This window comes from Ascaphus truei, chromosome 3 (genome assembly GCF_040206685.1).
Source record: "Ascaphus truei isolate aAscTru1 chromosome 3, aAscTru1.hap1, whole genome shotgun sequence".
NCBI lineage: Eukaryota > Metazoa > Chordata > Amphibia > Anura > Ascaphidae > Ascaphus > Ascaphus truei.
In genome coordinates, this window is record NC_134485.1 from 285,822,265 (window position 1) to 285,960,116 (window position 137,852).

At 44.1% G+C, this 137,852-nt stretch overlaps 1 protein-coding gene and 1 pseudogene across 1 annotated transcript; one reads left to right on the forward strand and one right to left on the reverse strand.

Annotated features, from left to right (window-relative positions):
- Positions 1 to 6,059: 6,059 nt before the first annotated feature.
- On the forward strand, positions 6,060 to 15,583 carry LOC142490725 (mitochondrial inner membrane m-AAA protease component paraplegin pseudogene; annotated as a pseudogene).
- A 3,269-nt stretch (positions 15,584 to 18,852) lies between these two features.
- Positions 18,853 to 95,380, reverse strand: SLAIN1 (SLAIN motif family member 1). Its single transcript, XM_075590885.1, has 8 exons — positions 94,620 to 95,380; positions 88,064 to 88,203; positions 73,837 to 73,986; positions 72,259 to 72,429; positions 70,968 to 71,318; positions 62,632 to 62,781; positions 59,414 to 59,699; positions 18,853 to 19,883 (listed from the first exon to the last, which is right to left on the reverse strand). Exons 1-8 carry the CDS (start codon positions 95,108 to 95,110, stop codon positions 19,808 to 19,810), a joined length of 1,815 nt encoding a protein of 604 aa, XP_075447000.1. The 5' UTR covers positions 95,111 to 95,380; the 3' UTR covers positions 18,853 to 19,807.
- Positions 95,381 to 137,852: the final 42,472 nt, after the last annotated feature.

Genomic DNA, 137,852 nt, shown 5'->3' on the forward strand with positions numbered 1-137,852 from the left:
ACATACACACCTAAGCTCTGCAGGGTCCTGTGCCTGCAAAATGTCTCTGTAAAGTGCTATGTAAAACTAGCAGCGCTATACAAGAACAAGCCATTATTAATTTTAATAACACATTGAATTGTACACATTCACATAAATTTAAATATACATATTGTTTACAGTATTATATATACAGATTTGATTTTAAATGAGTTGTTAATATTTAACATTAACTACACACGTGCAATGGAATAAGGTTTAATTAATTAATTCTGAGCTACTCTCCTTTTCTGCTGCTGCTCTGTCAGTTCTGGGGGAAGATCATGTGACCAGGCAATGACTGATACATTTGTGCTCCATGCTCATGCACGTGCATGGCTGTGGAGGGGGCAGGACTCACAAAGGGGTGTGCCAGAGCCTGTTACATTAAAGGAAGGGGTTGTGCCTTTCTAAAGAGTTGCTATAGAAACAAAAATGCTCGTTACATTAGAATACATAAAAAATTGTCTTTCAAAGTTGTTTTAAAAAAAAAAGAAAATGCTACAAGTATTTTCTCACAGTACAGAACTGATTTATTAAAAAAACCACACATGCAGGATATTGACTGAACTGCAGCTTTAATAATGTGATAACATCATTTTATCAGAGGCAATGCATTTACAGGTGGCTGTAGTTTGTACTGCAAATGTTTAGCAGTGTCAAAGAAAGGCATGAAGTCCCAAAAGAAGAATCTTCATACATAAGATGCTGTCCTTATTTCCTCTCCTCGTTGCCTCTATTGTGCACAATCATAACTGTACTATTAGACAGCATCATCCCCATGATGCCAAGGGGTCTATTCATTAAACTGTGGAGTTACAAATGTGTCCAAAAAACTGAATTCTTGCTGCATTGAAAATACCGTATTTGCATGCAGTTTTATGGTTGTTGTGATTTGTCTTTGTCCTGGTCACCCTCTCACTCCTCTCCAATTATAATAGTTAAATAGACCTCTGATTCTACAACACTGGCTAACCTATTCTACTTGTGCAACTGCCAGGACATAACTATACACAATCTTGCCAGCTGGGCGAACATGAAAGAAATTAGCAAACCTGTCAATTCCTATCTTGCACTTTACTGAATACCATCTAATGACTTATTTTGCAGAATTTGCTCATTTGCAGATCACGCAGAATTTCAAACCAAACAAAATTCCTAGTTAAATAACGCTTTCCACATAGTTTCAACTAAATTGCGAGTATTTGACATGACTTTTCAGGTGATATTTTCATTTACATAATCCACTTAGACTGTAAAACAGAGGCACCTATCCCTCAGTTTCATGTAATTGTTTGTACTTAAAAGTACAGCATTAGAATATGAATATTATATGGAAATAAAGTGTTTGTGATGCTTGGTGCATATTCAAGCCAAGAACAAGGGAAATATTGAAATTTGATCAAATGCAATTACCTCTACCAGATGGAAACTTGGAACAACAGTACTACAAAATACATCACCATTTTTCTGTTATATGGAGAAAAAGCCAGTTGATTCTGTTTTGATAAGTTTAGTGCTGTTTGTGCTACAATTTTTTCAGGTGCAAGAAACCTATTAGCTTCCTAAGTCCCTTAAAATGTAAAATAAAATGCATGGGTTTTCAGATATATTGCATTTCAAATTATATTCTCATTTAATACAACTTTTATCTGTTAGGATTCAGTCTCCACAGTGCAACCTAAAAATACATATATATATATATACATATATATATATATATATAAAAATTATACTAACAGAGGTAACAGGTAACTTTAAACGTACATATGTAGCACCCCTTTTGGATCCTATTTAATAGTAATGGCCTTAGGTAGTATGTTGCAAAGGGATCAAGCAGGTGCGTGGCTGCACCTTGTTCCAGAACAGGGGTCTCCAAACTCAGTCCTCAAGAACCGCCAACAGGCCGGCTTTTATGGATATCCCTGTTTCAGCACAGGTGGCTCAATCAGTGGCTCAAAGACTGAGCCACCTGTGCTGAAACAGGGATATCCATAAAGCCGGCCTGTGTGCGGCTCTTGAGGACTGAGTTTGGAGACCCCTGTTCTAGAAAATGCTGGAAGGGTCGCCTGATCTAGGGTGACTCAGCATAAGCTAAGCCCGCTCGCCTGCCCTTCTGCCCATAGACAGGGGTAGGGAGAAAGATCATAAATAGGTGGGGATAAAAACTCCACAATCAGATCCCAGGAGGAACCAGAGGAGCGGTTCTCGCCTGTAAATATGTATACAGTTTGCAGTAGGTACTGTAACTAGTTTAGAAGCCCAGACAGGGAGATGTCACTATCCATTATTGGGTCCCCCTATGAGACCCTCCGGTGCATCATACCCACAAAAGGGAATGGCAAGGCACTCAACAAAGGCTCCTCAGTGATAGGGCCTTAGAGTATCACCCAATCTCTGCCAGAGGCAAAGGTTCCCAACTGCTTCAAAAAGAGGTTAAGCACGTAAGCAATATTAGGGGGCTAGGGTGTGATGCTCAAACATGAGGATACCCTGCCAACGGGACCCTGTGGAGGTGGATGCAGCCATTTGTAAAGGCAAGTGTATTGCCATGAAGTGGCAGACAAAAGGAAAGATTTGTGCCTCTTTGAGGATGCTGTCAGGCCATTCCAAAGAACACGTTGGGTTGGACTGTTCATAATAAAGTTTAAGAATAGTTCCTGGTGCCCTCTACTTATTTGCTCACCGCATCAGCCTGCACGGATGCTAGCACACTGAGATATATGGTAACAAGAGCCCCTGAGCATCAACTCCACTTTAATACACCACCTGACAGACACAGGGACACTTTGGTGTGGCCCCTTTTCTGTTGGCTGGGGGAAGAGGTGTTACACATGCAACACATGTTTATATAGAGAGAAGGTTAACACGTCCTATAGAGAGAAGGTTAACACAGGGTGATGTCACAAACTACTGGAGTATCCTCGTGGGTGTCCAGGGACTGCAGCACATGTGGTCCTATGCTTAAATACATCTTTTGAACTTTGGAAGGTTAATGCCATGCCGGTCGGAGTCAGCTGCCTTTTACTAAGCTGTTATATGTAACCCCATGTGTCTGCTATCAGCACAGGACATGGCCCCTTTAAGAATTACATTCCACTGGACCATGTGACTGTGCTTAGTCAGTGGAATGACAGTTCGAATGGAAGCGAGGGTGTGCAGGCCCATTCTGCGGAAAGAGGAGAGAGAGAGAGGGGTCTAGCATGTACCTGTAAGGAATCCGCTCCGCGGTTTACTGGTTGCCTTACCTTGCAGACCGGTGCAGTTCTGGAACACTTCACCTGATATTACTGCAGCCTGGATTCACTCACTAAAGCAATACTGCCACACACTCCCTCTGGTATCTACTGCAGCTGTGCAATCTATCACTGTAATCCAGCCTTGTATTCACTCATTGGAGCAGTACCTTCACACCCCCCTCCGGGGATTGGCCTGCTGGCCTTTAAGTACTGCTTTCCCACAATGCTCCCTGCCGAGCATAGTCCTTACCGGATGTCACTTCTGTTCTGCCACAAGCTCTCGCTTGTTCTCCTGTGCTGAGGCGGAGGTTTCCCCTGCGTCCTCCAGCTTCCTTTCTCCTGTGCTGAAGCAAAGGTATCCCCTACGTCTTCAGCTTCCTGGTTTCCTGCACTGAAGCAAAGGTATCCCCTACGTCTTCAGCTTCCTGGTTTCCTGCACTGAAGCAAAGGTATCCCCTACGTCTTCAGCTTCCTGGTTTCCTGCACTGAAGCAAAGGTATCCCCTACGTCTTCAGCTTCCTGGTTTCCTGCACTGAAGCAAAGGTATCCCCTACGTCTTCAGCTTCCTGGTTTCCTGCTCTGTAGCGGAGGTTTCTCTGTGTATCTTCAGCTTCCTGGTTCCTGGGGCCTACACTCTTTCCCTAATATAGAGAGGCCGTGTCCTGGTTCCTGCGCTGAAATGGAGGATTCCCCAGCCCGCTCAGGACTCTTGCGCTGTAGCACTGGTTTACCCGTGCAGCTAGGCGGTGTGCTACTCTGGTCTGTCTACCACCTCCTGAGACCAGTACCATGGGCCATGGTCGCCACACGCGCAGAGGCCACCCCCGCGCTCCTAAGCTGAAGCGGGGCTTTCCTGACTCCCTGTTGCCGAACTCCTGCTTGGACAATGTTTATTCTGACGTCTCCTGTCCTGACCCTGGCTTGTACAACGACTATGCTGTCTTCTCCTATCCTGATTCTGCTACCTATGACTACGAACTGCGCAATCTGGATCAGCCTGCGCGGTCTAAGGTCGGTGCTTTTACAACCCCACCTCAGTCTCGCGGTCCGACCCAGGTTTGTGGCGAGCACAACCGTGACAGTACCATAGTGAAGGGCACTAGGCGTGTCACAGGCAGGTCCGTCTTAACATATGGGCACGCTGGGCAGTCGCCCGGGGGCCCCACAGCATAGAGGGGCCCCACGTGTCCGGTCCATGCGTGCCAACCATAGGGTTGCCAGGTGTCCGGTTTTCAGGGCGGGCAGTGAGAGGGAGGGCCGGGACGGTGGCTGTGCAGAGCAAGGACGACTGGTGTGCAGTCCCTGATTGGAGGAGAGGACAGCCAACCAGAGGACAGCGGGGGCGGAGCCCACACCCCGGCGGTTCAGAGACATGTTCTGTGCTGTCTGTGTCCTGCAGGAGATAGGTAAAGTACAATGTGGGGGGGATGTGGGGGTATATTTAATATGGATGGTGGGGGCATATTTTATATGTATTGGGGTGGTGGGGGCATATTTTATATGTATTGGGGTGGTGGGGGCATATTTTATATGTATTGGGGGGGGTGGGGGTATATTTAATATATATATGGGGGTGGTGGGGGTATATTTTATATATATATATATATATATATATATATATATATATATATATGGGGGTGGTAGGAGTATATTTAATATATCGGGGTTGTGGGGGTATATTTTATATGAATTGGGGCGGTGGGGGTATATTTTATATGTATTGGGGAGGTGGTGGGATATTTAATATATATGGGGGTGGTAGGGGTATATTTAATATATTTGGGGATGGTGGGGGTATATTTAATATATGGGGGTTGTGGGGCTATATTTATTGGGGAGGTGGTGGGATATTTAATATATATGGGGGTTGGTAAGGGTTCCTATTCGCACTATTTGTAGTTAAAAATAAATGTTTATTATTTTATTGCTGAGCATTTATGTTTGTAATCTAGATACAGGTCATCTTTTGTTGTTGCAAATACTACAGAGTGCTTCAATGTGTATTAGCCATGCTATGGATATGACTGAACCCCAGCTGAGTGATTGTAGCGTGCAGAGATGCATGAAAAAACAATGATGACTGTTAAGGCCTGTATTCACATTACTTCTTCAATAGCATGGATTACCAAAGACAAGTTCTGCACAACAAAAATAAACACAATCAATTCATGTTTTTGACATTACACAGACTTCATATGGTAAAGAGTACATTTTGTCATGCTGTTCAGGAACATAACCACTTTAGAGATTCACAAATAAATTCTGAGTACAATTAAACAATTGCTGCTGCTGTCAGTGAGGCAGGAGAAACATTAGTGTAATGTGCTGTAGTTCCGACGAGTATTCTAAAACAAATCTGGGGCAATCACCAACAAGACCCAGGTACATGCTGGGTACATGCTGCAACATTTCAGTGACATTTCTGCAGACAGACTCGGATTAACCGCGGCGGTCCCTGGCAGTCCCATTCAAACGGAATTTGACTGCCAGGGACCCCTGCTGTGTTAATCTGATGAGCCATTGGTCTCTGCAAAAATGTCACTGAAATGTTGCAGCATGTACCCAGCATGTACCTGGATCTTGTTGATGATAGCCCCAGATTTTCCAAGGCAAGTTTAAGGCAAGTTTTCGAATACTCGTCGGCGCACCTGTAGTATGTTGGTCCAGGGTTACGAACAGTGGCGGTTTTTAAATTTTGTCGCCCATAGGCACTTACTTTTTTGGCGCCCGTGCCTCCTCCTTCTGCAGCGTTGTGGTGTCAAATGACGCAGCAACATCATGTGATAATGCATTTACATGACAATGCGATGCCAGGTGATAATGCTACAGAAGGAAGGCAGTATGAAAGAGAAGGTAAGAGACCTTTACAGAGGATCTACGTTCTTCTCTGGCAATCAGTGGGGGAGAGAGCAGGACCTCTGTAGATGGGAAAACAGAGAAAAAAACAGCCCGGGCCAATCGGACCTCATGGGAAAAACGCCATTGGTTACTAACCAGAGGTAGACCAGAATTGGGATATAAATAATTTGGTTTATAGAAACTTTATTTTTTGGAAAAATTGTAGCCTCTATGGACTACAGAAAACTATCTGAGATGTAAATGAATCTTGATCTCTATGCCCGTCCTCCGTGACGTGCTGACGGTGTTCTGTTATGTGGTTGCCAGGCAGCAGTGCTGGGACTTCTTTCTGGTGTGGTGACGTCGTTGCTTAGGAACCGCATTTGAATGTGCAATGACGTCACAGCAATAATGAACGCATCAGAGTCCACATGGAGCAGCCGGGTGTCTGTTTTGTGATTTTGGTGATGGGATGCCGCTGTGGGGCAATTTGGGTGCTATTTAAGAGACTGCTTAGGATATTTACAATACATGGGTGGCTTTTATCAGAGGAAGGGGCTGTCCCCCCGAATAGTTACGTTAGCTCTGCCTACTACTATGCAGTAAACCCTAGCAATTTTTGCATAATTACTTGTCTGCCTCGATTTTTTTTCTACATATCACTGCTATAAGCTTCTGTTTGGGACATAGGGGCATTGAAGGGTTACTTTGCACCAAGGTCTCCTCTCATTTTTCTTTTTGAACTCATATTCGCATTTTGGAGTACCTTTGTATACCTTTGTACTACAGTACTCAGCATTTATGTCTAGGCTAACCACAGGACAGCTTTTGTTGTTGCAAATATTATAGAGAGATTGAATGTGTTTTAACAATGCTGTGGCTATGATTGAATCCCAGCTGAGTGATTGTAGCGTGCAGAGATGCCTGAAAAAACAATTAGGACTGTTAAGGTCGGTTTTCATATTACTTCTTCAATAGCATGGATTACCAAAGACAAGTTCTGCAAAACAGAAATTAACACATCAATTCATGTTTTCGACATTACACAGACTACATATGGTAATGGTTACATTTTGTCATGCTGTTAAAACCGATAAAAACTGGAAATTAAGTATAATTTCCTACTGAGTTCCTACTCTTGTAGCTGCACAGCCACAGGTAGGAGACAGAGGCCACACAAGGGTAGTAAGGAAAGTAAAAAAAAAAACAACAACACAGCTATTAAGCGTGATCAGTGTTTTGTGTGAAGCTTTCACGGCATTTCTATGTATTTATTTATTTAAATGTCTACCCTGACCTCTTTCAATGTGTTCTTTATTAAATGGAGTATTATACTTGTAGCCCCCTTTCCCTATGCCTAAGGGAACTACACGTGCTGATATACCCGTTTGTTCAAAGGAGGCCTAGGCTTCCGCCGCTGGGAGCCTGAGGTGAGTTATTTCTCCTTTCAGTGCAGAGCCTCCACCTATGAAGGATCCCAGCGTTGGCGGGATAACCCCTCACAGGAACCAATACAGTAATGAACAATACACACACACAGGTATATAAACTAATGTTTACTGACACACACGCAATAACAAATACCGGTAACAATGGTAACCCCAGGGTACACCCAATAGCCCAACACTTGATAGTTCCCCCAAAGTATGGAGGGTGCGGTGGCACCAATAACCCTGGTGTCCTTTCCAGTCAATCTCACGCATTGTATGAGGTAGCGCTACCCCTGTGAACCGTTGGTGCAATTATACCTTCCTGGGCACTCCTGTACCCGAGGAAGATCCCCCTGTGGGATCGAAACGTTGGACTTCTGTGCTTTGTGTTTTAATACACTTACTGAATGTACCTGCCTGAGTGCTGTCTCCTTTTTGCCAGTTTCTGGTAATGTATGTTTTTGTTATCTTTATGGGATATGCACCAGCCCATTCAGGATACTATATTGGAGTGCCTGTGAAATCTTTTTCAAATATATAATACACACACACACACACACACACACACACACACACACACACACACACACACGTGTGTGTGTGTCAATGAATGCAGGAGCATTTTTCAAAATGTTACAATTGTATATTCATGAAAATGTAATTCAAAAAAATTCAAATTATCTTCAATTGATTATGGACGGTGTTACATGACCGAGTTATGTGCAAAGCAATCAATACATAAAGTAAAAGGCCTTTAAATAATATGAATAAATTATTTAAAGCCTGAACTATGAAGACAATATTTAGTATTGTTTATACTTGTTCCTAGTATTATAATAAACTTAAATAACCAAGATCTAATACATGAAACATATCTCTCGTAACATGATTTATTAAGCCAAACCTCTAAACCCAACATAAACTGCAATTTTTTATTGGGTTCAAAAGTAAAGCAAAACAATAGTAATGATTTTGAAATAATGTGACACTGTTATTTTAATGACAAAGGCAATTTGCATTTATTAGCTTTAGTACGTGTAAATGACAAAAGATCACCCATGGACTTCTGGAGTCATTAGAATTCCCTTCAAGCGCTTTGCTTACAGAGGTTGCCTTAACCAGACAAATATTTGCATAGCTTGGAAAGGCTTAACAAAGTTTTGTACATGCTGAAAACTAAAGTCCTTGCAATTGCCTGTGTGCAAAATATTTAATTATGATGCAAAAGGGTCACATAATAATTACATAAACGGTGACATACAAATATGGACACGCATGCACAAACAGGTACAAAAAGGTAATGAAGGCCCTGCTTGTGAGTTTACAATCTAGAAGGAATATGTTGAAACAAAAGGCTAAAGTGGTTGATCATTGTGAAACAGAGCATGCCTCACGATGGAGAATGGTTTAGCCCCAAAGCTGGTCCTAATAAGGTTTGGGGGTGTGGATGTTGGCAGGTGTTAAATATTGTGGTGTTTGGTCAATCCACAGAGCTAGTACCAATGGGGTTGACAGGGAGGGTGTGCAAGATGGGCTTTTTTGAAAATTTGCATTTTTAGGGAGTTTTCAAATGACTAGAATCTGGGGGAGAGTCTGATGGTGCATGGTAGGGAATTTCAGAGATAGGATCCGGCATATGTATATATTTGGGGACAAGGGTTGAGATGTAAGGGGGCAGCGTCGTTGGAGCTTTGTAACTCAGAACTAGGGTTTTACATTTTGATTCTGATGTGCGAAGTCAGTGTAGGGATTTGTGCAGGGGAGCAGCAGAAGTGGAGCAGTGAGTGAGGTAGATGTGTCTGGCAGCAGCATTTTTGGTGGATTGGAGTAGGGATAGGTGGATAAGGGGAATGCCAACTAGGTGAAGGTTGCAGTAGTTAAGGTGGGACAACATGAGTTTGTGAAATAAGGTTTTAGTTGCATCATGAGTGAGAAATGGGTGTATCCTGGTAATATTTTGGAGGTGTAGAGGGCAGAACTTCATGAATGACTGAAAGGTGAGATAGGCATATTCTACATTTATTTATATTGATCCAGAGGAAATCAAACATAGACCGTAATGAAATATTTGCCAATTATGTCTCGCATGGTAGAAAGTCCTCCCTGACTCCAGTAGTTAGTTCATCAGACTGCTCATTGCATCAATGCTCTGCCCATGTTTCAACTTGTTAGCATACAGTACCCTGTAAACATGAGATTTTTTTAAAACAAAATGTACTGTAACTGTTACTTCAATATTTGTACTTATACTTTGCACTATCCAGATGTTATACTGTAAAAGAGAAATATTAACATTTTTTTTATATACCAGACTAAAATATAAAAGATCAGAGATAATATTTAAGGACAATTAAGACGTTGGAAAGCAAATTTCCTGATGTTTGAGTATTTAACAGTTTTTGTGTCCTGTCTAGAATGCAACCGCCCTTCCCACCCCCCCCCCCCCCCCCCCCCACAGTTTGGCTGTATATTCTCAAAATGCATAACAGGAGGTGCTGCACAGCAAGCTGAAATGTTTTATATGTAGCCCTGTTTACCTCGCTCTCTGGAAACATGTTACTACTATTGTTGTCTTGGTGCATGAATACTGTACCTGTGAGGGTCCAGGAGAGCCGAGAGTCCGCGATGGGCTGGGGACCTGACCAAGCAGTATTGCGAAACGCATTGTTCAGTGGAGAAGATTTTTGACCGTCGTCGGCCACTGTAGTTGCTGAAAGTTCCTGGTCTGCAGTCCCGCGATCCGGACGTGGCAGCGGAGTATCTGCAACAAGGGACTGCTAGGCACTTCGGCAGAGCCTTTCTGTTTACTTACAAGTGTAAGTTCATGGACTTATCTTTATTCTTTTATGTTTTGTGTAATAAATAGTGAACATTTTTACAACACCTCTCCTTCATCTGTTATCACCGAGGGAAACTAACCTATTGCATTAGACGACAACCTGCACTCATCACACCCATGATAAGCAACAACTCACATATGGTATGCGAGTGCTAGTGTTTATATTTGTTTATTACAATTCCCGCCCCCCCCCCCCCACTACTGGGTACAAACCCCTATTATTTCTTTACATCTGAGACTTGCACGGAGGAAGAAAGGAGTCTGGAGGTGGACTACACCAGGAAGTGGTGGCTGTAACAGAAGTGCCAAACTCTGCAATAGATGTGCAGATCATGCACACACAACCGTGTGAGTGTTAATATTTATCATTAATCTTCTTTTACATCCTTCCACCACGAGTTCCTTGTATGTATTGGGAGCCCTAGAAGACTATCATCTACCCTTACAGAGATATTCATATTCTGCAACCTATATGCAGGCCACTCAAACATGCCCGTGTGAGTGAACTAAATAATTATTATCCCTTCACCAGCTTGATTTTAATTCAGTCAGTCAGATTGTATACACATTTTAATTTGTGCTTTATTTTTTTTCTTGTTTTCCTGTGCGCTCGCTGTTACTCTGTTTCTACCCAACCAAAAGAGGATCTAGGGAGGATACTCTTCCAGCTGAGCAGCAGCAAAAGTTTGGGGCCAGTATATTTATATCTTTTGGTTCTCTCTCTTTTGTTCACCCATTGTTTCACACCCTGCCCCTATTCAGAGGTTAGTACTGCTATTTCTTAGGGAGCGCCCCAGAATCTCCACTCTTTCAATACAGCAAAGCTGCAGGCAGTCCCTACCATGACAGTTCTTTCTCTCCAATATCTCTGGCTAATAGATTGCAACTCAGGCAGGGGTACATACATGAGGTCTTTATTTGCAGCAACCACTGCAGATGGTAAACAGTGTTGCATATAGTAGTGGTCTCAGATCCCTGGATGGTGCTGGCCAGCAGTTAATGGTTGAGGCCTTGTGCCATGTACAGATCTAGCTCTCCTATCCCCAGGAGGGGTGGAGGACTCACACCTCCTCTCCCTAGGAGGGATGGAAGGGAACTGACACCTATAATTTGGAGCATCCTCCCTAATGCAAAAGGGGAGGGCACAGGGTCTGCACCAAGATTGGCTGCAACACAGACCCTGTGACACCACCTCTCTTGCCACTCATGGAGGCAGCATGAGGGGGGGGTAAACCCCACAGGATAGCCTGTCACTGCCTGTAGCTACTGGGACATCCTGTACGTGACAGGGGGGGAAGAAAGACAGCTGGATCAGCCATGGCAATATATACATGGCAAAGCAGTATGTAGAAATTGACATACTAAATAAATGGATCTTAGCAAGGACTGTGTGTTTTGTACAACTTGCACACCAAATAAGGCCTTGTGCCAAGGGAGTTTAACATCTAGGCTTCTTATGAAAATCCAGATCACAGTTGTGTTATATATATATAAATATATACTGCATATAGAATCTCTGCGGTTTGGCTTTTATTTATTTTTCTTTCCGAAAGACTTGTTCCAAACCACACAGTCTACATGGACGAAGCAGCAAAGTCTAAGGCTCTCTTGGGTTCTTTGACTGTTTGAAAGACCTGAATAACATTAACTTACATAAAAGTTTTCAAACACTCCATGTACACTTCAAAACATTGAGAAAGATTAAAAACATAATCTCACTGCTCAGAATACTGTTTTAGGAATTGCACAAAGAAGTTCCTTATTGCAGTACAGACTCACTACCTTTTTTGGGGAATTGCATACATTGCATACATTGCATCCTGCTTTCAATTTTCAATAAGCCAATGTATTCTCTAGGAAATTATCTGTGAAACTACTGCTTTGACTGTAAGTCGAAGAGATACTGTAGCCTTGGGCTGTCTATCTAATGAGCAGTGCAAACTCAGAAAGCTTAAGGCTAAGCCACAGGCTCTCAGAACCTACACTAATCATTGGAGATATTTTTTTTTTTAACAAAATAAATAAATCAAAATAACAGCGTTTTACATAGTAGAGAGAAGGATATTCAGCGCTCGTGCTGCAGATGTGAAGATAGGAAAATCCCTTTGCTGCACGTGCATGGAGCGTCTCCCCAAATGCTCCCACTTCAAAGGTGATCCCCCCTAAAAAGGGGGGAGGACACCCTGAGAAACAAAAAGACCTCCTGACGAAGCACGTGGTGCGAAACGCGTAGAGGTCACGACAGGTCATCCTGCGCGTGTTTACTGAGAGGCTGAGACGGAGCCTGCCTGAGGCACAAGTGGTGTTTTTTCACCTTCTGCGGTGCCGCGATCCGGATTCTGTGCGGTCATCCGTAGACCCCCACTTCTGCCCCAGTGTGAGTGTTCGTTTCCCCCTGTCAGCGGTATTATAGTCCTCTATGGCGGTTTTAACTTAAATCACCTAGGGCTGTTGCTATTTTCTTTGTTTATTTCTTTTAACATTGAATGTATATTTTTACTGTGTGTGTTCTACTGTTTAGGGTATTCTATTTTTAGAGTCCATATGTATGGTTTATATATCTGGGCAGTTTAACCCATTTAGCTGACGAGGGGTTGGATCGTCTCAGCTGTTTATGTGTTTTAATAATAAATAACATTAATCTAATCCCTGGTGCGCATCTGTGCATTTTTTCTTTTTCGTTTTACATGGTGCTGAAGTTTAAATGTGATACCCTAGTTTGAAAAAAAAAATATATGGCGATTGGTCACATTTCCCTAGACATATTTAGGCGGTCTACAGAGGGAACCGATCATTGTATGCTGAGGACCAAATATTGTTATCTCCCTCTCCCCATCACCCCTTTCTCCCTCCCTCCCCCACCACCCTTCTCGCTCTTCCTCCCTCAACCCATCACCACTTTCCCTCCCCTTACCATCACCCTTCTCTCCCCACAACTTTCTCTCCCCCTTTCTCTCACCATCACCCCTTTCTTTCCCTCCCCCCACTACCCCATTTTCTCTCCATTCTTCCTTTCCCTCACCCCATCCCTTTTCTCTCAAACTCCCAATTCCCCCTCTCTCCAACGCCCCTAATTCTCCCTCTGTCCCACCCCCAATCCCCCCACTCCCTCTGCCTATCACCCCTTTCTCTCTCCCCATCACCCCTTTCTCTCTCCCTCTTCCCATCACCCTTTTCGCTATCTCTCCCCTATCTCCCACTCTGGGGTGGCTATCGTGTGTGAGGGCGATTGGGTGGGCGGACTCACCAGCGCTGCGTCTGCCTGGCAGAGTGAAGAGGATTGTCTTCCCACTCTGGGGCTGGGAGGTGATCGGATGTGGGGGCGATTGGGCACCAGACTAACCTGCTAACCCTCCAAATGAAGAGGAGTCTGCTGAGTGGACGTGGGCCGTGAGTTTGACAGCCCTACGTTATACCTCTGGTTGAATATACAGCATTGTGAAGCTTGAAACTGGGGATCTTCACTACAGCAGTATCTGCAACTTAAGAAGAGACTTAACAAGTTCAAGGACAACAGAAGTGTAAGTGTGCCTGAAACTTCCTTTGAATGCGTTTTCTTCCGACCTATTCCTTTTTTTTAACTGCATCTTCGGGTAATATCCAGCATAGATTGTTCCACACTTCTTTGTTGGATTGTGTGAAGCTTCTGAATTGTCTTAACATTTATGGTCCAACATTCACTATATAACATATACAGTATAATCTTTCCATTAAACCCTTATCTCCCTGCTTAAAAGAAGTGAGAATGTGGCAATAGGTGTTTAAGATTATGTATAGTGGCACTTGTGCTGGCAGAATAAACCATGCAATGAAAGCTTTGTATGTATGTCTGTCTTTATTTATATAGCGCCATTAATGTAAATAGCGCTTCACAGTAGTAATACACGTGACAATCATATAAATAACAAATCATACAAATAACAGATCATGGGAATAAGTGCTTCAGGCATAAAACTAACATTTAGGAAAAGGAGTCCCTGCTCCGAAGAGATTACAATCTAATAAATATTTGAAAAAACACCCAGACTCGGGCGAGTCAGTGGGTTCAAGGCCCCTGCTGCGGGTCACGCAGGGTGAGATGCAGTAGGCCTGTGAGGATCTGGAGGCTGCTAGGTGGGATTAATTGTTTTAGTACCTCGGACCCGCAGAGCAAACTAAATCAGAATGAAAGGTCCAAAAGGGACAAAGAAGAGAAGTGCCATAAGTGTGAGGAACAGATGTGCCAAAAGCAGTATTATCGCTGTTGTGATAGTCTGCGCAACTCCCTGAGCCCCAGCGGCAGAAACATCTCATGGAATGACTGTTGGTGAGATTCTGGCCAAGTGAAAGGTGATGTGGATGCAGGTCGTACCCAAAAGTGATATTGTGGAAATCTACCTGCCTCCCGGGGCTCTGGTGTACGCATAGCCTTATCCTCATGTACAGTATAGGATGCAGATGGCAAACAGACAAGTTTCAAAAGCTACAACTAGCAGAGGAGCTGAAGATCGATGTGAAAGATAGCATCCCTGTCTCCCACAAGCACACGGTCTTCTTCAGAAATGCCCTTTATGCCCTGTGGATGGCAGCAGTGGGTGCTGCCATCCTGTGGTATGTTTTTCCACCTTGCTGTGATAGCAGGATGACAAAGGGGGGTTCAGTGCCTTAAACAGTTAAAGATGACTCGTTTCACCATCCTGAGTGAGAAGTCTGGGAAAGGAATAAACTTCAAGGATGTTGCTGGGATGCACAAGGACAAGATGGAAGTGAAGGAGTTTGTGATTTATCTGAGCCCGAAGCACCACCTGCAGCTTGGGTCAAAGTACCTAAAGGAGCTTTTCTCCATCGACATCTGGCTGTGGGAAGACGCTGCTGGGAAAGATTGTAGTTTCAGAAGATTAGGTGCCCTTTTTTGAAAGGCTAGCTCGAAGTTTGTGGAAGTGATAGGCCTTAGAGCAGCCTGCATACGCAGCCTCTTCAAAGAAGGGTGTGTCCGGCTTCCTTGCCTCGTTCACATTGACGCAGTGGGGAATAAATGATCCACCACCATGCCAGCATTTTCCAACATGGAGAAGGAGTAAGCCCTCAATCCGCTACTGTTGGAAATTGACTTTCTGGACAATACGATGAGGAGGCCTGGAAGACATTTTTAATGACCTCCCCCCACACTAAAGGAGAGCAGGGAGATCTATCAGCAGCACCCATAGAGCCTGAAACTGACACAGTCGGGGAGCTTCTAGTTAGAGAGGCTGGCATTCTGCGGTATGACACGCATGTGTTTCCCACCCCCCACCCCCATTATTACTATCTGTGCAGCTGGACTGCAATGGGTACCAGCTTTGCCCCCTCCTACGCAAACCTCTTTTTTGGTTGGTGGGAGGCTATCCACGTGTTCTGAGATAGAAACCCCTTTCGACATTTTATCACACTATACAAACGTTATATAGATGACCTTATTTTTATTTGGCACGGGGGTGTAGATTCACTATTATTGTTTATTGATTATTTGAACAATAACAACTTTAATGTACACCACTTATATGTATAATTTTCACCATATACACTTCCTGGACTTATTATCATTTATAGATACCAACATGGATATTTGTTCAGACGTGTATAGAAAACCGAACTCACGTAACACTTTACTTAGAGCTGACAGCTGCCATCCCAAACCTCTTCTGAGGAACATACCCAAGGGACAATTAATTAGATTAAAAAGGATTTGTTCCAATGATGAAGACTTCAAAAACCAGGCAAAAGAACTCCTTATAAGATTTAGAGACAGGGGCTACTCATCTGTAGACTTGATTAAATCTTGGGAAGAAGTTAATAAACTCACCAGGGAAGAACTGCTACAAAAACAGAGAAATATGAAGCCTAACGAAAAGAGCAGAGACGATAACAAACCTTTATTTGTTACACAGTATAATACCCAAATAAACCAAATAAAACACATTGTTAAAAAACATTGGGGTATCCTATCAGGAGATCCCCTGTTAAAACGTATTTTTGTGGAGGGTCCACAATTTGTATTCAAAAGGGCTAAAACTATCGCTAACTCTGTTTCCCCTAGTTTAGTTACAAGTAAAACAAAAGATTCCAAGACACTACCGAAAGGAAGCTTTAAATGTCTCAAATGTATATCATGCAGATATATGTCTTCTTACTCAATCTTTAAATCATTTGTTACTAACCGTGAATTCCATGTGGCGTCCTTCATTAATTGTAATACCACATTCGTAGTTTATAAATTGAACTGCGGATGTGGTAAGCAATACTTGGGCCGTACCACATGCGCCCTGAAGGTACGCATCAGGGAGCATATGGGACTCATTAAAAAAGGTGACTTCAATCACCCGGTATCATCACACTTTACCAATTGCCCAAAGGGTAGTATTGACGCCCTTACGTATATGGGAATAGAACACGTACCCATGCCAGTCAGGGGAGACAATAGAGTAGAGCTTCTGGATAAGCGAGAGCTTTTCTGGATTTTTACGCTTAACACCAGAGTTCCCTACGGCCTTAACTCTGACTGGGACCTAACACCTTTCTTACATTAAATCAAACCTTAAGATGATAGGTTGTGTCCCATCCACGTATTGAGTTCATAATTGAGTTGGATTGAGTCATACATACATATTATATTGAGGTTCTAAGGAAATTGTTTCCCCAATTCAATTGTCCACATCTACATCTAATATGTCAAACAAATGTGTTAAATAGATTTTGAATATATTTCACTCTGTGCATATTATGCTGTACAGGTACTCACCATGCCTTAAGGTTAATTGACAATTTAACATTTGTATTATTGTTACTGATAACATGTCATTGAGGTAAAGATATAATTAGTACATCATATATCATATATAGTTTTAATACTGATCAAGTCAATTGAAAACGCTTCCAAATGCAATAATATTGTACTTTCTCATTAAATAAACGGTTTGGAATCTAAGTATATAATAATATAGTGTGTAGTCAAATCGATCTATGACTTAGAATATATGCACTTTACAATCTGAATCCATCCGCTTTATAGGTATGTCTTCTGAAAAAGTTTTTAACATAAATGTATACATGTATGTCTCATCTAACTATTTTTTCTTATATTTTTGCATTAGCACTTGCTTTTTTAGTGTTTTTTACCACTAGAAGACATGCCTGGTACTCGCGTCAATTTTTAATGTTAAAAATGTTTGTTGAATAAAGTTTTGAAATTTTGAAAGTTTTTTTTCTGTATTCCCTTGGTCGCGCGCTGACGTCATTACGCCGACGTCGCTCCTGAGAGTTTCAGGAAGTGTTTGGCAATGAATTTTGGCGCGCTTCTGGGGACTACAAAAACGGCAGGGTGAGTACTGTAAGTCACCTTGACAAAGAGCTAGCGCTCGAAACGAGTTGGTGGGGGGTCTAGTACCCCACAATGTTGTTGTAATCTTTTTGTAGAATTCATTAAATCTTTTTGTATGGGAACTAGCTCTCTTTAGTAATCCTTATTTGTTGATCCTGTGTGGCTGCTGGTGCCTGCTTTTTCTCTACTGCATGTTCTCTCATGGGAGATTGTGGTTCACTGCTCCATCGGAGGGAGTTCCACCTCTGTTCATGTCAATGGGGCCAGTCTCGATCACGGTAGATCGATGGCGCCCGGCCTTGAAAGGGTTAAGCTAGTTATTTGTCTCATTTTTTTACGTAGCGCTTAGAAATGTATAAGTGCACGTCATGCTGAACTCTTATTGATAAACTATATCTGCATGCACTAGCGAAAAGGTTTGGTATCTGGAGCGAAAGCACTTGACGATTTCTTACATTGTTTTATAAGAAAGTCTCTGTTGCAGTGGTGCAAGTACCGCCTGGGATGCCTGAGAGAATCGGGACCATCCCTCCGGACTACAGATGTACCTCCCCCATGCAGTTACAGGGGCCCTGCACTCTTCCCCACAGCAATGAAATGGATTACCGGGAGAGAGCGGGCCTCTGTAAGACAACAGACCTGCTACATCGATGTCATATGAGGCTGCGTCGTCATGGCGACACGGGACATGACGCCGCGTCGTCATGGGATGCGGGCCGGAAGGCAAGTGAACTGCTCAGGGGCCCCTTGTACTGATGTTACACTACTGGCATGTTGAACATTTGTATAGAGAAATGCAAGTGCAATATTTACACTGTCTGTGAAGAAGGATACCTAGTGAATACAATGTGAGTGGGAGAATAAGGGGCAAAGATTTGACATTTTAAGAGCCAAAAGCAGCACAACTTTGCAAATACAGTATGAATACAAAGATTTCAATTGAAAACTAAAATACTAAAACGGATTGAAAAAATTGAGAGTGAATGCCACTGACTAATGGATAATGAGTCAATAGTATGTGACTTATGGAAAGATGTTATGCTACATATCTTATATAGGATGGCGAGTAAGCTTAACAGATGTGATAATTAGTAACATTTGTTCCATCATACTAATTATAGTACAATTACTTCTAAAACAAAAACCAGATACTTCTGAAAAATATTATTTATTATTTAAAACATTCCAAAACAGCAGTATACAGTCGCCATCGGTATGAAATCATACACTGTCATATTAAAGCATTAGTGCAATTTCATTTTGTAAAATGCCTATCAAAAGATTTATGCCCACCTTTCATCTTCTGTAAATGGACAGTAAGTAAAACAGTTTTATTAAGCACAAAAAGTACCCCAACCAACAAGTAGTTCTAAATCATTGCAGTAAAGCTGCAAGAAGTAAATAATTATTATTGTACAAGTCATTAAATAGTTAAATAATAAATAAAGCATGTAAACAAAAATATGACAACATAATTTTAAGATGCTTTTATGAAATTTTGCAGTGAATATTCCCGCCTGCTACCCTTGTGCTTTTGCAAAAAAATAAAAAAAAGTACACCTTACATATTTTACCTATGAAATTCGAAATATCCCAAGTGATTAAAAAAATACTGCCTATAAAAAACAAATATCTATGGCACAAAATGTTAAGCAGCCTTTTGAGATGTGTTCAGTCATTTAGGTGTAAAACTGTGCATATAAAACAAAACAGTGTTGAAACTCTCAAAATACATCAGTGACCTCATGCTTCATAGTGCTTCAAGCATGTCCGTGTAGAGAGAGAGAGAGGGGGGAAAAAAACCAAACATTTTAGTGTATGGGTTATAATTAAAAAGTACCATTGGACAACATGTGTTAACGGAAACAAAGTATTTACTAATGCTTCTTTGCATATGTTATGAATGTTTCATCTTGTATTATGAAACTATATTGCAGTTATTGGTCTGACAATTATTCCACGCCAAACATTTAAGCGCTACATTAGGCCTCTGATAATCTGCTCATACAGTAAAACGTATATTACAAATGTCAACACTATTTACCCAGCCAGCTGGGATGTGTATCACTTGATTTATTTTGTACATGGGTGCCTCACTTCAAACATGTCAGTAGCATCCATCTCTCCAATTACCATCTCGCAGAGCACTAAGTGGTGATAAAGTCTTGGGAGGTTGAAGAAAACTGAAAAGAAAAAAGTATAACGTATTTTGAGACAAAATATCGCTATTGTAACAGTCATAGAACAAAAATATGCAACGGATACAGTAAACTGGAGATAGGAGTGCCAACTCCCACCACTCCTAAGATAATAAATAAAGTGTTGTGAAGGTGCAGGGAAACCCAAAGGGACCCCTAGACCTCTGAATGCATATAGACATAAAGGAGTACGGAGCCTGCACTCAAAATCACGGTAGAATAGACAACGGGTAAATCCAAGTAAATTATTTATTTTAAAATCAGCAATACGAACAGATTACATACACTGTGTATGCAAACACACACAGATCAGTGGCGTAAGGTCATATCTATAAAGAGCAGAGAAATAGGTATGACATGTGAAGAGAATACTTACCTGAGCTCACTATACAAAGAGAATACTTAGCTGAGCTCACAGTACAAAAGAATACTTAGCTGAGCTCACTATACAAAGAGAATACTTACCTGAGCTCACTGCAGAAAAAAGGAGCTGCAAGGGAAGGTACTGTAGAAGGTAGATGGGGGGAGTGGGGGGAACAACAAATGGAAGGGGTGCTGGTAAAAAGAAAGGCTCACACTAGGGTAAACGAACCACATAAAAAAAGTAATAGAATGGGGAACCAGCAATAACAAGCCAAAAAACAAATAAAAGACCTCTGTCCAAAGTGCAGCCTCACGGACGGACGGTTTTCCTGTGACTCGCATTTTGTTGGCTCGCATAGCAGCATTCTTCTCCTTACCTTGACCTCCCTTCTATGCTGAAATGTGGTATTAATGCTATTGGGTACTCACATGGGCAACTTGATAAGGGAAGTACTGCGGTGGTTAGGAACGGACCTGAGGATAGGGTTGTCCACGAAAAGTTGCCCCCTTGATTTAGCCTTCCTTCCCCCCCTTTGCTTTGGCTTGTTATTTCTGGTTCCTTTATCTTTAAAAAAAAAATATTGTGGTTTGCTTACCCGTGTGACTTTCTACCAGCACCCCTTCCATTTGTTGTTCTCCTTCCTTTGCAGCCCCTTTTTTCTGCAGTGAGTTCAGCGAAATGTTCTCTTTGTATAGCGAGTTGGCCAAGTATTCTCTTTACATTTCATACCTATTTCTGTGCTCTTTATAGATATCTGAGCTTACGCTACTGACGTGTGTGTTTGTATACAGTGTATAGAGTCTGTTCTTGTTGCTGATTTAAAGTAAATGACTTACTGTACTTTGATTTATCTATTCTCCTTTCTTCCTTGATTTTGAGTTTGGGTTCCATACTCCTTTGTGAGTAAACTGGATATAATCCTAAAAATATAAAATGTTAAAATATACAGTATTCAACTAATATGATTTAAAGGAGAAATGTGCTCAGGTGTATATGTATTTTTTATTAATTATATTTAACCAGCCATGTAATGTACACAGCACTCCACTCAATACACATTTGACACAAGCACACAAAATAGGAATCAGAATCTGCGATCCAAAAAGCTTACAATCCAAGAGCTATGTTGGGAGATGTATAGAGACAATAAGATTCAGGTTTAAGTGCACTGGATACGGTAGGTGTGCTTGGCTAAGATGCTGCCGTTAGGAAGGGCAGGTGTGGGTGGTGGGAACTGAACAGTCTTGAAAATAAGCGCTTTAGAAATGCGTCATTCAGAACATGTGTTTTTTCAGGCTCATCATTTAGGAGTATTGAGAAAGTGCTTGGCAAGTACTAAGAATAGGTGAATTCCACAGGTAGACAGTAGCGAGGAAAAATAATTTTAGGTGTGATATCAGTAGAGATCAGAGGGATAGAAAGAAAAACAAACATCCTTAGCAGTGCTATTATAAGCAAGTTGGTGAATACCTTCACATAAAAATATGAAGGAAAAAAAATGATTAAGATGCAGAATAAACATCAACTTCACATCAGACAGCCAGTAAACTGTTCACCCACACTGTGTAGTAATCAATTGGTTCAAGCATTCTGGTGGCACCACATGAAGAGAACAGAAGATTTAACATTGAGTATTTATTATTCTATGATACCAATAAAAAAAAGTGTACGAGTGACACTTATAGGTCAGTAAGTATTACTAAACTCGAGGAATTGCAGCTCCTGTCCTCAGCTCTCGTACTCTGTACTGACTGGTCAATCCAGTCCTCAACGTGCGTTGATTACTCTTCGTCAGGAGTGCAATCTGATAACAAATGTGGACTGCAACTCTGCTTATATGCTCTACAAATCTGTTCTATTGCTAATAAAATTGGTACAACTGGGACGTTTTCCCACTTCTCATAAAATGCAAAAAAATCAAATCAAGTTTATACTTTAAAAAAAAAAATATTATAAAACTAATACATACATATGTGAACATGTATAAAAACACAGTATAGGACAATCCCTAAGGAGTACTGTTAACTAAGGAGAATGTTGATAGAACTTCCCCTTGCTTCTTGAGGGGGAAGAGGCAGTCCCCTTATCCCATGTAGCATCTCCCTAAAACTGAAGCTGGACAGAGAAAAAATAAAAATATGCACCGGATAGGAGTAAGAAAGTTTGTATTAAAAAACATAGAGCAAGGTAACAGAGTTCAAACGATCAACCAAGATTAATCCGTAGTCCAATGGTAGAAGGCTGCATGGGCCACATGTGCAGCAGGCTCTTGGAACTCTACTGGTCCCTATATTGCCACTAGGCATGCTGACAGAATGTGTGACCGAATTTTGCTTCGTTAGGGATAAAACGCAGACTTTCCCTTGTTCCCTTTTATATCCAACCTTTCAATGAAACCATTTAAAATACTTAAAAATCAGCACATTGATTGAGATTAGGAATGGAGATTAAAATGAACGATGTGCCAATGCATTGATTAGATCCTATTCATGAAAAATAGACCATTAATAGATTACTAAAAAAAAAAGTAAATAAATTAATGTGTACAGTATATTTGATTTAATAAAGTCATCATGGTTTTGAAAATTCTAAATTTACTCAGGAGTAGAATGCAATCTTAGACTCATTTTCTCTGGTTCCCCTTTCCCCTTATACATAAAGTTTCACGAGTGAGATATATCTATCCAGACCTCTTAATTTCCCAAATTAGTGGGGGGATTCAATTTAAAAAAAAAAAAGTGTGTGACGGTAGGGGGTAGTTGGCCTCACATAATTAAGGTGGAGCCCGGCTAGCTACCCCTAAAACCGTGTGTGTTTGCCCACCTCTGTACGCTTGCAGGGCGGTTACAGTTCATATGTTATGTCCCCGGTTAGCTACTGCAAAGACGTGGTATTTTTAGCCAACTATGTCCGCAGACATGGCGGCTACAGTTTGAAGGTTTTGGACCCCTTAAGGGAAAAAGCCTCAAAAACAGTGGTTCGGTAAATAGAACTGTTGTGCTGCATATTGGGGAAAAAATTATGTTGCATCTTGTAAATAATATAAAGCACTTGTATTCCCGATATTCTATTTTCCCCCAGCCAACATGTGTATTTTGTAGATTGCATATGGCATTTCTATGAAGGTAGACTCGATGATTGAATCAGCCGTGGTGCCTGCATAGAAATGTGGGTTGAGACAAAGGCTGGGAGCGGCGAGGTGCTGAGACATTGGGTAAGTGGGGAAGGGTACCCAATCAGGTCCAGGGATGGGATTTTGTTAAAAAAACACTAGATGGCGCTCTACTGTACCACAAGCAGTGAAAATATTATGCAAAAAATAGTGCAGTGATAACAAAATTCAAATAATAAACAGTGAAATATATTAATAACAGTGAAATAAAGGCAAAAACAACTTATCACTCGACCCCGACAAAAGACTGTTCCAGAAGTCTTGCAGCAATAGTGTAGAGGAAGTTCCAGGGGAGCGTCGCCGTATGCACATAAAAAGAAAAAAACAGTGGATAGTGTAATATTGTAAAAAACAATAAAAAGTGAAAGTGAATAACAAATTCCTACTCACAAAAGTAGCAGGAATATAGGCATGTGAGTGAATAATACTCTGTGATGCAGCTCGTTCCGGAGGTTTGGTATATGGGTCAGCACATCTTGGAAAAATAGAAAACAGCCATAGTGTAGATGGAAATAAACTTTATCTAATAAGTAAGTCAATTGGAGGCTTACGGCTTTAGAAGAAGGAAATACAGCATTGGGGATGTTATCTCAGATGCAGCATAGGTCGTCTCGTCTGCTTCTACCCGCTGGCGGCGTCCGCGAATGTCACTTCCGGATCGTGACGTCACTTCCTGCCGGAGCTAAGGATCGTGAGAGTTCCCTTGCTTCTTTCCCTCCTCTACCAAGATGGCGGCGGAAGCCCGACTCGACGCGTTTCGACGTGATGACGTCTTCTTCAGGAGTGGCTTATGGGTACTGACAGCTCGGTATATATACCTACTACCTTGCTGTGATAGGTGCTTTACTTATTGACGGCGCGATTGTAAATAACGTTATCAAATCCATACAATAAACAGACATGTGCACACTATAAGTTAAGACAATAGCAATAAAATAGCATATAGGTCACAATAAGTAAACTAATAAATATATGCACACTATAAGATAATATCAATAAAATAGCTTATAGGTCACATAGTCTAATGTTAAAAATCAACAAAATAATGTATATAAACACTGTTGATTAATATGCATTAGACCCTGGAGTGTTCATGCTGTTTGGGGGCAGCATCAACACGTTTTTATACTTTTTAATTGGTATACAATTAGCTATTTTATTAGTATTGTATTAATCAACAGTGTTTATATACATTATTTTGTTGATTTTTAACATTAGACTATGTGACCTATAAGCTATTTTATTGATATTATCTTACAGTGTGCATATATTTATTAGTTTACTTATTGTGACCTATATGCTATTTTATTGCTATTGTCTTAACTTATAGTGTGCACATGTCTGTTTATTGTATGGATTTGATAACGTTATTTACAATCGCGCCGTCAATAAGTAAAGCACCTATCACAGCAAGGTAGTAGGTATATATACCGAGCTGTCAGTACCCATAAGCTACTCCTGAAGAAGACGTCATCACGTCGAAACGCGTCGAGTCGGGCTTCCGCCGCCATCTTGGTAGAGGAGGGAAAGAAGTGTAAGGGGGTCACCCCCGGTTCCCCTGATCTTCCTTTGCCCCTGTCTTACCCCTGTGGCAGTGGGGGAAAGGGATGGCGAGCTTCGCCCATGCGCAGTAAAGATCGCGCACGCGGTCCCCATAGAAAAGAGCTGTACCAAGAACTACAATTCCCAGCAGCCTCTAGGGACTGCACTTTCACCTTTGTCACAGGCAGCATTGAAGCCAATAGAGCTGGCAGATTCTCATGCTGCAGAGTTGCAACAATGTTGTGTGCAGACAGGGTTTTTAGCAGTTGGAGCAGGCTAATCAGAGAGAGACCGGAGCAGCCCAGGGAAGGAGGTAGGGTACAGGAGTCAGGGACTCCCTGTACTAGGCCAGTATCCCCAGGGCCCCAGATAGCTCAGCTCCCCAGTAAAGTGAGTGTTGCCAGGGACAGCCCTCAGGTTAGGGACCCTGTCACTTGCATTAGTGGGAGCTGGGGAACAGAAGGGAAGAAAGGCAGCAGCGGACTTAGTGTTAAGTTGCAGGATGTTGCTGCATGCGCTGATCGTTATCAGTTAAGTGAGTTGGAGTCAGGGAGCTGTGAGGGAAGGAAGGGTGCGGGGAGCGAGTGCAGCTCCTGCACCCATATAGGTACCCACACCCCAGGTAGGCCCCAACTCCCCACTAGTTTAGTGGGTAAGTGCTGAGGGAGGCCCAAGATAGGGACGCTGCCCTTAGCATAGAGTGCTACCTTGTCAGAGTCACGGCTGTTAGTGCTGTGAGGTCTGACAGGCAGGCATCTTATTGCGCAGCACGTTGGCTGCAGCCTCCAGTGAGCTACAGCTTGCTGCTGTAGGCGCTGGGACTAGTTAGAAAGTAGTGAGGCTGAAGGGACTTGGGTAGTTAGGGGAGTGGGACAGGTCATTACCCCCTACCGGCCATAGGAGTTCCCCAAGCCACTGCAGGTTGCTGTACTACAGGGACAGGCCCTAGGTTAGGGTTCCTGTCACGTTAGTTCCACTTATATAGATAGGGACACAGCGGCTGCTGCTGTTCCTGTGGGAGCGGTTGGACCCACGTTGGGGTTCACAGAGACTTTCGTACGAATAGGATCGCCCCTGGCGGTCCGCACGTGCAAGGAGTTCGGTTGGAGGATCAGACGGATTCATCACACGTCTGACCCTTTGAGAAGATTGTTGCTGACCCGAGCACCGGAGTGCTCGGCAGGTATTATACCATCATATGTGCACCAACAGGCCTAGAGGTTCTTAGTGACTGCGCAGTCACCCATTGACTATCTCTGTAGAAGTACGGGACATTGGGTGGGGTTCTTGGGACACTGGGTGGGATCACCTAGTGTTGGGGAATCGTCCTGTGAGACGTCACTGTTTAGTGTCTCCTCGTGAGAGGGACACAGGTCATTAGGAATGTGATGAGTTGTTATGCATGTTAGTAAAGCCATTAGTTATTATACCCCACTGTGTATGTGATTATTAGTGATTGTCCTGCGAGGAACCACTCCCCCTCTGGCGGGAGCCATCGCAGGTGGAGGCGCTGAATTGAGTAAGTGATTACCCCTAGTATAATTGCCCCAGGTTCCCCGTGGCGGAAGCTCAGCCCTCCTGTGAGCCAACAGGTATTGCACCACACCTGGTAACACTGTATGTTCTCTGCACCCCCACACACAGTATCTGCGATTGGGGGGGGGAATACCCGTTACATTTGGAGGCGCTGCTGAGATAGAGACCTGGGGTGCCCTGTTTCATTTTTTTTAAATTGTCCCATTCCCATTTTTCACCATGTGGGCGCTCTCCAGACAGGAGGTCTCCACCTGGGCCTCGAAGCTTAGTGCAACTCCTAACCACATGGTTGCCGTGGGGGCAGTCCCTGCTGGCATGTCTCTGCTGGACGTTCAGGCGCAGGTTCGGAAGCTCCCTGGCCTGGATCGTACATGGGTCAGAGGACGAAGGTATGATATCACCTGGCAGTGGAGTACTATACTGATGTATGTAGACCATGCCATAAGCGAGGAAGATGGTCCTCAATTCTTGAGTCTGTCCGAGGGTCCGAATGAGGGGTGCCCCTTTATTTACCCTGAATCGGCCGTTCCTGCATGCAACGAGAGCCCTAATGTAGTTAGCAGGACTGTGATCAAAATGGAGGCTCCTGTAGCAAGGGAGGCTAATAGTGAGTCCCACCTAAAATGGCGGCTCCCGCCAACTCAAGATGACACACGTGCTTCTGACTGCCAGGCTGCTCAGAAAAAGGTTACAGAAAACCATCCGGGACTGGCGGGAAAACCAGAGCCCCGCCCCCGTAATGTGAGTGACTCAGCGCAGAGCCAGAGCCATCCAGTGATAGAGCACACCCCTCCTTTAAATTCCACCAGGGGGAGTGAGCACAGTGAACAGCCATTAGACCCTTCTATTCACCAGGAGGAAGAGGAGGAGGAAGGCATTGTCGTGGACATGGAATATTTTCTTTCTGAGCAGGAAACCGAGATAGACTGTCAGGACATACACCCCAATATGTATGTGGCCTGGCGTGCGCCCGGAGTAGATTCTCTTCTCTTCATATGCTCCTGCCTGCAAGAAGCCCACGCTCAGGGAGCCAAAGTGTCTCGGTTATCCCTCGACTACAGGACCATCGAGGTGGAAGGAGAAATGGGCATACAGTGTTTTAGCCCCACTTGTAACTGTTCTAGAGAGACATTGACATGGTGGTCCTACTTTGAGTGTTGCGGTGTGCGGTTATTGAAGTCTATTGTTCCCCAGCATGCCGAACCAGCAGAGGAGACAGAGGAATCACAGGGTAAGGTGTCTGTACCCCCATCTTCTTTTAGTGATTCCAGTGACCAACCCCTCGTGGTGATGCGCCTGCCGGCGGACCACGCGAGTGAAGTCATCAAGCCAATTATCTCAGTGAATCCTGATATGGGCCCGTGTGCCCTACAACGGGCCGCCCGGCCTACTACAGAGGTACAATCGGTCCTAGAAGAAGGACCAGTACCTACCGACGACCAGGGTGAGTCGACTGCCGCAGGGGTGTTGGGGGTGAGCCTCCAGGTGACCGCGGAGCACGATGGCTCCTTAAGTCTGGTCGCCCGGGCGAAGGGCTCCCCTCTGCATCGCGTCCTGGCGGAGGTGTCTCCCTTAGAAGATAGCTGTCCAGATGTGCGAGTGGACCAGCACCTATCGCCTATCGTCCAGGTGAAGAGAACCGTCAGTCTCATCGTGGTGTCCAGTAAAGCACAGATGGTACCTGACAGTGTTCCAGAGGAAGAGGAATCCATTGCAAGCCAGCGGAGTGGTGAGGAACCTCCTGACTCCCCACAGGCTCCTGATCTGAGTGTGAGCCCGTGTGCTCCGACCCAAATGTTCCCAGGACTGGGATCCAACGCTCCCGAGTTTCCAGCAAGTAAGTGGACTGTCCCAGAAGTGCCGGGGACAGGTCCCAAGACAGTAGAGGTGGGAACTGACAGCGTCCCCAAGGACCTGTTGGCCACCGTGAATCATCGCAGTGGTAAGGTATCTACCCTTTACTCCCTGCCGGGTGAAACAGAAACTTTGAGGAAAAAGACATTGTCCATTTCTCGCTTCCCAGTGGAAGCTGTGCAAGTACGTAGGGACAAAGACTGTGTGGAGAAGGATTTAGGGAACGTTGCCTCCTTTCAGTCCAAAAAGGAGCGGCCCATTCGCCAAGTGGTGGACCGCGGGAAAGGTCCTGGCCTCCTGGTCTATCGCATCCATGCCGCGGATGCCCGGGTAAAGGCCTGGTTAAGAGACATTGTGCTATTCCTTCCACCAGGGGGAGGAAGCAGTATGGAATCAGTGACTGTTGCACTTGAACGTGCTCTCCAAGAATTTTTTTTGGGGGAGGCTCACGGACGCAAAAGTGAGGTACCCCCACCTGATCAGTTAGGGGCACTCCAACAAAGGTCTCAGCAAACAGCCATTACTCAGCTGGCCTCAGTTATCATATGTGATCTGTCTTGTACCCTGTGGTGTAAAGTTAACCTGCTAAGTGTACCGTTTATGCAATGCAAATTTTTATTGTGTAAACTTATGCCGTGTGATGTCGTTCCCCAAGCGGGGACGTTGGATTTTTCACCAGGGGGAGTGTGTAAGGGGGTCACCCCCGGTTCCCCTGATCTTCCTTTGCCCCTGTCTTACCCCTGTGGCAGTGGGGGAAAGGGATGGCGAGCTTCGCCCATGCGCAGTAAAGATCGCGCACGCGGTCCCCATAGAAAAGAGCTGTACCAAGAACTACAATTCCCAGCAGCCTCTAGGGACTGCACTTTCACCTTTGTCACAGGCAGCATTGAAGCCAATAGAGCTGGCAGATTCTCATGCTGCAGAGTTGCAACAATGTTGTGTGCAGACAGGGTTTTTAGCAGTTGGAGCAGGCTAATCAGAGAGAGACCGGAGCAGCCCAGGGAAGGAGGTAGGGTACAGGAGTCAGGGACTCCCTGTACTAGGCCAGTATCCCCAGGGCCCCAGATAGCTCAGCTCCCCAGTAAAGTGAGTGTTGCCAGGGACAGCCCTCAGGTTAGGGACCCTGTCACTTGCATTAGTGGGAGCTGGGGAACAGAAGGGAAGAAAGGCAGCAGTGGACTTAGTGTTAAGTTGCAGGATGTTGCTGCATGCGCTGATCGTTATCAGTTAAGTGAGTTGGAGTCAGGGAGCTGTGAGGGAAGGAAGGGTGCGGGGAGCGAGTGCAGCTCCTGCACCCATATAGGTACCCACACCCCAGGTAGGCCCCAACTCCCCACTAGTTTAGTGGGTAAGTGCTGAGGGAGGCCCAAGATAGGGACGCTGCCCTTAGCATAGAGTGCTACCTTGTCAGAGTCACGGCTGTTAGTGCTGTGAGGTCTGACAGGCAGGCATCTTGTTGCGCAGCACGTTGGCTGCAGCCTCCAGTGAGCTACAGCTTGCTGCTGTAGGCGCTGGGACTAGTTAGAAAGTAGTGAGGCTGAAGGGACTTGGGTAGTTAGGGGAGTGGGACAGGTCATTACCCCCTACCGGCCATAGGAGTTCCCCAAGCCACTGCAGGTTGCTGTACTACAGGGACAGGCCCTAGGTTAGGGTTCCTGTCACGTTAGTTCCACTTATATAGATAGGGACACAGCGGCTGCTGCTGTTCCTGTGGGAGCGGTTGGACCCACGTTGGGGTTCACAGAGACTTTCGTACGAATAGGATCGCCCCTGGCGGTCCGCACGTGCAAGGAGTTCGGTTGGAGGATCAGACGGATTCATCACACGTCTGACCCTTTGAGAAGATTGTTGCTGACCCGAGCACCGGAGTGCTCGGCAGGTATTATACCATCATATGTGCACCAACAGGCCTAGAGGTTCTTAGTGACTGCGCAGTCACCCATTGACTATCTCTGTAGAAGTACGGGACATTGGGTGGGGTTCCTGGGACACTGGGTGGGATCACCTAGTGTTGGGGAATCGTCCTGTGAGACGTCACTGTTTAGTGTCTCCTCGTGAGAGGGACACAGGTCATTAGGAATGTGATGAGTTGTTATGCATGTTAGTAAAGCCATTAGTTATTATACCCCACTGTGTATGTGATTATTAGTGATTGTCCTGCGAGGAACCACTCCCCCTCTGGCGGGAGCCATCGCAGGTGGAGGCGCTGAATTGAGTAAGTGATTACCCCTAGTATAATTGCCCCAGGTTCCCCGTGGCGGAAGCTCAGCCCTCCTGTGAGCCAACAGGTATTGCACCACACCTGGTAACACTGTATGTTCTCTGCACCCCCACACACAGTATCTGCGATTGGGGGGGGGAATAACCGTTACAGAAGCAAGGGAACTCTCACGATCCTTAGCTCCGGCAAGAAGTGACGTCACGATCCGGAAGTGACGTTCGCGGACGCCGCCAGCGGGTAGAAGCAGACGAGACGACCTATGCTGCATCTGAGATAACATCCCCAATGCTGTATTTCCTTCTAAAGCCGTAAGCCTCCAATTGACTTACTTATTAGATAAAGTTTATTTCCATCTACACTATGGCTGTTTTCTATTTTTCCAAGATGTGCTGACCCATATACCAAACCTCCGGAACGAGCTGCATCACAGAGTATTATTCACTCACATGCCTATATTCCTGCTACTTTTGTGAGTAGGAATTTGTTATTCACTTTCACTTTTTATTGTTTTTTACAATATTACACTATCCACTGTTTTTTTCTTTTTATGTGCATACGGCGACGCTCCCCTGGAACTTCCTCTACACCAGGGATGGGATTTCACAGGTTTTGTTCCCTGCAGACTCTGAGGCGCATACCCTGCGGGAGGTATAGGGCTGGCCAGGGGGAGCCGCTTTATGGTCTGAGCCCTGTAGGCATGCTTCCCATTGGCCAGTTCGAATTCCCCACTTCCCAGAAGCTATGTCACCACAGGGTGGTCTCGAGTGCCCATGCACGCTCCCTCCCCTGGCATTGGTTGCACGATCTCAATCCGTGCTCTGGTTGGCTGGCGGCTCGTTCCATGTAAAGGATAGCCACCGAGGGCAATGTGCGCTGCCGATCAGAGCGAGCTTGGATTCTGACAGTGATCAGCTGGAGATATATGTGTGTTCAGCGCTCTGATATCCTAGAAGAGAAGTGGACAGGGCAAGTCAACTTGAAGCAGGCCACTGCACCTAGCGAGGCTAGTCTACTCCCCAGGTCCCCAGTTGGTATTGTATTCTGTTGTTGTGTATTTTGTCTTGTCTGCTGACTTGCCAGAATAAACCTAATTTCATTCAACAATTTTGTCTGGTGCTAGTGATCCCAGTGTAAAAGTATTGGTCTCCCGTGACAGTATGAAAGACAACAACATTTTAAAGGAGATCACATTGATTTTCTGTGAGGAGATTAAGAAACCACTTGTTATGTAACCCTTCTAAAAAAAAAAACATGACCAATCCCACTATGATCCATAAATCATGACATCTCTTGCTAAAAGAGTATCCAATAAAACATATAGAAAGGTGCTATTTTCTCTTTAGGTATCAAAGAATAGACCTAACAGGACAAATTCACGGACCACTAATAGATTTATACCTGCGAAAATGTCTAATGCTGCATACATCTGGTCTAATAAATGTGATTGTTATAGTTCAAAGATACATTTAGAACACATCATCACTAATAGAGCCGAAACAGAAAAAAATCATACAAAAATAGATCTGAACTTTTACGTACCCCTGAAGGGATCAACTCTATTGATGAAAAAAAGGTCTTCCTTACCAAAACCTTTACAGATTCAGGAGAAAAGGGATTTATGAATGAGTGAAAGGGAAACCAACACTACAAAAGCACTTTTTGAAAGGGGGATGTGGACCCTATTAATACCGATAATTTTAATTTACAGATTACATTAAATTTGAAGAAAAAAAAAAAAAACACTTTCTATATCTAGAAATATAAAATGAGAATAACACAGTTTGTACCAGTGCACTCTTTAAGGATGATTTCACATCTTAAAAGCAAATCACCTTACTTGATTTAGAATAGGAAAGAATTGTTCTGAGGAGTTCAAATTATTATAATCTTTTACTTTCAGGAGATTGTATATCATGTCACCTCCCCCACCCCTTTTAAATTTTTGTACCCCCTCCCTCCTGATCCTTTCTTTTTATAATTTGTTTTCAAAGCGACAATCCAAACCAGCAATTTTTTACATTTTCTGTATATAGGATAGAAGCGTGGGGTCTCTGGGGCTGAACCCCATTATTTAACAGAGAAACCCTTCCTTCCAGAGATACTAATCTCTGAAATAGGTGCCGACAGCAGCTCTCCTCGGCTGCCAGGGATCAAGTAATGGCAGTTAAAAGATCTCGCACCCTGCGGTCCAATAGGAAGCCGTGACATAATCGGTGGAGCTTTCTATTGGCCAATGTGATGCGGGAGCTTTAGGCCTCGTCCCTACTGCTCGCGCTACGGCGTGTGTGGCGAAAACAAGGTACGGCCCTCTATGGGGCCGGCCCCAGTCCCTGCCTGCCCGCAGAAAAAGCGATGCGCAACCACCTTTGCCAAAAGAAGACAAGATTTTTGTCTTTTGGCGCGGCGGCTGAGCAATGGCTTGTCACGACGGCGGTTCAGCCAATGGAGGCGAACCAGCCGCGTGATGGTCATGTGCGCACCCCCACCACGCCTCCCCATCGCGAGTGATCTTAAGTCCTTCAGATCGCTCGGATGGAGGGGACGCGCTTTGCACTGGGGCCGTAGCTTTAAACTTTAAAACCGAGCATGCTCAGCTGGAGCGGCTACTGGCACATACTTCAGAGGTAATTATCTCCGCAAATAGGGGGTTCCAGGAGCTGAAATTAATGGGGTTCAGCTCTGGAGGGCACCTGCTTCAATGCTGTATAAATACAAATCGTAGTCTCGGATTGCTCCTTTAATATTGAAATGGCAATACAAATCGCAATTTTTTTTTTAAATATATGGTTTTTACAAAAAGGATATATGAAGGTTATTGAATCTGCTTTTATAAAGGCTCACAATATAATATGACGGCAAATCCAGGTAAAACCTTAAGAACAGGATCTTGGAACAGCCACAAAATAAAAAAAATACTACGACAGCTGCAGCTAACCTTATGGTCTCCAGTGGCACCCACAGTCGTTGTGGCACCGGAGTATAAATCGCGGCAGACATTTCCGGTTCTGCCGACCCTTGCTTCTGCTACCGTGGCACGGGAGACCCTGAGTCTTGCTAAATATGTATATAAATTAATGTGTATATTAACCATTTGTTCTTTTTATGACACATCAATTCTTCACAAATGGAATTTTATAAATGAACTAGCTGATATACCTGGCGTTGCCCGGGATTGCAGGGGCGGGGTGCGTGAAGGGCAGGGTGGGAAGGGGGGTGCGTGAAGGGCGGGGAGGGGGTGGGGGGAGAAGGGCAGGGGGAGGGGGTGGGGGGAGAAGCGCAGGGGGAGGGAGTGGGGGGCGAAGGGCAGGGGGAGGGGGCGAAGGGCAGGGGGAGGGGGCGAAGGGCAGGGGGCGAAAGGCAGGGGGTGGGGGCGAAAGGCAGGGGGTGGGGAGCGAAGGGAAAGGGGTGGGGGGCGATGGGCAGGGAGTGGGGTGCGAAGGGCAGGGGGCGGGGGGCGAAGGGCAGGGGGTGAAGGGCGAAGGGCAGGGGTAGGGGCTGAAGGGCAGGGGTAGGGCGTGGGGGGTGAAGGGCAGTGGTAGGGCGTGGGGGGTGAATGGCAGGGTGAAGGGCAGGGTAAGGGGGGGTGAAGGGCAGGGGTAGGGGGGGTGAAGGGCAGGGGTAGGGAGGGGGGTGAAGGGCAGGGGTGGGGAGGGGGGTGAAGGGCAGGGGTGGGGGGTGAAGGGCAGGGGTAGGGGGGATGAAGGGTAGGGGTAGGGGGGGTGAAGGGCAGGGGTAGAGGGGGTGAAGGGTAGGGGGGTGAAGGGCAGGGGTAGAGGGGTGAAGGGCAGGGGTAAGGGGGGTGAAGGGCAGGGGTAGGGGGGGTGAAGGGCAGGGGTAGGGGGGGGGTGAAGGGAAGGGGTAGGGGGGGTGAAGGGAAGGGGTAGGGGTGAGGAAGGGCAGGGGTGAAAGTGAGGCACAAATTGTTGGCAGTAGTAAAATGTCCCTCTCCACACACACACACACGATGGGAGTGAGAGGTGGTGGAGAGTGGGACTGGCGCAGATCCGAGGAGGCTGCTTGGCCACCCATCGGCCGGGGAGGTAGCGCCGGGGAGGTAAGGGAGCGCCGGGGAGGTAAGTGAGCATTGGCGGCTGGGTGAGAAGGTCCGTGCCGCGCTTCCCCTCCGTCCGGGAGCCGGTTGAGAGCGAGGGGGGAGGAGCCTGAAGTTGGCGGCTGTGGCAGGAGGGCCGCGCCGTGCTTCCCCTCCGTCCGGGAGCCGGTGCAGGGCGGCGCACGTGATGGGGGGGGCAGAGAGGGGAGAGAGAGTGAGAGTGTGTGTGTGTGTGTGTGTGTCCTTTGGCCCGTCACTCCGCCTCAGGCCAATGAGATGTGTGCGGGGGCAGGCAGGCCAAGGGAGCCATCTCATTGGCCTGAGGCGGAGCGATGGGCCAAAGGTCCAATGTGATTGCCCCTAGGGACAGGGAGACACAGGACAGACAGACAGGCATACAACGGTTTGAGAAATATATATATATATATAGATAGATAGATAGATAGATAGATAGATAGGGACATCATTTATTTACATTTAGATTCATCCATGCTTCTATTTTATTTTGAGTTATTTTAACTGGTTTAAAGAAAATTATAGATTTACCAAGGAACAAGGTAAACTCTGTGTTAATCCCCGACGAAGCAAAAGTTGTGAAGCACGTTTTAGTCCTGCAACAGACATCCCGCTCAGCTAGGTCACTACGCTTCTTCTCGATACATGACTGGCAGAGGCTCCAGGAACTGCAGCGTGCCCCCCCTGCAGCTTTCTGTTATTGGACTGTGAATTAGTCTCGGTCGATTTTTGTTACTTGCTTTATGTTTGAAAATGTGTTTTTTTCTTTTATATATGTAGCCAGGTCCCCCCTCACGTACTCACCCCCCTCCTTCCAGCATGCGAGCCGCGCGTGGTTGTGATTGCGGCCGGTTGCTAGGGACGCGAGCGGGCCGGTTGCCGGGGCTAGCGGAGCCGGGCGCCGCCATTGAAAGATAGCTCGCGCACCCGCAGTTAGAGCAGGTGCGGGAGAACTCCAATCAGCTCGCGCATGCACAGATGTAAGCCCGCGAAGCCCTAGCCTACCAGGGCAGGTATTGGCCAAGGACTACAGATACCAGGAGCATTAGGGAACCCCATGTGACGCCAGGGAGCCAATAGGGCTGTAGGAGCTCCCTGCTTGCAGGGAATAGATACTTTTCGCGGGGTTTTTGTGCACGGCAGTTGGTGACCGGAGCAGCTAGGGGAAGGAGGTAGGGTGCAGGAGTCAGTGACTCTCCGCACTAGGCCAGCCATTCCCCTAGGCCCCAGATAGCCCTGAGTCATCTTAGAGGAGTATTGTAGGGACAGGCCCTAGAGAGGGATCAGCCCCATTAGCTATTAGAGAGTAAGAATCAAGACTACTGCGTGTCTTGCGGAGCAAGCTGGACTGTTATCAGGGTGGGATCGCCCCTGAGGGATCATCCTGTGTTGGATCCGGAAATCGTGAAGGAGTTCGTCTCGATCCTTTGAGAAGTCCGTTGCAGGTCTGAGTACTGGAGTGCTCGGCAGGTAACCCACACCCTCACGTGCACCAACAAGGCCTATCTACCGACATAGTGGCTGCGCAGTCACACACACCCACACTGGTTTATGACTTGGGAGTGCGAGACATTGGGTTGGGGTTACTGAACACAGGGAGGGGTTTCTCGGTACAATCGTTAGCGTCCGCCGTGGCGCATAAGGTATTAGCGTCCGCCGTGGCGCATAATGTTTGGGCGTCCGCCGTGGCGCAGAGGTAAAGTGGTGTGATACGCTGTGATTAGTGTTCCCTCTAGAGAGGGACACGGGTTATACGAAGTGTGATATATTAGTGTTATTGTGTTCTCACTAAAAGCTCTTTGGTTATCTCATACATGTGTATTTGGTTATTGGAATTGTCCTGCGAGGAACCAATCCCCCTCTGGTGGGAGCCATCGCAGGTGGAGGCGCTGCATCGTTGTAAGTGATCACCCCTAGTGTAATTGCCCCAGGTTCCCCGTGGCGGAAGCTCAGACCTCCTGCGAGCCAACAGGTTATGCACCACACCTGAGTAACAGTGTGTGTTCCTTGCACCTACACGATATCTGCGATTGGGTGGGGGAAAACCCGTTACATTTGGAGGCGCTGCTGAGATTTGACCTGGGGTGCCCTATCTTATTTTTCCAAATTGTCCAATTCCTTTTTTTTATCATGGTTGTAAAGTCCGGACACGAGGTCCACGACTGGGCACTGAAGTTGGGAGTGCCGCCGACCCATGCGCTGGCGGTGTGCCACGTCCCTGTAGATATTCCCTCATCAGAGATACGAGCGGCATTGAGGCAAAACCCTCATCTCCGGAGGACTGCCCCCATAGTCGTGGTTGATCAGCACTTGGAAGATAAGGGGTATTGCTCCGTGTTAGTGAATATCGGGCGAAATATAAATGAAAGCCACGGTCCGTCCAGCTTGTGGTTCGAACGCTCGGCTGATGTTGATTGTCCGGTGGTGTACTCGGAGCGACCCATCAAATCTGAGCCCCGCAGCTCCCACACGAACTTGGAAGAGGTGGATATGTGTACATCACCTTCCCCCCCTGGGAGCTATTGCGAGTCTAATTTAGGTACCGTCGCCGACTGCAGCCCACCCCTAAGTATTGCCCAGCCCTCTGCTACCGAGGGAAATGACATCCGAATGCTAGCTCAGATTATTGCCAAGCTGGGAGGGGCCAAGGACGAAGCGTCGATCCAACAGCAGTATCGCAAACTAAAAATCTTTTCAGGAACAAAACCAACCCCGGCGGGTGAGGAAGCGTTTGCAGTGTGGATAGAGTACACTTCCCAGGTTGTAGAAGAATGGACGTGCCCTGAGTTAGCAAAACGACAACGCATAATGGAATGCCTGCGGCCACCCGCTTCTACCACCATACGACTGGCTAAGGATCAACATGCGGATGTTACCGCTCAACAAATGTTAGAGACTCTTGAACGGGCCTACGGGCGAACGGAAGACGAAGGACAACTGATGACGCGCTACTTCAACCTTCGCCAGAAACTGGGAGAAGAGCTATCCGATTACCTTCAGCGAATTAGGACTGTCTTATGGGAGATGCGAAAAAGGGACCAGATTAAGTCCACACAGGTGAATGAGTATTGCTGGAATCAATTCCTGAGAGGAGCACTTCCCGACAATTCTATCGCCCTCATGATTAAATGTTACCGGATGCGAGGTGATCCCCCTTGCTGGGAGGAGTTAATGGGTGAGATAAAGCAACATGAAGCCTACGCCCGGTTGCATACTCCCGCCAAGGTTAAGGAGCCTTCCACCAGTGATCCGACTAAAGCCACTGGGGCCAAGGCCAAGAACACCGCGAACCAAGAAGAGGAGGTCGCCACGAAGGGCATGGCCCCCAAAGCTAGACCCCCCCGTAACTCACCTCCTCCGTACAGGGGTCACCCTGAATCAAGAGACTTCTTTTGCTACACCTGCGGTAAGAAGGGCCACCTCTCCCGAGCCTGCCCAGAAAGGGAGGGCCTCCCCGAGGACAAAGGCTCCGACCGAAGAAACCCAGCCCGGTCGATGATATGCATAGTGCAAACCGCCGGATCTGACATGGAGACTTCCCCGGAAACTACTGATACCGACACCGGGGCTGGAGCTTCCAACCGGGAAGATTACTGCCAAGTAGGCCCTGCCGCTATCGTGCGGGTGTTAATAGAAAAGATATATGCAGCGGCTCTACTGGATACGGGGTCGCAAGTGACCATCATATACCGCCCGTTCTATAACCAGCACCTCCGGCATTGCCCTTTAGAAGCGGCCGACCATGTGAAAGTAAGGGGGTTAAGTAATGAAGATTACCCCATCGACGGGATTGTAAGGGTTCAAATGGAGATACCCCAACTGAATACCGGCAAGCAACACTCTATGTTTGTAACGGCGCTAGTGTGTCCGGAGCCCCAGGATCAGTATAAGTATCCGATCACCCTGGGTACCAACACCGACATAGTACAAGCGGTGGTTAGAGCGTACTTGAAAGAGACTAACGAATTGCCGCTCGCCACCTCCCTCCTAGATCCAGTCCTACGAGAGGAATGCAAACGGGTATATGCTCTGGAGCGTCATGGGGATCTATACAATCGGCAACGGGGGCTGACGACCATATTACCAGGGGGAGTACAAAAGATGGCCGTCTGGTGTTGTTATCCCGAACGAGAGGAGAGTGATCAGCTGTTCTCCCTGGAGAATACGCCTGAAGACGAAGAAGTCCAGAGAGGGTATAGGATCCTACCCGAAGTGAGGGAGTGGATAACTAAGATCCCACTTCAAACCCACGTGTATGTACAGAATCTCTCCCCCTTCCCGATGGAATTTGATGCCGACCAGAAGTTAGGTTGCATATATCCCGTCAGCACTGTAGAAACCACGCCTCAGGTGAAGGCGGTGGCCGTGGACGAACGGCTAGTCGAGCTGGACTTCAACTTTGGGGAGTCGACGCTGTCCACTCAGTGGAAGGAGCGGCTAGCCACTCAGTTGAACCAACGCCGACAGGTATTCTCCACAAGTGAGATGGATGTGGGGTGCAGTCGCAGTGCCCAACATACCATCCGACTGAATGATACCACCCCGTTCCGAGAACGCTCTCGCCGCATCGCCCCGCGGGATATGGACGATGTGAGGGAAACCCTTGACGACATGAAAGGGGCCGGGATTTTGAAGGAGTCTCGGGGGCCCTACGCGTCGCCCATAGTGGTGGTGCGTAAAAAGAACGGATCCGTACGACTGTGTGTTGATTATCGAACCCTGAACAATCGTACGATACCGGATCAGTACACCCTTCCGCGTATTGAAGAGATCCTGAATGCGCTGAATGGAAGTCAATGGTTCAGCGTGCTCGACCTGCGATCGGGGTACTATCAGGTTCCTATGAACGAGGAAGATCAGGAGAAGACAGCTTTCGTCTGCCCCTTGGGATTCTACCAATTCACACGTATGCCCCAAGGTATATGTGGGGCGCCTGCTACCTTCCAAAGGTTGATGGAGAAGACAATCGGGGATATGAACCCGCGGGAGTGTCTGGTATATCTGGATGACATCATTGTCTTTGGAAGGACTCTAGAAGAGCACGAAGAGCGGTTACTTAAAGTAATAGACCGGCTGGGGAATGAAGGACTGAAATTGTCCCTAGACAAGTGCCGGTTTTGTCGTACCTCAGTGACTTACGTGGGGCACATCGTGTCCGCCCAGGGGATCGCCACCGACCCCGCCAAGGTAGAAGCGGTAGTGAACTGGCCTCGTCCCGAGAATGTCACGGAGCTGCGATCCTTCCTGGGATTTTGTGGGTATTACCGTCGCTTCGTGGAAGGGTACTCTAGTAGAGCTAAACCCCTGAACAGTCTGTTGAAGATATATCCCTCAGAGACCGGGAGGAGAGCTGTATCGGCACGCCAACCGTTTGGTGATAAATGGACGCCGGAGTGCGAGCAGGCCTTCCGGAAATTGAAGAAGTGTCTAACCGAGGCGCCGGTGCTTGCGTATGCTGACCCTGAACAACCTTACGTTCTACATGTGGATGCCAGTCTCAATGGACTGGGTGCCGTCCTGCATCAAAAGCACCCTGAGGGCCTTCGGCCTGTGGCCTACATCAGCCGCAGCCTGACCCCCAGTGAACAGAGATACCCCGTCCACAAGTTGGAATTTCTGGCTCTCAAGTGGGCTATTACCGAGAAGCTCCACGACTACCTGTACGGTGTTACCTTCGAAGTAAGGACGGATAACAATCCCCTCACTTATGTCAACACCTCGGCTAAGTTAGACGCCGCTGGACACCGCTGGCTGGCCGCTCTAAGCAGCTATCGGTTCACCATGAAGTATAAGCCGGGACCCTTGAATATAGGGGCTGACGCCCTATCCAGACGACCAGGGTTAAGTGCTAATCCCGATGACGAGGAATGGGAGGAAATCCCAGGACCCGGAGTGCGAGCTATGTGTAGCATGGCCGCTATCGTCAACGACCAAGTGGCCTTTTCAGAATTAAGAGTGGCCGACTCAGTGGGATGCCGGTCGCAGGCTGTCCCCGCCGCCTACGGCGACCCAAAAGGGATGAACATCACGCAGGACAAGGTGTTACGGTGGAAGGATCTAGTAGACTACCAAATACGAGACCCGGTCGTTAGTATCATCAGGCGAGCCGTTGAAAAGCAGAACCCAGCCCTTCTGAAACGCGCACCCAATGACTTGGTGGCCTTGCTCATGCGGGAATGGGACAAATTCGAGATAGACAATTGCTTACTCTATCGGGTGGTGCAATACCACAACCACCCGGATAGGCGACAACTAGTGCTCCCTAAGAACTTACAATATCTGGTGTTGAAGTCTCTACACGATGATCATGGGCACCTGGGTATAGACAAGACTTTTGGGCTGGTCAGAGATCGTTTTTTTTGGCCCAAGATGCGAGAGGCCGTCGAACGTCACTGTCGCCGCTGTACTAGGTGTATACAGCGCAAGACTCTGCCTACACGAGCAGCCCCCATGGGCCATCTACAAAGTTCGGGCCCCATGGACCTTGTGTGTATGGACTTTCTGTGCATTGAGCCTGACAGCCGAGGGATATGCAACGTGCTAGTCGTCACGGACCATTACACCCGGTATGCTCAGGCTTTCCCCACTAAAGATCAGAAAGCCATCACCGTGGCAAAAATATTATGGGAGAAGTACTTCGTGCACTACGGTCTCCCCAATCGCCTGCACTCCGATCAAGGGCGGGACTTTGAGAGTACTTTGATCAGAGAGTTACTCAAAATGCTGGATATCACCAAGTCTCGAACAACCCCGTATCACCCCGAAGGAGATGCACTGCCCGAGCGCTTTAATCGAACCTTACTGGATATGCTCGGAACACTACAGAGTGCTCAGAAAACTGAATGGAGCCGACACATAGAGGCCCTGGTGCATGCGTACAATTGCACTAGACACGAATCAACGGGATTCTCCCCCTACTTCCTCATGTTCGGGCGAGAGGCAAGACTGCCAGTGGACATACGTCTTAGAGTTTCGACAGATGGGATACACAATGCTACCCATTTTAAATACGTACAAAGACTCAAAGACAGTTTACAGCAGGCCTATCAACAAGCTGAGAAGGCTACAGCTAAGTTGAACGCTAACAACAAAAGACGATACGACCATAAGGTCAGATATCGGGAACTTCGTCCTGGGGATGTGGTATTGCTTAGGAATTTGGGAGTCCCGGGAAAGCACAAATTGGCCGACCGATGGAGAGACGGAGTGTATGAAATAGAATCCCAGATGCCGGGCCTCCCGGTCTATCGCATCAAAGACACTGATGGCCGGGTAAAGGTATGGCACCGCAATCATCTTCTCCCCATTCCACAAGTAGAAGATGAAGAGACAGAGATACTGGCCACACCGCTCAACGGTGAGTCCGAGTCGGCAGAGATGGGTCAAGAGACTGTCAATAATGAGACCCACTCTGAAACTGCTGAGGATCCTATGGAGGGACCCTCTCAAAGGGACTTCCCCACAGAAGGGGCATCTCCTGGAGGAGCTACGGGTAAAGGGCCCCGTAGGCAAATGCCTACTAAGGTGGCCCCAACGGGCCAGCCTTTGGATGCCCAGAGCCCTTGCTTTGTGCCTAACAGAGACTGTTCAGAGACAATTATCCCCTCAAGGGAAGAGGCTGAGCCTCAGGACTGTGTTTACTACTCCCCCGAGGGAGTTGCAGAAGAACAAATCCGTAGGAGCCAAAGAGTCAGGTACCCTCCAAACCGGGTAACCTATGATCAAGTTGGGGCACCCCATTATGAGGCTCAGCAGTGGGCTCGCAGCAAAGTACAGTCAGTTATTGTGATGTTCAATGAAATGTACAATCTGATTTAAAGCTGATAATAGTGAGATCACGGTTGGTTGTTGAAATTTTCAGTATATAAGTATGTTACGCTATTTTCATTATATAACCTTTGTATATAGTTGCATTGCATGGTGTCCCAAGCGAGGACGTTGGGGATTTTACCAGGGGGAGGATGTAGCCAGGTCCCCCCTCACGTACTCACCCCCCTCCTTCCAGCATGCGAGCCGCGCGTGGTTGTGATTGCGGCCGGTTGCTAGGGACGCGAGCGGGCCGGTTGCCGGGGCTAGCGGAGCCGGGCGCCGCCATTGAAAGATAGCTCGCGCACCCGCAGTTAGAGCAGGTGCGGGAGAACTCCAATCAGCTCGCGCATGCGCAGATGTAAGCCCGCGAAGCCCTAGCCTACCAGGGCAGGTATTGGCCAAGGACTACAGATACCAGGAGCATTAGGGAACCCCATGTGACGCCAGGGAGCCAATAGGGCTGTAGGAGCTCCCTGCTTGCAGGGAATAGATACTTTTCGCGGGGTTTTTGTGCACGGCAGTTGGTGACCGGAGCAGCTAGGGGAAGGAGGTAGGGTGCAGGAGTCAGTGACTCTCCGCACTAGGCCAGCCATTCCCCTAGGCCCCAGATAGCCCTGAGTCATCTTAGAGGAGTATTGTAGGGACAGGCCCTAGAGAGGGATCAGCCCCATTAGCTATTAGAGAGTAAGAATCAAGACTACTGCGTGTCTTGCGGAGCAAGCTGGACTGTTATCAGGGTGGGATCGCCCCTGAGGGATCATCCTGTGTTGGATCCGGAAATCGTGAAGGAGTTCGTCTCGATCCTTTGAGAAGTCCGTTGCAGGTCTGAGTACTGGAGTGCTCGGCAGGTAACCCACACCCTCACGTGCACCAACAAGGCCTATCTACCGACATAGTGGCTGCGCAGTCACACACACCCACACTGGTTTATGACTTGGGAGTGCGAGACATTGGGTTGGGGTTACTGAACACAGGGAGGGGTTTCTCGGTACAATCGTTAGCGTCCGCCGTGGCGCATAAGGTATTAGCGTCCGCCGTGGCGCATAATGTTTGGGCGTCCGCCGTGGCGCAGAGGTAAAGTGGTGTGATACGCTGTGATTAGTGTTCCCTCTAGAGAGGGACACGGGTTATACGAAGTGTGATATATTAGTGTTATTGTGTTCTCACTAAAAGCTCTTTGGTTATCTCATACATGTGTATTTGGTTATTGGAATTGTCCTGCGAGGAACCAATCCCCCTCTGGTGGGAGCCATCGCAGGTGGAGGCGCTGCATCGTTGTAAGTGATCACCCCTAGTGTAATTGCCCCAGGTTCCCCGTGGCGGAAGCTCAGACCTCCTGCGAGCCAACAGGTTATGCACCACACCTGAGTAACAGTGTGTGTTCCTTGCACCTACACGATATCTGCGATTGGGTGGGGGAAAACCCGTTACATATATATAAAAATTCCTAACGGACCCCAATGCACCTTTTTGTTTGTTCCGTTGTGAGTCGAAATGTTGAAGAATAAAAACCACACTCATTTGCAACAATGGAGTATGGAAACAAAAGAAAACAGCGCACAACGCCAAATAGTGAAGCAAATTCAACAATATATTATAGAATTAAAAAGGGGGTAATATAACTGCGTACATGAAAAAAGTTGGTAAAAGGCATGTAGTGTGTATCACACTGTTTACCACTCGGCAGCTGTTAGCTGTAGATTCAGGTGCTTGCTTCCCTCTGCTGCTGCAGCTCAGTTGATTCTGGGGCAGGACGTCAGTCTTCACTCCCAAGGGGATTTCCCTTCATGCAGCCAGGTTCCAACAATGGAGTGCCTGGCCTCTTGATTTATGCACATTTATCAAACATTACAGTATATTGGCAGTACCACTTATCCAGACATCTGGACTACAAAACTTAAGTGTGTGCCCCGATTATACATACATTGCATCCAAACCCAAAAGGACTTGAGAAGACACAGCACATCCAGGTTAGTGGTCAAATATAGTTTACTTGCACATACATTTATGTGCTACTAAGGAACCTTCATCAGAGTTTGCAGGTGTATGAATAAAAAGTTCATACATACCCAGAAGTTTTTTCCCCCCACTGTTTCCAATGTTGGAATTTCTATTTTTGTGCAAATTGACTATTACTATTATTGGCCACTTACCTGGATGTGCCATATCTTCTTTTCAGTCTCATGGGTTCAGGTGAAGTGTAGATCTCTTTTAATCTACCTATGACATGTGTATTCACAGATATATGCCATTACTTAATTTTCTAATGTGTGCTACACACAGATATACATTTACACACAAATCCTGAGAAAATACAGTAAAAGTTATGGTAGAGATCCAAAGATTCCAGCGGTGCACAGCTCATAGGAATAGGAGACCAGCAAGGTGTTAATTTAAAAATATATATTTATTGAAAAAACATGCTATGGGGGACACCCTCTGACGCGTTTCGGACTGGTGTAGTCCTTAATCATAGAGGTGAGTCGCGTCGTTCATTCCCCCTGTCTTATGCAGTAAACCTCTCCACCTTGCGTCATTGCGCTATGTGTTTTGGCGTGAAAATCGCCGATAAGGAGCCTCATTGGCTAGTACTCTATTCCAATCAAATGCCCGATCTCGTGGGTTGGAGTATGACGCGCATAATAAGCCGCGCGCACAACCCCTAAGGCAGCACAAGCCGCGCCGTTGCTATGCAACCGCTGTAAACAATAATACTGATCTTCCCAGCATATCACTATTTTGGCTGGTAAATACCATATAATAGCCACGCAAGGGGATCGGGCTTTACACAAGGAAGGAGGGGGGAGGGGGGAAGAGGAGGGGGGAGCAATAAGACAAGGGGGGAAGAACAAGATAAAAATAACATGATATAACATGTCCAATGGCATTGATAACATACATGACAAACAAAAACAATGAACATTAAACATTAAAAATTATTATGTTGCGAATCTTATATCCGCGGTGGAGGTCATAAGGTACAGCAAAGGGCAATATAATGTGATGAATATATCATATATACATAATCTATATTAACTATACTTTGGTCATAAATGATATATCATATGCCCTTCCTGTACACTAAATGAGGACATGGTTCTGCTCATTCTAGTTGAAATTGATGTACTATACATTAGATCATAGATATTCCTGGGAGAAGCTGGGCAGAGAGCACTTAGCAAGGGATACAAATACCACATACATTTGGGAACTATGTGACCTAAAAAATTCATAAATTTGGAGATAAATGGCTCCCCATGGCTGCTAAAGTCTAAACTGGATATTAGTTAGATTCCTATAGGTTTCTGCAATGAGGTTGCTGAAAATTGGTTTATGAATTTTAAAGTCTAATCAGATAAGTTGGTTCTACACTACCTTAGGTATTGTGTGCCACTAGGTTAAATGCGCACCATTTACTTGATTAATTAAGAAAATGTTTTAATTCCCAGTCCTGGTTCATGCCCCTGGGTGCCATTGTCCCAAGGGCATAAATCCAGAACATTTCTCTCCGATTCAATAGTGCCTCCCTATTTCCCCCCTCTGGGATGTATAGATATATTCTCAATGGCACTGTATGTAAGCGTTTTGATGGATCCAGATGGACATGTATTAAAGTGGCGCGCTACTGGGAAACGTTCATCTTGATTTTTAATACTGCGTATATGTTCTGTAATTCTCACTTTCACTGATCTGATGGTCCTGCCTATGTAACCACTGCCACATGCGCATTTCAATAGATAAATTACAAAATCAGTATTACATGTCATAAAGGACTCCATCTTATAGATATGACCAGTATAGATATCCCTCAAGGATTTGACAGGTTCCGCATATCTACAAAGGTTGCAATTGCCACATTTAAAGAATCCCTTTGGTGGCTGTGTAGTGTTTTTATTTTTTGAGCTAAATAGACTGGGAGATACATAATTGCCGATGGTCTTGGCTTTCTTGAATACCATTCTTGGTTTTTGTACAGTATAAGGGTCCAATTCTGAATCCAATTTCAGAACTCCCCAGTGTTTTTGCAAAATGTGCCTTATCTGCTCTGATTGTTTGGAGAAGGTGGTAATGAAGAGTGGGGCCTATTCAGTAACGTCCCCTTTGATGGATTTCTTTGATTTCCTCTTTTTGATCAGATCATTACGATCAGCTTGTAAACGTTTCCCAGTAGCGCGCCACTTTAATACATGTCCATCTGGATCCATCAAAACACTTACATACAGTGCCATTGAGAATATATCTATACATCCCAGAGGGGGGAAATAGGGAGGCACTATTGAATCGGAGAGAAATGTTCTGGATTTATGCCCTTGGGACAATGGCACCCAGGGGCATGAACCAGGACTGGGAATTAAAACATTTTCTTAATTAATCAAGTAAATGGTGCGCATTTAACCTAGTGGCACACAATACCTAAGTGTAGAACCAACTTATCTGATTAGACTTTAAAATTCATAAACCAATTTTCAGCAACCTCATTGCAGAAACCTACAGGAATCTAACTAATATCCAGTTTAGACTTTAGCAGCCTAGGGGAGCCATTTATCTCCAAATTTATGAATTTTTTAGCTCACATAGTTCCCAAATGTATGTGGTATTTGTATCCCTTGCTAAGTGCTCTCTGCCCAGCTTCTCCCAGGAATATCTATGATGTAATGTATAGTACATCAATTTCAACTAGAATGAGCAGAACCATGTACTCATTTAGTGTACAGGAAGGGCATATGATATATCATTTATGACCAAAGTATAGTTAATATAGATTATGTATATATGATATATTCATCACATTATATTGCCCTTTGCTGTACCTTATGACCTCCACCGCGGATATAAGATTCGCAACATAATAATTTTTAATGTTTAATGTTCATTGTTTTTGTTTGTCATGTATGTTATCAATGCCATTGGACATGTTATATCATGTTATTTTTATCTTGTTCTTCCCCCCTTGTCTTATTGCTCCCCCCGCCTCTTCCCCCCCCTCCTTCCTTGTGTAAAGCCCGATCCCCTTGCGTGGCTATTATATGGTATTTACCAGCCAAAATAGTGATATGCTGGGGAGATCAGTATTATTGTTTACAGCGGTTGCATAGCAACGGCGCGGCTGGTGCTGCCTTAGGGGTTGTGCGCGCGGCTTATTATGCGCGTCATACTCCAACCCACGAGATCGGGCATGTGATTGGAATAGAGTACAAGCCAATGAGGCTCCTTATCGGCGATTTTCGCGCCAAAACACATAGCGCGATGACGCAAGGGGGAGGGGTTTACTGCATAAGACAGGGGGAATGAACGACGCGAGTCACCTCTATGATTAAGGACTACACCAGTCCGAAACGTGTCAGAGGGTGTCCCCCATACCATGTTTTTTCAATAAATATATATTTTTAAATTAACACCTTGCTGGTCTCCTATTCCTATGAGCTGTGCACCGCTGGAATCTTTGGATCTCTACCACTACATTGCACATTGAGCGTGGATGCACGCACCCAGGGAAGCAGCCTTATGTGAGTATTGCATGTCTCTTTCCATTAGAGACTTGATGACCGGCAACAGTGCAGCAAAACAAGGGTCATGTATGGCGCAGTCCTACAAACTAACGGTATGTTAACCCTTATCTCTTTATTTCAAAACGCTATTGTGGATGCATTTATCCAGCACTGGGTCCAATATCTTGCTGTGTTTATAGGCTGACTTCCTGTCAATGGACTTTATCACTCATTTAAGTTCAGACTTAGATTGAGCACTGTACCTGGGACACATGCCCCAAAACTACACAATACAGTAAAAGTTAGTTCGAAAGATGCAATAATAAAGAACAGTATACAAATAACCAAACAATTAATTTAGAGGGGCGGGCATGGGTAATCTGAAACCTATTTAAAAAGATAAAACATATCACTATAAAGAAAAGAAAAAAATGTATCAAAATATTAACCATTTATGCCTAGTGTCCAATATACTCCTTCGAAGAATGTTCTGCCGGTTGTTCCAAATGCAGAAAATAGATGGCGCATGGGTCATTAACGCAGGCATGTCAAATTAATTCGGCAGTGTCAACAGGTCTCTACTACTGGGCGGTTGTGTGCCGCTTCACATTTTTCATAGTGTCTTCTTCCAAGTAGGAATAGTAAGAATTTATATAATATAAACTACAATGTTTCCCCATTTGTATTATCTAGAGGGATGTTATTTACTTAAAAAAGAAGAGCTACCCAATTTCAATTAATTTTCAAATTATGAAGTCCTACATGTAGGATGCTAGGCATGGATATGGGCTTATCTGGCAATGGGTTTTTTATTTTTGCATAGAATATAATGCTTACCAGACAAATCTTAGCAGTTTCTGTTTGTTTTCTGAGCTATACTCTTTACAATGCTCTTTTCTGTAGTTTTGCACCTCAATTATTGTACAAACCTTCTGTACGCCCTTCAGTAATGGTTGAAGTTTTGAATGTGGTTGAAAATCAACCCCAATCATCATGGCGACTCAAGTTTCACAATATTGCACCACCAGAAAATGTTACAGGTGAAAATACAGACAAAAATTCGGGAGAAGAAAATTTGGTTACGGAGTTTGGTATGAGCTGCATCAGGGAAAATCAAGTGATGAAACAGGTAAGGATCTTCGTCTTAGTTTATGATGACATCTAGTGGTTAAGTTTGATAATGTTATTCTGGATCGAAGAAAACATCCCTACCATTTAGGATTTGACAACATCAGTGTAAAAACGGATGTCGGTTTTGAATGATAAAAGGGGTGAGGGCAACAGGAACACTTTGTGACAATATGATAGACAAGTTTCCACACATTAATGGAAATTAATTTAAATAAATGGAGGGGGTCATTTTATTTCAGATTGAATTAAAAAATGAGAATCGTACGTCATTGGCATAACCTGTGCCCCAATGCTGTAGGCATAGAACTAATGAATCAAGCAACCAATTATTTTTGTGAAGCCAAAACAAAAGTTCAAATAAAGCAACCGTTCCTAGTGAACTTGTATAATAAGTGTATGGAAGGTGTGGACAGGATAGATCAAAATATATCCAAGTACAGAGTGAGAATAAGAGGCAACAAATTGTATTCAAATTTGGTAAGCTACATTATCGATGTGGCTATAAACAATGCATGTTACTACACAAAATGTGTAGCCAAAACGCCGTCTTACATGTCTTGGGTTTTCGAAGATGTGCTTATTGCTTCTATTTGGAGCATTACACTAATCCACTATGCTAATGGCAAAATATGTAGACCATCACAAACTGTACCAGAAAGCAGATGTGACGCGACTGCCCATTGGGTAAAACCCAAAGAAAATTAAATGTGCAGAGCGCCATCAAAAAAACAACAAGATGTGAAAAATGGCAAAACGGCCTTCCAGTTAAGTATTTCCAAGAATAGCACACTTTTTTGTATGCTTTGCACCTGGTGTTCTATATGTAGGACATAATTTATTTCATTATTCAGTACATTTTCTAAAATAAAAAATAAAATAAAAAAAATCCTAGTTTTGTTTTATTTGTGTTTTATTGTGCCTAAATAAAGTGCAGTACACCTTTTTTTTCCAGTGCATGTCACTTTAGGCATACTGTAAATGTGTTAACGGTTTTTTTTTGTTTGTTTTTTTTAATAAATACTAAATATAATTATATCTATTACAGACGTGTAATGATACAAAAATACCTCTGCATTGCATTTGTGTACAATGGAACTAGGTCTTTATAAACTGTGCATGTCCAATCCCATCAATATGTCTCTGCTGTTCATACATTTGTTTTTTTTTAAAGTGCTCATATGGTTCATATGGGGCACTCCAATAAACAAACAAAAGAACTACTACAATTTGTTTTTTAAATCTCTTATTTTGAAATATTTCCCTGTTGTAAAGGTGCAAAAGAAACAATCAGTGGTCTGAACACATAATTTGCACATAGTATAGTTGCCACAGATGGTAAAAAAAATCCTGTAAATGATTTGTAATGTTTTTCTCTGTTAATTCCACTTTTGGGACTCTAAACTATGATGGAGAATTCATGTTTTCAAGTTTCTAGCCTTTTTACAAATACCCTTCGGTGCAGAGGTACCATTTTCTCTTAAAATTGGATAATTTCAGAGAATATCGTCGGTGGCATAATTTCATATTTTCAGGGACTCCTTTTCTAAATGTAAAATTCTGATTATTTCTCCTTTATTTGTTCCTTGGGGAAAAAATAAACTGTTAAATGGGTCCATTATTCCTGAAACTGAATTACTGTTCACTCCTATAGTTACTTATTTTTTCTTCAAATTTCTCAGTTTATTATTTTTGTAATCCAGAAAATCTCTGACGTTTTATTTTCATTTTATACAATAGATTGAATATTCCACCTTATTAAATTCATTAAAATTCCTATTTTTTTATATTTACTACAATTACTTTGTCACATTCATCAATATAAATCACATTTTAGTAATAGATTATATATTCCTAAATATATGTTTGGATATTTTTTATGATACTGGTACTGTACATACTTGAGGCATATAGGTCTATAAGATTCATTTTAGGATAGTTTTTTGAAAAAATTTATTATATAGAATTTATTTAGATATCTTTTATACATAATATCAATATATTTTAAATAGTTTCTTTTATATATAAACTAGCTGAGAGACCCGGCGTTGCCCGGGATGTAAATGCGTAATAGGTAGTATTATTTATAACTCGTGGAACAATAGGTGAGTATTTGTTGTAAAGGTTTCGGGGGGGGGGAGAAAGGGGAGCGGGGGGGAGAAAGGGGAGCGGGGGGGGAGAAAGGGGAGCGGGGGGGGAGAAAGGGGAGCGGGGGGGGAGAAAGGGGAGCGGGGGGGGAGAAAGGGGAGCGGGCGGGGAGAAAGGGGAGCGGGGGGGAGAAAGGGGAGCGGGGGGGGGGAGAAAGGGGAGCGGGGGAGCGGGGGGGAGAAAGGGGAGCGGGGGGGGAGAAAGGGGAGCGGGGGGGGAGAAAGGGGAGCGGGGGGGGGAGAAAGGGGAAAGGGGGGGGTAGAAAGGGGAGCGGGGGGGGAGAAAGGGGAGCAGGGGGGCAGTGTGGACGATTCACTCGCTAAGCAGGACGCCCGCTTGGTCCCCTGATGTGCCGTCCTGCTGAGTGAGGCGTGCAGGCGGCTGCAGGAAGCGCCCTGTGTGGGCCTAAGACTCGCGCTCCCCCCCCCCCCCCCGGCGCCCGCTCGATGTGGCGTCTGGCTGAGCGGCGGTAGGAAGCGCCCTGTGTGTGTGGGCCTGAGGCTGAGGCGGGACGCGCAGTGGGCCTGAGGCTGAGGCGGGACACGCAGTGGGCCTGAGGCTGAGGCGGGACGCACAGTGACTTACCTGAGCGGGTGGTAGCGCCGGGGAGGTAAGGGAGCGGCTGGGGTAGGAGGGCCGCGCTTCCCGTCCGGAGCCAGTGCAGGACGGCGCACGTGAGGGGGGGGGGGAGGGGGGCAGACAGAGGGTGTGTGTGTGTGTGTGTATAGAGCTGCTGTGTTGTGTGTGTGTGTAGAGCTGCTGTGTTGTGTGTGTGTGTGTGTGTGTGTGTGTGTGTGTGTGTGTGTGTGTGTGTGTGTATAGAGCTGCTGTGTTGTGTGTGTGTGTGTGTGTGTGTGTGTGTGTATAGAGCTGCTGTGTTGTGTGTGTGTGTGTGTGTGTGTGTGTGGGCCGTCACTCCGCCTCAGGCCAATGAGAGGTGTGCGGGGGCGGGCGACCCAAGGGACCAATGAGATTTCCCCTAGGGACACTGGACATCCAAGCAGGCAAACATACAGTGCTTTCACTAATATAGTATAAGATTATTATTATTATCTTGGAGGTGTACTTTATAGTGTATAGAAGTTATTTAAGTTATATATATATTTTTTTCATTCAAATAGGTTTTGGATTACCCACTCATCCTTTAAATGAACTGGGATTCATGATTTAAATAAAGTTTTATTATTGTAACTTCCGAAAAAAAAGTAAAAAAGTAATTTCCTCAGGATTCTTGACTCTTGCAGGATTCTGCAACTCACTGGTGCAATATTCCTAGATTTTGCAAAGGCTTTTGATACTGTTGATCATGTTATCTTGCTTAAACTCCGGTGGTCTAGAATAGGGAAGCATGCTTTAGACTGGTTTCATTCCTACCTATCAGGTAGATCCCAACACGTGTCTATCTCGGGCTCTAGCTCCAACCCCTTGGATATCACCTGTGGTATCCCGCAAGGCTCTGTTCTGTGCCCCAACTCTTCTCAGTGTTCATCAATGATCGTCCTACAGCTTGTAAGGGAGCTTCAATACACATGTATGCAGATGACACAATCTTATATGCACACAGCCCTAGCCTCTCCAACCTTGAGAATACATACTTCAATCTGACTTTGAGACTTGAAAACTGGATTTCCCAAAACAAAACTATTTTTAAACACTGACAAGACTGTAACAATGGTATTTGGGACCGAGGCTAAATTTTTAAAGCTTCCAATGTCTGAGCTCCAGGTCAGAACCTACACTAACACCACCCTAACTCCTGTTACTAGTTTTAAATACTTGGGCATATGGTTTGACTCCAATTTAACATTTGGGAAGCACATTGATACCCTGACATCCAAAACCTATGCCAAACTAGGTGTACTTTACAGGAACAAATCCTCCATAAGTCTGCTGGTCAGAAAGCATATCGCACAGCAGATGCCAATGCCAAGTATCGACTATGGGGACATAGTATACGGCTCGTCACCCCAAACCCACCTTAGCAATTTTGATACCCTCTACAATTCAATATGTCATTTTGTTCTCCAATGCAACTACAACACACATCATTGTGAAATGCTCAAAGAACTAGATTTGTCATCACTTGAGTCTAGGCGCAAAGTTCACCTTTCCTGTATTGCCTTCAAATACTTTCTGGGCAAGCTACCCATCTATCTTAACAAGCTCCTCACCCCTACCACAAGCTCCTCACCCCTACCCCTACCACCCCTACCACAAGCTCCTCACCCCTACCACCCCCCTACCACTTATCTGAGATCAGACTCCAAAAGACTGTTCATGGTCCCAAGGCTCAACAAAGTATCCGGCCGCTCATCCTTCTCTTACCGTGCACCCCAAAACTGGAACAATCTACCGGAGACTCCCAGCCACTACCAGCCTAAACATTTTTTTAAACTAAAGCTGTCTCACATTTTAATCTGGTCTGTAACTGTTACATACGCCTATAATATATATTATCTCTAACTGTGCATGCAATGTCTTGTATATAATGTATACCCTATTCACTTATGTAACCATGTATCATTTCTCATCTTAACTCTATGCCCAGGACATACTTGAAAACAAGAGGTAACTCAATGTATTATTTTGTGGTAATATATACATAAATAAAAAAAAGATATATATATATATATATATATATATATATATACACACAGTGTTCGACAAATCACCCAAAAATCTACTCGCCACCTAGTCCCACCCCCAACACCGCCCCTAGTCCCGCTTTAAAATAAAATACATTTAATAAATTCCTAGTCAGAACAACATTCATTTTTGACATAAATGTATTTATTGTATTACATTATACTACAATTAGTCCTTGTTACGTGTGTGTGTGTGTGTGTGTGTGTGTGTGTGTGTGTGTGTGTGTGTGTGTGTGTGTGTGTGTGTGTGTGTGTGTGTGTGTGTGTGTGTGTGTGTGTGTGTGTGTGTGTGTGTAAATGTCGGATATAGAAATAAAAGCCAGATGTGAATGACTAGTTTCCTGAACCCCATAACCAGTGTCTGGACGTCCCCGCTTCACAATATCTAAAGCAGAAATCCCGCCTGGGATCTTACCTGATCCGTAGTCCCTCAATGTCCAGGTACCCTCATTCCCGCAATGTTATACATTGAGGGGATGTGTTCCCTACCTGCCTTCTGGGTTAGGGGGGGTTACGATGTCTTCCGTGTGAAGCTTGAGTCAGATCTGGAGAGAGCAGTATAGGTTATTTTGGTGTATTATAGGGAAGTTAAGATATATAGGGTAAATAAGAGATCCAGAAAGTGAGAGAGTGTGGGGGGGGGGGAGAGAGACAGAGAGAGAGGGGAGAGAGAGAGACACAGAGAGAGAGAGAGACAGACAGACAGACAGACAGAGGGGAGAGAGAGAGAGAGGGGAGAAAGACAGACAGAGAGAGAGGGGAGAGAGACAGAGGGGAGAGAGACAGAGAGAGAGAGAGAGAGAGAGAGGGAAGAGAGACAGAGAGAGAGAGAGGGGAGAGAGAGACAGAGAGACGGGGGAGAGAGAGAGGGGGGGAGAGAGACAGAGAGAGGGGGGAGAGACAGAGAGAGAGTGGAGAGAGACAGAGAGAGAGAGGTACACAGAGAGAGAGACAGAGAGAGAGACAGAGAGAGAGACAGAGACAGAGAGAGACAGAGAGAGACAGAGGGGAGGGAGGGTGACTGGGTGGCTTACTGACTGGGTGGGTGACGGACTGGGTGACTGACTGACTGGGTGGGTGACTGGGTGACTGGGTGGGTGGGTGACTGACTGGGTGACTGACTGGGTGGGTGGGTGACTGACTGACTGGGTGGGTGACTGACTGACTGGGTGAGTGACTGACTGGGTGAGTGACTGACTGGGTGAGTGAGTGACTGGGTGGGTGACTGACTGACTGGGGGGGGGAACTCTGGTGTCACACACACACACACACACACACACTTTCTCTTTACACACACACAGGAGGGGGGGGGGAGGCCACGACCAGCACCACCACGCTCCTCCCCATCTCCCGCTCGCGGGGACCTTGGGGGACATCCCCGCTTCCATCTCTGGACCTGACCTGAGGGGACAGTGGAGCACCAGAGCGGCTGGAGGCAGAGGGGGCCATGGGTGTGAGTTTGGGAATCAGAGGAGGCCGCGGGTGTGAGTTCGGGAGGCAGAGGGGGCCGCGGGTGTGAGTTCGGGAATCAGAGGGGGCCGCGGGTGTGAGTTCGGAAGGCAGAAGGGGCGGCGGGGGTGAGTTCGGGAGGCAGAGGGGACCGCGAGTGTGAGTTTGGGAATAAGAGGGGGCCGCGGGTGTGTGTTCGGGATGCAGAGGGGCCGTGGGTGTGAGTGCGGGGGCATGGAGAGGCAGCAGGACGGAGGCAGAGGATACTTACAGTGTCCAACGATCTGGAAAAAGAATGGCTGCTCGTTGGGGGCGGGCTCATATAGAGCCTGGCCGCGCGCCCACAAAGCCTGGGAGTGCGCGCCAATCAGCTGTCAGGCAAGGGGAGTTTTTATTTTTTTCAGCTCGAGCAGGGAAATTTTCAGCGCGAGCAGGGAAAATTTAAAAAAACAAACACGTGTGCTGCTTGGGCCAATATTTACGCGGCCGGAGGTTAAATCCACCGTGTAAATGTATAGGATTGTCAAACACATTGTCAAACACATTCTCTCCCCCTCCCCCCTTCATTAAAACTTTTATACGCTATGGGCGTGCGCTCTCTCCTCTTTTTTTCTCTTTAGATACCTTATGGACATGGTTGGTCCATACTGAGAGCTGCCGGAGACCCTGCATACCAGCACCTATACTTTTCATTGGACTATTTGAGGACTGGTTTATCCTTTTTTGCTTTTATATTATTTTATTGTTCATGTTTTTGTGGGCCTGATATCATTATAGGTCCACATTATTACTATATGTGTATATATGTATTGCTTATGTAATTTAGACATTTACATCATATCGTTATAGCACATATATTTTTATTGTACATGTTCCTTAGAGGCGCAGCTTATCTCCCTGTTGTTTGATATATATATATATATATATATATATATATATAAAAAACAGAGAGCGCACGCCCCATAGTGTAACACTGTAACATTTAATGTTTCGTCGCAACAAATGCAACTTTGCCAAAGGGATTCCCTTTGATAAAGTTGCATTTGTTGAGACGAAACGCGTCAGGGACGTAACCTACGACACTACGTCATCACGTTGTGTGCTCCTTTTACGGCCGGGGAGCACATGCAGTGAATTCAAGGCCAACTCTGATACCAAACGACTTTGGAAGATTTCAAGTGAACCGGAGAGACAGCGCTGTTTGAGTGACCTATTCCAGCGAATCTTGGACTCCCTGCTGCAGTTTGGACATGCCTGGTGGTGATTATATATCACAAATTGCTTAATATATACACCTTTACCTTGTGAGTGTTTTTAATCCCTCCATCCACCCTTCCCCAACATTAAATGTTACAGTGTTACACTATGGGGCGTGCGCTCTCTGTTTTGTTTTTTCTATAGAATCTGCTGTGGAGCTGGTTATTCCATGTGAGAGCTGCCGTGGACCCCTGGGATCTGTACATTTGTTCTGGTGCTATTTGTCAGGACTCTACATAGGGTTTGGACTTTTATATATTTTATATGTTATCTTGTGTATCCATATGTTTGGTCTAGTATAATGCTGCTTGCTGTACACAATTAATGGTATTATTTTTAGTTTAACTACATATTTAAATTTATTGTCATTTATTGGTACACAAATATTCACCTTTTGGCGCTACTATATATATATATATATAAACACAGAAAAAACAGGCGCACTCATAGCGTAAAAAGGTATAACAATATTTATGGAGTAAAGGATTTAAAATGCACACTCACAATCTCGCGCTTGATGCGGCCTCGTGCGCGTGCGCAACGTCGTAATGACGTAATTGCGCAATTAGAGTCCCTGACGCGTTCCATCACCAGAGGGCGACTTTCTCAAAAGGCTGATCATATATCTCCCACTTCTTTTAGTAAAAAATGCAAACAAATCAGGTTAATGCAGTACATAAAAAGATATGATTAAACTAATTATATATATATATATATATATATATATATATATATATATATATATATATTTAGTTTAATATTAATATATATATATATATATATATATATAATTAGTTTTATCATATCTTTTTATGTACTGCATTAACCTGATTTGTTTGCATTGACAATGTGAGGAGATCTACTGGACAGACTTGCCATAATGGAGAGCGCAGGAGTTGTAATTCCGGATCGCGTATAGTTCTACTTACCAACCTGTGGGACGCTTCTTTTTATTGGTATCATAAGACAATAAATACTTAACTAGGTACAGTATCTTATTGTCTCTTCTTGTTGCCCCACCGGAAAACTTGGATCTGACAAGTTAGTCAGATGAACTCAATTGCTTACTCTTTGCTTTATTGACTGTCTCTCAGTTCCTATAGAGGGATTACAAATGTGCATCGCCCTCAGAAATACAAATACCTCTCACTGGATAAGAGAGGATTTTTGTTTAAATTACCAGGCCAGCATCATTTAACACCTTATTTGAAGAGATCCAACGATACTAAATATTTGCTGGCCAGCTTACATCAGGGTTGCTGGGCTAGGACTGTGGAACATTTTTCACTTTTGTGTTTGGAAAGACTCTGAATTTGTTGGATTGTGGTTATATACTGTTTTATGCTAGAACTGCTGTTACATTGTTTACCTAAAAGTGCAATTTATTCTCTACATGTATAAAATATTGTCTACTTAAACAAATGTGTGCATTCTATGGCGGTACTACTTATTTATAGGATCTGTTTCCTGGGAGAAGGTTCTGGGGTGCACCATCTGTACTTGCAGCCCTTGCTGGTGGGTGCTCACCAAGAATGCAAATATAAAAGTATGTAAAATCCTCTTAATGGCTAAGAAGCTAGTCATTTTGTCATAGCATCTGGGGAGGCAAACACAGGACTCTACCCAGAATTATGAAGTCATACTTAGTTGATTGAAACCAATGTCACATCCAACATTGAAGTTCTATGTTATGTCTCTGATAATATACTCACGTGTGAATGTGCTCATACTATAAGCATGGGGGCTGGAACTACAGGTGCAGGGGTGCCGCAGACCCTGTGGGTTTATACATTTATTACATTACGGTAATGTACCCATGTTTCTGGTTTTGTATGCACAGCATCCCCAACCAAAAAATGTGTTCCTGCATTACTGAATGCAAGTGTTCTTTATTATTATACGCTGCATGGTGGAGGGGTTGTATCCCGTTTTTAGTCACCATAAATTGCTTGTGTACAATGTATGCCCTTTATACACAAATCTTAAAATCTTTAAAATCAAGGAAATGCAATATATGTGGCAGGTTAATACATGTATTTGTTAATGATCATTTAGAAATAATAATGATGAAGTTCAGTATTCAACCAAGTGTCTGTCAACGTTTAGCCAAGGTCAAATAAATACTGGCGTTATAGTGCTCATACGGTCTTGGAAAACTATGGAGGAAAAGTAAACATGGACCAACATGAACATCAATTAATAGCAATGTTTGCTCTAGTGTACAAGGTTATGTTATCTTGTTTTCATTCAAATGGCTGAATTGATGTTAACTGAAAGTAATAACTAATGTGATAATCGAAGGTGGTTACTCCCTAGAAAGCAGGGAACTTTACTGCACACCAAAGGCTGTTCAACTGAAAGACAGTAGTGAAGCAACATCTACTTAATTCAATAAACCATTCAAATGGATTTAGTCAGCCAATCCAAGTCAAATTATGAGAAAAGACATATGGAGTAGTAACATACATAGTCAAGTCTTCTAAGGGACACCGTACCTAAAATGCGGTTATATTCCTGGACTGATTTCATTTGTATAAATAAAATGCATATAAAGTGCAAATTAGCAAGAGTGATAAGAGTAATTTTCTGGTCCTTAGCCTACAGCTACAATTAGGGCAAAAACCTCCTAAGCGTCCCCCTCTCCAACACCTGAAGGATAACAAATGTACCATTCTATTCATACTTCCTTTTAAGGTTTTGCTTTGAAACACGCATTACATTTTAACTTCACGTGTACGTATGTTATCTGCTCCTTAACACGCAGGCTTTTAAAGAACATTTGCCAATATTAACATTTTATAAAAGCAAACTTTTTGTTTGTATACCAAATATTACCTTCGAGGTGGCTGCGCTATCTTACTGCGGGGTATGCTGCTCCCATTAGTGCTGGATAACGCTGGCCTCGGAAGAGCACTTCGTCCTACAGCGGCTGTACTTGCAGTCTTGTTTGGCATTGGAATACTGGAACTAGATAATGACTGTAAACTGCTGGACAAAGGAATACCACTGCTGCCCTGCACAGTTGGGCTTACATAGGCCGTGGCTTTAAGAGGTGGCCTCGCAGACAATGGAAAATGTCCCACACTGTGCACTCTTTGCTGAAGTTGACCAGGAGAAGGTACTAGGAAAAATAAATAAATGAGTGTTCAAATGAAACTATGAATACCACAAAACTTTAAAAGATATGGTATTCATTTGCAAAATATATTTGAACAAAAAGGTACTATAAAGCATCAAGAAAGGCTTATAACCAAAAGTATTTAAATGCCACAAATATTTACGCCTGTCGAGAAACGCCACATTTGGAGCAAAGGGGAATGTCTGCGAATAATTCGCCCCATTTCTGATATTCTCCAGTAATCTGGTGAAAAAGCTGCTTCTAAATCTACCTGCATGCACACGCCCTACATTTCTGGGAGCTTGAAAATTTCCTTAAAAAAAAAAAAGAAAATAGAAAGAAATGTAAGTGAAAAAAAACAAAAATGTGCAACGGAAAAAAAAATTTTGTTTGTTTTTTTACAAATATTTCATATCTTTATTATAGTTACTGTATACGGAAAAAGAGCAAACTCCTGCGTCAGTCTAGTGAAAATTGGGAGAGGTAAATATAGAACACAAAAAAAAAGAGAGAAAAACTTCTCCCTCGGCCTTCAATGCACGCAGTCCACATAATTATGTAAAGATTTGATATTATCCAAAAACTCTGTTAATAAGTTTACAAAGACACTTAAAGAATTACTATTCATGCAGCGAAGATCAAAGTCACTACAAAACAGAAAAGCCTGTTGGCGTTCCCTTCAAGCATCCGTATGCAAAACCGATCCAGTACAGGGGGAGATTGTGCCTGTCCAATTTGAGATTGCATCTTTTAACACCGGGCGATTGTTTGAATTGGGTCACTCTACAATCCACTGTACATCTCGCTCTGGTACTTCGGCATTTTGGGCTAATATTGGTGACTTGACCTCTAAAATTTTACCATTAAGGTGGGACACTGCTATCAACAGAGTCCATTGGAGCGTACACTTCCAGGACATGTTCCTACTGTTTTATCCCTATATTATTGGATCTTTTAACCATTTATTGTCCTCTTCACTCGTCTGCTTTACGGTTAATATAGCACTATTTTGTTCACTATTACCGGAGTTAAAAGTTTATTTTTAAACCACTCATTTTTATAGTGGAGGTGATGCTAGGAGATGGCTCTAACAGGCTTTTTTGTTGTCTAGTTGCGGTCTGATCTTCACATCATGAACCAGTCAGTCATTCTTGAAGTGTCTTTGTAATATATTAACATCGGTTTTGGATGATCTCAAATCTTTACATAATTTTGTGGACCGATGGAGAAGTCATCTTTATATACTATCACAAAAAGGTAGAAAAAAAAGAAACTTTCATTTAAATATTAGTGCCCTACAGTGAGCAATACAGGCATACCCCGCATTAACGTACGCAATGGGACCGGAGGATGTATGTAAAGCGAAAATGTACTTAAAGTGAAGCACTACCTTTTTCCCACTTATCGATGCATGTACTGTACTGCAATCGTCATATACGTGCATAACTGATGTAAATAACGCATTTGTAACGAGTCTTCGGTACAGGTAGGGAGCCGGTATTGCTGTACAGGACGTGCTGACAGGCGCATGCGCGAGCTGACGTTTGCCTATTGGGCGATATGTCCTTACTCGCGAGTGTACTTAAAGTGAGTGTCCTTAAAGCGGGGTATGCCTGTAAATAACATTTTTACCAAGCAGTTTAGTAAATATGGGCCCAAGTTTTAAATAGTTGCAACACTCCCAAATGCTGCAGTGAACTACAAACCAGACAAGTACTTTTAATGTTTTTTTCTTGGCATACAAACTCCCTGGTATGTTTGTGCAAAGCTTTATCATATCCCTTTTGATGACATACACCAAGAACCATAAGTATCTGATGTCAATACATTTCAGTGGATACGCAGAAAAGAATCATCAATTTTTAGTAGGAACTTTTGGGGTAATTGGTTCTAAGGAAGCACATTACACCGATTCATTTTTCCTATTGTTATTTTGCCCACTATATGCGACTACATCTTTAAGAGAGCAATGTTTTAGAAAGAAATAATTACACACTAAATGAAGCCAACAGTTAGCATTAGTGTTCACAACTACAATACTGAATTTCTGGGTACATTTTACTTCTGGAATATTGTCAATTGCCTTAACGACAAGCTAATCAATTTGAGGTGCAAGTAAAGAGCAAACCAGACACCTCAGGGGAAATGTCTGGCCGCTGAAAGAGCAACCATCTCATTCCAGCCAATTTGTTCACTAGAGTATGAAGTGTAAAGGAAATTACTGAAGAAAAAATATAAGAGCAAGACACTGTGCTTAATCCATTTTGACAGAGCCAAGATCCAATTGTGATACAACTAGGAATTAATAGAGGAGAACAAACCAACACACATAGTATCGGGCATTATCAGAGATGAAGGTTCTACCACAGGGAGAACTACATTTAATTATTACAAGAATACATACTTATATCATAACCACAATATGGGACACCAGTGAGCAGAACCACTTCATGGTATTGCTTTTCTGTTACATCTAATTGGCTTAATCTGTATTTTTAAGTTTGTTTGCAATGTTCCTTTTTTATACTTGATTTTATAACTTATTGCTCTGTTGACTTATCTATTTCTTCCAATCAAGCTTTGGAATGAGTGGCTGTAAGAGCAGAGCTCTATTAACATGGGGATCTAATCTTCACTAGCTTTTGCAAGATCTCTTTTTCCTCTTCAACTGTATTATTTTACTTGTACTTTAATGTTTCAGGACATTTTTTGCACAGCAAACTCCAGGGGGAGTACACATTGTAGTTCTGTTCTATCTTAGTGTAAATCACCAGTGTTGTGGATCAAAACATTAAGATCTATTAAGTTTGAAGTACATTTTAAACAGTAGACAAAATAAGACACACTCAATGCAGACATTCACAAACAAAGGTAAAATGACATATTTGTAGGTCTTGAGAAACTACTTTATGTGGATTATAAATATGATACTTACTACTGGACTGCAGTCTAGAAATTCCATTTGCAGCACCATGTAAATTAGAATCAAAGCTTTGGCTGTTGCGCACAGTGGCAGGAGAAACAACACTGCTATTATTTGTAATTGGCATTCGAGCCAAATTAGGCATACTTCTACGGAGTTTATCTAAAAAAACAAAATACAATTCTGTGACATTTTGTATCGACAATTACAAATTAAAAGCAATTAGAGAAAGCTAAAGAAATAGGACAAAGTGATTTTGTAACTGGCAATTTAATTCTCAGAATATTTTTTAGTAATAAAGACACATGCATGCATACCTACCCCTATATAAACAAGTATTCCAAGCTCACTTCCTGAAACATGGTTGTTCCAGTTGCAACTGGTTTAGAAGTGCAAGTTTTAATCAAGCAGGGGAGTTTCATCTATTTATATATTGCTTGTGTTCACTGGCGAGCCAATGTGGTTTTTTTTTTCTTATGTAATAACCAAGGCGTGGTAGCATTAAGCCAATTACATTTTGCCCTCACCTGATTAGTCGGTGTGCCTTCTAAAAACAAGTATTCCAAGTCCACTCTGCATATAAGCATCTGGTTGTCTCAACTGCAGCTGGTTTACAACATGTAAGTGGTTATCAAGCAGGAGTTCCAACATATCAGGAGTATACACAGTCCATAACATTTACTGCACCGACACACTTTATTCGAGCAAATACCCAGTATGTACCTGGCAGATACCTGGAATGCGCCGCTCCTCACCTCTGACAAGCCCCGTTGCGTTTGCCTTCCCAGCCTGGGTTCATGCCTGGCTGACGGGCGGCTGATCTGTTAAATGATAATGATTAGGATTTAATAGGCTGCAATGCTTCGCGTGTCTACCAGATGGCATAAATTCATGAATTGTAATGCAGTATATATATATATATACTGTGCAGTATTGCAGCCAGCGGGAATAAAATGCTTCAATCCCTGCCTGGAAAATACCTCAATGCACTCGGGCAGAAAACAGTCACAAACCTCAATACACCCGGGTATACCCGAATTCGTGGGACTAGCCGAGCTCGAATAAAGTGTGTCGCCAGTGTAAATCTGCTGCAAAGTTTAGTGGTGTTAGATGTAAGGTGGTAGTTTTCTGTGAGGTACGGTTTCAGCTGTAGGCACTTCTCCATTGTGAGAGGAGGTTGCTAGAGTAGACTACACACTGAAATAGGTAAGACATCTGTATCCCCTTGCCCAAAACAGTCACCACCTGAGCAACTGCCACAGAGCCTCTCAGGGGGAGAGAGGTCAGGACTACTGCCAGCTCTTGGAGGATAACTGTTGTAGACCGCTGGCACATCCTGGAAACTGTGCCACTACACAAAACAAATGCTGCGTCTGCAGGGCCGAACTGTACCCAACGCAGTGGAGGAGCCTGGGTGGATCTAGAACTAGTAGGAAGCACAGAATCAACAATTTGGGATCCCACAAGGAGGCATCTCTTGTTGAGGGGAGTTCATTGTGAAGTATAATTTTGGGAGCAGGTAGTGAGGCACCGAGGAGGATAAGGTGTCCACGATAGCTACAGTTGAGGGATAGGAGCCGTAGTTAGGTAATTGTTGATGGATAGGAGCCTTACTTAGGGAATTGTTAAGGCATCAAGACAGGAGGGAGAGGTAGATGTCACTGGGCTAATGACATTGCTAGCAATGAAGTTAGAGTAGAGCGGGAAGACTTGGAGTTAAGGACAGCACTTAGGCAGGCAACAGTCAGTGGCATTTTCAGATGCCTAGCGGTGGGGGGCATAGGATCCTAGCACCAACCGTACCCAGTTGAGGTCTTTTTCCATCAATATTTGGCGAGTGCAAATTCAATTTTTTTTCCTTTTTCATAAGTATTGCCTATATATACTTCTGAAAAAGGAAAAATAAAGGCGGTGAAATAAAGAACTAGTTGCACCAGGGACTTTAATGCGTGGTTGAGGAAATCATGTAAAAAGAGATGGGCAACTAGTTAAGGGATTCTTTGGCAGGGTGGAGGTATTTGAGTGCTGGAGAAGAGGGAAAAATTAAAATATGTAATACTAAAAGCGACAGACTTGTGTCAGTTAGGCTAGTAAAAACACAAGGGAGGGAACGCAGATCTGGTTTTCAAAGGAGGCAGCAGGTATTGTAAAGGCTAAAAAGACTTTTAGGAAATGTACTCAGAGGAAGGAAGATAGAGCGCTATAATCGGGCAAAAAAAAATACTAAAAAAGACAGTAGTGTTTAGAGAGAGAAAAGGCATAGTACACAACTTTAATAAGTTTTTCTCAGTCCTCACAGCTGAAAGGGAGGGACAAGTTGGGTAACAGGAATGTAAATGGGAAGGAGGTGGATACAAGTCAATTTCCAGAGGAGAAAGTCCTGCTGGAATGGTCACAACTGAAAAGGTTAATGAGGCAGCATTGGATACCTCCAAGGATCGTACAAGAGCTTAGGGCTGTGCTAGGAACATCATTAACATTAAGCATGATTGGGAACATGGCTCACAGCCAGGAGAGTGGGTGAAAAATAGCATACAAAAATAGCTTTATTGGTTCATTAAAAACAGAGGTGTAACAGCCCTCCTACGAGTTTCGAGCAGGTTGCACTTTATCAAGGAGTGCAACTTGATAAAGTGCAACGTGCACAATACATGTAGGAGGGCTGTCACACCTCCGTTTTTAATGTACCAATAAAGCTATTTTTGAAATACTATTTTTCACTCACTCTCCTGGCTGTGCGCTATATTCCCAATCGGGCTTATCTTCATTCTACTATTAGCAGCATGCTTTACCAAAGGCACTGGATGGAGGCACTCTAGATATGCGAGTATATTTGCAATCAATCAACTCATGTGGTTTATAGTGGTTATGGGACTATTCCAATGAGGTATTGAGGAGTGGGCTTATACCCCCTTACTCTTTCCCTTTAAGGTTACATTTGTCTCTTTTAAAGGACTCCACACCACCTGGGAGATGTTTTCTGACTCACCATTCAGTATTATTAGCCCCATACTCGGTGCCTTTGATTATTCTGAAAATATATCGTATGGATTTGGCGCTAGAGCGCGTATACCACTAAACTTTTCATATGAACATCATTAACGGAACTATTTAACCAGTCACTATTTAACAGGTGTAGTTCCAGGTGACTGGAGAAGAGCAAGCACAAGTGAAAGTGGGGAGTGGGCTGGTAACTACAGACTACAGTGGTAAAATCACAAAAACTGCTGAAATACTTTTTTCATAACTAAAGTCCAGCAACTTACAATATCCCAGGCACGCCTTGGTGTACGCCGTGACGTCATTACGTTGACGCATGCGCGTTTTGTGTTTGGAGGAACGGTCGCTCCAGCTACTACACGGAGCAAAACGCTGCTTATTGATATTTCATATCAGGTTGTATACTATCCTACTTTGGTTTGGTGTTACTCTACCTCTCTGGGGGCTTGTACTTCCGCACTTTGCAGCACGCGCCACCCAGAGCAAGTACTCAGAGTCTACTATTGACAACAAACGAACGATTGTATGCGAGTGCTCGTTCTGTGCTTTGGAGTATTTATTCTGTGCTTTTCTGCGTGCGCTACCCAGAGTCACTACACAGAGTCTATTATTGACTAATTACAACGATTGTATGTGTACATCAATTCTGTGTATGGGTGTATTGGTCCCAAGCAAGCTGTTATAGGGCCTCTCTATATATATCCTTTTACTGAATATATCTGAGTGTACTGACCACCCTATACAAAAGATTTGTTGGTTAGATTTTGTATCATATAGCGTTTGCATCAAGTCCACTGTTATCTACCCTTTATATTCATTCAATATTCACCACACCTGTGTATGTAATACTGCAGCTTTATGCATAGCATTTGACTCATTATCAGCTATATGTTTGGAACACTATCTGTTCATATTGTTACCGTGACCAAACACATTTGGGGATTTTATCTATGCACTGTTGTGCATTTTTAGAGTGTTTCGTCGTTTTTTACAGTATAACTAATAAAGTGTTTTTTATTATTTTTTTTCATTTGAGTGTGACCTTTTGGTGGTGAATCCTATGCTAGGATTTGGCTATTATCCAGCCAGTTATTAGTAGACAATAGATTTTTTTTGGCACCTACCTTGAGTGCAACTTTAGGGGGCTGTTTGTAATCCTAGGATTATTTGTGTGTATTGAATATCCCAGGCAACATGGATTTACTGGGGGAAACTTTGTCAATTTAAGGGAGTATTTTGATAAAAGTGACCAAGGTAATAGATCAGGGTGGGACAGTAGATATAGTTTACCAAGATTTTCCTTTGACAACTGAAACAAGTTGCAATACTTGGGATTGGATTGTAAAGGGACATTGGATCAGACATTGGTTGAAGGATAAGAGACAGAGAGTTGTGGGAAATGGAGTATATTCAGAGGATGGGGAAGGTGACCAGTGGATCAGTGATCTTTAAATGGACCAGAACTCTATATTATCTTAGTGACAAAGAATGGTTCAGAAGGGAAAGTACTGTAGATCTTTTTGAAGTTGACAAGATGCAACAGTGTTGACACTCCAGGGGGGAAGAGGAGTAAACAAAATGACTAATGATTTAGGTAGATTAGATTAGCGGTGTGCAAACTGGGGGGTGTGCCCCTAAGGGGGGGTGGGAGATTCTTCTGGGGGGGTGCGGGCGGTTGCAGAGGCCCCGCGCTCTTCCCCAAAGCATTTAATTTAATGCCGGGGGGATCGCGCGCGGCCCATGCAACACTCCACTTATCTTGTTTCAGCTGGCTGTATGACGCATCGTGACGTCACATGCGTCAAATGACGTCGCGGGTCATGTGACATGATGTGACGTCACATGACCGAGCAGCGTAATTTCATGGGGATTTAAGGTAGGGGCGGGGTGGGGGGCCTTACCGGGGCAAGCTAGACAGGGGGGCACAGCAGGAAAAGTTTGCGCACCCATGGATTAGATTAATGGTCGAGTGTGACAATTACAATAGAATTCCAAAAAAGTGCAAAACCATGCACTTCTGTCACAAAAATTGAAACACAGAATACAAGATTAATGATACCAATATTACAGAAAATAAACCTGGGTGTCATAGCAGCGGATAAAAAAGTAGGCAAGCAATGTAACAAAAAAAAATGGGAAAAACCAGCAGGATACCAAGTTGTACAGAAGATGTATTAGCAGCAGAGATTGGTAGTGATGCCACTTTATAGATCATTGGTAAGACCTTCAGTACTGTGTTCAGTTCTGCAGACTATATCTCTGTAAGAACATAAATAATAGGGCTGCTAAAATGGTGCATGATCTGCAGTGCAAGACTGATCAGTAAATATGAAAGGACCTTCATATGTACAGCTTACAGAAGAGAAGGGAGAGGTAATATGATTGTTCAAATCCTGTGTGTTTGAAAGTCACACAGAACAGGCGGGAATCAAATAAAAAAACTGGACCATGGCTCACAAATTAAACCAGGCGTAACTCATTTACTCCTGCACAGATAGATCCAGGTGGGGATCTGTCAATCATTGAAGTGCGTACTCCAATGCTTTGCCGCAAGCTCCTAACTTCTCTATCTGGTTCCTTGCTCTCACTTTTAGTGCTACAGGAAGTGGCGAGCTGGTCACACGTGTGAAGAGGGCAAGTATGACCCACCACCCTTATATCGATGTGTGTGTAAAATTATTATTTAAAACACACACTGCGTATGAGTTTTTACTGTAGTAGCTCTAACGGAAATAATAAAATTAAGATAAATATTTTACATATCAATTTTGGAGGTCAAAATATATTTTTAGGAGTGGTGGTGCTGGCCCAGGTTAACCTGCTTGGGGTTGAGGGCCTCTTGTTCAGGATTTTTCTTGTTAGTCCTCACACTGCATATTGGAGTTGGCTGGACAATTGTACATCTCATCATTTACTTGGTGGCCCCATACAGTGCCATCGCTTCAATCCCTTGCCCTTGAACTTCTTCATGTTATATACTTACATATAGTCACACAGATGAATAGGTACGATCACTTGCTAAGCAAGTCTGGCAGCAGAACACTACTAGATTCCAAATTCCAGCCATAGACCCAACACCATAGTACCGCTCACTTCCAACTCAAACTCGAATAGGTTTCGTAAATATGGGATTCAATATTAACTATATATGAAACATAAACCCCAATAGGTCTCTCACTAAAATCTTGAAAAAAATTCTAATTAACTGGGAGATCTTTCGTTTTCTAAATTAAACAGTGATCAAACCGATATATGGAAAGTTTTTCTTTTAGATGTATTTCAGGAATTGCACCATGTGAACTTTGCTTGTAGAAGTCATTATTTACAAACAAACCCCCACCTGTTTAGAAATACAAGTAATAAAAAGATGCAACTGCTCAAAATATATCTTAATGTTAGTATAAGCTGGTGCTACACTTAGGGTATGTAATATTGTATGAATATTGGGAGAGAAAGAGAGATACTGTATACCCTTTTCAAAGTGTGCACACAGATGTATGTAGCAACCATGCGAATAGATATAATGTGCCTCATATAACAAAGAGCATAATTAAAACATAGCTTTTAATAAATATCTAAAAAATAAAACAGTTCCAATAATTTACATTACAATAATATCTCAAATAAATGTGGAGGTGGGAGAGAGTATTATATATGGCTCATTTGGCTACAGTGTTTCCAACTATTTCTATAGAATACTGAGTCTTAGTTATTAAAGCTCGCTGCTATGACTCATATTGTGAGTATAGCTAAGCAAAGCACATAGGATCAAATTGTACTAAATAAATATCTGCTAATATCTCCTAAAATGCTGTTACCGTTTTTTCTTTTATTCAGTTAGCTACACCTCTTTGATGTTTAATGTCTCGTTAGCTCATGTGACCTTTGCCCCCAATACGTGTTTCACTCCCTAATGCAGCTTTTTCAGGGAAAGCTTCAAAAAAAGGGAGTGAAACGCGAGTTGGGGAAAATGAGACGAAAATCACATGGGCCAACGCGAAGTTAGACGTCACAAGAGTGGAGCTAGGGAAGGGGGTAGGAGCATTCTGAGAGATTTCTTTAATACAATTGATCCTTGGTGCTGTGGTTGGCTATACAAAAAATAAAAAAAAAGGGAAAACTAATGTCTGCACCAAAACACACAATATTAGAACAGATAGCACTCACTTGAATAGAAAATTAATATAGGAACAGTCACAAGTGTCTACAAAAATAAATAAATGTCTTTATCCAATGCAATACAAACTTTTACGGTGAAAGGTCTCGGGAGGGAAGGATCCAATCTCACGTTTCCATGAGTGCCTTGCTCAGAAACTTCCAGCGCTTAATGTTTGCACAGCTCTCACTACCAATAGCATCCTGCAAGTGATCCTGCTCCTCATGTACGCTCTGTATGTCCTTCTCACACGCTCAGAAGTGTCCAGCAACAAGATAACAACTCCTCGTTCCCGCCCAACATACGTTTTGCCAGATGTACTCACCCGCTTCTTCCTAACATGGACCTTTCAGTAAATACCAACTTAATATGACATCAAACAAAAACTTTACACAACATCTCGAAAGTACTTGGTGACTGTTCCTTATTACCATATAAAGAGACAACACACACTTAATTCTACAAAACAACATTAATGTATCATGGTTAATAAAAACAAATCTTTCCAGCAGGTTACATGGACTTTCCAACCAGGTTTTTGTGTATATGTGCTTTTGTATTGTTCATATTGGCTGGGATGAATACATTTATTAATTTTTGTAGACACTTTGTGATTGTTCCTATATTCATTTTCTATTTAAGGGAGTGCTATCTGTTCTAATATTGTGTTTTGGTGGAGACCTTTGGTTTCTCCCTCCTTTTTTTAATGCATATTTACGTATACTGTACACAGTAAGAATTAGCACTTTTCGTAATTATTTATAGACTTTTTTATACATAATTTTTGTGGAGTTGAGCGCTGTAGAATTTAATTCTGTCTTGATATTATAGTGCAGTATTTTGTTTTTGGCTCTGGTTAACTAGACTCACAATATGAGATTCATACTGTAGCAGCTAGCTGTAATAACTAAAGACCCAGTACTCCATAGAAATAGATGAAAATACTATTATATAGGAAAACACTGTAGCTAATTAAGCTATATATACTATGCTCTTTCCTACCAACGTTAAAAAAAAAAGAAAGAAATTGCGATTATTGTAATGTATATTATTTGAACTGTTTATTTTTTTAGTTAATATTTATCAAAAGCTATATTTTAATTATGCACTTTAGATTTAGTCACATGGTTTCTACACACATCACCCACCTGATTAGGAATGATTTATCCAATTAAAACAAGAAGCACCTTACCTCCATTGGTCCTGTTTTGTGGCTGCTCTGGTGTTTGGGCTGGGGATGAATAATTATATTGCTGATAACCATTTGAATTTAAGTAATTGGAGCTAGGACTTTTTCTACATTCTCGAATACTGGAGAAAGTCTGAGAATGAGGAATTCCTCTTTGGAGGGGGGAGCAACGGTTGAGCCGAGGCTGAGGTGGTGGCAAGAGACCAAAGTCTTCGTCTTCATCTTCAACACTATAACGATCAGACTCCTGATCGCTAGCACATGATAACTTCTTCCCAGAGTGTACCGACAAGCTAGAACGATGTCTTGATACTGAACTGCAAGTGGAGGTAGATGCAAAATCTTGCCTAAGGCCTGCAAAATATAGAAAATTGTATATAAGAAAAAAATTAATTTAATTGGTCTACAGTGATTTTTTTCCTTTTCCTATTAAAGAACTTTGGCGATTTATTTGTTAGCGCCTAAGGATGGAAAAATATAAGTCATCCTCAAAACAAGAATTGTTTTGCTAGCTATGAATTAAATGCATTTCAAGCAACTATTTTGTCTTTAAGTGTTAACAAAAAAAAAAAAAGAGTAAAGAACGTTTTTTACTTTAAAATTTAAGACAATACTGTATTAAACAAACCCTCCCAGGACATAGATAAACATTCTAATAAACTAATCCAGAATATAACAGCAACCAGGTGTGCCATAGCCGTGCACTCTGACACCCGAATTTCCCACACGGGAATTAAAACAAGATCTTGCTTAACCTACAAATAGAGAGACTAACAAGAATCCTTAAAGACTCTTGCTCCAAATTCCAAAGAACCTGGCAACCCTGTTTAATATATATCATAAGGCATACCCATATTATCTCTTCAATTAAGATCATACTGATCTAATAGGTTTGGCTCACACAGATAGGAATCCGCAGATCTTCTGGAGGGGACCCAGAGCTCTGGATCCAACACTATGTCATTGCTCTTGTTGATGATCTGTAAATCACTGTACTGTGCTGCTACACTGCTGTGCTACTGCCAAAATCCTCTATCCCCCTCCTTTCTTTTTTGTACCCTCCCCACCCCCACTGGTATAGGTAAAGCAAAAAACAATAAAATACTAGAGTGAGAAAATAATTAGGAAATTAAATAGAAAATAGTAGGCCATAATAAACATTTAAAAATGTTCTAATTTTAGTCAAACAATCGTGTAAATAATTATATAGAATCCACAATGCGGGAGCACCGCTACTGAAAACATAAGCGTTAATAAAATAAAGTCACAAAACCAGCAATAAAATGCATCTTACTTTCTTCCTGTAATCGAGCCATAATCTGAACATCAGTGAGGTCCTGCAATTTATATCCCATCGAGATGGAGTCATCTTCCAGCTCAGATGTACTCAGTTCACTGTCTATGGAAGACTGCGGGCTCAGAGGAGAGCTTCTCGAGGTTGTAACATGTGGAAAACAAATACGCTCTGAAAACATAGACAAAGTAGATATTCAAAGCCAGCAATATTCGGCATTACCTGTCTACAGTAGACTCATGAGCCTAAAACATACTTAATTCTGTTGCTAGTGAAACCAAGGAACTGTAGTAAATTGATGTTATAAAAAAGATGACCGTGCCAGAATATTCAACCTTCTTACCATTCGAGTAGAGAACAGATTGAAGCAGGAAACATGTGTGACATTTTCACAGGAGTTGCTGGAAGCAAAACCGTGGTAAAACTATAAAAACCACTAACATTACATAGAACATCACATTGTTTTCACCCAAATCCCACAAAAACACCATGAAAGATGTAGGTAATCTCTTCATAAATAAAGGGTTAAAATCATTCAACTGCGATGTGAGATTGCCCTAATCTGCACTATCACACCAAAACTCCTATTGAACTTGATCAGCTTTATCCCAGTTTAATGAATAACCCCATAGAGAGTTTCACATACAAACCATTTGAAAATGTGGTCATCCTTCTGGTAACTACTGAATATAGTTGAACATGTCTACATTTTCATTGCTCACAAATCTTTCCATATCTTTTAAAATGTAAGTAAATTAAGAACATGGATCATTTCACTTGGTCTACAACAGCTTGGTCTAAAATAGCAGTCATTTATTCACTTCTCCCAATCTTAATTTTGGTCTTGGTTAGACTGTTCATATTCAGAGTCGGAAGAAGGTTAGACATTATCCAATATTTTTTTTTTTTTTTTTAAGTGAAAAATAATGGGAAAGCTAAATAATATAGGTGTGTGTGTAATTAGATTGTAATGGGGTTTCTACTGTAGTTTATCTTGGCTGGGTTGCCACTTTTTGCTTATTAAAAGACCTTTTACTATTTGCCAAAAAGTTGTCCATGCCACTTTTTCCTATTTCTTCATTTTTCTCCATCAAATAAACATATAAAACCACCATCTGTGTTGTTGACTAATATATAACCAACATTTTGCTGTCATACACTTGATATGAATACATTATGGATATAGTAAAAGAATGTTAAGCAACAGTGTGTTGCAATAACCGTCTTAAGAGGAATATTTATATAGTTGTTGAACTTCAATAAATCATATTTCCTGGTTCAACTGAATGTGTATTAGTAACCAAATGGTGCATTAAAAAAAGCCCATTGGGTAAAAAATGTAATTCACAAGACAAAAACGGTCTTAAAAAGTTATGATACTAGAAAAAGTAAAATACAGAATGAATGTCATTATTCATTACAGTTCTTCAAAGAGGTAAACAAAATAGGGAAAGGAGTACTGTACTCTAACTCTATGTCACATGCTAGTTCACACTACACTGTTAAAGTAAATAACAAGGGGGAATACTTGTTTAAATAAATTTCCATTAAGTAAAATACATAAGTAGTAAAGATTACCTGTCCTCTCAGGTGTTAGTATTGCTTTAGTTGTGTTTTTAAGGATGCTGGGAGAATTAAAACTGTTGCAATATGGAGTGAGTCTCGCAACAGGACTATATGGAAAAGAGAGGGAAACCGGGGTGGAAAAGAGACTCCTCCATCGACCAGCTACATATAAAAAGGGAACAAAAAAGGACCGATTAGTATTTAATAATATAATCCACATTCAAAACCGTGCATGGTTCAAAATAATTACATAGAATAAATCATTTTCCCTTTATATTTTCCTTGTAATCTACAGATTAAGACATGTAAAAAAACTACATAGAAATAGACAGTAGTGGCATAAAGCAGCCATTTGTTCTGATCACTTTATAAGGTCTGTCCTTTAACCAATGCTCTATGAAAGTGCAAATTATACACCAAAAGCCAAATCGTGTTTATTTCATGCAGTTATGCATATGTCATTCAAATATTGGAAAAAAGCTATTTGGAGATGCAAACGAAACCTACAAAAAGACAGTTGATCATTTACATCGGCTAGTGCACGGATCGGCAACCTGCGGCTCCCGAACCCACTGCGGCTCTTTCAGCCACTACTGGCATGCAAAGAGCTGCCGGGTGCTTCCTTTAAAGGACGGCATCCTCATGTCATCATATGACTACAGAGGCCGAGTATGGACCTGTGGTGGTCATGGTGACCAGCCTAGCGGCAGTCTGTGCTACCTCATGCTGATCCTTGCAGACTGAGATGTTCTGCTGCATGGACCCTCCGTTGTATCTATGAATTAAACAGAGTGTGTGTGGGTGGGGGGGGTGCGGAATTTAGTGTGTGTATAAGTAGGGGTGTGTGTGTATATAAGTGGGGTGTTGTGTTTAATTGTGTGGGGGGGGATTAACTGTGGGAACTTGGGAGGAAGAATGGAGTGTGTGGGGCAAAGGGAGAAAGAAAGAAAGAAAGAAAGAAAGAAAGAAAGAAAGAAAGAAACAAAGACACAGGACAAGCATATTTTTATGTATTTGGCATTTATTTTTACCCAAGGGTGGAGTGTACAGTATATGTATGTGTTTGTGGTATTGTAACCATATTCATGCATGTATTGTGGCTCTCAAAATAGTTTGGTCACATTTGTTTTTTAAAGGCTCTTCTTCCTTGAAATGTTACAAACCCCTGGGCTAGTGGCATCTGCCATTTGCAAATTGTTAGTAAACTCCACTTTAGCGGCTGTGTTCTTCTTTAAGGAGTTAGAACAACTATCAAGCACCTCAACACAAGGCCATGATATGTATTACACAGAAAGTATACAATGATGTAGAAACCTCCATAAGAAGATTGACGAGAAGTGAAATGCCAGCGTAAAGGAAGTACCAGATCAGTGCCCTGAGCACTCAGACAATAAGAGGGACCGACAAAAGGAAGAGAGACAAAGCAGAAAAATAGAGATGAACTATACGAAGACGGTAATTATCCTGGCCTAATAATACAAACCCTGAATGTCTTCCATCAACCACTATATGTTACGTTTTATTTAATGCACACTACAAGGAATTGTTTACACTGTATGTGATTTTTCAACTTAACTTTACAATGTGGGCTGTGAGAGTTGATAGAGGTATACTATCAGCAATATTTGCAGCAGATATTTAGCCCTGTTGGGAAAAACCTCCCATACAGATTTAATCCTCGCCAGAATGGTCCCGCTACATGCTTGGTAATGTTATGCTATTTTTCTTCTCCTCAAGTGATCAAATGAAGAAATGAAATGGACAAGCCTTTAGAATGGATACAGTATTTTCTATTTTCCATCAACTGTCTGTTGTAACTAATTACATTAATTACTAGTGTAGCCAGGTCTCCCCAGCCTGTCAGTGCCCCCCTCACCTCGCTGCTGATCGCGGGGGCCGCCGCGTCCAATGGCGGCTCCGTCCGGCGAGTGCAGGGGTGAGGGCGGTCAGGTCCCGGCTCGGGAGTTGCTGGGGACGCGTGCGGCTGGTTGCCAGGGCCGCACGCGTGTCACGGAGATCCCGGCGCTCTCGGAGCCTGGCGGAGAGGGCGCCACCCTTACCCCCTCGCTCGCGCATGCGCAGTGGCTGCGCGAGTATAGGGATGGAGCAGGGAGCAGCGCGGCTTCTCCTGCCTGCGGCCGGTTGCCGGGGACGCGATCGGGCCGTTGCTAAGGCCGCGATCGCGTCTCTATGGTCCCGGCGGCCGCAGAGCAGGGCGCCGCCATTGAGGACCGTCTCGCGCATGCGCAGTTGTAGCGTTAGCGCGAAAGGCCCCCAGACAGCTCGCGCGAGAGCAGGGAGAGATCAGGACAGTGTAGGGAGAGCCCCAGAGCCCGGGAAAGCTTGCGCACGCGCAGGGCAGGAGAGAGGAAGCCCGCGAACCCCTAGCCTACCAGGGAAGGCTCTGAGCTGGGACTACATATCCCATGAGCCTCTGTATGCCCCTTGTGACACCAGGGAGCCAATAGGGCTTAGGGAGCTCCTGGGGAAATGGATACATTTGGCGGGCTGGAGCACACTAGTCAGTCAGAGACCGGAGCAGCCCAGGGAAGGAGGTAGGGTACAGGAGTCAGGGACTCCCTGTACTAGGCCAGCAGCCCCCAAGGCCCAAGATAGCCCTGAGTCCCCCAGTAGAGTGAGTGTTGCCAGGGACAGCCCTCAGGATAGGGACCCTGTCACTTACCTTAGTTGGAACTGGGGAACAGAAGGGAAGATAGGGACAAGTGGGCTGAGTGTTTATTCGCAGTGCGTTGCTGTAGGCGCTGATAGGTGTCAGTTGGAGCTAGGGAGCTGTGAGGGAAGGAAGGGTGCGGGGAGTGAGAGCAGCTCCTGCACCCCATAGGTACCCACACCCCAGGTAGGCCCCAACCCCCCACTAGGTAGAGTGGGTAAGTGCTGAGGGAGGCCCAAGATAGGGACGCTGCCCTTAGTGCGTTAGTGTGCTGTCTTGTCAGGGTCACGGCTGTCAGTGCGTGAGGTCTGACAGGCAGGCACCGTGTTGTGCAGCACGTTGGCTGTACACAGCCAGTAGCTTGCAGCGTGTTACTGCAAGTGCTGGAATGACTAGACGTAGTTAGTCAGGACTGCGAAGGCTAGTTGCAGGGGTAGAGTAGGACCGGGGACAGTTAGGGGAGCAGAGCAGGCTATTAACCCCTTAGGTCCCAGATAGGTTCTCACCCCCAGTTGTGGTACTACAGGGACAGGCCCTAGGTTAGGGTTCCTGTCACGTTAGTGCCAAGTGTTAGTTAGGGACTCAGCGGATGCTGCGGTTCCTGTGAAGCGGTTCGGACCCACGTTGGGGTCCACAGAGACTATTCCAGAGTGAGACCGCTCTGGCGGTCTGCGTACAAAGGAGTCCGGTGTAGGATCAGACGGAACCTTCACACGACGGATCCTTTGTGAAGCCAGTTGGAGATCCGAGCACGGGAGTGCTCGGCAGGTACTATCTACTACACAAGTGCACCAACGGGCCCTTAGTTTAATAGTGACTGCGCAGTCACCCATTGACTCTGTCTGCAAGAGTGTGGGACATTGGGTGGGGTTCTTTGGACACTGGGTGGGATCACCTGGTGTTGTTGAAGCGTCCTGCTGGACGTCGCAGTTAGTGTCTCCTCGTGAGAGGGACACCGGTTATGTGATACCTGTCATGATGTGTTATATTCTGTTCTAACCTAAGTAAATAGTATTAGTTATTATATATCTGTGTATGAGTATTGATTGTTGTGATTGTCCTGCGAGGAACCACTCCCCCTCTGGTGGGAGCCATCGCAGGTGGAGGCGCTGCATCATTGTAAGTGAGTACCCTAGTATAATTGCCCCAGGTTCCCCGTGGCGGAAGCTCAGCCCTCCTGTGAGCCAACAGGTAACGCACCACACCTGGTAACACTGTATGTTCTCTGCACCCCCACACACAGTATCTGCGATTGGGGGGGGGGAATACCCGTTACACTAGATACAATTGATATGTCCCGTTAACATGTATAAGATCTCTTTGCATGCAATTTTGTGAAAATATTGTTCATGTAGCCATTAAAACAGGAAATATATTTAAATTGACTGGCTTTTTAGAATACAGGTCTAGTTGATATATCATCTCAGTTTGTTATTTCAGCATTTCGCGGGAGTATGCAGTAGAATCATTTCAAGATCCTGGCTTCTGCACGGTTATCCTCAGACTATTTTAATATCCGCTTTTTCATTTAGCTTTTGTCTTTTTTTTAGTACAGCAACAAATTGTGAAATGCAATAAATATAAGTAGTGGATGAAATTAGGCACAGTATAGAACCTGGGAAGATAATGGGCCAGATTTGCTAATCATGGCTGAGGTGCAGCATTTTATAGGAAAGGTAATCAATTTAGTTAAGTGGCACTGCACCACTATGCTTGCGTTTCATTTCAGTAGTCATTACATCCTGTACTCCAAGGATTACTCATGCTGGTGAGGAATAAAGGATTTCTGACTTGGTTAAAAAAAGAACTGCCAAGAACTCGCATCAGAAAAAAATGTTATAACCACATAATAAACCAATGAAGAGAAAATGTTTAACTGATTAAACTCCCAAAGCTTTGTTGTAATTGCTTGAATGTTTGCCAAGACAATAACGATGCCTGTGTTCTCACCCAAAGATGAATCCCACAATGCAGTCCAAATAAAGAGCATTCATTACTTGGTAAAGCAACAACTGGGACCTGACACACAAAGAATAAGTCATTGTGTGTGACAAAGAGCCCAAGCTGATTACACAATAATAACAGCAAAAGGGAGAATATTCTATTATTGCCTTTTCAAAGGTTATTTTAGAACTGAACAAAATATTTATAAAATAACAAAAAGAAAAGTTAAAAAGATAGACAGCACTGGAGGGCTTCAAGGTCAGAACTAAAAATCGTTATTTTTACCCCCATTCTTTTAACTTCAACGTTTAATTTGATAGATATTTCAATGTTCTACTGGTAGAAGGAATGAAAGATGATATGTCAACACTGTATGAAACCGAATGGTCATTTCATTAGAAGAACCAGCATGTTCTTGTATTTATTTATAAAATGTTTTACCAGGAAGTAATACATTGAGCATTACATCTCGTTGTCAATTACAGCTCAACCCCCTTATAATGCTGCGCTTGGGGTCCAAAGAATCACATCGCGTTATAAGCTGATCGCGTTAGAAATAATGTACAATTGTATGCATTGTACAATAAAGTATTTAAGATACCAATAATTGTGTTGTAAATAATTCATAAACACGGAAATTGGGAGCCACGCTTGCATTGCGTTATAAGCGGATTCGCGTTGTAACGGATCGCGTTATAACGGGGTTGAGGTGTATGTCCTTGTAGTTTGCCTTTATCCAAAATGTATTTTGTCATGGTCTTTTCCACAGACTATTCAATTTGTGTTCACTTGTTAGCGTTTCCCCATTTCATGTGCCAGTATTGATTGTATATTAACCACAAACTTGCTCTCAAAACTGATGACAGGTGTCAGGGGCCGAGTAATCCACCTTATTTTATGCAAGTCAAACTACTGCGAGTGACAACTAGGTTTCTAGCTAAACTCGAGACAATTGTATGTCACGGTACCACTACATCATAAAGAAAAAAGTAATACAAACATCTGACTTCCTTTTTAAGAAAAAGAAAAAAAGAAAAGAAGGAAATATTTGAAAACAGGTTCTCTCTTCATAGGGCATAAAATGTAGGATAAGCATAAATATCTATGCCTTATTGTTAAAAGATTCAGTGTAACATAGGATTAAATTGGATTAACAACATTTGCATGTTTAATATGATAAAAAGGTACGGACTAATGCTTAAAAAGAAGTAATGCTTAAAGACAGACTAAACAATGGCACAGAGTTTGAATTGAACATGGTTCAATTCTCAGTGTAGGCTACTTTTGCAAGTCACTTTATCTCCCTGTGCCTCAGACACCAAAAACAGATTGCAAGCTCATCTGATGTTCTGTGTATCATGCACTATAGTTTAATTTTGAAGCACTTAGAAAAAAAGCTATATGAAATAAAAAGTTATTAGAAGTGTATTCTACCAAAAGCAAAATGCACTCATAGCAAATTAAAGTACACTTTGAAATGGGCTAACCAACCATCACATCTGAAATGACGAAAAACAAAAAAAACAGCATAGGCACAAATCTCAATGCAGTTTAATAAATCATATCCTAGACTCAGAAGCAAGCAGTCCTCAGATGCAAACAAAGCTCAGAGACATGCTACAGATAAGGGGTTCTTAACACGTGGAGCAGGTCCAGGTGGTCTGTGAAAATAAACAACAACATTTTAGAACTGCCTAAAACAGAACCGTACAAATGAAAAAAAAAAAAAAAAAAAAAATACACATCTGCGACAATACTCAAGTTCTACAAACCACAATTAGCAACCACATAGGATCAAGGGTTCCGTTGGTTCAAAAAAAGTTAAGAACCACTGCTATAGATGAAAGCAACCACAGAACAATTTCACACCCACTGGCCCTTATGCTATACGACGGTGTTGGGGGCCGGTGTCGCATGTAAAGCCCTCTAGTGTTTATAGAATAAGGGCCACTGACTACTAGAGATGTTTATTAGTTACACTGCACAACTACTTTTATATTTTCAACCCCTTAAAGGAGGTTGACACTAAACCAACCTTCAGTAATTCCTGTTTGCACCCTTTAAAGTGCTATGTGCTACAGGAAACAAATTGTGTTGGGTATCAGTGTTTTTCTGGATACAACAACCTTCTAACTCAATTGCTTTGCATCAATGTTTTTTTAAATAATGTAAATATCTGCCAGTATAGATGGATATGATTTTAATCCAATTAATAGAGGGCACATTTACAATTTATTTCTTACATTGATCATGCATGTGTGGTATAATGATCTCAAATATCAACAGCTACTAAAATTAACTCGTTATACTAGCACAATATAAAAAAAAACTCAGTCTATGCATATGTTTAAAAAAACACGTTGTACAAGATGTAAAAGCAAAAGTTACGATTAGAAAACATAATGAGAGCAGCTACCACAGAGAACGGTAAAAAATAATATAAACTGTTGGTGTGCTAACTGCAAGTCTAAGGAAAGGGTAATTGGGCAAAAATATACAGAGTTTCTTAAAATAGTCATTAAAGATCTAGTTATCTAGGGAGGTTTTATTTTTATCATTACAAAAGGACTCAATAAATTTTTTTTTTTAAAAAGACAATTCAAAAAACAAACATCCATTGTTCATTGGTATTGAAAACATTAAAAATAGACATCTTTCCTTCTTTTATAAAAGTGTGATTGCTTCTATCCTCAAATCCCAATTAACTTAAACAGGGCTTTCCCTCCCATAACACCACATCAACACTAGTGCAGTTATAGAGTACGACCCATAATATTTAATCAGAACTGTATTTCTGAATGAACAACAACATTTGGAAAACAGTACACATGAAATATGTAAAAATAATCATGTAATTAATGGCCATATGAGAATTATAGTTAGAAACAAAAGTATCTTTCCATAAACACACAGTAAATTATTATTACAAGCATACCCCGCATTAATGTACACAATGAGACCGGAGCATGTATGTAAAGCGAAAATATACTTAAAGTGAAGAACTCCCTTTTTCCCCACTTATCGATGCATGTACTGTACTGCAATCGTCATATATGGGCATAACTGATGTAAATAACGCATTTGTAACAGGCTCTATAGTTTATATCACTTTGCAATCTTACCCTAAACAATATATATATATTACTTTGCAATCTTACCCTAAACAATATATATATATTACTTTGCAATCTTACCCTAAACAATATATATATATTACTTTGCAATCTTACCCTAAACAATATATATATATTACTTTGCATACTTCACTATGTGCGTTTGCGCTTTTGTTCCTTTTTTACAGTTTCTATAGTCTCCCCGCTTGCGCACAGCTTCGGTACAGGTAGGGAGCCGGTATTGCTGTTCAAGACGTGCTGACAAGCGCATGCACGAGCTGCCATTTGCCTATTGGGCGATATGGCTTTACTCGCGAGTGTACTTAAAGTGAGTGTCCTTAAACCGGGGTATGCCTGTAATAGGGAAATGAGTATTGTGTGAATTGAATTCTGTTTACTGTTAGTTTGCTGCTAGAGATCAAAACAAAACAAAACAAAAAAAAAAGATATAAAAGATTATACAAACCACTAGGCGTCTCCCAGACTATTACTGATTCTCATGCACTCTGCAGGGAACTCATCCATGACACCGGAAAATGAATATAAACCTTACACAGCCTTCAATTGAGATAGAAACAAGACTATAGTGATTAAGGAAGCACCGAACTATTAGAGCACATCCTGAATGATAAAATACATCATGAAGAGCAATTTCTCACTTAAACCAGTGAAGCAAGTCTGTGTTACGTGTTCTCACCACGAAGGTTAAAGTGTAACTCTTACAGTACATAGCTCCTCCACCCTGGAATGAAAATAGAGCCCTTAAAGGGTTTTATAAGTTTGCACGATTTAAAAAATATGAACAGTAAGCTTCTGTCTGCAGACATTGTGACAATTAACAAAGACTTCATTCAATTGCTTCTCAAAACACAATATATACATTAAAAAACAAGCAAACGTCAGATTTCAGCACTTCGTTTCATATATCCACATACAACTGATCTCGGGTACAATCCCATTTTGTTCAGACTTATTTAAACAGTGATGCATACACAGTAGGAAACCCAAGTTCCCTGTTGCTATTTTATCTGTACAGGTCCCGGAAGTACACAATGGGGCAAAAAAATAAATGTAAGCTTGTTCTGCTAGCCGGCTGTGCAAAGCATAGCTTTCTTCAAATATATTTTATAGCGTCCTACCATAGTAGAGCTTTACAGCGTGAAATTTACACAAATTCAGCAACATCAATTTAAATAAGTCAAATTGGCTACACACAAAGCTAAAAACAAAATGCACACTTAAATATGTTGAACGAGTGAGAACGAGTGAGTGGTAGAGAAGGCTGCAGGTCAACATTTGTCAGACTAGAACATACATAAAGTTTGATATTCAACGTTTTGGCTCTCACAGGAGCCTTTTTCAAGGACCACCTAAAACTGTGTAACAGCTAAACCATATATACCATGCATTTCACTTTGTGATCCAAAAGTGGTGCCAAATCCTAGTGCACTCCCTGTAATGCCATAGGAGTGACGTGGAAAGTTGGAGGGGCCTCAGGGGCCCATTGTAAACAAGCATTCTTAAACATGACACAAAACGTTAAAGACCCACAGGCACCGCGCTCACGTACAGGGATATTATGTTTCTGCACAAATGTAACAATATTCAGGCACGAACGCAACAATTATCAATACAGTAGCAGTGTGCTTAACTGCAAAAAGTCAATAATAAGCCAATTAAAGTAAATCCATTCTTATATGTGCAGATGGTGGAGTAAACGGATGGGAGGGGGGGGAGTGGAAGGGGACAAAAACCAGAGGCAGAGAAATAAAGTATATGAGAATACATTTTGGATCACAGGGTGAGATGCAGGCTATATATGGTTTGGATGTTACACCGTTTAGTTGCTCTTAAAAAAGGCTCATCATGTGAGAGGCGAAACATTTTTTTTGCATTTTTGTAGTGCTTGTCCTCTCTTTTGCCTTTATACTTATCCTTCTGACGGTACGCACCCACTATTACTTATTTTTGATTATCAGTGAGTGCCCCGTTGCTGTGTGTTTGTATAGACATGTTTTCTTTTTGGCTACTAATCTGCCCTGCCTAACACATATGCCTTGGTACCCACGCAGACAGTGTTAGGATTAATCCGGGGTTTCCCCTGCAAGAAGCAGCTCCATTGAGTGACGGGGGGCGGGCTAAGGCCTGTGTACTGCCCAATCAGGGGCTCGGACCTTGGACCCTCCCCCAGAGTACTTTCTGGAAAAGCTTCCCGAGTGCTCTATATAGACTTGACTATTGATTGAAATGTGTGTACTGGAGCATTTGAGGCCCTAGCAGATTTGCACAAATATATTTACAATGGAAGAAGACTCAAAGTGCCAGAACTGAGTGGCTAGTGATATATTGAACTTTTCATGAATCTGATGGCCTTTTACAAATGTCAAAGATTTTGTTATTGCATATTTATTAGCTCCCCCCCCCCCAAATATTAGTTGAATTTTGAAGAAAAAAAACGTATGAATTGCTAAGCATCAATAGACCATACATTAGATAACATAGTAGGTTATAATTTCTTAAAATTACAAAAAAAGATGGTGTACTTATCCTGACTGCAGTCAAATACAATGTTGAGCAAAGGAATCAACACCCACAGAAAAGAAACTGTGTTCCTATTCCAGCTACTGTAGGTGTATCACATGGAGGAATAAACAATGCTAGTGTTTGTGCCATGACTGCTTCTGCCATTCCTACATCACGCAATTCATTATGTAAATGTATTCTGCAATCCAAAGCTTTGCTAGGTCGGAGAGTATTGGTATGTATGTGTAACAGGTTCCCCGCACCCCCTGGGAGATCTCACTATTACACGGTGTGTTGTGCTGATTACCTGCTGGCTCACGGAAGCGCTGAGTTTCCGCTGGTGTTGGTGGGGAAAAACAGGACAGGCTTTTGGGGTAATGGTTGGTTCTTTCTCACTGGTGCGGCGCCTCCATCTCCAGCAAGATCCAGGAGTGCTGGGGACAATCCCTGCAGGAGAACTCTCGTCTAATACCCCCTGATTAATTGCAGTCTCAGACAGGGTATATAAAATCACTGGAACAGCTTTATACAGCACACAACTGATTCAACTCTATTGCTTCCTCCAGATGGACCCTGGAATCAACCCAGGAGGCTTGAAGCCTCCAGAGTCTATCCTCTGCTCTTCCCTCACCCCCTGGTGGGATGAGGGGTAGCTGTCCCACTCCCCTAATGGAGGGGATGGAATGTAGTCAGAGCCCTGACTCCCCACTCCCAGCAATCACTCTCTCTCATGGGAGAGAACACCATACATTTGGCTGTTCAGCCCCTTAAGTACCCAGACCGGAGTGGAGAATAAAGATAAGAGTTTCCAACTTTATTTACCTCTCCATACACTCCGGTCACTCTAGGGTCATTTATTTGCTCCCTTATACCCAGGAACATGACGGATTGACACCCTCGGTGCAGTTGCTGTGTGGCTGAAGCACAGGACAGGTTTTTATTTGGATACTTAAGGGGCTGAACAGCCAAATGTAGGGTGTTCTCTCCCATGAGAGAGTGATTGCTGGGAGTGGGGAGTCAGGGCTCTGACTACATTCCATCCCCTCCATTAGGGGAGTGGGACAGCTACCCCTCATCCCACCAGGGGGTGAGGGAAGAGCAGAGGATAGACTCTGGAGGCCTCAAGCCTCCTGGGTTGATTCCAGGGTCCATCTGGAGGAAGCAATAGAGTTGAATCAGTTGTATGCTGTATAAAGCTGTTCCAGTGATTTTATATACCCTGTCTGAGACTGCAATTAATCAGGGGGGTATTAGACGAGAGTTCTCCTGCAGGGATTGTCTCCAGCACTCCTGGATCCTGCTGGAGATGGAGGCGCCGCACCAGTGAGAAAGAACCAACCATCACCCCAAAAGCCTGTCCTGTTTTTCCCCACCAACACCAGCGGAAACTCAGCGCTTCCGTGAGCCAGCAGGTAATCAGCACAACACACCGTGTAATAGTGAGATCTCCCAGGGGGTGCGGGAAACCTGTTACACATACATACCAATACTCTCAGACCTAGCAAAGCTTTGGATTGCAGAATACATTTACATAATGAATTGCGTGATGTAGGAATGGCAGAAGCAGTCATGGCACAAACACTAGCATTGTTTATTCCTCCATGTGATACACCTACAGTAGCTGGAATAGGAACACAGTTTCTTTTCTGTGGGTGTTGATTCCTTTGCTCAACATTGTATTTGAATGCAGTCAGGATAAGTACACCATCTTTTTTTGTAATTTTAAGAAATTATAACCTACTATGTTATCTAATGTATGGTCTATTGATGCTTAGCAATTCATACGTTTTTTTTTCTTCAAAATTCAACTAATATTTGGGGGGGGGCTAATAAATATGCAATAATAAAATCTTTGACATTTGTAAAAGGCCATCAGATTCATGAAAAGTTCAATATATCACTAGCCACTCAGTTCTGGCAGTTTGAGTCTTCTTCCATTGTAAATAAATGTGTGCAAATCTGCTAGGGCCTCAAATGCTCCAGTACACACATTTCAATCAATAGTCAAGTCTATATAGAGCACTCGGGAAGCTTTTCCAGAAAAGGAAATGATATCTAATATACATCTTGCTTATTGAACAAGATGAGATATACAACAATCTCATCAACACTCCAAGCCCACTGCCTTGGGGTCATCTGTGACTCCGCCCTGTCCTTCACTCCTGACAGGCCACTCCCTCACTAAGTCCTGCCGTCTCCACCTTTGAAATATTTGGAGGATACACCTTTTTCTCACCCATGACAAATTTAAAAATCCTAATTCACTCACTTCTCTTATCCCCCCCCCCCTACTGCAACCTTTTCTAGTTGGCACTCCCCTTGTCCGCCTGACCCAAATTCAATCCATCCAAAACACTGCTGCCAGACTCCTTTACCTCACTCACTGCTCAACTACTATATAAATCTTTACACTGGCTTCCCATACCTTTTAGAATCAAATTTAAAACCCTAGTTCTCCCTTCATTCTCAAAAACGCAGCACCCGCCCCCTTTACATCTCAGTCCTCATCCCCAAATATATTCCTAACCACACCCTAGGTTCTGCCCATGACATCCGCCTTTCCTCCTGCTTTATTACCTCCTCTTACTCCCACCTACAAGACTTCTCCCGTGCTGCCCCTCACTCTGGAATTCCCTACCAAGTGCCATCAGACTCTACCCCAGTATTCAGACATCTAAAAACTCCCTGACCAGCTGGACCAAACTCCACACCAACAACCACGAACATTCTCCCCCTCAAACCCTAAATGGGATCAGCTGTGTGGCTGGACAATACTCCATCCTATAACAAGCATCCACTTTTGTTTAAACATTGCCCCTTTCTCTCCCCCCCCCCCCCATCTAGATTGTAAGGTCTTATGAGAAAACTTTAGTCCTATCATACACTGTGGTAACAGCAAGTCTGCTCTTTTCTAGTTATACACCATTTTACCAAGGAATGCCCAGTTTGTGTCAATCTCAAATGGTCATTCTAATCATCATAGAATAACAACATATAGAGTTCAATGGGAACAGATTTAAATTCAGAATTTTTTATTTCTACAGCATTTCTGCTTTCCGTAAACATACTGAAGTTGTGGCTTTCTAGGAAGAAAAGTTAGATAACAAAAAAGATCTTTTAGATTGCTCAGAAAAGCACACCAACAGGTTTCTCAAATTTAAAAATGTTAGAGCCATTCAAGTCCATGCTATATACTGTATGCAGGCTAAATTACCATCAGTGACATGCTTACAATACAAACGTATATTCTTAACCCACACTTGACAATCCACATTGGCTTGGCATCTAAAAATCTGCTACACTAGGAAATGTATTCTGAAATAAAGACGCATTGTTTATTAAATGTTAATGACAAACATTAACTGTTGACTTGCATCTCAGATTTGCTCCAGTAAACTGGATACTCTGTATTATAATACAATACTCCTCACAACTTTTACCACTTTGGGATAGGTACTAACTGAATGTGCATTTTTCTTGCAAAATATTCAAAAAAAAGAAAATCAGCAAAACAATCTATTCTTTTTAATACAACCCAGCAGCTCGAATATAAGTTATTCATCAAGAAATTGCTCTACTGCCCCCAGGCTCATTAAAGACGATCCTATTGTTACAAGCATACTTCGAAAAAGCGTCCCAATATCTTAATGTTATCCAGAGCGTTCAAAAACAGAAGTCCTGTCTCATATTAACCAGGTCTGCAATGGATAATAGGCAAATGTTTCAAGAACGTTCCCTGAAAAATGTTTGACATTATAGAACTGAATTAGTAATTTCTCAACAGTTCTAATACCAGGGACTCTCAGAAATTTGTAAAGAAAACAATAAATTAAAAAATAAATAAATCATTGCAAAATTATGAAACGTGGTATTTTTTTTTGTAAAAAAAAACTAAATATATATTTAAAAAAAAGTTACCATATTTAGAAAATATGTCTACAATTTTCTAATACGATGGTATATCTTTTGTTACAGCTAAATCAGTTACCTTGTTCTAGTCTGAAACACAGGGACCGTTTAGCAGCCTCTATCTCAGGAGATGGATGATCCAAAATGTGTCTGCACCACCGCAGTGGACTCACGGCAGTCTCAAATAGCCTCTGCTTCTTAGTAGGCGAGACATATAACCTGAAAAACAATGTATACACAATTAAAACCACACAGGCAGCATGGCATGTATCCTAACGCACACTATTACAGAAAAATACAAGACAACAAGATGTCTTGGCCTCCTGTGAGCCTCACAGGTAACAGCAGCGTGCATAATCGCACGCTGTTTCCAATAGGCATAGGGAAAGGGGGTTACATACAGCATACACCTGTATCTTGGTCAAGTGGAACAGGCTTTATAGCTGAAATGAAGAACACGTTTTAAATAACAATCTAAAGATGTTGCTTGCACATCTGCAATATTTTACTGCCCAGAACAAGCTGGTTTAAATTAAAAAAGTTACGCAACGCAAATATCTCTGCTAAACATAGGCATAGCTTTTTGCTCAAATAAGTTTTTCTTCCATTGTTTCCAACAACAACAACAACAACATGATTGTACCAGGTTTATATGCACACTACAATTTTGGTATAAACAAAAATTAAAAAAGCTAACCAATACATTTTACACCAACAGGTTACCAGAATGATATAGATATACTATTAATGGTTTCGTTTTCTGTGCCTTTCCTCAAAAAATATAACATGAAACATGGTGACATTCTTAATTTAAACATCAATACCTCCGTTATGGTATTTTAAGATCAGCAGAAAGGGGGGAAGAATCACATGGTCACATATTATGGCTTCTCATATTTCCATGGCGGCATTAGGACAGACTGGTAAGTAGTAAGACTGGTAATTTAACCAGCCTGTTAGTCTTAGCAGATTAGTCAGACAGGAGGATATCCATGCTTTCTATTGGAGTAGTTAAGGTTAGGCTTATGTTATATAACCAGCAATTTAATAATAAAACAAGAAAGAATCGATTTTCCAAATTTGAGAAATTAGAGAGTCTCAATGTGCATTTATTATTCAACACTAATATTGATAATCATTTTCTTATTCACTATACAAGAGGGCCCTTGTCACAGCTACAGGTTATCATGATAACATTTCTGTATTTTAGGCGGCTTCCTTGATCGCCTCAAGAACAATGTCACATGCCCTAAAAACGAAGCTAATCTGCAGGCCTTGCTTCTAAAGAATGTTGTTATGTTACCCAATTCCTGATCCACTTAAAGAAGCTTTTCGCAGGAATTTCATCAATTGACCAAAAGGCTCAAGAATACAGAAGGAATAAAAAAATTACAACTGGCTCACCGATTTAAACCAAAGGTAAACAGACGCTCAAAAATCAATGAGGATATTCAAATCCATATACAGTAGGTTTTATTGTTTTTAAAAAAAAAAGCAATTTCAAAATTATTCAGCCCATTTTTTGTCCAAATATGTTTATATGTGATATTAAAATCACAGACTTCTTGTAGTCCTATTTCATCCAGTAGAAAAATATTGACTTCAAAAATTAAATAAGAACTTTTTGCTTAGAAGCAGCTGTCTAAATAACACCCCTCCTGCTGTTCGCCTCTCGCCCCTACTGCTGGGCCCGGCCCCCTGTGTAAGCCCGGAAGTTGTGCCCGCCAGGATGCAGGACCCAGCTTTCGGATCCACGAGGCACTAGAGGCCTCCCCCCCCGCCCCCCCAAGGTAAGTGCACGTGCATGAGATATGGGGGGGGGGGAGATCGTTGTGTTAGGATTGGGGGGGGGGTTACATAGTAGAGGAGGAAGAAAAAAGGACATATGTCCATCAAGTTCAACCTATGTTAAATTTAGACAGATATTTTATCCTACATTTGTATTTATCAGATTACTCCCTGCATCAACATCCTGCCCATGTTTACTTATTTGGTATATCCCTATATACCATTCCTTTCTAAAAAGACGTCCAGCCTTTTTTTTTAAGATATCTGCCATCACAGTCCCCATGAGTGATAAATTCCACATTTTAACTGCCCTTACTGAAAAAGAACCCTTTCCTTTGCTGCTGGTGAAAATCTCCTTGACTCCAACCTTAAGTAATGGCCCTGAGTCCTTTGTACTGCCCTTGGGATGAATAGTTAATTTGAAAGCTCCTTGTATTGTCCCCCAAATAGATTTGTATATAGTCATCATATCCCCTCTTAGACACCTTTTTTTAATGTAAAAAAAAAAAAATCTACAATTAGCTAGTCTCTCCTCAGAAATCAAATTATCCATCCCCTTTATTAATGTGGTGGCTCTTCTCTTCACTTTTTCTAGTTCCATAATGTATTTTCTTAGGATTGGTGCCCAAAACTGTTCTCCATATTCAGGATGTGGTCTTTCAAATGCTGTAGAGGGGCATAATTATGTTAACATCCCTTCCCACTTTAATGCAAGATAAGATAGTGTTTGCTTTTGCAGCTACTGCATGATATTGGGCATAATTGCAAAGCCTGCTGTCTACAAGCACTCCTAAATCCTTCTACAACAAGGATTCTCCTAAATGTTCCCATATAATTTGTAGGTCGCCTGTATATTCTTGTTTCCCAAATTCTTAACCTTACATGTATCTGTATTAAACCTCATCTGCCATTTATCTGCCCAAGTTTCTAGTCTATCCAAGTCCTTCTGGAAGGAAATTACATCCTGCTCTGATTCTATTACATTACACAATTTAGTGTAATCAATAAAGATGGAGACTTTCCCCTATATGCCAACCTCAAGGTCATTAATAAACAAGTTAAAAAGCAGTGGTCCCAATACCGATCCCAGGGGTACTCCACTCACAACCTTAGCCCAACCTGTAAAAGGTTCCATTTACAACTCTCTGTTGTCTATCCTTCAACCAGTTTTCAATCCAGATACAAATATTTTTTACTAAGTATAATTTGCTTTATTTTGTACACTAACCATGTGTGTGGAACCATCTCAGAAACCTTTGCAAAATGTCAAGTAGACCACATCAACTGCATTACACTGGTCCAAATGCCTACTAACCTCCTCAAAGAAACTAATAAGGTTAGTTTGGCATGACCTATCCTTCAAAAATCCATGCTATTACCAATTTTGTTATCCATTAGGTATTCTTGAATATAATCTCATACTAAACCTTCAAGTGGTTTCCCCACTATTAATGTTAGGCTTACAGGTCTGTCATTTCCCAGTTGTTATCTAGCTCTCTTTTTAAAATATAGGCCCCACGTCTGCTTTATTCCAATCTCGTAGTACTTAATTTGTAGAAACGGAGTCTAGAATATTAAATGTAATGGTTTGGCTGTATCCTTGCTATTTCTCCATTCCTACTGTATCTATTCTGTCTAGTTCATTATCTGTTTCTTGTCCCGCCCCTCTCCTTCGTAGTTTAAAATCTCCTCTAACCTTTTTAACATTCTACCCCCAGCACAGAAGATCCCTGTTCCTTGAGGTGCAATCCATCCCTACCATATAGATAGCACCTGTCAGAAAAGTTTATTGTAATAGGGAGACATAAAGGTCTCACAAGGCTGCCAATATTAGTCCTTGGCCCAAGAAAAGCTGTCTGCGGCCCTGCTAGGAGTTGCCCCTCTCTACAGAATATCGGCTAAATGATAAACCTCACCCTAAAACTGAATTGGTGTGGTATTCCCATGTTCTTGGCCTAATGAAGGATGTCGTCAGCTACAAGTGTGTATGTAAATATGATCAACTTGCAAGAATAGATTGCTTTAAAACAATAGGTTTTGCTGTAAAATAAAAATACTAATACATTAAACCATTTCTTGTTCTGTTAAGTAATGCCCTAGTATCAATGACTGACACCTATTGCATAATTTACTCTATAAAAACCTCCCAGTTACATACAGTAGAATGGCTCTTCATTTCTTCCCGCTGGCACAAAAAGTAAATAACAATGGCACTGTAAAAGTATGCTAATTCTCAAACAATCCAGGGGGAGCATGTAAGGAAGAAAAGACAAGAGAACACACAAGTGTAGATGTATGGAAAATTGAGATATGACACGTAGTAATTTCTTGGCTCGTATGTCCAGCCTACTCACAAGATGTAGATAAATAAAAGGCAGTTGCAAGATTGGCTGCTACCCGTATGGAATGAGTGTAGTCAGGATCCCCCCTCAAAGGCTGACTGTGCCTTTGAGGGGGGATCCTGACTACACTCATTCCATACGGGTAGCAGCCAGTCAGGATCCCCACTCAAAGGCACAGTCAGCCTTTGAGGGGGGATCCTGACTACACTCATTCCATACGGGTAGCAGCCAATCTTGCAACTGCCTTTTATTCATCTACATCTTGTGAGTAGGCTGGACATACGAGCCAAGAAATTACTACGTGTCATATCTCAATTTTCCATACATCTACACTTATATTGTGTGTTCTCTTGTCTTTTCTTCCCTACATGCTCCCCCTGGATTGTTTGAGAATTACCTTACATCTTGGAACCCGTGAAACAGGTCCCACCAGAGGGTTTGAGCTGGGTTATTAGATTAACACTTATATATATGTTTTGATTGTCACTATTTTTATTTTGTGTAATTTATATCAGTTCTACACATTCACTATTTTTAATTTCACATTTAAGTTGTTAGCGCCTTTATATTCACTTTTTCACTATCTACTGTAAATGTATGCGTCATTGTCTAAGTTTCCCATTACAATAAAAAGAAATGTAAAAAAGCTGATGAATAGTATCCACACGAATAAATGCCAAATAGTACACAATGTCAAATACAACTTTGTGATTAGCTATTTTTAATGATAACCACAAAAAGGAGATATTTCAAAAAGTTTATTCGTTAAAGGTTGGGGGGGGGGGGCTTTATCAAATCCAAAAATGGTTTGATTGAGAAGTTATAAAGTATCAGAAAATTACTACAGTAGCTCATTGGAATGCTACATCAGCCATGACAAAGCTGTACTGATGATCCCATTGCATTTATGTAATGGATAAACACTGTAGGCAGATAATTATATCCAGAATAACATGGGAACACTGGTAGCATACAGCCCTAAAGGGTTGCAAAATGTCAGTACTGATTTGAACTGAAGGTAGCTAATTGGTAATTATGGTAATAAGGCATTTAAGGCCATATTTAATGAGTGGTTCTATGACCCATGCAAGACACCTTGTCTACTGCCCATGAAAAATCAATGGTCTGGACGGCATTTTATGGAATAGAACCACTTCGTAAACATGGATCCAACCCATAATTCTGTTAGAATGAATAGTAATAAAGCCTAATATTTTAACCAGCACCATGACATTTAACCATCTCACTGCTAGAAGGGCTACTATAGATTGCAGGCCCCACTGGCAGTGAAAGGGTAACACAAAGGCAGTGTTATGTTGACAGTATTTAAAATGGATATATATATATATATATATATATATATATATATATATATTTAGATATATATCTATATATATATATACACACATACACACACAGTTGGGAGAAAGAGATTTTTGATAAAGAATATTTTAAACCTTACAAACAATAAAAAGCGGGGAGAACAACATCCAGAGTGATAAAATGCAGACTTGTAGTTGCATGCTATAGGATAAGGAGATGGTGTGATGCAAGAGGCTCCAATCTCTTCTCACCAACCGAATGCATCAGGGCACAAAAAACAAGTGACGCTTTGCCAGTCAAAATACATGTCCAACAGCACACAAGGACCAAATGCTTTAACCCCTCTTTATTAAACCAGCGAAGCTTTACATAAAACACAACCAGCACTTGAGGAGTTAATGCGGATAGTGAGCAAATACATGGAGGCAGCTGTTTAAGATTTAGGCCGAGATAAAGCAAATCCTATTACCTGGAGGAGATTGTATGGCTGCTGCCAATCACTGAGCAAAGGCAGCCTGAATCCTCTTTGGCTAATTATAAGGGTCTTCGCTATCAGAAAGAATAAGCTCTCCTTTCCCTCTCCTCCATTCAACCATCACACACCAAATAACATCACCCCATTCCCCCACATAGAGAGAAATCACAGAGCTAATCTGCATGCAACTCATGGCATTGCTAGAGACAAAACCTGCTGGGATCTGATCAGTACACAACAGAGACTGTTGATACTGTATTAGCAATACTTAATTACCAATGTTTTTCTATAGGCAATTGCAGAGGGGGTGGGGGGTGTGTGTGTGTGTGTGTGTGTATGTGTATATATATATACATACATATATATACAATGTTTTTCTATAGGCAATTGCAGAGGGGGGGGGTGTGTGTGTGTGTGGGTGTGTGTGTGTGTGTGTATGTGTATATATATATATATACACATATATATATATACATATATATACAATGTTTTTCTATAGGCAATTGCAGAGGGGGGGGTGTGTGTGTGTGTGTGTGTGTGTGTGTGGGTGGGTGTGTGTGTGTGTGTGTGTGTATATATATATATACACATATATATATACACCGTTCTATGTGAACATAATGTGTGCATTTTGCTTTATGGCCAATGTATATTTTTGCTCATTATTATCATGAGCTCCTGTCCCCGGTGATATGATGCATTATTACCAGGTATCCTCGTCCCCGCTGCAATACCCATCCTCCAGATCCAAGATCTCCACCTCGTCCAGCAGTGTGGCCCCCGGGGTTGCATGGTCCGCATGTGGCCCCTCTGCGGCACTCCGGCAAGGCGGCGGCTGCTGCTGCCTGCTGCTGTAGTATCCCAGGGCTTCCGGAGGGTACAGGCTGCCGCCCACCCCCGAGGTGCACAGCAGGGTGGGCACTGGGCTGGGTAAGCACAGGGCGCCGGGCCGTGTCAGTGCTGCTGCTGCTGCCGCTGCAGAGAGGAGACATGCTCCTGGCTGATGCAGTGCAGGCGGTGGCAGGTGCGGGCTGGTGCTGGTGCAGTTGCTAACGGCGCTGGCTCGGTTCCTCAGCTGCTCATTTTGCTTCTCCAGCTTCCTCACCAGCTCCTGCAGCTTCTTCACCTCCAGCTCTGCATTCACCACCAGCCCGTGATTAGCCGCGGGAGAGCCTGTGCTGCACCGCACCTCCGCCATGGCCGCAGCTCCCGTTTGCTCCCCTCCTAGCTCCCCCCAGCCCCCTCGGTGGTCGCGGGCTCTTGGCTCGGTCAGGGTATCTGATGGCTGCTGTGGTTGAGCACAAGCTGCATCCTGCTCAGCTGGGACTGTATGCGCCTCCTGTCAGCAGCGGGGATATTGATGTGAGCTCCGGACTCCCTCCCACAAATGCAAAGAGAGGGGGAAAGGGACACAATGGGAACAAAGGGAAGCCAGTCTTTAGGGACCGCAGCACATGCTGATAGTGATACCACCCTAACTACCCACTAAAAACCCCTATCTGTCACATGTCACAGCTGGGAGGGGCGCCAGCATTTCCACTGGCAGTGGTCGAAGTCATATTAAAAAATAAGTAGAGGTCCCTGTGTAAGCTGTAGTGGTGTCCAATGTGTAGGATCATATATTCATTGTAGTAGTGTATGTCTTTTTATTTATAACGCGCTTCACAAAGAATACCGTACGGGGCATTATAATAATACAATAAGCGCAGCAAATTCAGACAATAGGAAAGGAAATCCCTGCCTCGAAGAGCTTACAATCTAAGAGGTAGGATGGGAGACTTAGGCTGCGGCCATGGTGAACGCTGGAGAGGGCGCAAGTGTTCACTCGGCTCCCCGCCGCCTGCAGCAGGAGCGATCTGTGTCCTGCATGCAGAGGAGACAGGGAGGCGTGTCGGGGTGTGTGGCCGTGGCGTCACGGAGCTGGAACCGCTCACGTGACCTGGCTGCGGCGCGAGGTAACAGATTTTTCTGTTTCCTTCATCGCGAGCGCCGGCGCCTCTGCTCCCGCGCACGTTGGCGCGCTCTATAGGCAGCCTCATAGAAGCACATCTATGTGATCACGCAGCGCGCGCCATCCTGTGCGCCGTCGCGATCATCATGGCCGCAGCCTTACAGAGACAGCAGGTGAGGGAATAAGTGCTGTAGTAGTAAAATAGTTCTTAACCCTTCCCTGCTAAAAGTACCTACCTGTAATATTTGTTAATGCATGTTTGTATGTGTTACTCTTTGGAGTTAATATGCAATAGGTGTTTTTTTCATAGGAAGTCGCTGTGCTGTCCTTCAATTATATGGGTATTGCCTTTCTGGTGACGTTGTTTAACACACAAAATGAGCACTGGTAAATATTTTTAAGCATCACACCCCCATCTTTGGGGTTATGTATCAGTCCCAGGGCTGCAACACTGGGTCAGAGAAACAACACAAGATTTCTCAAAGTGAAAAAAAAAATGCTTCCAATGGGATATTTTGCTTTGCTAAATCTGGTGCTCATTTTTAATCCACTTTTTAACACAGAATTGCAGCAGAAAGACCTGCATGCATAATTTGTAAATCAATTAGTGCTCCACGTCATACAATAAGTAGATAAAGGGGCAGGCAGATTAACAACCCCTCCGTATTAGAGATGGGTGAGATTTCCACAAGAATTAAAGACTGACGCAAATTTGGAAGTTTCTTTTATCTGTGGTTCAGGCACCCCTGACGAAGTGTACATACGTACACGAAACGTACGTTGGGACTTTTAACCGACGACACGACGGTGGCATCACACGTGAGGGTCTGTGGATGTCCGAGAAATTATACCAATACCAGGGACAAGGTCGTATGATGCTACCCAGTTTTTTAAATATAGTACTGTTAATACTGCCACACCAAAGGTGCCTATGACCTTGCTATATCTGATGCTGCCGTGAATGTAGGTTGCAGTGTATTATGATACAGCTGTAGCCAGGGTGGTGCAGTCGAGCACATAGAGTGTCAGCTTTATTGGCAGCAGTAAGCGTGGGCAGTGTTACAACTATGCACATTGTAATTATCAAGTTTTTAATGTGCTGTATTGGAGACAGTGGTCTCTATGGCTATGGATACAGTAGCTTCTGTTGATACATTTATTGACACACTGATATACTAGCAGCGATTTGCAGGCTACTGAAGAATAATGTATACTCTTACAGAGTGAATAAATACAGTAGTAGCAGGTTTATTAGCCATTCTGTCGCCTGTTTAACCAGCTACGTACATCGGCTAGTTACTTTATCAGCTGTAGCCGAGTCAACTGATCAGACGGATCAACATTGGTGGCAGGCTGCTGTTTAGCTTTCCATATTGCTGTTGATTCAATCTTAGCTATGGTTCACAAGACTATTGTGAGATCACTACATTAGGCATACTCAATACTGGTATTTTAACTAGTTACTGCTTTATGTTTGCCTCAATTGCATCTAGTACTATATTTACTATAGCTAATTGGCTAATCAGGGGACTACAGGGATACTTTATGATCCCATACTCATAGCTCATTGCTGCTCTGCTAAACACTTACCTTATACTGTACTAGCGTTTCACGACAATACCTGTCTCCGAGGAGATTTACTAAGATTGGAATACTGTTTCATTGGACCATTATAAGGGTCACTTTGACCTGTATCTGGCTCAGATCTATATCCGCACAGTAGACTTTTAAATAACACTGTAAATACTAGTTCACTTAGCATCGATATTCATGTGAAATAAAACTTTATTGTTTTGATTAATTAATCAGTGGTACAGACGAGAATAATTATACTAAAATAGATATTCTCTATGCGGGAATATTTATATTCTCTGAGATTACTATATCTCCTACATTATTTATGTACTGAGAGTGCAAGTCTTTCTTATGTCACTAACTGGTTCATGTATCAAAAGACTGATTCATGTTTTTTTCGATCACTGAAAATCCGCAGATGGATTCTAGTTAGAAGGGTTCCATGTAGCCACGCTGCAAGACCCGCAGGAACCCTCTGCCACGCTGCAAGACCCTCAGGAACCCTCTGCCACGCTGCAAGACCCCCAGGCGCCATCTGCCATGATGCAAGACCCGCAGGCACCCTCTGCCACGCTGCAAGACCCGCAGGAACCCTCTGCCACGCTGCAAGACCCTCAGGAACCCTCTGCCACGCTGCAAGACCCCCAGGCGCCATCTGCCACGATGCAAGACCCGCAGGCACCCTCTGTCACGCTGCAAGACCCCCAGGCGCCATCTGCCACGATACAAGACCCGCAGGAACCCTCTGTCACGCTGCAAGACCCCCAGGCGCCATCTGCCACGATGCAAGACCCGCAGGCACCCTCTGCCACTCTCCAAGACCCGCAGGCACCCTCTGTCACGCTGCAAGACCCCCAGGCGCCATCTGCCACGATGCAAGACCCCCAGGCACCCTCTGTCACGCTGCAAGACCCCCAGGCGCCATCTGCCACGATGCAAGACCCCCAGGCGCCCTCTGTCACGCTGCAAGACCCCCAGGCGCCCTCTGTCATGTTGCAAGACCCCCAGGCGCCCTCTGCCACGATGCAAGACCCCCAGGCGCCCTCTGCCACACTGCAAGACCCACAGGCACCCTCTGTCACGCTGCAAGACCCCCAGGCGCCCTCTGCCACGATGCAAGACCCCCAGGCGCCCTCTGCCACACTGCAAGACACGCAGGCACCCTCTGCCACACTGCAAGACCCGCAGGCACCCTCTGCCACACTGCAAGACCCGCAGGCACCCTCTGCCACGATGCAAGACCCGCAGGAACCCTCTGCCACGCTGCAAGACCCCCAGGCGCCCTCTGCCACACTGCAAGACACGCAGGCACCTTCTGTCACGCTGCAAGACCCCCAGGCGCCATCTGCCACAATGCAAGACCCGCAGGCACGCTCTGCCACACTGCAAGACACGCAGGCACCCTCTGCCACACTGCAAGACCCGCAGGCACCCTCTGCCACGATGCAAGACCCGCAGGAACCCTCTGCCACGCTGCAAGACCCCCAGGCGCCCTCTGCCACACTGCAAGACACGCAGGCACCCTCTGCCACACTGCAAGACCCGCAGGCACCCTCTGCCACGATGCAAGACCCGCAGGCACCCTCTGTCACGCTGCAAGACCCCCAGGCGCCATCTGCCACAATGCAAGACACGCAGGCACCCTCTGCCACACTGCAAGACCCGCAGGCACCCTCTGCCACGCTGCAAGACCCACAGGCACCCTCTGTCACGCTGCAAGACCCCCAGGCGCCATCTGCCACGATGCAAGACCCCCAGGCACCCTCTGTCACGCTGCAAGACCCCCAGGCGCCCTCTGTCTCGCTGCAAGACCCCCAGGCGCCCTCTGCCACACTGCAAGACCCACAGGCACCCTCTGTCACGCTGCAAGACCCCCAGGCGCCCTCTGCCACGATGCAAGACCCCCAGGCGCCCTCTGTCACGCTGCAAGACCCCCAGGCGCCCTCTGTCACGCTGCAAGACCCCCAGGCGCCCTCTACCACACTGCAAGACACGCAGGCACCCTCTGCCACACTGCAAGACCCGCAGGCACCCTCTGCCACAATGCAAGACCCGCAGGAACCCTCTGCCACGCTGCAAGACCCCCAGGCGCCATCAGCCACGATGCAAGACTCGCAGGCACCTTCTGTCATGCTGCAAGACCCACAGACGCCATCTGCCACAATGCAAGACCCGCAGGCACCCTCTGCCATGTTGCAAGAGTCGCTGTCTCTTCCATATGTAGCACTGTTTCCCTCACCCTCTGGGAGATACACAGCCTATGCTACCTAGTGTGTATGTAGTGCCAATACCTGATAGGGTCAGGAGAACTGAGTGGATCTGCGATGTAATGAAGATCAGGACAGGCTTAGGTTCTTCTCTGAGCTCTTCTCATGGTGTTTAGCGCCTCCAGCAATAGTGGGCTCCAGGGTGTTCAGAGGTCAGCCCCCACTATTGCACTCTTTCTCCCTATGCTCAAGGACTGATACTCAGACAGAGGTATATTATGGACAGGATCTTTATTGGGAAACATCCACTGCAGATCTTCTCTCAGTGATGCAAGGTCTCAGATAGTGTGGGACCGGGTCCTACTTTTTTTTAAAAACGGGTAATGGGTACCCGGCCAAAATCACATGATCTACCTGGCCGGGTACCCGGTTACCCGGTTGGCACTTACCTGGGGGGGAGGAAGCCCACGGCAACATCTAGGCAGGTCAGCAGAGTTCCTGTTGTGGTGGAAGCATCAGCAGTGTGTGTTCAGCCTGCGCGGGAGCTGCAGGATTCCATAGCAGTGTGAGCTGGGGAACCACGTGACCGGAGCAGGAGCAGAAGTGATCCTATTAGACAGCCGGCTTCCTCACGGGTCTTCCTCGCCTTCCATCGCTGACAGCAGGTAAGTAATTATGTATTTTTCAGCTACCCTGACATTATCCGGTGCCGGGCCCACTTCTCAGTTGCCGGGTCCGGATAATTTCCAGGTAGCTGAAAATCCACCGGGTAATTCCGGGTACTCGGTACATCACTAGTCTCAGAGGCTCCTTACCTCTGGATGGTGCTTTGCCCCTGGTAGTATAGGGCATCTGTGGCTGAATCAGATGTTCCCCCAGTCCAAAGACTGAGGGTGAGCACGCTCATCCTGCCATGGGAGAGTCGGATAGCTCTACTGCTTCCTCTCTCCTACAGAGCAGGAACACTACTAACTCTAAATTTGGCATTCCCCTAATAGGATAGAAGGGGCAGTCTCATGGTCTATACCTATCCCTGATAGGCTTACACAGGCCATGAGTCACCACCTTACTCCTGTCCATCATAGAGAAGCATGGGTGGGGTGAGAAACCCACAAGATTAACCCCTTACAGCCTGCAGCTATCAGGACTTACATAACAGGGCAGGGAAAGATAGGCAGAATGACATACCCTGCTACACATATTTCAGGGTCTGGATGGAATGTATTGTTCAAAATCCACAAGTGGACTTATAAAATATAAATATTGAATATACAATTTCATGGTGGATTTCACAAAATCCGGGTGGGGCGTATGAGAATGTAACCGCTCACATTTTACGGTGCCTAATACACCTTTGGATTTCTGTGTGCAGATCAGATTTTGGTTAAAAAAATCAGTGGATTAGATTTTGACAAGTTTGCACATCTCTACTCTGTATGACAAAGAAAAATAGGGTAATTATTGAGGTTCAGGATTCTGCTTTTGAGACAGTTGCGTTAACATCAGAATAGGATAACCATTGTGGCAATGTGGTATCTTTGGCAATGGTGCTAAATGCCTTCCCTTCCCTTACTGTGTAAAATGAACTTGTATGCATGTATGACGCAGCCTGTGTCCTATTTAAAATCGACTCATTAATAAGTTGAACTCTAGTCAATGCGTACCATATTCATAATGCAATTATATTTCTTCAGGTTGATGGAACTGATACTTGACTAAACAGAAAAACAAGTAAATTATAATACCAGTCCACTGATATAGATAAGGTATAAATACTGTTTTCCAAACGACTTTCATAATTCCTGCGCAGATGAAGGCCTTAATGTGCTAACAAATAAATTGATGCTGGATTACTTCCTTATGCTATATATTAAAATATTTGCTATTATGAAAGCTTTTATACGCACACTGTAATATTACCAAGCGTATGTAAACATTGTAACATAACTAAAAATAGAATATTGGATTTTGGATCTTTATCGTGTACAGTAATAATGTATGTATACAATGTTCAAAGTGCTCTTAAAATTATTATTAACAGTGTTGATCAAAAAAGAGATTTGATCAGAAAGGCAACCCTCTATATACAGCACTCTAAACCTATATAGTATTTAATTATGGACATAAAGGATTGTCCCACAAATAGTGCTGTCAGAATCACCGTAGAAGTAAAAAACAATTTAAAAAAATTATTACGTCTTAATTGACTTTAAAAACACAGATGCAGTATTAAAAATCCCCATATAAACGTGGCTATAGTGGATATTGATAACAAATTCAGATAAGTATTAGAGATCAAGCTATATTTTTGTAATATCAAGTCATCCAGACCTATAGGTATATAGTGAGAAAGCTTCTGAGAGGGCTTATGTTTCTAACAGAGACAGCTACTCCTATATAAGTGGTAGATTCACAAACAATGTTACAACAGGTGCTGTCTTGGATCCCCTTTAACAAGGTGTATCTAGCCTTTAATTGGCTCTTTTGTATATTTGTAAAGAGAGATCCAGCAATATGTCTCTATATAGGTAGTTGGGACATTGTATATACTCAGAATGTTATGTGATACAAATGTCTGCTTGTACAGTCATACACATGTAGTAGTAGAGTGGTTTTTATGTATCATAAAACCCAAATACCTTGTTTGTTGGTAGTGTGTATTAGCCACGAGCAGTATCTGTTTCCACTGCCTTGATTTAAAATATCACATTGATTATACAGTGTTACAATAACCAGGTAATGACATGAGCCAACACAATAAGCTACGTAGTGCGTCACGGCGGTGACGTCACACTCAGTGGCAGCATCCAGACACCAGCAGGCTTGTATTGTGCAGCGGCTTATTTATTATCTGCAAAAACTTAATTCTGATCGCTGCAGACTCTGAGTACATCTGTAGCTTATTGTGTTGGCTCATGCCATTACCTGGTTATTGTAACACTGTATAATCAATGTGATATATTAAGTAAAGGGGGTATAATATACTCCGGCAGTGTGCACATCACGGCTGTGTCCTTTGTAACAACAGTGGCAACATATACTACTAGTGCTTAATACACACCAGAAACGATTCACTATCTGCAACACTCAAAACTGATTGCTGCAGACTCTGAGTACATCTGTGGATTATTATGTTGACTTATGACATTACCCGTTTATCGCTATACAGTACTATCTATGTGATGTGTTAAATAGAGGATTTATATTCCGGTAGTGTGTATATCACGGCTGTGTCTTTGCAAAGCAGTGGAAACAGATACTGCTAGTGGCTAATACACACTACCAACAAACAAGGTATTTGGGTTTTATGATACATAAAAACCACTCTACTACTACATGTGTATGACTGTACAAGCAGACATTTGTATCACATAACATTCTGAGTATATACAATGTCCCAACTACCTATATAGAGACATATTGCTGGATCTCTCTTTACAAATATACAAAAGAGCCAAGTAAAGGCTAGATACACCCTTGTTCAAGGGGATCCAAGACAGCACCTGTTGTAACATTGTTTGAGAATCTACCACTTATATAGGAGTAGCTGTCTCTGATACAAACATAAGCCCTCTCAGAAGCTTTCTCACTATATACCTATAGGTCTGGATGACTGGATATTACAAAAATATAGCTTGATCTCTAATACTTATCTGAATGTGTTATCAATATCCACTATAGCCACATTTATATGGGGATTTTTAATACTGCATCTGTGTTTTTAAAGTCAATTAAGACGTAATAATTTTTTTTATTGTTTTTGACTTCTACGGTGATTCTGACAGCACTATTTGTGGGACAATCCTTTATGTCCATAATAAATACTATATAGGTTTAGAGTGCTGTTTATAGAGGGTTGCCTTTCGGATCAAATCTCTTTTTTGATCAACACTGTTGATATCATACATTAACCCTTTAAGCACCAGCTATATATTTCCATTTCCCTGATATTTATTTTGGTGATTGCGGTTTCAGTTACATTCTTAAAATTATTAATCAGCATGGGCCTCATTAAAAGACCGTGATATCTATACGGAGTGCAGAGTGCCCATTGAAGTAATTTTTCTTACATACAATGCAGTTACAAATAATTCTGTTAAACAATTTGATTATATAAAATTAAACATAATCATTTAAATTAGCCCTTTTCTATTTCTTAAATTTCTTACATGCAATAAAAATATGCCTCAGATTTACTCAAATATCTACCTACAGTATGACATTCAATATTACATATACTGATATTCTTATTTTGGACCCTTACAATATTTATTAATATATCTGCCATTTTTATTTTCTACATAATTATGGAAGTCTTGGCACTTTCATGTGAAAGCCACATTTTGAAACTCTCAGAAAACTTTTTGCATCATATCAGTTTCAAATGAGATTCCATATTCCACAAGAACTTATATGAGCTACTGTATTTTGTTTCATATGAAATGTGTTGGTGTTAATTGGGAGATTTTATATACAGTATAGAGGAAACAATTCTTATGACATCAATTATGTTATACTTATATGTACTGTATGTTACTGTAATATAAGTGTTCTACTAATTTTTATCAAATAAATGGAGTATCCATGTTAATAGGGATAATTCTTCCAAGTAGTCTACTTCTATAAGTTGTTCTGGTTGCTGGAAAGTCAGAACTTCCAAATTATTTAATGGACCAAATAGTAGATACTGAGCATCCATTGATTTGTGCCAGAACACATCCAGTACACAATATAAGCCTAATCGAGTGAATTTGTGTACTAAAGATGTTTAAATGGGTGTTAGCCACGCTCTTGCCAAAATGAAAATAAAATATTTATAAGTTACACATCTTACCATAGTCTCTCTCTCTTCCATATTCATATGTAATCAAATGTAACATTATCTTTGACCACATGCTTCAGTGACTAATTTGCATGATGTATGGTTTAAAGGTTAAATATAGAATAGATTAATAGTTCTTGTAAATCCTTCATTGTTGGGATACTCTTCATCTAATGTTCTCATTTATGCCAAACCTCATTCTGCATATTTATTCCATGTATTCTGTCTTGTGTGACGGCTTATACAGTATAGCATATATTGTTGACGTCACATATATAGAAATGTGACGGTAGGGGGTAACCAGGCTCTCAAATAAAGGTCAAGCCCCATAGCGCATCAACCACGGAAAAATATTTTTTAGAGTGCAACTTTTACTTAACCCCCCCAATACATATAAAAATACACCTTATGGATGGTCTCAGGTCAGGCCCGGTGGTTTTGGGGTGGCTGGTGGTTGTGGGAGGGCCGGTGGCAGCTGGATGGGCGGTGGGCCGGTGGCTTTGGGAGGGCGAGTGGCTGCTACTGGGGGGGGGTGGGGCGGTGACGGTGACTGCTACAGGGGGGGGGGGCTGGTGGCTGCTACTGGGGGGGGGCGTTGCTGCGGGCGTTAGGCTGGTGGCTGCAGGATGGCTGGAGGGGAAAGCAGCTAGGGTTGCCAGGTGCCATGTCCAAAAATACTGGACACAATGGTAAAATATGCAAGACCTCCCAATACATATAAAAATATAGCCCCTCCCCAATACATATAAAAAAAACCCACGTCCTCCCAATACATATAAAAATATAGCCCCTCCCCAATACATATATAAAAAAAAAACCACGTCCTCCCAATACATATAAAAATACCCCCCAATACATATAAAAATATAGCCCCTCCCCAATACATATAAAAAAAAACTCATGTCCTCCCAATACATATAAAAATACCCCCACCTCCCCAATACATATAAAAAGTACCCGACCCACAATACATATAAAAATATACCCCAAACTCCACCAAATACATATTAAAAATGTACCCCCACCACCCAATACATATAAACATATATCCTACCCCCCCCCCCCCCCCCAATGCATATAAAAAAATACCCCAACTCCCCCAATACATATAGGTCAGGCCTGGTGGCTGTGGGAGGGCCGGTGGCTGCGGGGCAGGGGGAGTGTGTGCCGGTGGCTGCAGAGGGCCAGTTGTTATGGGGGGTGGGGGGGCTGGTGGCTGTACGAGGGCCATTGCAACGGGGTGGAGCGGTGGCTGCCGGGGGTGGTGGTGCTACGGGAGGGGTGGCCAGTGGCTGCGGGGGTGGCGGTGCTACTGGGGGGGAGGGGCGGTGGCTGGGTCTGGCGGTGCTGCAGGGGGGGGGCAGTGGCTGTGGGGAGTGGTGGTGGCTGGTGGTGCTGAGGGGGGCAGTGACTGCGGGGGGGGGGCGACGGCAGGTCACAGCAGTTGCCGCTGGCCCGCCCCACTGCAACTGTCTGTCTCACGCTGCTGTGAGCGCCGGGCCTCCGTCTCACGCTGGCGCGCTGGAAGATTAGCCCAGCTGACTTCCGGCGGCCATTAGAAAGACCTGGCCAGCCACACTTAGTTTTTTTTTTTTTAATTATTATTATTATTAACAGGTGCCACACAGGGGGGACTGAGGGAGAGAGGAGGAGGAGGGATTGAGGGAAAGTGGAGGGGGGACTGAGGGAGAGAGGAGGGGGGAATTGAGAGGAGGGGCTTGAGGGAGAGGGGGGGATTTATAGAGAGAGGAGGGGGGTATGAGGAAAGAGGAGGGGAATGATTGAGGGAGAGAGGAGGGGGGATTGAGGGAGAGAGAGGAGGGAGGATAGCGGGAGAGAGGAAGGGGGGATTGAGGGAGAGAGGACAGGGGGATTGAGGGAGAGAGGACAGGGGGATTGAGGGAGAGAGGACAGGGGGATTGAGGGGAGAGGACAGTGGGATTGAGGGGAGAGGACAGGGGGATTGAGGGAGAGAGAATGGAGGGATTGAGTGAGAGAAGTGGGTGGATGGAGAGTTGGGGGGGTCGGAGAGAGGAAGGGGCTTGAGTGAGAGTCGGGTTGTAAGAGACAAGAAGGTAGAGTGAATGAGAGAGGGGGTGTAAGAGACAAGGGGAGAGGATGTGGGCCAGAGAGTGGGAGGAAGAGAACAGTGAGAGAGAGAAGGGAACAGAGAATGGGAAAGGCATAGAGAGAGAGTGGGGAGAATGTGAGAGGAGAGAATATTGGGGGTGAGCGGGTGGGAAATGAGAGAGGAAAAGTGAAAGAAATGGGGAGAGTAAGGATCTGGCGCAGGGGTCGCCCCCGAGATGGCAACATCAGCAGCAGGCTCCGCTCTAGAGTTTTACACTAACTGCTGCTATTTTTCGTCAGTGCCTTCTGTGCTGAGCTCACTCAGCAACGAATCACAGGGCTGATTCTTGCACCAGCTTCTGCTGCTGTACTCCTCAGCTGTTGGCTGCTCTCCGTTTATGTGCTCACCTATTGCTGCTGCAATTTGGCTGAGCATAGATATTCTTTTCTTGTGACAATGTGCTGGTCGCAAGCACTTTATATCGCCTGTCCTGCTTGCTTTCCCTTGTTGCTTCGCTGTGTTTTTCTTACAGTTCAACGGAACCTTGCTTTACCTCTCAACGATCCTGTCTTTCTCCAACCCTCGACAACGACTAGTGACCCCAACGATCCATTCCTCCTCCGACCAACGACCACGGCAAGTAATACAATGAACCTCTCCTCTCCAATCCTGGCCCGGCTACCCACGACCACGACTCTGCATTCCGGACGCGATCTCGCAGCCTTAGGTCTGTGTTTCTGTATCCCCACCTTGGCCTCGCGGTTCAGTCCAGTTTGTGGTGGGCACCCGTTACAGTATACTCAGTCCCACAAACAGGACCCCGCTGAGGTGGGTCGAGTTCTGACCCTGCACGCCACCCAGCTTGAACAAGTACAGAAGTACCTAGAGCGTATTAACAAATAGATGGAGCAAATCCACCTCGCGGTAATGCTAACCGCAGACCAGGCACAGTGTGCCCCTACTCGCGGAAGTCCCTACACCAAGTGCTACTCACGCGTGAACACCGTCTTCCCATGCCTAATCACTATGGCGGAGATCCCCTCAGCTGTCGTGGATTTCTAAACCATTGTTTTATTCAATTTGAACTTTCTCCCTCTCGCTTTGCGTCTCAATGTGCTAAAATCGCTTATTGTCAAGGGGAGACTCCTGGAGCGGGTAGGACCTTGGATGACAGAACAGCGGGGAGCAGGCAAGGATTGTTGGGGTCACAAGCAGAGTTCGGTGTCAGGCAGCAAGAAGGATCGTTGCGATCACAAGCAGGGTTCGGTGGCAGGCAGCAAGCAAGATCGTCAGGGTCACAAGCAAGGTTCGGTGGCAGGCAAGCAGGACCGTTGTGGTCACAGGCAGGGTCAGCAATAGGAAGGCAGGAGCAAGGCAGGGGAGCAGAAACTGAGACTAGGGAGCAGGAACAGGACTGGGACTTACTAGCAGGAAACAGACTGGGGCAATCTAGTTCAATAGCAAGGGCCTTTAATATGAACAGAGGGTCCAACGTTTCGGCAAAAATTGCCTTTATCAAGGAGAGGGCTACAGGATACACATTACACACCACTATATGTACACTGATAGATAACTATCAGTGTACATATAGTGGTGTGTTATGTGTATCCTGTAGCCCTCTCCTTGATAAAGGCAATTTTTGCCGAAACGTTGGACCCTTTGGTGGCACATTAAATTGCATCTTCAGAAAGACCGTGTGCCTGCTTCCATTTTCTTTGCTGATCTTCTTTGGAATATCTGGACCTCCCTGGACACAGTGCACCAGCAGATAAGTACCCCCCTCCAGCACCTATCAGCGGTGTGCATGCACTTCAATATATGCCTTTAATATAAACAGGACTCAGAACCGGAACATAAACAGATCAGGGCAGAGGGAGTCTGGACACAAAACAAAGGCACAGGAGGAACAGGAAACTATAAGGACAGAGAACAGGAGCAACAAGAGGAGACAGACAGACAGAGGAACCCCAGAGCAGACAGAAAACAGCAGCACACCCGGTGGACAGAGAAAGGAACTATGGGTGGTAGCAGGAGACCCTGACATTACTCCCCCCTCTAAAGAGCGTTCTCTGGACAATCCTTCCAGAATCTTCCCGGAGACCTTGATGAAAGGCAGACTCAGGGTGACCCACCTCTTGTGGTTTGTTGTCAGGCAAAATACTTTTGTCCCCACCGCGACGGTGCAGGAACCAGTAACCGGTACTTTGGGCATTACAAGGAATTTCCTTAAATGCAGGGACATGGATATCAGGAGCATGGGCATCAGGCTCTCCATCCGAGTCAGTGGGGACATTGAGTTCCTTTTCCGTGATCTCTTTTTGTGACCAACATATCTCTTTTAGTTTTGGAATCTCCTTCTCAAACGTCATTGTTTCAGACTCCAATTTAGCACTAAATGTCTGTCCCTTGTTACCCTTGCTCAGGTCTTGCAAAGCCTCTGCCAGCTTGCTTTTGAATTCTGTCTGATGTCCGGGATCTATTTCTACTGTCCTAGTCTTGTGCTGTTTTGTGGTATAATTTAAAGAGCATTTAAGACCAGCTATTTGAGTTTTCAGCTCTTGAAGTTGTCCTTCTGCACTTCTTTTCCCACTCAATGCAGTTGCCAGTTCAGGTTCCTTGGAGTTGAGTCGCGATTCCATATCTCCCAGCTGACTCAGAGCAAGACATAAATCTGTTTCCTTTTCTTTATTTCTGACCTGCAGCTGCCGGTACTCCTCCCAGACTTTGTCCAGCTCCAGCTGCAGCCGGACCATTTCACGGGCTGTGAAGTCCTGCAATCCGAAGTCATTGGCCATATTTACCTCCTAGCGCAGTGTCACTTGATGGACACCTCCCCATTCTCTTCCTTTTTGGAGAGCTGTATCTTAAGCTCAGTCATCTGCGCCTGCAGCGCTGTGAGTTGCTGGGATGTGTGTTCAGCTGCCAGCTTTAGCTCTTCCACTTCTTGCCTTTGCTGCAAGTTCCACTCCTCAGCGAGAAAGCCCTTGTTTCTTAGGCCCGGGCCATAGAGGGGGGGAGCCGTGCTGAGGCGAGCGGACGCTGAGGCTCGCCTGCAGAAGCTGGGTGATTTCATGCCCATACAGGCGAGCCAGCGTCCGCGATCGGAGGTGGGGGGAGACTGTAGGGAGGCGGGGCAGTGACGTCGCTGGGCCAATCGCCTGCGACGCACTGACGTCGACGTCACGGCGCCGTGACGTTGACGCAGCCCCACTCTCATTGGAGGGTTTCAGCCGACAGCGCGCTGAAAAACAGCTTGGCGCTCGGCTGAAACCTCCAACTCCTCCGCACGCCTGCGGACGCTCGCGTGAGCCCCCTCTCAAGGCATCCTCATTGAGGATGCAGGGGCTGAGCGCGGAGTGTCCGCACGCCTCAGCACGGCCTGTCCATCTATGGACACGGCCTTAAGTGCATCCTGCATTTCTCCTCTCAGGGCCTTCGTCTCTTCACTGTGCTTACTCTGAGCTTGCTTCCACGTCTCCTTCATTACGTTTTGGAGCTCTGCCAATTCCTTTGCTAGGGTCCCAGCTGCTTGTTTTTTCCAGGTTTCTTTCTCCTGGGTGTACTGACTGTTGGGGATGGAGCAGTGTCTCTGCTCCTCTAGCTCTTGCTTCAGTTTCTGAACCACCTCATGCTCCCTCTCATACAGAGCTACCTGGCCTCTAAGCTCCTCCTCCAGTGAGGCTCTGGTTATGTTCAGTGTGGTCTTCAGCTCCTCATGCTGCTCTCTGGGGACACACTGGGTACTCAAAAGCTCTTGCAGCATCTTTACTTTGTTAGCAGTCTGGATACTTTCTTCCTGTATAACTTGCTGCTTCTCCTCAGCATTCACCCGTCTCTCCTTGGCATCCTGCAGACTCCAACGCAGTTCTTGTAGCTGGCACTGCAGCATATTCTCTGCTTTTGTGTGCTGCTACAGGGAAATAAGTTCTTCTTTTAGCACTCTCTCTGCATTCTGCAGTGCTGCCTGTACGTCTAACTTTTCCTGAGCCAATTGTTTCTTCTCCTCTTTAATTCATGGAGTCTCTTATCTCCTTCACTGGCTTGGACAGAGAGGGTCTTGTACATTTGGTTTATAGTTTCAAAGCCCACTATTGAAGGCCTCTCTCACAGAACGTCCCTAACCCCGAGAGGCTTCCATCTCTGTTCTAAGCTCGTGAAATTTATTTTGAAAGGCTTTACTCTCTGTATTAAGCCTGTCAATTTCCTCCAGAGAGATCTCCAGTGCTGTATTAAGGTGATCAATGGAGCTCTGGTTATATATATATATATATATATATATCATATTAAACACATCAGGGAGACAAAGATAGGAGAGCTCACCTTTAGATTTCAGGCCTTAGCATCAGTGTCACAGTAAAACAAGCTAATTAACACTTTAATTACCGGGATCATTGATTTGAGAAAGCAGCGAGATAAAATTAATTGTATTTATTCACATAAAGAACGTACACAACTATTTTACACAAATTACAGGAAAAAGACACACTTACTTTGGAAACTGGGGTAAAAACTAATCCTTCCTAATAGCAATCAAACAGCCAAAATAATCCACGCCACTTTTCTTTCCTGTGGCCTCTTGTTGTTGAATTCTGGTCACTTATCATCTGAGAAATGTAGATGATTTACTCAGAGCTGGATCTTCTCAAATGGGACTGAAGCTCAGGTGAATCACACAAGATGGAACTGATGAATCTCTTTACATGATAGAACTGATGGAACTCTTAGATGGAACTAACTTTCTGATGGACTGCATGACCTTTTTAAAACTTCCCATGTCCTATCTGTTATCATGTACAGCCAATCTCTGGCGTGGGAACCAATTTCTTCACCTATAGCCAAGTTCTTCCATACCTTCAACAAGTGGCACAAAGCCTCAGTATCGCATCTGAGCATGTGCAAAAAAATGTCATTTTCCCCCACCTGTCACCTGGCAGATGGCATCCGGCCTTCCCAGTGAATGCCGCTCAGTCTGCCTGTTACCAAAAGGTTTAACACCTCTACTCCCTTTAGCATTTCCTTCTAACAAAAGGGTTCACACCTCTGGGATCTCTGAAGCTTTCAAGTCCTGGCTGTCTCTGAGACGCATAGGCACCGAGCTTGGTAGCCATGACTTCGAAATCCCAGTTCACCCACAGGGCATCAACATATATACACATTAAACTATACCCATGTAATATAATATATTGTGGCCTGTCTTTTGTGTGGTAAACTATACACATTGTTCTGCTACAATGTGTTACAGTTTTTGATGCAGGAAATAGAATGTAACCTAAACGGTTCCCCTTACACTCGTCTTCATCTCTTACACACAGCAACTGGATCTTTAAACCTATTTGGTACCACTCAAACCTAAACCTCTTATTTTAATAAAACAGCCCTCAGTCTTATACCTGACTGAGTGTGGGGATATACATTAACCCCTTGTGTCCTGTCTTCTGTGTGCTAAAAGTTATGAGTTCCTATTCTGGTGTCATGAATGAAGTGACCGTATATTCCCTAGCCCCATTCCTGGCACACCTGAGAAAAATACTTTTACACTTTTAGACACTTTAAAAACCTACTCAGCTGTATAACCTAGCTGGAGCAGCCCCTGAACCCCTAAACTAGATTCAGTATACCTGGACATGTATGTGGGTACCTCTGCTATACTTGGGAGCCCCTGCTATACTAAAGACTCTGTGTATACCTGCAGATATCCTTTAACCTCTTCATAACCATTTATCTTGTCTGGAAGATGCTGCAGCAGAGACTCTGGCGGTGAGTCGTAAGAACGTTTCCAGGGTCCGAAGTTGGCAGAGTAATGCATTTAGCTGTATCCAAAGATATCACTCAATCTTTGTATACAACTTTTGGGGTATCCCCAGCTCTGTAACCCGCTACATAACCACATTCTGCAAAGACTTTCTCCGTCAAACCCACCCTGAAATTTACAGCCTAGAAATCTCCCGATCCCAGCATTCCAGTAAAGGCAAAAATCACATAGTTCTTTAATGTCGCAAAATCAGTGTACAGTTGCAGTAACACATTTTTTACATCTGGGTCCCAGAGCTGACACTCTAAGACCCTATCACACGGGTCAGGGTTAACCAAGTGGGCTTGACCTTTATTATAAGCCTGGTTAACCCCTTCCCCGCCACAATCAGTCACAGAAATGATCATAAATTGCAGGGAAAACCATAGACAAAAACTTGCAGTTATATCTGAAACTTTAGGATCAGGCATAGGAATATCACAGATTGTGAGAAACTAAAGACAAAGAAACTTGCAGTTAGATCTGGAACCTTAGAACCAAGCATAGGAAGATCACAGATTAAAGAGAAAACATGGCATATAGCAACAAAACAATGGAAGTACTCTTGTTTTTTAAATGGGAACCCTAAGAACCAGAAGTGGTATCCCCAAGCAAAGAAATCAAAAGCAAGTCTGTTTTTAGAAATGCAAGTCTGAAAATATTCAGGGGCCCACCCCAAAATGTAGAGAGAGACAGGCCTTGTCCAGGGAATGAAAGTCTGAGATAACAGGTAGGAAGGCTTTTTTTTTTTTAAAGGGAATTCTTCTCAAGGACAAAATCGCACCAAAAAAACCTGCAGAACCCTTTGCGGCAAAAAAACACCTTCAGGATTAAAATGGGATTTTCAAACACCCCAAAAAAGTATTTATTTCCACCCCAATGCAAGAGGAAGGGGTCTGCTGAAACAGGCTGGTGACAGAGGACTGGAGCAACAAGAGGAGACAGACAGAGAAACCCCAGAGCAGACAGAGAACAGCAGCACACCCGGTGGACAGGGAAAGGAACTATGGCTGAGAGCAGGATGTCTAGGAGACCCTAACACTTAGGCCAGGGCCATGGTCAAAAAGACGCGCTGAGCAGAGGCACATACCCCCTGCATCTATAATCAGCTCGGCTTTTGGAGCCGCTTCCACACACTTCCACACTCTTCCGCATGCGTGCGGAGGCGTTTGGAAATGCAGGAGACAGGCAAGTTTAAATTTTGCCGCTGAGGGAAGCGGAGGGCCCGTCACGTGACTGCCAAAAGTGAATGGCAGTCCGTGACATCGGCGCCATGATGTGGTGCACTAGCCCCACCTCCCGCCCGGCTCCCACACGGCTTTACAAGTGCGCACGCTAACGCTCATGCAGGGACACAAGCTCCTGCTTGAGCAGGAGAGCAAGAGCATCAGCGCTGCTCAGCGCTCTTTCCTTCACCATGTCTGAGGCCTTATATCATATCGTTGTTAACTGACGACACCCTGGCGTGGGCATCTCCTATCTGGGAGAGATGACCGAACTTCACGTATAACCTGTCTCTTCACTCAGAAGTTCCGAAGGGTCTTTGACACACCAGGACGTAAGGTAATGGCCTCCTCTTCCCTCCTGCACATCTCTCAATGCAGCCAGATGGTGGCCCGGTACGAAGTCGAATTTCGGACCCTCGCAGCAGAGACCGATTGGAACGATGAAGCACTAGCAGTAGTTTTCTGGCAGGGTGTAAGTGAAGTGAAGAGGTTAAATCCCTTTCCAGGCTGCACGAGTGTCGGATTTCACACCTGAACAGGGAGGTGTGCACAATCCAGAGACCTCTCCCAGCCAGCGAGAGAGCCTGGCTGTTATGGACCCTGGGACTGAAGGAAGCAGGCCTGTTGGGTCCAGCTGGGAGTCACACCCAGGATAAAGATTGCTCCCCTGAACCGGCATTCCTGAAGGAGTGAAGGAGCGACATGGAGACCCTGTGAAGAAATCCCTGCAACAATGTCAGATGAGACTTTCACTATTGTACTTTCTGAATACTGTTTTATATGTTTTGGGCTGGGAACCAGGTTAGTTGGCCAGCGCCGTTAGCTAGGGATATTCATGTTTATTTAGTCTCCTAACATGGAGTAGGTGTTTATTTTATTATTTTGTGTTTTGCCTTAAAGGTGCAGTAGCACCAATGTTTTGGTTGCTGTTTGGTGGCAAATCCCCTAATCCAATTAAGGTTCACCCTCAGTCTGTGCGTCTATCTGCCCTCGCCTACAGGCCGCTCTGTCACACAGGGCCTTATAGAGAATCTCAAGGATGACCATGCCACTCTGGAACATCCTTCTAATTTGGAGGCACTCATCACCCTGTGTATCCGCATGGATCAGTGTCTTCAGGAGAGAATAATGGAATGGTCCCAGCACCCTGGAAGTACCCTTTCTTTTCTTAATCTGCCGGCAGTTCCTGTTACCAAGAATTCCCTGGATCCAGACAAAGCCATTCAGCTTTGGGGTAACAATCTATTGGCCAGCAAGAAGCTGCGCAGATGGAATTCCAGGCTCAGTATGTATTGCGGTACCGCCGGGCATCAGGCTCTCTGCTGTCACACAGGGAACATGACATATTTCTCCCTCTTCTTTACCTACTGTCACTGTCACTAGTTTTAAATACTTGGGCTTATGGTTTGACTCCCACTTAACATTCGGGATGCACATTGATACCCTGACAACCAAGACCTATGCCAAACTAGGGGTACTTTACAGGAACAAATCCTCCTTAAGTCTCCTGGTCACAGCAGATGCTATTGCCAATTATTGACTATGGAGACATAGTATATGGCTCGGCTCCTCAAACCCACCTTAGCAAACTTGACACCCTCTACAATTCAATTTGTCGTTTTGGTCTCCAATGCAACTACAACACACATCACTGCGAAATGCTCAAAGAACAAGATTGGTCATCACTAGAGTCTAGGCGCAAAGTTCACCTTTCCTGTCTCACCCTCAAATACTTTCTGGACAAGCTACGGAGCTACCTGAACAAGCTCCTCACCCCTACCACATGCAGCACCTATCACCTGAGATCAGACTCCAAAAGACTATTCATGGTCCCAAGGCTCAACAAAGTATCTGGACGTTCCTCCTTCTCCTTCCGTGCACCACAAAACTGGAACAACCTACCAGAAACTCTCATATCCACCACCAGTTTAAGTTCTTTCAAATCTAAGGCTGTCTCACACTTTAATCTGGTCTGTAACTGTTTCATACGCTCATAATATATATTTTCTTTAACTGTGCACGCAATGTCTTGTATATAATGTATACCCTGTTCATTTATGTAACTGTACTTGTAACCGTGTATTATTTGTTTTACTCTGTGCCCAGGACATACTTGAAAACGAGAGGTAACTCTCAATGTATTACTTCCTGGTAAAATATTTTATAAATAAATAAATAAATAAATAAATAAATAAAATACTAAGGTGATGCTACCTATCAAGTTGACCGGGAAATCTTTCATGGCCTGGACTCTGGGTTAGGTGATAACTTAATCAACCAGGCTTTCACGGAGAAATACGGCATTCCTTTCGTACAACGAAAATCTCCATTAAGATTGGAGGCTATCGACGGCAGACCGCTTCAGCCCGCGTATTTTTTTTGAAGATGGCTCTGCTACAGTTGGAGACAGGTATGGATCATACGGAAACGGTTAAACTGGACGTAATTCACACCCCCACTATTGATGTAATTCTGCGGTTACCGTAGCTTCAACTCTATAACCCTGTAGTAGATTGGTCGTCTTCTCAACTGACATTGGAGCTCTCGTTGTTTTAAGAACTGTTCTGTTCCATCACAAACGTTGGCTGGGGTCTCGGTACCAGTGGAAGCGAAATCCAACCTTCCTAATATCTACTCCACCTTTCAGGATATTGTTGATAAAATTCAGTTCGAGGAACTACCGCCGTACTGGTCATTTGAATGTCCTATCGATTTTTTGCCTGGGTTGGTGCCTCCCAGGGGAGCTTCCTATCCACTTTCACCTCCAGAGACACGCTCCATGAAAGAATACATTCAGAAGAACCTCCAGAGGGGATTCATCCAGAAATCTACTTCTCCCGCAGGCGCAGGGTTTTTTTTCATTAAAAAGAAATATGGAACACTACAGCCGTGTGTCGACTACCGAGGACTCGATAAAATCACAGTAAAAAAACGATATCCATTATCACTCATCCCGAACTGTTTGACAGGTTGCAAAGAGCCTCAATCTTTACCAAATTAGATTTTGCGAAGGGCTTAAATTCTGGTCAGAATTCATCAAGGTGTTGAATGGAAGAGGGCAATTAATATGCGGAATGGGCACTACGAGTATCTGGTTATGCCTTTCGGACTTTGTAACGCTCCTGCCGTATTTCAGAACTTTGTGAACGAGATATTTAGGAACCTTCTCGACAAATATGTCATCGTATACTTGGAAACATTCTGAATTTCTCAAAATCAGCACAGGAACATCCAGATCATGTTAAGCAGGTTCTAAAACGATAACGGGAGAATCGCCTGTTCGTAAAGCTTGAGAAATGGCAATTCCACCAATCCAGTACCTCCTTCCTGGGATACATACTGTAATTTCAGATACTGGATTAGCCATGGACCCAGATAAAGTCAAAGCCGTTATGGCATGGCCTCGTCCCAACAGCCTGAAGGTGGTCCAGCTGTTTCTGGGATTTGATAATTATTACTGCCAATTTATTCAGAACTTTTCTTCTATTCTGGCGCCTATCACTGCCTAACCAAAAAAGAAGCAGATCCTTCTAAATGGTCTGTGGAGACGTTAATGCATTTAATAAACTAAAGACAGCCTTTGCCTCGGCCCCAGTTCTGGTACATCCAGATCCCACTCTACCCTTCACTCTGGAAGTAGATGCATCGGATGTTGGGGCAGGAGCAGTGCTATCTCAATGAAAAAATCCTAAAGCCAGATTGCACACGTGTATTTTTCTCCAAAAGATTTTCCCCAGCCGAACAGAACTACGACCTGGACAATCAGGAACTTTTGGCTTTACAGGAATGGAGGCACTTGCTGGAAGGGACGGAAAATCCAGTGACCATACTCACAGATCACAAAAACCTTTTGTACATTGAGGGAGCCTGTCAATTGGGGTTACAAGAAGCGCGGTAAGCGGTATTCTTTTCTCGCTTTAACTTCATCATCTCTTACTTGCCAGGCTCCAAAAACATGAAGGTAGAAGCTCTTTCCCGTCAATTATTGGTCAATGATATTGCGGAGGATCACACAAACCTATTTTTCCATCTTCACACATCATCTCAGCGGCTACCTTTGACTCCCTAGACGACATTGTTTAGAATCAAACCCAAATCCCAGAGGATCTCGTGGTTCTAGAAGGACGCCTGTTCATCTCACCAGTCTTCCAAAGAAAGGAATTGGAATGGGGACATAGTTCCAAAGCTTTCGATCATCCGGGTGAAATGAGGACCATCGAACTACTGGAACGAAATATCTGGTGGCCTGGATTTCGGAAGGATGCTAAAGCCTTTGTAGCTGCTTGTCCTGTGTGTGCCTAGACCAAAACACCCAGGAATCGACCAACATGGTTATTACAACCACTTCCGATTCCGGCTTGGCCATGGGCTCATATATCTATGGATTTTTTGGTGGAACTTCCCTTATCTAAGGGTATGACTACGATCCTGGTGGTCGTAGATCGTTTTTCCAAACAGGCGTACTTCATCCCCCTGAAGGGATTACCTAATGCCGCCACGTTTTCCGAGATCTTCATCGGGGAAATCTTCCGACTTCATGGAGCTCCTCAAGTCATTGTGTCGGATCAGGGTTCGCAGTTTATCTCTAAATTCTGGAGGGCCTTCTGCCAGAAGCTGGGAGTATCATCTCACTTTTCTTCCGTGTACCATCCCCAGTTGAATGGACAGAGCGAATGAACCAATCGCTTGAACAATGTATCCATTGTTTTGTGTCTGAGACTCAAGATGACTGGGCTGACCTTTTGCCATGGGCAGAATTCTCCCATAATAACTTGCAGAGAGTGTCATCGCAGTATTCACCCTTCTTCGTTAACTTTAGTTTCCAACCCTCTGCTGTTCCCTCCCCAGGAACTGCATCTGAGTCCCAGCCATGGATTACCGGATCCAGCAGCTGCAGGAGCTATGGGGGAAAACTAAGAAAAATCTCCAGAGGAGCAGTGACCACACAATAAAATACAAGTGGATCAGCATCGCCAGGACAGACCAGTATACCACCTCGGTGACAAAGTATGGCTATCTACTAAAAACATACACCTAAAGGCACCCTCAACCAAGTTATCTCCAAAATTCATTGGACCTTTCGATATCATTGAAAGGGTCAATCCGGTAGCATACCGGCTACGTGTTCCTCCATCCATGAAGATCACGTTTGTATTTCATGTCTCCTTATTAAAACGCTTTGTACAGGATCCCAGGTCTCCTGTGCCCGCGCCTCCTCTGGAAACCCTCCTAGTGGAAGGACAAAAGGAGTTCAAGCTGTAGACAATCCTGGACTCCAGATTGTCCAGAGGTAACATTCAGTACCTTGTTCATTGAAAGGACTTTGACCCTGAAGCACAGATATTCTTTCCTTGTGACGATGTGCTGGTCGCAAGCACTTTATATCGCCTGTCCTGCCTTGCCATACCTTGTCTTGTTGCTTCGCTGTGTTTTTCTTATAGTTCAATGGAACCTTGGCTTTACCTCTCAATGATCCTGTCTTTCTCCAACCCTTGACCACAGCTATTGACCCCAACGATCCATTCCTCCTCCGACCAACGACCAGAGCAAGTAATACAACGAACCTCCCCTCTCCAACCCTGATCCGGCTACCCACGACCATGACTCTACATTCCGGACTCGATCTCGCAGCCTTAGGTCAGTGTTTCTGAATCCCCACTTTGGCCGCGCAGTTCAGTCCAGTTTGTGGCGGGCACCCGTTACAGATAGGATGGGGTCAGAGAAAGTATAAGAGAGAGGGCGAAATGGGGAAGAGGTATCACACATGGCTTCTCCATTTTGGCTTTATTTTTGATAAATAAATCATGACGTGGTGTAATATGTCATGTGTTGTTATTCATCTGAGGTTGTATTTACCTAATTTTAAAACCTGCTAAGGAACAGATGATTGTTATTATGTCCTGATATGTAAAACCATAGAATTCAAAAAGGGTGTACTTTCTTTTTCACACCACTGTATATTTATTCACAGGCTGACACATGTACAATATCCCTCTTCATCTTGTTCTAAATATAAAAATAGAAGAAACAGCAAGATATTTGTCTGTGTGTTTCATCATCAATTTGAAACAGTTTATTTCTAAAACAATGCCTATATTCAGAGTAGGAAGAATAGCCGATTTTCTATTCTTTCATATTTAATGGTCATTATTTTATTTATTTATTTATTTATAAAATATTTTACCAGGTAGTAATACATTGAGAGTTACCTCTCATTTTCAAGTATGTCCTGGGCACAGAGTTATGATGACAAATACATGTTTACAAATACAGTTACATAAATGAGCAGGGTATACATTATATACAAGACATTGCGTGCACAGTTAAAGATAATATATATTATGGGCGTATGAAACAGTTACAGACCAGATTAAAATGTGTGACAGCCTTAGATTTGAAAGAACTGAAACTGGTGGTGGATGTGAGAGTCTCTGGTAGGTTGTTCCAGTTTTGGGGTGCATGGTAAGAGAAGGAGGAGTGGCTGAATACTTTGTTGAGCCTTGGGACCATGAACAGTCTTTTGGAGTCTGATCTCAGGTGATAGGTGCTGCATGTGGTAGGGGTGAGGAGCTTGTTCAGGTAGCTGGGTAGCTTGCCCATAAAGAATTTGAAGGCAAGACAGGAAAGGTGAACTTTGTGCCTAGACTCGAGTGATGACCAATCTAGTTCTTTGAGCATTTCGCAGTAATGTGTGTTACAGTTGCATTGGAGAACAAAACGACAAATTGAATTGTAGAGGGTGTCAAGTTTGCTAAGGTGGGGTTTAGGTGCTGAGCCATATACTATGTCTCCATAGTCAATAATTGGCATTAGCATCTGCTGTGCGATACGCTTTCTGACCAGGAGACTTAGGGAGGATTTGTTCCTGTAAAGTACCCCTAGTTTGGCATAGGTCTTGGTTGTCAGGGTATCAATGTGCATCCCAAATGTTAAGTGGGAGTCAAACCATATGCCCAGGTATTTAAAACTAGTAACAGGAGCTAGGGTGGTGTTAGTGTAGGTTCTAATCTGGAGCTCAGTTGCTGGAAGCTTTAAAAATTTAGTCTTGGTCCCAAATACCATTGTTACAGTTTTGTCAGTGTTTAAAAACAGTTTGTTTTGGGAAAACCAGTTTTCGAGTCTGAGAAAGTCAGACTGCAGTATGTGTTGAAGGTCAGAGAGGCTATGGCTGTGTGCATATATGATTGTGTCATCTGCATACATGTGTATTGAGGCTTCCTGACAAGCTGTGGGAAGATCATTGATGAACACTGAGAAGAGTAGGGGCCCCAGAACAGAGCCTTGCGGGACGCCACAGGTGATATCCAGGAGGGTTAGAGTTAGAGCCAGAGATGGACACATGTTGGGATCTATCTGATAGGTAGGACTGAAACCAGTTTAAAGCATGCTTCCCTATTCCAGAGCTCTGGAGTTTGTTAAGCAGGATAGCATGATCAACAGTATCAAAAGCCTTTGCAAAATCTAGGAATACTGTACCAGTGAGTTGACCCTGTTCCATTCCACACTGGATTTCATTGCAAACTTTTAGCAGGGTAGTTACGGTAGAGTGTTTGGGGCGAAAGCCAGATTGGAATTGGCTAGGGAAATTTGTCTTGTTATAGTAATCGCTTAATTGGGAATGGACACATTTTTCCATGACTTTAGATAGGATTGGGAGAAGGGAGATTGGCCTGTAGTTTGAGACAGTGTTTTTTTCCCCACTTTTGAAGATTGGGACAACTCTGGCAGCTTTCCAGGTCTTAGGGATATGGCCTGCAGACAGGATAGAGTTGACTATGGAAGTAATTGGTTTGGCAATTGCTGGGGCACCAAGTCTTGGGAACCTAGATTGTAGTAAGTCAGGTCCACATTGGCTGCTTAGTTTTAATTTGAGAAGCGCTTGTGTAATCTCCTCTTTGGATACTGGGCCAAATTGAAAATTGTGGGCAGTGTTGGGAGGGGGTGGGGCTATAGGGGTAATCCCAGGATGAGATTCAGGTTTGTGGTTTGGTCTGCGTTTCGCTAATAAGTTAGTAGCACACCCCACAAAGCAATCATTGAATGCATTTGCAATGTCGGTGGGGTTTGTCAGAGTAATATCGCCCTTAGTGATATTACTTGGCTGTTGATGGTTAGAAGGCATTAATATGTTGTTGATAACATTCCAGAAGTTAGCTGGGTTTGATGTGTTCTGGAGGAGATTGTCAGAGTAATATTGTGCTTTTGCATGCCTTGTTTGCCTTGTGCACATGTTCCGCATGCATCTGTAGTGATTGAGATCCTTGTTAGTGACAGTAATTTTGTGGCTTTTCCACAAGGCATCCCTGAACTGGTAGAGTGCTATAAGGTCAGGTGTAACCCATGGAAGATGGGCACCCCGTACCCTTATTCTGCATAGTGGAGCATGGGTATCACAGAGTTTTAAGAACTCGGATTGGAAATAGTTGAGTGCAGAATCAGGGTCAGGAATTAAATTGATTCTGTGCCAAGGGCAGTTGGTAAGGTCAGCCAGAAACTCTTGTGGGTTAAAATTTCTAAATGTTCTAGTGAGGAGAACTTTAGGGCTTGATTGGGGTGGTTTAATTTTCCTTACACAGTACACTATTGCATGGTCACTGAAAATGTCAGGAAGGATGCCAGAGGATTGGATTCTGCTGGGATTTGTGGAGAGAATCCAGTCAAGCAAGGAATGGTTGCCCGTGTGGGTTGAAAAATGAGTTGCGATAGGTTAAGCGATTTAATTTGTGTGTGGATTTTGTGGCTTTTAGGGTCAAGCCAATTGAAGTTGAAATCCCCAAGAACTAGCAGCTCACTCTTCTCATTCAGAGAGGAAATGGAGCCAAGGAACTGGGTGATATCAGTCAGAGATTTTAGAAGGGATTTAGGGGGGCGGTATATGCCAGCTAGCAAGATGGGCTTAGAAAAGGGGAGGCAGATTCTGCCAACTAGGATTTCAAAAGAGGGTGGGCTTGGGAGCAATTTAACAGTGTAAATTGTAAGGTGTCTGCAATATAAAATAACACCCCTCCTCCGCTCTTTGACCTATCTCTCCTAGAAATTGAGTATCCCTGAATGGCAATATGTGCATTAGGGTTTAGCCATGTTTCTGTAAGAATGATGGCTTTTGGTTTAGACCATGACACTTCTATGGAATCGCAAATCCTTGTGTCAGTGTATTGTGAAAAGTTTTGTGTGACATTTTATAACATTTGTTGTCAGTTAAATATATTTTCTGCAAAATAAATATCAAATATTGGTAAAGTATATGAGGATTTTGCAAAGGGCAATCTGATATTATGTATACAGAGGAGAATCAATGATCATTAGTTTTGTCCTAAAAAATCCGTATTGACCCAAATATAGTGCTATGTTTTTTTCCTAAAAATGTCCTTCCGAAAACTGTACTCGTATTATATGTGCAGCCTAACACCTTTTAGTTTTCATGTAGAACACCTTCAAAACTGCTCGGCCGGGAGATTTGTGGCCGGCTAGGTGCGCGGGGGCGTGTCAGTAGTGCAGCCATGATGTCACAGAGCTGGTTCACCCTCATTGGGCAAACCACTCACGTGACACGCAAGCGAGAGACAAATTCAATTTTGATTGCTTCGGTAAGCAGCTAAGTGTCGAGCATGCGCAGGCGCTCTCTCCCGCTGGCCACACACATTGCTGCAAAGTGTTTCATCGTGGCCAGATTGAGCGCCAGCTCAGCATCACCATGGCCACAGCCTTAGAAGAGCTTCACAGAGGACATCCCTCTTTAACTCACATACTGTCTATTAAAAAATAAGTTCCTAGACAAGTTTCCTACTTTAAATATAATAACGAAATCACTTTCAGTTATATTGGCTTCATACTGTACATGTTTGGTTATCATCCTCTTCCTATCTTCCATCTTTGTGTACGTGCCCTGTAACCCAGATAACATAAAGGGACTGAAGAAGTGTAACTCTGATCTATGTTCATAACGTGTCGAACTTAGGCCAGTATTCTCAGTCACTGAGTTACATAACATGATGCTCACATTTCTTTGATTAAGAGAGGGTTTTGCCAAAATGAACCATCACGTTGTGCTATTATTTAATTGCTGGTTATTTTGCTGCTGCCACAAGTTACTAAAAACTGCTGCATATGCAGTATTCTTATATCCCTGAACAAACAGTCTCAGAGCAAATGTTTGAGTTTCTCTTCCCAATGAAGATGGTGTCACGGGGACTGACCTGTAATACAATTTTATATTTGTGGGGACTAGATTGAGCACACAAGTTGAGCAAAATAAATTGTCATTTATTTCCTTACTAAACAGACACACGACAACCTCAGAATATACTTAACAAAACACTTACTGAATAGGGAAATGGGATAGAAGGTTCAGAAAAGTGCAAAGCACCAGAATATTGTCCGTTAAAGAGTAGTCTTTTTGCAAAGGCACAAATTACCAGCCCAATACTTATGTGAACGGTGCAAAGTTCTTTCTGGTCCGTTGGGGTCTGATAGCTACCTCAACACAACAGTCGGACCATTTTACCACATCCTTCTGTAACCCTTGTTCCCCCCTGTGGCAGGACGGCCTGTAGCAGAGGTCAGGGAACAGTCCACACGTATAGTTTCAGGATAAATAAAAACGTTCAGTGGCTTTATTTCTCCACAGTAACATAACATGCGGGTACACTGTCCCTTTAACAAAATAAATCCTGCTCCACTTTGGGAGAAAAACTGACTAATAACACAGCAGACCTATCTAGCAGGCTGGCTGGCTAAACAAGAACCAAACCATAAGGGTACTTTAAGCAGTCAGTAAACAAATGAATAATCCTTACTTTAGTTGAAGTAGTCTTTGGTGAAATCCCTCTGGCTAAGGGCTCACGCAGCAGTGTGCTTCTCTCTCTCTCTCTCTCTCTCTGGCAGCTACTGCCAGTCACATGATCCTTATCTACCTTGCTGGCTCTCAGGTGTCAGCTAAAGAGTTCTGATTTCCTAACTTCCACCTGAGTTAACCCTTATGAGTGCTGGATGAAGCACTCAGACATATGTCTCCCAGGCGTAACTGATAGGAGTTGACTTCACTCTGTCACATACCTCCCCTGTTTGTGTGTGGCTAGTGTCCCACACGGCTGAAGCCCGACCCTCCACTCCTTCCCTTGACAAAAAATCAGCATTTCCATGGTCCTTTCCAGGTCTATGCTGAATATCAAAAGAGAAGGGTTGGAGGGCAATATACCACTTGGTCAAGCTTGGATTTGTGTCCTTCATGGTGTTTAACCACTTCAAGGGCGCATGGTCAGTGACCAGGGTGAAGTGTTCTCCGGCGACATAATGTCTCAAGGCCTCAATTGCCCATTTTACAGCAAGGCACTCCTTCTCAATAACGGAATACCTCACTTCCCTTGGGAACAGCTTCCGGCTGATGAACAGTATGGGGTGTTCAACACCATCAAATTGCTGAGACAGCACTGCTCCCAGTCCTACCTCTGAGTCATCCGTCTGGATGATGAAGGGCTCTTTAAAATCTGGGCTCCGAAGAGCGGGGCCCTCTGACAGGCAGTTTTTTAGCATGTCAAAGGTGTCTTGGCACTCCCAAGACCATTTAACTTGGGTCGGGGCACTCTTTTTTGTCAGATCTATTAGGGGTGCAGATATTTCCGAAAAATTGGGGATAAACCTCCGGTAATACCCTGCTAAACCCCAAAAGGGAGCGGACCTGTGTCTTTGTCTGTGGGGTGGGGACTTCCTTTAATGGCGGCCACCTTGCTAGCTAGTGGCCTTACTATCCCTCCCCCAACGGCATAGCCCAAGTACTTTGTAGTGGATTTACCCAGGGCACATTTTTTTGGATTTGCAGTGAGCCCTGCTTCTCTTAAGGACGTTAGGACTGCCCTTAACCTTTTTATATGAGACTGCCAGTGTCTGCTATAGATGACAATGTCATCCAAGTAGGCCGCGGCATATGCCCTATGGGGTCGTAGTACCTTGTCCATTAACCTTTGGAACGTGGCTGGAGCCCCATGTAACCCAAATGGCATAGTGACGAATTGGTATAAACCGAGAGGGGTGGCGAAGGCAGTTTTGCATTTGGATTCTTCCGCTAGAGGTATCTGCCAATATCCTTTCGTGAGATCTAGGGTAGAGATATACTCTGCTTTACCAAGCGAATCAAGCAATTCATCCACCCTAGGCATTGGATATGCATCAAATCTGGATACAGCATTTACCTTTCGCAGATCCACGCAAAACCTCACCTTCCCATATGGTTTAGGGACCAACACGATAGGGCTACACCATTCGCTGTGGGACTCCTCGATCACGCCCAATTCCAACATGTCTATTATCTCCCTCTCTACCAGGTCTTTTCGGCCCTCTGGCAATCTATAGGGACGGGACCGTACTTTTACGCCAGGTTCTGTCTCAATCCTATGGGACACTAAATCAGTCTGCCCTGGCAGCTCAGAAAAAACATTTGGGAACTGGTCACATACATCAAGTAGGTCTGACCTTTGTTCCGTTGTTAACTGCTCTCCCATGGGAACCTGATGGTTAGTGTACGTACTACCCTTTGGAAGCTTTGGACCCAAATCCGTCTCTCCTTCCCGAGGGTGAATGAATAGCGATCTCATCGTTTTCCAGGGTTTCAGGAGGTTCACGTGGTAGATTTGTTTACCCTTCCTGGACCCTGGTTGAGAGATCTCATAGTTCACCTCCCCGGTGCGGCGGAGAACTTGGAAAGGACCCTGCCACTTCGCAAGGAGTTTACTCTCTGATGTCGGTAGTAGTAGCATCACTTGGTCCCCAGGTTGGAAGACCCTCAAGCGAGCATTTTGGTTGTACTGCCTCTCTTGACGTTCTTGAGCAGATTTGAGGTTTTCCTTCGCAAACCGACCTATCATGTCTAGGCTGTTTCTAAGGTCTATGACATACTGAAGGGTATTCTAGGAGGGGGAGGGCTCCTCCTCCCAGGATTCCTTCAGTAGGTCGAGAATACCCCGAGGTTGGCGTCCATAGTGGAGCTCAAACGGGGAGAAGCCTGTGGATGATTGGGGAACTTCTCATACCGCAAACAACAGGAAAGGGAGTAGTTCATCCCAAGCTCGCTTTTCAGTGTCCACAAACTTCCTAAGCATAGTTTTTAAAGTACGGTTAAACCTCTCTACCAATCCATCAGTCTGAGGATGGTAGACCGAGGTCCGGATGGATTTTACCTCCAATAACTTCAGGACATCCTGCATTAACTTTGCCATGAAATTTGTTCCCTGGTCAGTTAACATTACTTGGGGAAGTCCTACCCTAGAAAACAGTTCTAACAGCCTTTGAGCAACATGTTTAGCAGTGGCTGATCTCAGAGGGAAGGCCTCAGGATACCTGGTGGCATAATCAACAACAACGAGTATAAATTTATGTCCCTTCGCAGAGGGTTCTAAAGGTCCAACCAAATCTACCCCAATTCTCTCGAATGGGACGGCTACCAAGGGCAGAGGAACCAAAGGAGCCGGCTTCTGTCCTTTTTGGCTAGTTAACTGGCATTCAGGACATGTCTCACATAGTTTCATGATGTCATCATGTATGCCTGGCCAGTATAACCGGGACGAGATGCGGTCCGTGGTCTTATCTCTGCCCAAATGACCACCCCATGGGAGAGTATGGGCTAGGGTAAACACTGTTTTAATCAACCCTTTAGGGACTAGCATCTGTCGAATGACCTCCCCTGTTTGTGTAACCTTATTCACACGATATAGTATGTCATTCAACAGTTCAAAATGTGGAAACACTTTTACACCTTGTTCATCTATTATCTTGTTGTTGACCTGTACCACCTTCTCATATTGTCTAGCCAGAGCTGGGTCCTCCCTCTGCCTCTGACGGAAGTCAGGAAGATCCAGGTCTGGCAACACTCCTGTATCTATCTGTTCCCCACCCTGGTCATCCCCGGCCATGACCTGCAGTCCTTTGGGCTGACTAATGTTACCAAAAGTCCCAGCCTTTCTTAACCAGTCCTCTTTTTCCGCACGTCTCTGTTTACATGTTTTTGGGACATGATGTCTACGGGGGAAAATCTCTGGGGAAAAGGGAACAAGTCTCTGGGCTTCTCCGGTACCAGAGAAGTAGGCTCCGTAGGAGTAGGGGCCAACAATGTTTTGAGGTAGGGCCAGTCTCGGCCAAGTAGAACAGGAGCAGGTAGCCAGGGAGCAACTCCCACTAGTAGGCTAGCCTCTTGATCCTGGATACGCAGTGTAACGTTCGCCGTCGGGTATCTCTTTGTATCCCCATGGATACACTCGATATTCCAAGGAGAGTCATAAGATAGTCTATTGCTTGGAATTAGGCCCTCTAGGATCAGGGTTTTTCCAGAGCCCGAGTCCAGCATGGCGTTTACTTTTTTCCCCTCCAGAGATGCTGGGACTAACCACGGATTGTGGTCCCCTCGGAGACAAGCTGTGGCAGTGGTTCTGCCATATGAACAGTCCATTTCCTCATCTCCTGAGTCCGCAAACTCGATCGTCCGCGGAAGCTCTCGACGGGGCTCGGTGTTTGGACCTCTCCGCTGTTGGATGGGGTCCTCCCTTCTGGTTGGTGGGGTTATCCGCTCCACCGGGTGGGTGACAGGAGTCCAGGTTCTCGGGGAATACTGTGGGTGGCGGCCTCCCTTGAGTGATCCAGTGGCCTCGGACCCAGGATGGGCGTCTCTGCGGGAGTTTGTACCAGGAACCCTCCGAGATGGGAAAGTGTCTTCCGATCGGGTTGACTGGATCTCCGGAGCTGGCGGGTTGTAGACCCCTTGATTGTCTGCTCTCCTGCCTCTAGTATCACCGGAAGCAACTGGTGTTTGCTCCGGCCGTTCCCAGCTATCCTGTTGGGTGTCGTCGCCCAGGAAGTTTTCCACCAAGCGGACCGCTGAATCCAGGGAAAATGCAGCGTGTCTTTTTACCCAGGAGCGGGAGGAGGGGGGCAGTATCTGTATGAACTGCTCGAGCACAAACTGTTCAAGGATCTCTGCCTTGTCATGTTTTTCCGGTTGTATCCACCTGGCACATAAGTCTACTAAGCGGTGGGCTACGATCCGGGGTCTGTCTCGGTTTGTATATTTGACTGTCCGGAACCGCTGTCGGTAGGTCTCTGGCGTGAGGCCTAGGCGATCCAGAATAGCAGCCTTTAGTTTCTGATAGTCCATGGCCTCGTCCGCTGGAAGAGCCTGGTAGGCTGCCTGTGCTTCCCCTATGAGGAGTGGAGCCAGAGTCGTTACCCAGCGATCAACTGTCCAGCCGTGGGCCATGGCTACCCTTTCAAAAGTGAGGAGAAATGCCTCTGGGTCTACGTTTGGCTTCATTTTAGGCAGCATCACCGGTGGGTTATTTGGAATCCCTGGTTTGCCTGGGGTTGGGCCTTTGACCAGCAGTTGGAGTAGCTTTTCCTCTCGCCGGGCCTATTGCTCATCTTGCTTGGCTTGTCGCTCAGCTTGCTGGGCTTGTCGCTCATCTTGCTGGGCTTGTCGCTCTGCTTGCTTCTCTGCTAGCTGGAGCTGTTGCTCAAGGAACTGAGAAAAAAAATTCTCCATTTTTTTTTTGTGTGGCCCTTCAGATACAGGGGCCGTCCGACATCCCACTTCTGACACCACCTGTGGCAGGACGGCCTGTAGCCGAGGTCAGGGAACAGTCCACACGTATAGTTTCAGGATAAATAAAAACGTTCAGTGGCTTTATTTCTCCACAGTAACATAACATGCGGGTACACTGTCCCTTTAACAAAATAAATCCTGCTCCACTTTGGGAGAAAAACTGACTAATAACACAGCAGACCTATCTAGCAGGCTGGCTGGCTAAACAAGAACCAAACCATAAGGGTACTTTAAGCTGTCACTAAACAAATGAATAATCCTTACTTTAGTTGAAGTAGTCTTTGGTGAAATCCCTCTGGCTAAGGGCTCACGCAGCAGTGTGCTTCTCTCTCTCTCTCTCTCTGGCAGCTACTGCCAGTTACATGATCCTTATCTACCTTGCTGGCTCTCGGGTGTCAGCTAAAGAGTTCTGATTTCCTAACTTCCACCTGAGTTAACCCTTATGAGTGCTAGATGAAGCACTCAGACATATGTCTCCCAGGTGTAACTGATAGGAGTTGACTTCACTCTGTCACACACCCCCAGGCTCATCTGTGGTGTCTAGGGTGCGTGAGGGCAGATTACATGCGTAGTGGTGGTGCATACCTGCGAGGAACAGGAGGGCCTGAGCTTCCCCCGTTGTTATTGGGGAGACAGGACCAGGCTTCTGGGGTGGTAGCCTCCATGCTTTCTTAGTGGTGCAGCGCCTCCATCTTCCATACTCCCAGGAATATGGGATAGGACCTGTATAGAAGAACCTCCCTGGTCCAGGGGTGAATGCTCCAGACTCACACAACAGTCTTTGTATAAAAAGGATTGTCTCTTTATTTGTCAGATCAGTGACTCCAAATGTAGTGGCGACCAGCAGCCACAACAACAACAGCAATGTCCCGCTAATTACTCCGCTCTCCTCCCTTCACAGGTCTTTCCTCCTCTCCTTCCCTCCAAGTCTCTCCTCCGACAGGATGGTCTGGGCTGGGGCATCAATACCCCACTGCCCACCTCCGAGGTTATCCTTGGGGTGGGAAATGGATTCTCCCCATCACCCCAGACAGGGGGTGAGGGGCATTGGTCCACCGGGTCTATAGTACTATCAGCTCTACTCAAAGTGGCTGAGCCTCTCCACTCCTCTCTTTGCTCCTGCACGACTGCACAGGTGAGACCGCACTGTCTCCTCCAACTCCTCGGACAGAACAGGAACCACTGTCACTTACAGGAGCGGCTGCTAAATATAGAGTTAGCCCCACCCCTCGTGATGTCAGCAGAGCCTCCCCTCTGTCTCGTGCCTGCAGCAGAGTCAGGGGCCTGCATCTACCACTCAGGGCAGGGCTTGGAAGGGGGGAAAACCCATGATGACTACTGGTGCTTGCCCTTAACAGGACTTACCACAGTAGGAGGAAGCTAGGTATAGCCTGTGCTGTTTACAGGGGGCTACACCTCTGTACAATATTATTAGATGATTGTAACAGAGGAGTTATCCCTGTTCAGGTAATGTGCCTCTAATCCAGCAGTGTGGTGGTTAACTGCTGGTAGTCAATTAACAAACACCACCTGCCTGATTAGATTGCTTAGAAAAGCCTGTCTTTTGAGACAGGAAGTGAGACTCCTTAGCTCACACCTGAGCTGAATTTGGAGACAGAGCAGAGATTCCTTAGTCCACAACTGGGCTGAACCAAGGAAGGGCACATGTCTTGAGCGACAAGCTGACCACAACATAAAGGGGACAAGATTCTAACCTGGAGCCTGACATTTCCTGTGCACACAAGGGTGCGGTTCCAAGAGAGCAGAGAAGCTTCCCCTACAGCAGCCCAGCTAACAGATAAGAATTTCATTTATAAGACTTTTTATATCTGTTAATTTCATGCTATATGTTTGGGGCTGGGAGACATGCTTATCTAAAGGGAGTGGTGGATTGCATAGTATTTCACTAAAAATACTCCCAAGTGAATAGAAGCTTTGTTTACCCCTTGTTTGGATGGTTTCCTGATGTTAAGGAAACAGGCGCAATAAAAGCCTTATTTAATTTCACCATAACCAGTCTCCCTTGCATACCTCTGTTAGCGTCCGCCTACAATGATATACAATAAACTGTTATTTTAATGTTTTCAATTATCCTTACTTTATCATTCTGAGTGCATTCATTGGGGAATCTTTTTGTTTGTTGTGTTGATTTATCCCCTTATCCCTATTTGCACCTCATGATTTTCTATACTGTTATTTATTACTTTATTGCCTTTGAAGCTGATGCAGGAGCTTTCCCTTCTCTTCCCCTCCCTCCGCTCTATAGTCTGATAGATACCCCCAGCAATAACAGAGTCCTGGCACAGAGTTATGTTCTTGGTTCCGCTGTGATAAGACTCTTTGCGTCCCAGGGTTCTTGCTGCTCTTATCCGCTGTTAAAAGCGTGATGGAAGTCCGCTCACATTGTTGAATGAAAAACGAGAGACAACGGGGATATCTTGGGCAGCATGTATATAGGGTTGGAGAGCCTATCTCCAACATACCCACCCAATCCCAATCGTGGGAATTTTCTCATTCCCCAATCCCCAACTTGCCCACAGTTTGGAGAGTGGGCACTCTAGGGATTTCCTGCTGCTACAGCGCCTGTGCGACATTGCCATAGGTGCACTCCCCCATTTACCTGGCGTCTCCAAGGCTAGGGTTTGCCCCCAAGGTGGGAACTAGCCCAGGATCTCTCATTGAGCAACCATCCTGGCTGTTTCACACTTGCGGCTCTGGGGTCTTTCAACTGCAAATCTTCCCCAGACCCATAGGCGTCACCTCAACGGGGGGTCTGTGAAGTTTGAGTAGGAAGAGCCCCCAGCTCCTGTATGTGAAAACATTTGGTCATTAGCTACATTTCAAAGACAAATACAAAGAAATGCATCCTGCCTGTCCTTTTAAATCTGCAACCAAAAATCCACTTTATTAAAAATATGTGTTCCTCTTATCCCACAGTTATAATTTGCTTATGTGCATGCTTGGGATGTTACTCTGGAACTGCACACCAAATTTCAGGTTACCATCCCTTTTCCTTCCCGAGTTATGGCTTCTTCTTGAACTGGCAACGCTGGGCTATAGGATTCTCACATCAATTGACTTGCGGTTACGACTTTCTCACGTCAATTGACCGAGTTCCCACGCCAATTGCGAATTGCCTTTCAAGACGCGCCATTAACCGGGACGGAGATACATTGTATCCGAGTACCACTTGAGACGGGAAACCGCAAGCCTTTGATTCAATTGACTCTGCGGTTACGGGTTCCAGTCTCAGTACTGGATACCTATACTTGGCAATAGAACAAAGAGACCGCGCCACGCTTATCCACTTGCGGTTTAGCGTTCGCAGCGGCATCTTGTGTCCAAAGCCAGTAACGTCAGTGTACTGGGTTATACACTATTGCAGGAACATACACTCCTGCAAAATGGGGACAATAAGGGCAGAGGAAAAAATAACACATGTACAGTGCACATAAAATTAACCCCTTCATCCCCAATACGAAATAGGGGTAACCAGTCAAGCATACTGCCTTTATTAATGCGCTGTTACCCACAATTTTGCCACACATGGCACGGATTTATTTTCCTCTAATGGTCACTAATAAAGAAATGTTTAATCCAGGGGTGGTGAAACTCAGTCCGCAAGGTCCATCAACAGGTCAGGTTTTTAGGATGTCCCTACTTCAGCACAAGTAGCTCAATTAGCAGGTAAGGAAAGCCCTACTTGAGCAGAAGTGGCTCAATCATTTTGATTGAGCCACCTGTGCTGAAGCAGGGATATCCTTAAAAGCTGACCTGTTTCTGGCTCATGAGGACAGTATTTGGCCACCTCTGGATTAGGGGAATGCTATGGATGCTAATCATTGACTGACATTTGGAAAGGAGATTATATCACTGTCTTTATAATGTTTTATACATTTGATCATGGAATTGCATCACAAATGGCATTAATAATCACTTGATACTCACATAGATTCATGTAATTATCCACCCCAAGCACTCCCAGCCTCACGTGGCAGAGCCCAAACTAAATTAAACCACACCAATATCCCTAAGGTAAAGACACCCATGCAATTATGCAAGTATTTATTTGCTTATTTTAATGTACATCTTCTGTTGTGAACCTATTTTAATTATATTACTTTGTAAGCTACAGTATGCATATACTTGAGGGTCACAAAGCAACATCTACCTAAATAAATATACTTAAAAATAAACCCCATTTATACCAGTACAGATACAGTAAAAATACAAATAATATTATTCAATTAAATATTAAGTATTAATAAATGACTGTATCACCTGATTTAGTTGTCTAATAGGAGAAATACTGTCATAAATAAGCAGAGTATCTAAATGTGGAGGAAATCTTCTGTCTCAATGCAGCTGGTCACTTAACTGCTATTTCCCCCCAAATATTATCTCACATATAAGTATATCAGCATAATGAATAATGAGGAAAATGTCGGATACAGTCATCCGTTGCTGTTATTTGGGATTATACACACAGAAATGTGATAAATCTGATTGAACATGTTTTGTTCTCTCCTGGTGCTAAGCAGAATGCTAAGCAGACTTTAATCAAAGACTGTGGGGATAAACTGACATTAGTTGAAGGAAACGAGAAGTTGTCTTTATAAAGAAGGGATTCAGGGAATCATCTTCACAAGGGAAGCATTCTAAATTTATTGGTTATACAGAATACAATACACTAATACACGTACAGAGTATAAGAACAGTGTCATCAAGCCTGGCATGCAATATAGAGAACTTTGCCTATAATAATGAGAAGTAAGATTATATAGGTTAGTTGTTTTTCACTCAAACTGTCAATCACGCCACCGCTTCTTCACCGGAGCTGTTTGATATCTTCCCGCTGTTTTTCTTTATCTCTCAGCCCCTTTATCTGGCTGGGGCCCTCAACATTGCTCATCATGCACGGTAATTTTGCATCTGAAAACCTTATCTCTTGGAGCATCAGGCCCCGTCCATGCTGACGGCATGCGTGCACGCGCAGGCACGCTGTGACGTGGCGCTCGCTTCTAGCAGGGGCGATTCCTGGAATGCAAGGTTGTGTGATTGGAGGTGTGGTGAGGGTGAGCCGGGCGCATGCCCGTAACATCACGTGCGTGGATCGCCCTCATTGGCTGAACAGCGGACGTGACCGGCCCAACAAAGTCAAAATAATTGTTTCTGCATGCATCGCGCCTATCCATGCTCACGTGCTCATGTACATCCAGTTACATTGTTTTGATCGCATGCAAGCGCGCAATCAGCATGGACGCAGCTTAAGACAGGGCTACTTTTAATGTTTTTGCTATATCTGAAGATTTTAGGGTGTAACCCGATAATAGCCAAAATGCAGGTGCAGAGTACAAAGTGCAGGCTCAAGAACAGCATATAGTCCAGAAAGTTATATAGGTTTGTCTTTGTGTTTGGTAGTACTTACAAAGGTGATCAAATTCTTCAGAAAAGGGTTAGGTTGACATTATAGTGCATGCTTTCGTGCAACCATGTGATGCGCATATGCAAAACATGCACTACATGCAGGAGGAATCGGGAGGCGACAGGGACGTGTGACGGAGGCATGGTTGTGACATCACTTGAGCGGTTCACCCTCATTGGCTGAACCGCTTCACGTGACATGGACATCACGCACCCGTCGCATGAAAAGACAAAATATATTGCGGCCCTGCCCGCACTATGGTCAACTACATTGGAAGCAAGGTATTTGCCGGCACTATACTCTTAGCCTTTCTGAGATCTATGCATGAATATTGAGCCATGTTAAAGAAGACCTAAATGAGGAAAAGTGCCAGAAAAGGGAGGGCACTGAAAATCTGAAAGAGTTTTCCAGTGGGAGGATGATACTTACAAACCGTTGAGGGAAAGCCATCCTTACACTTTACACCATACAATTTTGCAGACTTTAACCAGCATTGCACACACGTGGGTAGTCTCTGCCTTCACTCTGAAGTAGGACAGGACATTTCTGATGCAGACCAGTATAAAGGTAGCTCCTCCCCTCCCAGTCTTTTTCTTTCCTACCTGGTGGTACTGTAAGAGTGTAAGGAATCCACACCTGAGTTTACTGGTTACCTTTGCCTTGCAGACCTGGGCAGTCCTGGAACACTCCCCCTGGTATCTACAGCAGCTGTGCAAGCTATATACTGCAGCTCTTACACTCCCCCTTCTGAGATTTGCCCGCTGACCTTTAAATACTGCATTCCCACAATCCCTCTCTGCCGAGCATAATCCTTCATGGATGTTACCTGTGTTTTGCCACAAGCCGCTGGCTTGTTATCCCTCGTTACTTATCTCTCTTGTTATTGTTCTAGTTCGTTGTACTCATTCCAGTTTCCACCTGGCCTGCTTCTGCTAAGCTGAGGCCTGAGTTCCTGGTTCACAAGGGCCTGTGTTTTGCCTGCCTGGATTCTACTACCTGCTGCATTCACCTCCAGCAGAGGTATTGTTTGGATGCCGTGGCCTGTTGCTCTCTCTACCTTTGCAGAGGCCTGCTTGAACTTTTGTGCTGAAGCATGGGGTTACCAGTGCTGCCTCGCGGTGTGCCCACTCCGGTCAGTCTTCCCTCTCCTAGACCGGCGCCATGGGCTGTGGACGCCACTCACACAAACCACATTCCCAACCTGCAGCGATTATGCTGAAGCAAAAGGACCAGCTTGATTTCCTGTTGCCGACTCCCTGCTTGGACTACGACTATCGAATATCTCCTACCCTGACTCTGGCTCATCCAACGACTACGCTGTTCTCTCCAGCCCTGAACCCGGCCTGTTTGACTATGAACTTCGCACTCCAGACCAGTCTGCGCAGTCTAAGGTCGGTGAATATATAATCCCACCTCAGCCCCGCGGTCCGGCCTCGGTTTGTGGCGAGCACGACCGTAACAGAGAGGTCATCATTTGATGTTTTCATGCTCAGAAAATTGTGCATCTCATGGCAACCACTTGATAGGTAGGATATCTGGGGAGTAGGGACGCTTCCTTCCTCAATTTCGCAGACTTTTTTGGGGGCAAACTATTTTTGGGGAGCTTATTGCTCATCGGTCGATAATGCTAGATTCCAAGGATAGAGCGGCCAGCCTCTTAGTGTTCTGAGGTTGGAAGTGGTAACCATGATTAGTAAGAGTTCCTAGAGCTCCCACTTCTTGAGTCATTGGCCATATCCACTGGAGCATCTTAAGGGAGTCAGGGCTGGCTGCGATGCAGACAAATGCTGATGTTGGAAGGACAGACCTTGTATCACGCGATGCGTCACATTGCGTATGTTGTCACCAAGATCACATCAGGGTTTTCACATGGTTAGGCCATTAAAATGTTACCATAGCAACACAAGGAAGTACTGTTGTTGTTTGACCGATGTTGGAATTATCAATTTTAAAGCTGTATAAAGAAAAAAGCTGTCATCTCAGAATCCTGACGCAGTAGGTGGAGACAGGAGATCCTAAGCCTAAAAAAGCAACCGCTTACACCAAACATCTGACCAGACCTACTCTGCTTGTGACCATCCAGTACCAGATAAATCTAAGAAGAAATTTTGCTCTTGGCTATGGAGGACAATACATCCAGATGTAGTTCTTTCTGGGTTGGTTTCAATCTACTGTATGATGCAGGAAACATTTGACAATTTCAGGACAACAACTCTGCACTCCTCTAATGTTACAAGAGTTCCCAAAAGGAATTTCTTCTCCTCTGCGGAATCCAATTTAGATTACTCTGTGGGCACAGAGTTATCGGAATCCTCCTCAAATGAGGTGGGGGAAGTGAGAAAACATTATTCTGTTTCCATTTGGATATATAATTGAGAGGTGGGCAATCTATTTTTCAACGTAGCCATAGGTGTGGCGAATGAGAAGTGAAAATCGCCACACCATGTAAAAATTGAGAAATTAGGTTGCTCAATCGAACATTTGAAACAACACACACTATTCGTCTGGTTCACTCACCTCAGCACTATCACCTGCTGCTTCACTCACCTCAGCACTATCACCTGCTACTGCTTCACTCACCTCAGCACTATCACCTGCTGCTGCTTCCCTCACCTCAGCACTATTACCTGCTACTGCTTCACTCACCTCAGCCCTATCACCTGCTGCTGCTTCCCTCACCTCAGCACTATCACCTGCTGCTGCTTCACTCGCCTCAGCACTATCACCTGCTACTGCTTCAGTCACCTAAGCACTATCACCTGCTGCTGCGTCACTCACCTCAGCACTATAACCTGCTACTGCTTCCCTCACCTCAGCACTATCACCTGCTGCTGCGTCACTCACCTCAGCACTATCACCCGCTGCTGGTTCACTTCTTTGACTCAGAAAGCGTAACCCAGCACATGCCGTCAGGAAAAAGTTTATTTTACTATGGGAGCTGGCAAACTCAAATATGCCACACTTTCATGGCCAGCTCGCCACTTGTGGCGATTGATGACAGGGTTGCCCACCTCAGATATAGACAAACTGATTAAGGCAGTAAGATCTATCATAAAAATGTAAGGATAAAGGATTTTATTTTTTTCGGAGCTCAGAATAGAGCCATAAGATTTCCAATAAAAACTTTAAATAATGTGATTCGCTGGGAATGGCAGCAATATAGTAAGAAATTATCAGTTGGTAGAAAGTTCAATATTATGTATCCCTTTGAATGAAAAGACTCATACCCCACTTACAGTAGATGTTGAAGTAGCAAGATTATCTAAATGTACTGCTATTGCCATGGATG

Bases quoted from the DNA above. Each gene is read 5' to 3' on its own strand.
- SLAIN1 (XM_075590885.1), bottom strand. From the start codon at position 95,110: ATGGCGGAGGTGCGGTGCAGCACAGGCTCTCCCGCGGCTAATCACGGG. The intron at 71,319-72,258 runs GTAAGATGCATT...TATATTTTGCAG, and splicing joins GGCTCGATTACAGGAAGAAA to GCCTTAGGCAAGATTTTGCA. The intron at 62,782-70,967 runs GTAAGGTGCTTC...TTGTTTTTTTAG, and splicing joins ACAAAACAGGACCAATGGAG to ATAAACTCCGTAGAAGTATG.